This window comes from Abramis brama, assembly GCF_963993115.1.
Source record: "Abramis brama genome assembly, chromosome: 22".
Classification (NCBI taxonomy): Eukaryota; Metazoa; Chordata; class Actinopteri; order Cypriniformes; family Leuciscidae; genus Abramis; species Abramis brama.
Window position 1 is genome coordinate 13,520,363 of NC_139984.1, and position 139,572 is coordinate 13,659,934.

At 37.9% G+C, this 139,572-nt stretch overlaps 2 protein-coding genes across 4 annotated transcripts; one reads left to right on the top strand and one right to left on the bottom strand.

The window, feature by feature from the left end:
* Positions 1-11,781: 11,781 nt before the first annotated feature.
* Positions 11,782-36,483, bottom strand: osbpl2b (oxysterol binding protein-like 2b). 2 transcript variants are annotated; one of them, XM_084098440.1, is made up of 14 exons: positions 36,368-36,483; positions 24,830-24,939; positions 23,633-23,756; positions 23,304-23,379; positions 22,236-22,370; positions 21,682-21,779; positions 21,316-21,498; positions 20,840-20,947; positions 20,668-20,757; positions 15,835-15,961; positions 14,746-14,868; positions 14,091-14,214; positions 13,918-14,008; positions 11,782-13,835 (listed from the first exon to the last, which is right to left on the bottom strand). In XM_084098440.1, the coding sequence occupies exons 2-14, from the start codon at positions 24,864-24,866 to the stop codon at positions 13,733-13,735; spliced, it is 1,419 nt and encodes a 472-aa protein (XP_083954566.1). In that variant the 5' UTR covers positions 24,867-24,939; positions 36,368-36,483; the 3' UTR covers positions 11,782-13,732. The 2 variants fall into 2 exon arrangements, with proteins under 2 accessions (XP_083954566.1, XP_083954567.1); XM_084098441.1 differs by lacking the exon at positions 36,368-36,483 and adding an exon at positions 25,073-25,156.
* Positions 36,484-42,055: 5,572 nt separating this feature from the next.
* On the top strand, positions 42,056-88,555 carry mtcl2 (microtubule crosslinking factor 2). 2 transcript variants are annotated; one of them, XM_084098442.1, is made up of 14 exons: positions 42,056-43,160; positions 44,802-45,026; positions 52,236-52,394; positions 70,335-70,397; positions 70,986-72,299; positions 74,645-74,773; positions 76,948-77,061; positions 77,144-77,374; positions 78,299-78,445; positions 78,566-78,736; positions 81,477-81,737; positions 82,969-83,039; positions 83,127-84,579; positions 84,694-88,555. In XM_084098442.1, the coding sequence occupies exons 1-14, from the start codon at positions 42,312-42,314 to the stop codon at positions 84,844-84,846; spliced, it is 5,340 nt and encodes a 1,779-aa protein (XP_083954568.1). In that variant the 5' UTR covers positions 42,056-42,311; the 3' UTR covers positions 84,847-88,555. The 2 variants fall into 2 exon arrangements, with proteins under 2 accessions (XP_083954568.1, XP_083954569.1); XM_084098443.1 differs by having other exon boundaries at positions 78,569-78,736.
* Positions 88,556-139,572: the final 51,017 nt, after the last annotated feature.

The window sequence follows — 139,572 nt, forward strand, 5'->3', positions numbered from 1 at the left end:
GGAGTAAAAAGTATGATATTTGTCTTTCAAATGTAGTGAAGTTAAAGTAAATAGTTTCCAGAAAAAATAACACTCAAGTAAAGTACAGATACTCAAAAAGTGTACTTAAGTACAGTACTCCAGTAAATGTACTTTGTTACTGTCCACCTCTGACTATATGGCCTAATTCAACTAATAGGCCTAATTATAGTCAATAAAAAAAATCCATTATTTTTATGCAGATTTGTTGATTTTTAGTTTTTTACTCAATTAGCAGCTATTTTTTTTTATTAGCCTATATGTAGCCCAGCCTCTTTTCAGCGCTGCGCTCGTTGTCTTTTGTCTTCCGGTCTGTATTTTCACAGCGATTTTGCGTGTTTGTTAATGAACGGCTCGTTTTAAAATATTCCCGGTCGACTGACATTTGTTAAGTCATCTGCTTTAAACATTACAGTCCTCATGATAACTTTAGTTAACATCCACTTAAAAAGCTAATTACTCCTGGACAGCAATGCCATAGAAATATACAGAGCGACCGCAAAACGGAAGTTAAAAGACAATATTCTAAAGATGGCGGCGCCCTCGTTTCTCTGGTGCATAAGGTCTATATAATGATAAAATAAAAAAGAAGGGCTTAAAAACTTGGACTGTCAGTTCTCACTTAATAATGTTGGGTTAAAAGTAACCCAACTATGGTTTGGTATAGCACCTTCCCAATTGTGGGTTATTTTAACCCAATGCATAGGGTTAAAAGTAACCTAACAGTTAACTATTTATTTTCATTTATGACATTATTTTAAAAAATAAAATAAAAATTCGGTTGGGTAAAAAAAAAAAGAACACAACGTTTTTTACTGTGTAGAATAAAATAATTGCAATATCTATTGTATTCTAGACAGTCTAGGTAGCAGATTGAAACAATAAACCACAGTGGGTCGCTGAACCCTAGTTTGAAAACCCCCGCTTTAATATACATTTCTGTTCCCAATGATATTTACAACAACCTGCTCATATTATTTCCACATATGCGTGTGCTGTAACTCCTCATTAATTAGAGGGTTGGTTGTTACTGAATGAACATGCAAACTCTCAAAATCCACACAACTGCTGCATGATTTGTCAGTCATCTGTTTAGAAGAAACTCATGGATTTATTTCATTGTATTGAATGCCATAGTTAGTTACCATGACGCGTCAGCGAACATCACCTCCCCACTGAGCAAGCGACGTCTGTGGACGTACAAAACAGGTTGATATCAAGTCCGCCCGTCCAGGCCATGATCTGAACGTCCATTGACAGCCAGAATTAGTCGATTAATGACACTGGGTAATTTTGTCCAATCTGGCCATAATCTAAACGTCTACTGACAGCCAGAACTAGTTCAGAAAAGACGTTCATACTGGCTATAATCTGGACGTCCGTTGACATCCAGAAACAGTCCATAAATGACGTGAATAAAGATGTCCAATCCAGCCATAATCTAAACGTCCACTGACAGCCAGAACTAGTTCAGAAAAGACGTTCATACTGACTATAATCTGGACGTCCGTTGACATCCAGAAACAGTCCATAAATGACGTGAATAAAGATGTCCAATCCAGCCATAATCTAAACGTCCACTGACAGCCAGAACTAGTTCAGAAAAGACGTTCATACTGGCTATAATCTGGACGTCCGTTGACATCCAGAAACAGTCCATAAATGACGTGAATAAAGATGTCCAATCCAGCCATAATCTAAACGTCCACTGACAGCCAGAACTAGTTCAGAAAAGACGTTCATACAGACTATAATCTGGACGTCCGTTGACATCCAGAAACAGTCCATAAATGACGTGAATAAAGATGTCCAATCCAGCCATAATCTAAACGTCCACTAACAGCCAGAACTAGTTCAGAAAAGACGTTCATACTGGCTATAATCTGGACGTCCGTTGACATCCAGAAACAGTCCATAAATGACGTGAATAAAGATGTCCAATCCAGCCATAATCTAAACGTCCACTGACAGCCAGAACTAGTTCAGAAAAGACGTTCATACAGACTATAATCTGGACGTCCTTTGACATCCAGAAACAGTCCATAAATGACGTGAATAAAGATGTCCAATCCAGCCATAATCTAAACGTCCACTGACAGCCAGAACTAGTTCAGAAAAGACGTTCATACTGGCTATAATCTGAACGTCCGTTGACATCCAGAAACAGTCCATAAATGACGTGAATAAAGATGTCCAATCCAGCCATAATCTAAACGTCCACTGACAGCCAGAACTAGTTCAGAAAAGACGTTCATACTGGCTATAATCTGGACGTCCTTTGACATCCAGAAACAGTCCATAAATGACGTGAATAAAGATGTCCAATCCAGCCATAATCTAAACGTCCACTGACAGCCAGAACTAGTTCAGAAAAGACGTTCATACAGACTATAATCTGGACGTCCTTTGACATCCAGAAACAGTCCATAAATGACGTGAATAAAGATGTTCAATCCGGCCATAATCTAAACGTCCACTGACAGCCAGAACTAGTTCAGAAAAGACGTTCATACAGACTATAATCTGGACGTCCTTTGACATCCAGAAACAGTCCATAAATGACGTGAATAAAGATGTTCAATCCGGCCATAATCTAAACGTCCACTGACAGCCAGAACTAGTTCAGAAAAGACGTTCATACTGGCTATAATCTGGACGTCCGTTGACATCCAGAAACAGTCCATAAATGACGTGAATAATGATGTCCAATCCAGCCATAATCTAAACGTCCACTGACAGCCAGAACTAGTTCAGAACAAAATGACAAACAATATCTGTAAATTAATTAACTGACTGTTAATTTACAGACTATATCATTAACTGTTAAATTGATCTTGCTGGTCAGACACCAACAGGGTTCATGATGCACACATGATGCTTTTAAGTCCTCCTGGGAAGTTTGTATTCATGAGGTTTTACTATTTTACTATTTATGTTGAAATTAATTTATGAAGCCACTGTAAAATGTATCATTACATGTTATATTGTAATACTACTGTCATATTTTGTGCAGGCATTAGCTTACTTCATCGTAAATAGAAAAGCCTGACAATGTAACTGCTAAATACCAAAGTATTGTGGTATTACATGTTTCTCACTGACACACTCATAACTCTTCAAGATCGGGCTAAAAGAAAATCCCAAGCTTCCTACTCATATTTTCATCATTGTGGCGGCGTTCATGTATGTTCAATTTGTAAATACGATCTTTATGATACAGGTATGTTTTGAATGCATCAATAGCTCTAGTTTAGGGACAATCCATACAAACAATCTTTACTAAACAGACTGTCACAGTGAGAAGATTTTTGTCCTTTATCAATGCTAAAGGCCTAACCACTGCAGTTAACACCAAGCTGTTAAATAAAAGTCTGTAGGCAAGTCTTAAGGTTAGGGTTAGGGTTAACCTTAACCCTTAATTTCTAACCCAGACCCGGTTTCACAGACAGGGTTTAGATAAAGCCAGGATTTGTCCTTAGTTCAATTTGGGTATTTAATTATAGCTTTTAAAAATGTGCCTTAGAAAAAAAAAAACATTACTGGTGTGCATCTTGAGACAAAACAATGGCACTGCCATAAGATATGTCAGTTGCTTTCAGGTAATACTGCTCAAACATGCATTTTAGTCTGGGACTACAGGCTTAAGTCTTGCCTGTGAAAGTGTGAAACCCGGGGTATTATGTTGTAACTTGTATATAATTATGCCAATGTTACCAAAGTGTTGCGTTGGACAGAGGATTAACTCTAAACCAACAGGTTGTGTACCAGTGCCACACAGGGTGAAAAAGGATGTTGACATTATTAGGCATAAGAGTGTTTCTAAAGGAAAGGTCAAGAATTTGTGAAAGTGTAAAAGGGTCATTATGGGTCACATGAATGTAACTGTCACCACCATGATACCAATTCATTAGATTTTCATATAGATCTTACAGAATTGTATATGAATATATGCAGTGTTTGCTCTGTTTAATACACTGTTTGCTCTATTAAATTGCGCTTTATAAGAACAGTGGTAAATACATATTATATATGGTCAGTTACTGTAAGTTCTTACAGTATTTTTAATCTTTAATTTTTAATCATGCACTGCAATGAAAAAAACATATATATATATATATATATATATATATATATATATATATATATATATATATATATTCATATTTTCCTGTAATTGCAATGTTGCCACACTATTGGCTGTCTCTCCTAGCTGTTTTGAGCATGATTGGTTATTCTCTGTTTATTCTGACTGTCATCCAGGAATCTAGCCAATGACAACTAAGCGCGCCTTTATGAGTCAAGTTTGAATAAACGTCAGTTGAGCGAGTCGGTGTTTGCTTTGCTGCTGCGCGGGATCTTCAATATTAGCCTATTCTGTGGGTTTTACATCGTTTAAAACATGGATTACTTTACATCGGACTGCTAAATGTTTTGAGCGAGTTGCTGGGTGTTGCTGGGTGTAAATGAAGAACAAACAAGGAAATGGACAAAGAATTTTAACAACGGACATATTGCAATCTACGGAAGGTAAATAACTTTATTTTATACAAATTCTGCTACATCAAGATATAGTGTATTAAAGTGAGAATCTAAACGCGATTAGAGCAATATTATTAGTGCATACGGTATTCCCAATGTATTAATGTTATGTGCTGCTAGGATGTGTAACGTTAACTTGTCTAACTTTATGATAAAAAATAAATGCTTTACAACGAGTGAACTGAGAATATTGTATCTTAGACAGAAAGGAACTGTCACAGTCTTACTATAAGAATCTCCAAACTAGGCTTTTGAATATTGTTGATCGCGGGATGGCTAACCGATCAGTTAAATTAACGAGTCGTAATAATATGTTTTGGAGCTGGTGAGTCAATTTTGCAAGCTTTTGCAAATGTCTCCGTTAGTAAGTAAAACAAATAACTAATATTGATGTGTATGTGTGTGTTTCCTTCATGATCCAGGCATTTTGGGAATAAATATTATCCAGCCACACGATGTTCAGATGCGGTGAGTATTGTCATAAAATACACGTGAAATAGAGGCAGAACATGTAAACTCTGCTCAAATGCACTGGTTCAAACCCTCCAGACAAGCTTTATCTTCTTGAGTTTACAGGCCTAGCTGACCCAAAAATAAATGTCTTTCAAAATGAAAGTATTTTTTTCAAACCTCTATAACTTACTTTTGTGAAACACAAGAATTTTGGGAATAAAACAACTAGGCCTATATTCATTGTATGACAAAAATAAAAGGCATTTTTCAAGATATCTTAATTATGGTTCTACACAAGAAATTGATAAAATTTAAAATTTTAAAAATTAAACTCATAAAATTTCAACACCAGGGTGAGTAAGCTAACTCTATTTTTTTTTTTTTTTTTTTGGATGAGCTGTTCTTTTAAAGGATTAGTTTACCTCAAAGTTAAAAATTGTGTCATCATTTACTCACCCTCAAGTTGTTTCAAATCTGTATGAATTTCTTTCTTTCTTTCTTCTGCTGAACACAAAGAAAGATATTTTGAAGAATGTCTGTAACTTGGGTCCCATTGACTTCCATAGTATTTTTTTTTCCTACTATGGAAGTCAATGGGACCCAAGTCTGTCTGTTTACCGACATTCTTCAAAATATCTTTCTTTGTGTACAGCAGAAGAAAGAAATTCATACAGGTTTAAATCAACTTGGGTGAGTAAATGATGACACAATTTTCAACTTTGAGGTGAACTAATCATTTAAGGACATTTGCTAAATTAACCATGTTTTATTTATTATAGTGTAGAAACCATGTTTTTATGGTGGATTTAATACAACAATTTATTAAGTAAGTATAGGAGCAGGCTTCACTGCATATATTAATAAAGTTTTAGAGTGCTGGCCTGGATAATTGTAATACGTAAAATAGGAAAGAGGCCACACTATGCATAAACTTATATTTGCAAAAATGCGTTTCGGCGCGTGCAAACTGATGAAGGCACACGCCGAAACGTGTTTTTGCAAATAAAAGTTTATGCATAGTGCGGCCTCTTTCCTATTTTACGTATTACAATAATTTATTACCATTTGGTTAGTGTCGCAAAACAGTGTTAATTTTTAGTAAGGGTTCTCCAGATTTATATAACACTTATGGAACATTAAAAAAATGGTCCTATGTTACCCGATCAATAATCCTATTAACACTCTTTTAAAAAAAAAAAAAATTTTTAGATCAAGCATTGGACTTACGGAGCAGAATAGGCACCAACAGAGAAACAAGTCCATCACTAGTAAGTATCCACTGCAGTGTCTGGTTACACTTTATTTCGATAGTCCACTTTAGAAATTTTACTAACTATAACTTTTCAACTACATGTCAACTAACTCTCATTAGAGTATTAGTAGGCTGTAGTAGACAGTCAATAGACTGGTAGGTTAAGTTTAGATGTTAGGATTCGGGTTAGGAGAATAAGTTGACTTGTAGTTGCCAAGTAACTTATAGTCAGTAGAATGTCTGTTAGGGGACCAACAAAACAGAGTGTTAGCAAATATTAAGCAGACAGTCTACTAATACTCTAATGACAGATAGTTGACACGTAGTTGCAAAGTTACTTATAGTTAGTAGAATGTCTAAAGTGGACTATTGAAATAAAGTGTTACCCAGTATCTAAATCCGCAGTCAATTTTAAAGGCACAATGCACTCCGAAATTAAAAATCTGACTTTCTTTCCACAAATATATATTTTTTAATTATCCATTATTCTAAGCCAATATAATGCAAGTGCATATGCCAGAAACTTCATACAGCCTACTCACAGCTTGCTGTGTTGTTCACACAAGATGTTTTCTGCACTTATCATGTGAGCAATGCTCTTGGACTTTTTCGACCTTCAGCATTTTGGTGTCTATTCACTTGCATTATTTGACACACAAACACAAGAGATGGATAATATTTCTAAAAGTCTAGTTTATTTTTTCTAAAATATGTGTTTTCATCTGAAGAAAGAAAATCATATACCTTTCGGTCGGCATAAGGTAGATAAAATGAAGGGGGAATCAGTTTGCTCTCCTTTACCTAGTATTATTTATAAACCTTACATGTGATTTAATAAATGTACAATTAAAGGGGTGTTCCAAGCAAACATCTAAATCCCTTCACAAAGAGCCTTCCACAAAAGGGTTAGCAAAGGGGGACATGCATGCGATGGTAAATTAACTGAAGTAATTTTATCTTATAGTAATTTTATATTATATTTATGGTAATGTGACCTAGGATGGCAAGTTCCTGTGATTCATTTTAAAACTAGATATGGTGGAAGAGTTCCATTTAACATTTGTTTGGGTTTGCTATATTACACACATTTTCATCATACCGAAGTTCCATAGGTAAAACTTTTATTAATAGATGCGTTAATGTAACTACCTGCAGGGTTAAAAGAAAAGACGTCAAGAACACACAAACTTAAGGAACTTTTACACAACAACAATGTACTAAAAACGGAAGAGTTTTTTCTTTGTACAGATGACAACGTTATTAAAACGATTACCATTTGGACAGATCCACTGTGTTAATCTACATGTTCCTTCTTTTGGTGATGCACATTTTTCTATCAGACATAAGTTTTAGATACCAGACAAAACAGATGAAATGTGACCCATGCTAATTTATTCCCCCCTTTTACCTCTCTCTTTTATCTTTCTGTGGCCAGGATCCGTCATTCATCGGAACAGCTACCAAGAGAAGTGAGTATTCGTCCTCTACCTCCTTTGTCTCAATGTTATTTCAACACAATTGGTCTCCAAAGTACTATATGTATGTTTATATTAGGGGTGTAAGATTAAGAAAATGTCATAATTCGATACAATTGCGATTTTCGATTCAAAAACGATTCTCGATAAATAAAAAAATGATTCACAGTATGTAAATGTAGTTACTTTTCCTATGTAGGTATTAGGGATGTGCATCTCCATAACTGAGGCTGATACGATGCGCATCTCGATGCATAGCCAACGATACAATACATTAATGATACATATAAGCAGCTGCCAGCTGGCAGCTACCAATGCAATGCAATACGATTCACTATTATTACGATCCGGTGCGATTCGATTTCGATTCAACGTATTGCAAAAATATGATGCTATGCAATTCAATATGGTATAGATAGTTAACTTTTATTTCTTTTGTTCAGACATAGGGCAAATCATAAAGTAGCTTAAGTGCCATCTGACTTTTAACACATGGCTCTCTCACAATCAAAAGTTTTGGTTTCCACAAAAAAAGCAGGTACTGTAGGCTAACTGACCAGAAAGCAGGTGCTGTTATTATGTGTTTCACGGGCCGTTTATCAGTTTGGACCAGTGCAGCGCGAGCCGATCTTGATCAAGCGACACTGTTACTACACGGCGCTAATAGATCCCCACTGAAGTAATAACATCGCTGCGAGATCTAGTGAGAAGCATTCATATTTCTCTGTTATTAACGGATCAAACAGCGCTGACGTAGAAACATTGTGCCATGAATGAACAATCCAGTGTCCACAGATCAGCAACATTCACCATGGATTTACTGTAGTAACACTAACTGTAACCATGGAAGTTTGGCAGGAATAGTAGGCTATAATGCTTTCAAGTTACATTACGTTGGTTTTATTTTTTTGACATAAATAAAATTACTGCCCTCAAATGTTAATCTGAACTAAAATAAACCTTTGTTTATAACTACAATATTACATTTCATTTTTTTCAAGGAGCTGTTTTACATGCTTCTAAGAGTCAATTATAGCTTCATCATTCCTCAAAGTAAAAAAAAAAAAATCATACTTTATGATGTTAGGTTTAATACAAAAAAAAGTTAAAAATATTAAAACAAGGAAATTTCTCTGGTATTTCTTTCTTTTTCCTGTATCGAAAACGTACCGAACCGTGACACAAGTGTATCGTATTGAACCGAACCGAACCATGGATTTTGTGAACCGTTAACTTACACCCCTAATATGTGCGTGTGTGTGTGTGTGTATATGGGGCTGTTTAAACCTGGCCACTTGATGTGTTTTCTCAGATCGGATAGCTATCTGTTTTATCACAACAATTCCATTTACACCTGGTCACATAATTCCCTCGATTCCCTCGCTATGCAAATTTAATGGCGTTCACGTCACCGAAAGCAACAGATATGAGCTGCATTTTATTGATCATCCGTTAAAATTTCTAAATCAAAGACCGCAATAGGAGAGAGCGCAACAGCCCTGGTAAGATCATTTCGTTTCTTTACTTTTAATGATGATAACTGTGTGTTAAGAATCTGGGACTTACTTTCACTTTGATTTGCGATAGTTTGCACGTTGGCTTGATGAATAACGTTAGATGGTCAGCGGCGATGCGGCAGTAGCGTCGTCATAACTGGCTATAACATGACATATAGCCTATAACACGCTCTCACACCTTTATTTTAGAGCGTTTTTGGGAGGAGTAAAATTTACATATGTGGTTTCAACAACCAGATGCATGTCCAGTTTCTTCTGGAATGCGACCCAGACCACCTCCTGAAGTGGTTTGAGCATTCAGATTCAAATGCGTCACGAATGCGTTTCGGAGGGCATTTACACCTGGTCTTTTCAAGATCATATAGCAATCCGATCACTAAAATCGCATGAAGTTGTAAATGGCCCCTGTGTGTGTGTGTGTGTGTGTGTGTGTGTGTGTGTGTGTGTGTGTGGAATGCCTTATATCAGGCTTGATGTAATTTTACTTGATTTGTGATTTATTTCATTTAATTGATTCGAGTACTCAAATTTTCAACTATGTATCTCTGCTATAAGCTAAACCACAACAGTGGCATTTGTATTTATTTATTTTACATGTGGATTTTTTTGCTTTGATTGTAGCTGCTGTCATGAAATGGGACCCAGCTGCAACAGAGGCCCAAAGAAAGTCTGTAGCCGATCATCTGGAACTGCTTGCTGCTATAAATGAAGCTTGTGAACCTTATAGCAGCCATATTTTGTTAACTGTTATGTTATATTTTTTTAACAACATTTTATAGATTATTTAAAGGGAAATTGTGTTAATTTACAACTTTACTGTTCTGTCTTTTAAGTTTTATTGTGTTAATTTATACTTTACTCTTTCGGCTGTTAAGATTTAAAATAGTAATAAAAATATATCTTGAGATTTAAATAGTTGATTTCTTGGAGTGATTAGTTTGGTTTACAGGAAAATGGTAAGCAGTTTATTAGTTATATTGTTAAGATATACAAATGCAAGTATATACACCACAGTTATTCAATTGAATATACAATATTATCAATATTCTTTAAAATCTTATTTAGGTCTATGGTCTGTGTGTCTGCAGTTTCATGACACGACAACCATTAACAAGGAGTAACTGGGTTTTTCTCAGTGAGAACTAGCTCACTCACAAGTTCAACCACTGTTTTATAAATATTTGTAAGTAAATATTTTTTAAAGTTGGATCCTTGCAAAATGCACATATGGGATTTCCATGTCAGTATGGGTCTTTAACAGTCTTTGACATTTCTACTACAGAAAACACGTCTAATACAACTTTTATTCTGGCTGCCTTTAGATGTCTAACAATTACGTCTGTAGCACGTCTTTACTTGACATCTATACAATGTCCAGAAAAGACGTAAAAAAAACTTTCATTCTGGCTCCTGTGAGGACGTCTTCTGGATGTCTAAGAATGACGTCTGTAGCACGTCTTTAATTGACGTCTATACAATGTCCAGAAAAGACGCAAAAAAAACGTTCATTCTGGCTTCTGTGAGGATGTCTTCTGGATGTCTAAGAATGACGTCTGTAGCACGTCTTTAATTTACATCTATACAATGTCCAGAAAAGACGTCAAAAAAACTTTAATTCTGGCTTCTGTGAGGACGTCTTCTGGATGTCTAAGAATGACGTCTTTAGCACGTCTTTAATTGACGTCTATACAATGTCCAGAAAAGACGTAAAAAAAACTTTCATTCTGGCTTCTGTGAGGACGTCTTCTGGATGTCTAAGAATGACGTCTTTAGCACGTCTTTAATTGACGTCTATACAATGTCCAGAAAAGACGTCAAAAAAACTTTCATTCTGGCTCCTGAGAGGACGTCTTCTGGATGTCTAAGAATGACGTCTGTAGCACGTCTTTAATTGACGTCTATACAATGTCCAGAAAAGACGTCAAAAAAACTTTCATTCTGGCTTCTGTGAGGACGTCTTCTGGATGTCTAAGAATGACGTCTTTAGCACGTCTTTAATTGACGTCTATACAATGTCCAGAAAAGACGTCAAAAAAACTTTCATTCTGGCTTCTGTGAGGACGTCTTCTGGATGTCTAAGAATGACGTCTTTAGCACGTCTTTAATTGACGTCTATACAATGTCCAGAAAAGACGTCAAAAAAACTTTCATTCTGGCTCCTGTGAGGACGTCTTCTGGATGTCTAAGAATGACGTCTTTTAGACGTCTTCTGGACGACTTTTTGCTCGCTGGGTCTGACCTGTTCTTCTTTATATATTTTATTTAAAACTTCCTTTACAACTGTGGGCAAAAGTTTTTATTTAGTTTATACTGTAATGTAACAGTTAGGCTATATACTGCACCGTATTGCCACATAATCTAGAAAAAGATAATACAGAAATTAATATTGTTCCCTATCAGATGGGCACAAAAAAAATAAAAATAAATCTAATTAAATCACACTAAACCACAAAAACTTTGTCACAGCACTATATGCCCAGGCAGCATTGCAGATTTCCAGCATTCAAAGGAATGAAACAGAGAGAGGTTTATCAATGTCATTTTTTTTTTATTCCAAAAGAATCAACATTTTCAAACTAAAATTTCAGTTAGTAGAATTTGTTCTCACCAGAATGACATCCCCTTTAATTCTAAAGCAAACTGTTCACAAATGAAGTATAAGCCTCATCTCACAGTAAAATACCTTTTGACACCTTTTAACAAAACAATTAAATACTATAAAAATAAATCATTGCACAAAATAAGAGCCATGTGCTTATGATTGCTAGAAATCTATGTGCAACATCTTGGAACATACAGACATCCGTACACTGAAAATACGACAAGAGGGACGCTTAGTCATTCCACTTACACAATGAACTCACACAAAGCCACATACAAATAAAATCTATAGTTTAATTGTGGAATATTAGTCTCATGACGCTAGTTTTCAAATGATCAAATGTACATTTAATGAAGCAACAGATAACAATAAAGGATGCAAAACAAGTAGTGTACTGAATGTCAGGTGTGTATCTAACAAATGGTGACTACATTTTGACATTCCTGTTGATGTTAAGTACTTAGACGAGGGGAAAGGTGCTTAGAAACAAACCGCTTAAGATTAAGCATTAGTGACTACCAGATGCATTCAAAGTCAGGCACTGTGGGAAAGAAAAACGTGTGTGTACTTGAAAAGAGCAGCAACTGTTGCATCACTGTGCTTCAAACCCCGCTTATTTGACTTCAGATCATCTCTAAACGAAAGGAAGCAGTCTGAATCGATCGTAAAATACTTTTCATGGCATCTTATAGGCAGTGTATATCCTCTCAAATGAGATGCATGTTATAGAAGCTGCCATTCCATAATCATAAAGACTGAAACATTATGGGGTGTTTGAGCAGTTTGATGGGTTGCATAGATTTAGTCCGTTTTCTCAAATACACAATATACATGTCTATGTTTGAGAGCAGCGATAACAGATGCAAATGCTGATGGATAAAACAACCCATGACACCCTACTTTTCATAAAACAAATTCAACGGATAGTGCTTGAACAATTTAGTGTGACACCGATACCTTAGAAAAACTGTGGAATATGAAAACTGTGCATTTACAATGTCAAAAGAGCTAGTTTTAACTTGTTAAACATTAAAGTCAGTACAATCAGCCTATTTTACATCCCATGAGTCTCTGCAGGAACCACAAAGGGAGAAAAAAAGAAAAGAAAATGAGCTTTTGAGGCTATTTTTAAAACGCATCACCATATTGAACGCATGGTGAGGATATTTTGCGTAAAGTTTAATCTGAAACCAAATCCAAAAGGCAAAATATTGTACCAATTAAAACAAAAATTGATAGCTTTTTACATGAATTGCCACTAGCGCGCACACACACACACACACACACACACACACACACACACACACACACACACACACACACACACACACACACACACACACACACACAAAGAGTTATTAACATTCATCATCATTCACTAAACATAACTGTTGTAATTTTTAATTAATGCTTGATCACATTCACGCTCTACGTACAGCTGGATCCGAGGTCTTAGGTGGCTCAGTGCTAGCCCAACTCAAAACATCTGGAATTAGTTTGTTAAATGCCTACTGTACATGGAAAACAGCCAAAGCAACTCAGTCACATTTTATCGGTGACTTCGTGTGATGAAACTATGTCTACATTGAGCTCCAGCATCACTGACGGTGAACCAGCTGGAGCTCTGATGAGAGGCTTGAACGCATCTGTTCTCCTACTGCCGTTTCCACGCTCTCCTCCATTGATAAAACCTACAGGGTTGATGAGATGTGAGAGAAGATGCTTTCAAAGGGCAATTCAAAAAGCTCGATCATAAGATGGTGGCCGCACGATATTAATGTGAGCGTAAGCGCTATTGTTTTCGGTTGGGTACAATATGGTGCATGGTGAGGAAGGTGGTGACGAAATCTCTGCCCTTTGAACTTGCACCTCCTCATCAGTAGATATCAGGACAGTCTGTGTATTTCCTATCAAAGTAGCCGCCAGTGTACAGCCAGTCCTGTGATCCTGTGTATGGGTTTGTGCCTGACTGAAACCACCTGAAACGGGCAGAGAGGTTAAGATACGGCACACGTAAATCACACACACATATAAAAGGCAGGAAAGAGTGGTAGCGCTAACCTCGTGGACCACTCGTCACCATCTTTGGCTCGCTCCTTACGAGCTGCTCTCTGTTTCTCTTCCAGTCTCTCCTTTTCTCTGCTGGCTTCATCTGCACAAACACACAAAAACTTTATGTTAGTCTTTATCATGCATGAACAGAAGGAGGCGCTGTAGGGCAGACTTTTTATTACCCATGTTGCCGTTCTCCATGGCTCTGATGTCAGGCCGTAGGCGGCAGTCTGTGGGTCCCAGCACTCCTTCCATGCCAGGCTCCAGCTCATTCAGTGTCATGGCAAAGTTAGTGAAGTTATACATCTAGAAGTGAACAGAGGGGTTTCAAATCAAGTAAACCAATAATTAAAATGAGATTACACTACAGTTTACATTTTTTTTAAAAGGAATTCATTCTTTAATTCAGCAAGGATGCATTAAATTGATCAAAAGTGACAGTAAAACATTTACAAGATTTATATCACAATTGTTTTCAACATTGATAATCAGAAATGTTTCTTGAACAGCAAATCATCATATTAGAATGATTTCTGAAGGATCATGTGACACTGAAGACTGGAGTAATGATGCTGAAAATTCAGCTTTGCATCACATGGATAAATTACATTTTAAAATATAATAAAATAGAAAACAGTTATTTTAATTTGTAATATATTTCACTGTATTTACTGTATTTTTGATCAAATAAATGCAGCCTTGCTGAGCATAAGAGACTTTTTTCAAAAGTTCACCTTTTAAGAAATCATCAGTTGGTGTAACTTTTTTGCCACATATTGACGTGTGTGTGTGTGTGTGTGTGTGTGTGTGCGCCTTCATGAATATAACAGCATGTACCTCTGCCGAATGAGGCGGCCTAGATGATATTCTCCATAATAATCTGCTTCCAGGAACCACGGCCACAGTCTCTTGTACATCAGGCATTTCATCGGCATCCTCGTTGACGGCTTCTGGCTCCTCCTGTTGGTGCAACCGCATCTTTAAATCCCTCAGACAAGACAAGAACCTTCCCTAATACTCTTTTTCATTTTTCACACTGATTCTCCACAGACAGGAAAAGCATAAACGCATACAGTGGACTTAATGTATGAAGTTCACTGCATTAGATTAGATATCAAACCAAGTGGCATCTCCAGTATATCTATCGTTTCACCATTTAAATCAAAACTTTTTTTTATTTTTATGAAATGTTTGCCTTGAAAAGGGAGCTTGGGCTTTCTTTCTTTAAAATAAAAGTCTTTAAACACTTAAAAGCAGTTTCATCATCACCTTTTTCCAAACCTGCATGACTTACTTTCTTTTGCAGAACACAAGAGAAGATAGTCTGAGGAATGTTGTTAACCAAACGTTGTTGGTGACCAGTGACTTATACGTATACATCTCTCAAAATATTTTCTTTTGTGTTCCACAGAGAAGAGAAAGTCACGTACAAGTTTGGAACGACATGAGGTTGATTGTGACAATTATCATTTTTGGGTGAACTATCTGTTTAATCTCCCACACCCAGAAGTCTGTCAAATGCAGCCATAAACTGGGTGTGTTGTCGTATAATGGGACCAAAAGGAACTGACAAAAAGCTGAACAGAGTCAAAGGCCTGAGGCATGATGAGTATTTTAACACACCTGCTCTTTCTACACCTACACACCGCTCTTCTGTACATAAATTAGCACATATTTAAACTACACACCCATCAATGTAAACAGCTCTGTAGGCCTAAAACACTCCATTATTCTCTACATGCCTGAATCACTAGACGAATCAGAATTACACACGTCTACACCTACTGATACTAGTCTACATCTGTTACCTTGACATGAACACAGAGAGGAGAGCTGCTTCCATTTATAAAAAAAAAAAAAAAAAAAAAAAAAGGGGTTAAAGCAGCATGAGTGGTCAACTGTTAGCCTTGCTAATATCTTTCACACCTGTTTCTGTTTTTTAGTGTCCGTCGCTCCTTTCTTCTCGAGCTTCCGATGGGCCTCGTACACATGTGGGTCGACGCTCCACATACACTCCGTCCATTTCCCATAGATCACGCAGCGCTTCTTCTTACTGCAAGCAAAGTACATGTAGCGGAGAACAACTATTTGAGGTACGTAGCACTATAAAAGAAAAGAAAGCTGATCTTGAAAAATAAAGACTTCCTGTACCTATTTTGAGTCAAATTCCCATTATGACTTAGCTTAGTTTACTTAATTATTGATACATTTGTGGGCTAAAAGAGAATGTTTTTCTCATGATGCCATAATGCTGTATATTTATTGTTGATTAATAATAATAATCTAGGGCAATTCGAAGTTAGAATGGACACTGGCTACTAGGCTTTGGCTAACAGAGGATAGTGACACACAGACAACAGTGCTTTACTTTAGTTAAAGATGTGCTGAAGCGGATATTGGTTTATATCATGGAAAAAAAAACTGACTCTTTCATACGTATTACATCTAGCAATGCTGTTGTCGTCCTTCTAAGTATCTCAGAATAGTTTTTTCTGGAAGCCATAGACCTTATTCAGAGCAGCGCCATGACTGCTATGAAAGTGAGGCTGTGAGAGATAGACTTGCCGTGTTTTCAATGGCACCCGCTGTAAAAAGCTGTATAAAGCTCCTAGATCACTTATAATTTTCCACAGCTCATGTTGTCTGAAGTTTTTTGCCTACTTAAATTTCTTGGAAAGATATTTTTGCAGTGTTTTGTCAACAGAAAAAAACAAAAACACATTAAGTAATAGTACAACCCAGTGAAGAGATGTACATCCATCATTGATCCAAAATGAGCGGGTGCCTGCGGTCACCCGCGGTTACGAGTCATCCAAAAATATTTTTAATGATATTCGGGTCGCGGTCGGTCGGGTCGTTTGAAATAAAAATGCCAATTAAACCTTTGTAATTTATATAGTACTAGACACAATTTTCAATGAAATACATAGGCCTACACTTTATTGGCTGAATAACTGGCAAGAAGTACGATGACGCACAAGCTCAGTCTGCAGGTAGAGATGGAGGCGGCAAGAGAAAAGGTGAAGACTGGGGAGTGGAAGCTGTGGGAGTGTGGGAGACATTTGCCGAAATAATGAAAGATGATTACCAAAGTGCTGGCTTTGTCATGTGTACTTCTTGCGATGCTATTTACACATTTGATAGCCACAAAACTGGCACGACCAACCAGGCACGGCGCCAGGATTCCAGTTCTGGATAAGCCAGACCAATTGTGGGTGGGCCTTAAATTAAAAACGTTAAATAAAAAATAAAAAACGTTATCCAATCACTGCTTAACTTAATAAAAAATATTGACTAATATAGCCTACTGTTATATTATCTGTGCGTATAGATTTTAATAGCTTGATGCTCTTTAAATATTTTGTTGCATTGTTAAAAGTTTCGGTGCATAGGACAGACCTATCCGCGATCGCTCTCCGTGGTTCTGATCAAAGAAGAGCGCTTTGGAATCTCCATTACGCATCATACGCATCATACCTGGGCTGCATTTTCCGATAACATTGTCTCTTAGCGCGCTACGAAGACTCTTAAGGTATAACTTAACTAAAGGTATACTACCACTAAAGGTATATCATTGCTAGGTGTCTTCAGGGCTATCATCCACTCGCGAGGCAGAGGCGCTGGCGCCCTCCTAGCAACGGCGCTGTTTTTGGTAAAACGTGATTTTGACGACTTCATTAAGTTTTGTTTTATAGAAAACTCTTTTTAAAAGATTTTCGTTTTGTATAAATTGTATCTTAATTTTGATCAATGTTTTATCAATCAATTGCCTGTATTTAATGAATAAGAAGCAAATATATAGCAGACAATGTAATAAGGAGCCGGCACGATCACTTGCATTGCATGTGAACTGGAGGGCGCCGAAACTCAGCTTGTGCCTCACAGATTTGAGAAATATAGGCTATATAATTAAAGAAAGTTTAAAATGTCTAAAACGAAAATATTCAAACCAAAATAAATAGGCTACTCTCTGATTATGTAATCCATATGAAATGTGCATTTCTCTCTGGCGTTCATGGCGAGTCCGAATCGTCAACTTCATCTTTGCAGCGACACAGAAAACACCAGTTTATTACTAAACAATTAAATGTCTCCTTGCTAATTTAGACACATTCATAATCATTACTTTAACCGGTTCTTTGTGGCAAGCTTTATGCGTGCGGTCATCGCTTATTATCCTGTAGGCTATAGCCTATTTAAGTAATTCAATTAATATAAAGGGGCGATTTGTCCACGAATGGCTTAAATGAACAACTACTAGTCGACTAGAAAAAAAAATTAGTCGGAGGTAGCCCTTATTCCACATATTTTCGAACCAACAGGCCATTCTGGGTTGAGCGAGCGAACGACCCTATGGAATGAGCGAGCAGAGCGGAATATTCAGAAATGCGCTCTCTGCTCACGAGCTCTGATCGGAACAAACCCGAACCTCACTGTCTGCTGAATTTGCGCAGACACACCAAAATAGACATAGCCAGCTTTTTAAAATTGTTTTTAAAACTAAACATTTAGACTATTTTAGTACAAATTATGAGCTTATTTTTTATAAAGATTTTTTATAATTCTTGACAAAATTAGAATATATTCTTTTTTTTTTTCAATGACGCTACGATGAGCGTTTACTACTTTTAAAAAATGCGGTTCAGGAAGCGGGTCGGGTACAATATTTTCTTTTTCTTTTTTTGCGGTCCGAGTTGCGGGCGGGTTAGTTGAAAACGTCGGTCGGGTGCGGGTTGTTTATACATTGACCCGCGCATCACTGACGTCCATCCCTCACAGCCTCGCTTCATTCCTGTTAAAATTCAAAGATGGCGCTACTGTCAATTAGGTCTACATCAGCCATATAGATGTCCATCCATACACAAAGAAAATCGCATCAACAGGAGAAAAAAGAAGTAAACCTTGCATTTTTAACCAGAAACCAATCATTCAACATGGGAGAGTTCAACATTATGCAAATGAGCAGTGATGCAAAGCGATGACTACCAGCGGGACAGTGATGGAGCTCTTGCTACAGCTGGATGCTGCAGTGGAGTAGAAACGCTAACTACACCCAACAGTACAGTGACTTGGCACCTCCAGAGATTTAAATCAATCCTTAATTATTAACTTCATTCCAAATGTCATGGGTGTCAAAGATGTCTAAATGCTTTGTAATCTTAAAAGGTCATCATTGCTCATCTCACTGAAAACCATTTTACACAAAGAAATTAATAGTACTTATATGACTCCAGTCATGTCAGTAACTTAATAAAATTTACCCTGAAACGAGTCACCACATTTAACAGATAAATGCCACTTCAAAAGGAGCTTTCGCACCGGAGTAACGTTTTCATAGTTCCTTTCATAGGGCGGAAGTACCTGTTTTTGGTGTGTTTGCGCCGCAGGAACTGGGAATGATTTTAGTTACAAAAAGGCCTTTTGGGGGAACTAAATTAGCTCCTACTTTAGAGTGGAGTCTAACCCAGCACAATAGCAACTACCAGTGACGCAAGTGTACGTTGATTGGCCGAACGCTTGTGAAACACCGGGATCCGCCATTTTTAAAAAGCTGTGTAAACACAGATTACATACACTTACTCCAGGAGCTAATTCCACAAACATGGAAAACAGCGATAAATAACATTTACCTCTCGCCTTTGTCTGCGGCGTTTGTTCTTTTCTCAGCCTTGATGATATGTAGAATTGCAAGTTATCGTAGGAGGTTTTTAGTCTCTTATGTAGGGTTGTTAACTTCAGAAAAGGAAAATACGGGACAATCGTGGTTCTTTATAGGAATATAAGGGACACTCAAAATATTTGTACTGTACCACACAGTGTAGGTGATGCAGTTAAGTATGTTTAAAAGGTTCTCAGACATAAACACATTTGTTTTGCTTAATCTATTTATGTACAATTGTAATGTCATACAAACAAAATGCCACATTACACACAAACCATCGTTCAAAATTTATCTGAAATAGAAAGCTTTTGTAACATTATAGACTACAGTTCAAAAGTTTGGGGTCAGTAAGAATTGTTTTTTTGGAAAGAAATTAAAGTAAATAGCGTACTTTTATTCAGCAAGGATGCATTAAACTAACCAAAAGTGACAGTAAAGATCATTCTCAAGTGTCGTGATCAGTACTGCTTCTTGTATCAGTCAGTGATTAGATTAGCGTAGCAGTCAATAAACGGGACAAGGAAGGTCACGTATGGGACAAATCAATTAGGCCCAATATACGGGAAGTCCCAGTTAACACGGAACAGTTGGCAACCCTACTCTTAGCCCTCCTTTTTGTTATTTCGATCGCATAACTATACATCTATATTCCATCTCCATTATCACAAAACCCCCGACACAAAAACAGCTCAGATCACGAAGTCCACCGTCCTCCAGTTGTTTGCGCCCACATTTAAAATACGTCGCTGTTGGCTGGCTTACGTTACTACTGGCGGTGCGAATGCAACCAGGAAAATGGCCCAAGGGGAAAATTTAGTTCTCGGTGGTGGCTAGTTCCTATAACTACCTGGTCTCACTCACAGAATAAATAAATTGTAACTGATTGCAAATAGTGCATTTCTATGGAACTGAAAAGTATAAGACCAAGATCACTGAAATATTGGCTGAAATGACACATTGGCTGAAGTGCACATTTAAATCACTATAGCTACAAAAGTTGGGCAGGGTCTTTCTTAAAACATGATCCAATAATTTAAACAGTTCATGGTTATAGAAGCAGTCCAGTAAAATGTGAAAAGTGTGAGTCAGGATCTCACCTCTTATCCTGGATGTAACCTTCAACTCTGTGCAGCTCCTTTCCAAACATCCCACAGGGTTTAAAGTTCAGCACGCACTTCTCTCCAGTACTAAGCAATCACACGTCACACTAATCATTCAAACATCAATGTGAATTCACAATTGAATAGATGTGTCATAAAAAAACTTTACCTGTGGTTGACAATTTCCACATTGCCGTACTGTTCAATCCACAGTTTACCGATAATTATATTATGTACACAGCAAAAAGGGTTCGTCCATGTGTATGCCTCTTTATGCCTGTAAGGACACACACACACACACACACATGTGAGCAGGTCGTTACTCAGCAACCCCAGAACCCTTTGCTCTCAAATCAAACCAGGATACCACTGACTCATCCAAGGAAAATCTCACTCACACAATCAATAGACCTTTTCGTGCACACACACATACATATACATATATATATATATATATATACACATATATACATACATATATATATACATATATATATATATATATATATACATATATATATATATATATATATATATATATATATATATATATATATATATATATATATATATATATATATATATATATATATCAGGGAATGTAGGGTCTGTACATGTGTGTGCACATAAACATGGCACACTCACTTGTGAAGCTCTAGCGTGATGGTCCCTTTAGGTTCTGCCTCCACACTTTTGCCCCAGAACTTGAGTTTGGGGTAGATGGAGCCGTGGAACACAAAGTCGCCTGTCAGACTCTCAGTGTGAAACGCACTGATGGGCGGATGGTGACTCACCTGCTCTGAGATCAGTCTGAAACCCTGATCCTCTCTGAGTGAAAGAGAAGCAAACAAGAGTAGAGGAAGGAAGCATTAAAGGGGAAGAAGAAGCAAAGTTACATAAATGACAAAGAACAGTTTCCCTTTAGAGCAATCCTGATCTAACCAATGTTTATCGACATCCTCAAATCTTATCAGCATGGTTTGTAGTTAAACGCTCTGCTGGTGTCTTTACCGTGTGAGTTCGTAGGTTTCTCCTAAAAGCGGGTTGAAAGGTTTTCCAGTTCTATCCCACTGAGAAGCGACTGCAGACACAGCGAAGGCAGCTACCGTCTTAGGAGCAAGACAGAAAAACCATGTCAAATTAAAGGCCGGATTGTAATATTACAAAACTGTGCTGCATATACTTGAGCAGCATCCCAAATGACGCACTATACACTTATGCATTAATATGTACTAACCGTGAAGAAGTGTATGAATTTTATACGGTTATTTTGTCATTCAACATTGAAGTGTGATGCCCCTCCCCCTCTACTACGTAATTAACACTGTGACAGTTGAGTGCATGAAGTGTCCAATTTTTTTTTGGTTAATTAAGTGCATCATCTGGGTATTTATGGAGTTTTCAGTGAACACACTCAGCATAGATTAGTGCACAAGTACTTGAATTGGGATTACATGACATGATTTAATTGCAATTTATCTTCATTATAATCAAACTCTAGCATTAACTCTAAACTGAAATTATAAACGTAGAAATTTTAGATCAGCCATTGTGTGTGGTCTCACCTGCATCCTCTCTATAGAGTCGTTCTGTGAGCAGGCTTTGTGGATGAGGTATGTGTGCTCCATATACTCAGAGATTCTCTGCAGAAAGCTCAGGGGCTCATTGAACACAATGGGCATGGTGATCTTGGACAGCTCCTGGAATACAGCACAATCAAACGTTGTTACAGGATGTGCCAAACAACATTTTCAAACTGGTTGACTAGCGGCCCTTAAGGAACGCTGCTTAGGGTTATGTCGATAGTGATCAGACGTGTTTCTTAAAGGGCCCCTAGACACATTCTTGCATTCAAAAACAGCCGTATGTTGTAAATCAATAGAAAAGAACGATTTGAGATGTTTTTTAAAACGTTAAACTGTCAACTTCACGTCATCATAAAAACAGTGAGACGCAACTGCATATACATAAACCAAGCATTGAAAATTTTTTGTTTTGACAGTAATTTTCTTAATTTATTGCTGAAAGTGATGGATTTCTCAGAATCTCAGGATTTTTAAGGATTTGGATTAGGGCTGTGACAGTATCAGACTTTTTACTACACGATATATCGTGATACCTATTTTCGCCCTATACCATTTTACCCTCTCCGAGAAGTTGTAATAGATAAAATAAAAGTTGACGTGACATGGAAAATGCAATAGTCTTTTCTTCCCTATTGCGTGATCTATATCAGACTGAAAAAGAAACCGGACTTGATTTTGTCCTTGATTGAAACTGATTGGATCATTGTCGTTTGCTAATTGATGCAAACTCATGTGAGTGACAGGTGCTGGGGGCGAGGGATTATTATTTGTCCTTTCCTAGCGGCGGTGATGTGTCATTAGAGAAGATATGTCGTTGCAAGAGGGAGGGGGAGAATGTTTTGATTCAGAGGGCACACGAATAAAAATAATAATATTGACATGCACAGATCAATCAATTATAATGAACATTGCAATATTCCATTAAAAAAAAATATAAGTACATAAGCTCACTAATAGACATTAATCAGCTTTTCAACCATCCATATTCTTAATGCACTCATAATTATGCTGAACTTGCTCCTAGAATGATTAATTTTTTATCCTTACCAGTCCAATACATTTCTTGAGAATGCTCCAAACACTAAAATCATTTCTGGAGAACATAGGGGCAGGAAGAGACGACCTAAAAGGGCAGAAGAACAATTTCTTATTCATAAACATGCACACACTCTCACAAGTGTACTGATATGTTTGACTGTAGAACTATGCACAGATGTGAAGATTATACATGAACGAGAATGAACTGTAAACATAAGATGAAAGTAAGAATCTAAAGATAGAAAGACAAAAGACACAGAGAGAGAGAGAGAAGATTAAAGGCAGAGACAAAGAGCATAAAGGAGTATACGGGTCACGGCACTGGAATCTGGCCGGACCTGCGCTTCTTAATTCCGTTCTCCTGAGGAACAGCTCCATTGTTCTTCTGAGCACCGTCATACGCTACAGCGTCTTTAAAACTGGCTTCTGATGTGCCTTCACACGACTCGTCTGAATCCAAGCCTGAGACACACAAGAACATTATTATTATGTACAAATCACAACTTAAAAATTTAAACGCACTAGAAACTAAAATCAAGTCTTCCTACAAGCAAATTTATGCATCACAATATGATACTAAAAAGTATAAAAGAGAGTTCAATATTTTTGAAACTTGGTCTATAAAGTATAAGTGTTTAAATAAGTGTTCAAGATAGTTCATTTTCAATAATGTTATAATAATAATTAAAATAACAGTGAAAAAGTTATTTATAAAATACATAAAATCGAATAATATCAGTTGTAAGCAAACATATACGGTATTGCCATTAATAAAATCTCTCCACTACAATTTTGACCATACGTGTTAAATGCAGAAGACTTATAAATATCTTCTGTATGTCTGATATCAACATGCATTTATTACCCATTTAATAACATGGAATAAAATGCGGTTCCTCACATTTTGTACCACCTGATATGAGCGACTTGGTTGATATGATATCAGGCTTCAGGTTTCCAGCACAATGACCTGCCAAAGTCCATATTGCCTTGTTTATTTATTCATTACATTATTTTCATCTCATTTCATCTCCGCAATGACAGAAGCCATCAGACCATCTGAAAGCGGCACTACATAATTGAAGTTATCAACAGATTGCGGTAAGCCAACACCAGACTGGCGCGCGCTATAACAAACACACACGGCTGAGGGCCAAAGTCAACAGTGGCCAAAACACTCACAATAGGGGACAAATGAGATCGTCCTCAGAAAACACAGCTGTTTAATACTGCTGTGTGTGAACTCAGACAGCGCTGAGAGAACGTCAATGTTTTCATGACACGCGACAGCTCCGGACCGGCTTGTGTCACAGAGGTGCCATTACATGGACAAAGTTGTTGAACTTGTTTCTCTTTAGGACTTCAAATTTTAGAGCTACCTTTTGGTTTCAAATATCCATCCATTGGCGATACATTCATGTATGTGATTGGTTAAAATGCAAAAGCAGCAGTAGACATAAATGGGCACTTTTAAATCATACTATTGATTATTTTTTCTGATTAACCATCCCATGCCATTTCGAAATGTCTCTCACCTGTGACGGCATCATAGAACTCGTCTTCATTGTTCATGGTAGAGAATGGGCTGACAGCACAAGGTCTCTAAAACATGGTCTCTCTTTCTTGTCTCTGGAAACAGGGACACCTGCAAAGAGACAATAGTCAATATCAAAACCAGACTCGTGAACAAGAAAACAGCTTACAATAGTTTTAAGAAGGCATATTGAGAGTCCATTTGATGCTTCCCATATAGGAAAAACAAAAATCCCATCATTCACCTTTCCTCCAATTATCTTAGATCATTCATGCATCCATTCATCTATCATGTTTGACTGAAACTAGCCGGCTGCTCTTGAAATGAGAGGTGGAGCCACTGCAGGTCTCCTCCCATGGGCTTGTATGCAGCAACTTATTTGATATAGAACTGAACTTTGGACAATCTCCATCCAAAGAGTGTAAGCTGAGAGACAGACCTGTACTGTGACGCACACAGGACGGCCTTATCTCAGTCTAGAGTAGACAATACCTGAGGGAACGCTTCTTTCACGGTTAAAGTCTATTAGCCAGCTATGCAAATTTATGTGGCCATTGAGTAGTTAAAGGACACTTGCTGAATGTCTCTCTCGTTCTGTTTTAGCAGACTGCCATTTAGGCTCGATGAATTCCCTGAGCACAAATTACTGGAGAGCAACTAACAGCTTTATTACATCCTTTGACTTTGAAGTCTTTAAGTAACATGAAAAGCGAAGACAAATCAAGCAGTACCCATTTCTAATTACCCAGTTCAAGTATCATGACTTCTTTGGTGTCTCCTGTGGCTCTTGTTTGCAAAAACATTTTCTGAGATAGCAAAGTCAATGAGCTGACTCGCTATTAGGACAAATATGCAAATCTAGGACAAATATGCAAATCAAGGTGACAACTAACAAGTATGTTGCATAACGTTTATTAATTTGATCTTATCAGACATTTTATTTAGACAAGCACCACCAACCGTTCTGCAACTTCAGGAAATACCTTTCATATTATGACAAATCACTCCACAAATTACCTTGACAATTCATTAGTGTTGTTTGCTAAGCAAAGTGCCACTATTACTCCAGCTCATAGTTAGGGTTAGGGCCCGTTTGGGAAGAAATGTGCTATCATTTTGATGGACAAGAAGAAATAAATTAGACTAACAATGACTGAAGTAGGGACCAGAGCATCTTCAAATAAGCAAGCACCCACAATACCTTAGAAAAATGTTATAAATTTTAATAGATTAACACAAGTTGTATTTCACTTATGTTCCATAATCTACCGTCAACCTGGTCAGTGCATGACAAAAGTTTTTGTGAACTCTGAATAAATAGTGTGAAGTAGCAACAGGTATTTTCTTCCTTATGACACACATGTAATGGAATATCAAAAAAAAGTTTAAAAAGAAAAACAAAAGTAGGAAGAAGATTTTTTCATTGTGTATCCATCGGTTTTGACATAGCCTATTGTACTCAAATGAATGCAAGATTGTAGTCAATTGTAAGAAAGGCACAGAGTTAAAGCGGACTTAATGATTGGAGAAGTCCTGCATACATCAACAGAGAGAAGTCTGTCGTTATCACTGGATAATCCAGTTTTGACATTTTGTCAAATTATGAGGTCAAATAAAAATTTGAAACCAACACATGGATAAGCTGTTCACAATAAGATGCAATAACATGGATTTACAAAACAGGTAAGGGGAATTTTCATTTCTTGCCAACTTTCATTTTAGCGAATTCAGCCGCTTTCCGACCAAGTAGTTACAGAAACTTAGTTCTAGGAACTGTCCACTTCTAAACAGTTCTATGAACTACTCTCCCCCAAACTCGGTTTTGCTGTTTGCGTTCGCACTGGCCAAGTGGCCATAGGAACTGGTAGGAGGGGTAAGGGAGTGACGCAAGCACGGTGACTTTTATTTTGACGGCGCGACGGACCTTTATTTTGGCGGCGCTGAGAACGCCAGAGCAAACAATGCTCACATTCTCTGTGTTTATTAGTTAGCGATCTGTCTAACAGTACTGTTTAATATGTTATTAGATAGAACTGTTATAGAAAGTAGACCGTATATGAAAAAAAGGTTATTAGCCTATGCCGTGTGGTTGATGTCCAGTGTTGCTAGCTGGGCATATAAACATAATCATGTTTGGCTTGGTCCCCTCAAAGTTGCATTGGATTTTTGGAGTAGCATAAAGGTTTAGAGACCATCTATCACTGTTTTCCATGTTTGTATAGTTAGTTTCTGGAGTAAATATATAGGCTATAATCTGTGTGTTTACATTATAGCCGTTTTAAAAATGGCGGGTGCTGGTGTTCCGCGTGCGTTCGGTCAATCAGCATACACTAACGTCACGGGTAGTTCCTATAGTGCTGGTTTAGACCCTACTCTGAAGTAGGACCTAAATTAGTTCCTCCAAATGGAGTTCCTAGAACTAAAATCGTTCCTAGTTCCTGCGGTGCGAACACGCCGACATCCGGGTACTTTAGCCAATAGTTCTAGGAACTGTGAAAAGGTTCCTCCGGTCGGAAAGTGGCTTTTGTGTAGAAGTTCCATTTGCAGACATTTCATTTGGGAATATAATGGCTCGTTTCCACTGAGCAGTACGGTACGGGACAGTACGGTACGGTTCGGGTCTGTTAACCATGATTTGGCTAGCGTTTCCACTGCCAACAGTACCCTTACTTGATAGGCGTGGTGTTTCGATCGACGTAATTTTCGCGCGAAGAAGAACATAGTAAATTAAAGCTGCAAGCAGCAATGAAAAGGGCCCTCGCACCCCTGCCACCGCCACCCGGCGCCTTTAGTAAAGGCCTTAAGATTACACTCACCAAATTTGAAGAGGATCAGATCAAAACTGTAGGAGGAGTTCGTTAAAGTACAACATCAGGATATTACGAAAAATGCACAAAATCTAGGAGGAAGTTCAAAATAGCTGACTTCCTGTTGTGTTCAGGGCTATGCTCCAAGAGACTTTTTTGTAGGTATTGGGTCATTACATGTATGTACCAAATTTCATACCTGTACGTGAAACCTAGAGCCGGGGCAAAATGTGGGGGCAATAATTTACCGAATTTGCCCCCCCCAATTTTGAAAACCATATCACACGTACATTTTCACCACTTCTGAAGCGTGTGCAAAGTTTCATGAGTTTTCGAGCATGTTAAGGCCCTCTAAAAAGCGATTCACTTTGGAGAAGAAGAAGAAGATGAATAATAAACGGAGCAAAAACAATAGGGTCCTCTCACCATCGGTGCTCGGGCCCTAACTACAATGGATGACATACAGCAGATCTTGTTCTTGCTCCTCGACATGTTTGTCACAAGAAGACAAGCGCCGACATTAGGCTTTCTCAATATCAAGTACGCAAAGTTTGTACTTGCCATGTGCGACTCCTACATGCAAATGGTACAGCGCGTTCTTAAAAGTCCCACTCAGCTCGCTCTGCTACTCCGGTTATCTCTGTTACTCTGTATGTACATTTTAGCAACAATAAAACGAAATACGTTATAAAACACCACTCTGCCTCTTTTCGTTTTCATTTAAATAAATTAAACATTATAGGGACACAAATGTGGTTCATGCGCAACGCATATTGATTATTCACTGCACGTTATACGTTATTCTATTTATAACAAAACGAAATTTAAAACACAACCCTAACGTTACCTCTTTTCGTTTAAATAAAAAAAATAATTAAACATATTCCAGACAAATGTTGCAATAAACATCAGTGATAATCTTGTAATAAAAAAATGACAATAAACCATATTTCTTTTTGTAAAATTTCAGTTTTATCAATAATAGCCAATATAAAAGTTTAAGTAAAAGGTACAAGAAGCTATACAATAAGAAATAAAGCAAACAATTCAGTCAAATATCCAAATGCAGCGCTCTAGTCTAACATTACAACAGTAAAGTTAAATACAAATAGCCTATAATATGAAACTAAACTTAGCCCTCAGCCAAAACGATTGACAGGGAACGAATTATATATTCACGAGACCAAAGATCGCCCGTTAGGTCTACACAAGACGAATTATATCTCATGTTTAACCACTACCGTCGGAGTCAGCGGCGAACGTCAGAAGAACTAGCCGAGGAAAGGCTCATCCAGCCGGGAAACATGAGCGCCGAGCGCCCGCTGATCCCATGGATCACAACCGGGGGAAAAAAAATATCATCTTTATAAATAAACCACAGATTTGAGCTTTTAACAACTACATTCTCGCCTGAAAAACTCTTAAAATTACATTTCGTGACACAGTAACAGTAGTATTATATTAAACTCTATATTAAAAAATGGCGCTTCTTATGTTGTCATTCCCCTTGTAGCACGCGCAAGTGACGATTCTCTGTCAACCAATCAATGTCCTGCAGTGAGTCTAGCTCCACCTTTTAGTACCGTACCACTGTGCTAGGTACCCCAATGGAAGGGTACCTAAAAAGTGGTACGGTACGGTTCGGCATTTTGGTACCATTCACAACTTTTGATAGTGGAAACGCAAATAAATGCGTACCGTTCCGTACCGTACCGTACCACTCAGTGGAAACGAGCCATAACACTGTGTCCTAACCAGACACGACAGGCAATAAAAGGCTTCTTTTCCACGTTAATCAGAGTTTCTGTCCAAATCGGCCACGATGGTGATACGCAGCGATTCTATTTTAGAAATGTTTCTATTTCTGCAACGTTGTGGCTGGAACAACAACATACAAAGTATGGCGAAATTCTCAGGTACGGTTTATGTGCTTTATTTCATGTTAAAAACGTCTAATGTGAGTTTGAATATCATTTTGCATGACCTTTATAGCAATACTGAAAGCGACAATGGATAAGATCAGATCTTGAAAATAAATGAAAGGAAACAAGAAACAAACTGTGAACTTAACGTGAACGTTAAAGCAACATTAAAGGACAAGTTCGGTATTTTACACTTAAAGCCCTGTTTTCAGATCGTTTCTGATGAAATAGAACGGTTAAGATTGAAATTTGGACACACACAAAAATCGCTGCAAAAGATGCTTTCCAACAGGTTTTATTGTAGTTTTTGTCCAACTCCATTGACTTGTATTGGATGTGCTGTGAGGTACGGTATTACTCCGCCGCCGGAAACTGGACTGGAGTGTCTATTATTCAAGCTCTCAACGGAAGAATGTACGGGTGTGAGGCATTTGGAAAAATAGGTCCACAGTTTTACAACGAATGGTAAAACACCTGTTGGAAAGCATCTTTTGCAGCGATTTTTGTGTGAGCATATCAGTGAACACCCCTGACCACTCTGTGAGTTTCACGTCTTTGTAAACGAAAGTTGAATGCGTTTTAGGAAGGATTGTTCCAGTGCACCTATGCAACCATTGTGGAGGTGGGGGGGGTACTACAGAAACCGAAAATTCTCAGGCCAGCAGCATGTGTCCAAATTTCAATCTTAACCGTTCTATTTAATCAGAAACGATCTGTAAACAGGGCTTTAAGTGTAAAATACCGAACTTGTCCTTTAAGGAACTTTTCCTCTTCGGTCGCCCTACAGGTTGGAAGCGGAATTGTCCATTACCGCTGTCATAAATAATTTTGCCAACTGCAGTCTACCGTCGCGCGCACGCTCGCCGTTTATCCAGCACCGGCTTTGAATGAACAATGTCCACAGACAAGGTAGAGTATGTTGCATGATTTCATGAAAGTATGATATATTGCGACATCAGAAACGAAGAAAAACTAAATAATGACTATTGTAACGCTTGACGTAAAGCAAGTCAAATTTGTAGTTTTCTTATGTCTCATTCGAACTACAGAAACGCGACCCGGTTAGGCAAACTTGCATAGTGTGGTTAAAGCAGGGCCGCAAAGTGAATCCAGAAGTGCCTTTCACCCTGTTACGACTTGATGAACCACTGATACGATTTTGGAAACATTATTTTAAGGTAAAAAATGTTACTTAGTGTTGCTTTACGTATATTCTATGACAAAGATTGTATCAGTCACTCAGTATTTTTAACAATTGTTAAAATGGTCCAATGTTTATGAATTTGATTATGTACTTATCCATTTGGTTGAGAGTGCAGTGTGCTTGCAGATAGACTCCGCCTACACACTCTTCTGATTGGCTGTGATTTTTGATAGATTTTGTTGCATCTCGCGTGTAATTTGTGTGGACAGACAAATTGCTTGTTGCTGGGATATTATCGCACCGCGTTTGGTAAGGACATGGTATAATGAGCATTATATCTGGACACTGGCCACCCCTGCTCTAGATAGTGAGCAAAATATGAATGCACCCCAACCCCAACTGTTGTATGCGAAGCAATGAAATTGTCTGTACAAAAAACTAAGTGGGCTAGTGCATAACGTTTAAAATAATGTTAATAAATCAAATATAATTTCATAAATTGCATAAACAATTATGAACAAAACAGCATCATACGTATATTTACGCATAGTATAATACAAAGAGCCGAAGCACAGATCACACAGAGTACTTTTTGCTTTTAAATGCAGTGGGATGAAATTTCATGGAAGGGGGTTTAGGGAAAGGTTTAGGGTTGGGGTGTAGGATTTTAAGTTTCGAGCTAGGATTTGAGCTTCTCTATTTCTGGAATGTTTTGAATGAACAATGCCACAGCGCAGCATCTAGAGGGTTCAACTGGATAGGTCAACAAAAACATTAAAACACAACGACTCATACATCATTAGGTGGCTGGTGCACACCTAAAAATCAAATGCACCGTTTATGAAATATGGATTTTTATTTTAAATTTGACGAATATTCGAAATTCGAATTGTAAATTTGGCAGCCCTATTTACTTGTACCAATTAATCAACTCATTGCTCACAAGTTTCAAACAGCAATTCAAAAGCATCTCAACCATTTTGCAAGGCCTAATTGGTTTCTAATGACCCAAACCATGTGACGCTTCGTTTCCATCAGGTGAAACTTAAGGTTATTTATGAGTTTTTAAAGGGCAAAGGTCAGGGGTCAGGCCACACAGACGACTCATGAGTAAATCAAAGAGTTAGGAAATGAGTCTAACTTAAGCATGGAGGACAACATGCAGCTGTCTCTGTCACGGTCACATCAACTCTTAACATTCAAAAAACGCAGGCGGTCCGTTTCAAAGCAGAAAAGGGATGTGAATGTGTGGAATGTTCTTAACCCTTTCATGCATGAATTATGACAACCTCAGTAAGGATTTTTTTTATCCCTACATGTTTTTATTGCTCTTAGGGCATGAAAAACAAGACCTACACTTTTTTATTCCACATATTTTTCAAAGAGATTTGAGTAGACACTTGAGTAGACTGTATGCGTTTTTAACTGGACTAAAGAGATACTGAATTAAATAGAGTAATAACACAGTAATACTGGGTGTATTTAACAAAGCACATTATAAAATCATGTAAAAACTACAAAATATACAAAAAATATAATAAAGCTTCAATTATTGCTAACTCACTGGAGTTTGTTCCTGTTTGACCAGCAGACAGAGAAGAACTTCATACAAGCTGAACGTTGTATGTCTTTGATATCCGAACATGAGGATGTGATTCCATCAAAGATCTGGTGGAGGTACAACTCCGTGAAAAGGACACCCAACTCAGACTATGTAGAAAATGCTTATGCTCCCTCCAATTTACCAGAGTATGTCGATTTACCCTTATTAGCTGATAATTCTGATTATGTATTTCTACAGTAGCTGAAATCTACATTTATTAATTGATGTTTTAAGACCGTGGATAAATCAAACACCAATCAAGTGTTTTTAATCTCATCTGAAAAGAGCAGTGTTGGGGGGGGTAACGCATTACAAGTAACATGCATAACATAATCCAATTAGCCTACTATTTTCATGTAACAAGCAAAGTAACTCAACATGCATTACGTAGTCAGATTACTTTTTTGAACTGCAAATTACTTTCTAATAACACAAATACATTTATTTACAACCATGAGGGATTTTTAAGAACAGTCACAGTAATAGTATGAATTGTAGCTGAAATATAACTAACGATGCATGATGTCCAATTTAGTAGGACAGATTAATCAGAATTTCCTCCCAATCTAAAATCAATAGGCCTACTTGGAAAATTTAACAATGATATATGACTCCCTAGATGTTACAACATTTTCCTTTTTTTACCAGCAAGAGTTTTCTAGGATAGAACGAATGGATGGATATTCCGGAGCAACTTGGTATTTCTGAATGGCCGTTGGCCATCTTGGTTTGGAGAAAAAAAAAAAAGATTCAATGAAGACTTTTTCTCCATTAAAAAAGTCATACAGGTTTTGAATGACATGAGATGAGAGCGAGCAAATTACAGAAATTGGATTTTTGGTTGAACTATCCCCTTAAACACACAGAGCCAATATCAAAATAAGCAAAGGGTCAACAGGGAGACACCATCAGTCCCCTGAAATCAAACAAGAGAGACAAAGCCAGAGAGAGACTATTGCTCAAGGTTTTCAACAGAATCTGATACATTATCTCTGATGCACTTTCACCTACATGGGAAAACAAGTGTTCTGCAATCAGATGAAATGTTAAAATAACACAGACGTCTCAGCCACCTCCCGAGACACTGTGTTGTGCTACAGTAATGATCTCTGATATGCGAACAGCGTTCCCGGGAGCGAGCTGAATGGAATCAGAGACGACCGAACACCGGTGCCGTGGCAACTGATAACCAGGCACAATATGTCCGCGTGAAAAATAAAGACTCAGGTGCGGTGTTTTACAAGACCCAGCACACAATCAGGCCCTGTTCATTTGAACAGAATCCTGATCGGCTGGACCAAAGGGTAGAAATGAAGAACCTGGAACACACAAACCCAAAATACATAATGATTATGGTTACACCTTCTCCCTTGACACTTTTTAAAAGAGATGCTGGCTCATTTCTGAGAACAAATTTGGGAAAAGAAGAACAGAAGTGATGGGAATCCAAGATAGAATTGGTAGTTTTTTTGCACTTATTTGGAGAATCTGCAGAATTTATTGGGCATTTATTGCGCTTAATGTATTTAAAGTCAGCATGAAACAGAATTTACGATCTAGCCTTTTCTTCCCTATTGTGACTTCTCAAACAAGAAACAAAAATAGTATAGGACTTGGTTTTGTCCATCTGGAATTGATTGGATGGTTGTGGTTCGCTTCTGCTGTGATGTCATGTGAGTGACATGCTGTCTCGCCTTCGCACCAGTAAACATGTCAACAGAGAAGAGAAGAGATGTCTCTGCAAGGGGGGGGGGTATTTTGATTAAAGATTATGAAGGCATATAACTATAATAATTACGTGCATGGATAAATAATTTAAAGTCCCGCTGAAGTCAATAATTGAATCCCTTAAAACTCATCTTTGATCACAAAAACGACATATCTAAATGTTTTTTTCCAGTGAAAAAAAATTATTCATGCCTTAAGAAAAGCTTGAATGTAACTCTACAGTACTTCATTTAGTAGCCTATACGCGTAACAATGAATAAGCTAATTAGCCCCGCCTCCACTCACTCGCACCAGCTCAGAGATCCACTCGGTAGGAAAAACAGTGCACAATGGTATCGCTCTTTACAACGTCTGACACATAAGGGTAATAGATTAACCTTTTGCTTGACTATGTTATCAAACAGCTAATAATGTGTTGCTAATGTTACACAAACCATGTTCCTGTTCATCATCTAAGAGTCTGACCGCTGCCTTCTGACAATCATCAGAAACGCTTCGAACCACTAAGAACGTCAGTGGAGAAAGGCATATAGTTCATCATAACATAGTAATATACATCATACACCCGCTATATTGTTAAATATATACCGGGATAACCTGGCTTCTCCCGAGACTCCCCTGCTAGTTCGCAGTTAATGATATCCTGCAGATCCGTTGATCTGATTGGTTACAAGCTAGTTTGTGACATCAGAAACACCAGCGATTTCAAACCATGTTTTTGAGACTGTCTTCGTTGGTATACCGCAGTTTTAAAAAGAAAATACTCGGCAATGGTGTGGACTTGAGAATTTGCACATGGTTTGTCTTAAAGCATATTAAAAACACCACATAGACATATAAACAACATTAAAAACTTCATTTTCACCACAGGATGACTTTAAAATAAATACAGCAATATTCCATGATAAAATAAGAATTGTCAATATCGATTTCATGGTGACTTTAATCAGTTTTTCTTTAGGTTTTTTTTAAGTTGCCAAAATTCATAAAGCCATAAGGGGATGTATATAATATATAATGAATTATAAGCATTACAAATCTGTGTGCATTTGAAGGTTAGGTACAGGAGGTTGAGGCAATACCCGAAAGCTCATGACTGCCTAATAAAGTGACTGTAGGTAAACACACAAACACCCACAAGTTTTCAGAAGTGGAATGAATCACAGACTCTACGTTACTCACAGTTTCTTTGACACCATTGGAATGTGGTCTGTTTGGGTGAGGTGCTTCACATACCTGACAACGACACATTAATTAGCAAGTCAAGGCGGTGTTGGGAATCTCCATGTGCACGCACATAAAACAAGACAGTGATATCTTGCTTTACTCTGAGGAATGTGGCCTGAAACTTATCTACATCTGTCTACTTGCCCCAAGCTACACACAACATAACACCTCAGGAAGTGAAAAAGCAATAACTGCTCAACAGTGCACGTGGCAAAGCCCACTGTACATCACTGAACCCTTTTACTCGGACAACGGACAACTTCTATGACCTTTCTTTTTATGAGACGTAGATTAAAACCCTGTTGCTGCAATTAAAAGCCATGAAACCTAAATGAGTCAATATGACAAATACGTCAAACATTAATACACACAAACCATTTGATAAATCCACAGGCCAAAACCTGTCATTCTCATTAGAAAAGAACATGTAAAGAAAAGAAAGATAGAAAATAGAAAAGAAAGAGAGAGAATTTATAAGTTGTTACAGATGTGTAACATGGTGGTGTATAAAGCCCCAGGGAACAACACGTTCATGTCGGTGCAGAATGTGTTAACAACACACTTAAACAGATGAAAATATCTGGAAAGCAAAACCTTTACGTTTACTTTTAAAGAGAAGTCAGGCTGAGGAAATGACAGCTGAACAGCCCTGAAACTCAACACGAAAGGCTCCAATCTCTAAAACTCACTCTAAAAGAAAAGACAATGCTACACAACAATTCACAACTAAATCAAAAGATTCAGCAACTGACACTCACAAATCAGGGCTGAGTCCTAAATCCTAGTGAGCTGCCTATCTAGACAGCATTTTTGGGGGTTAGATAGCATTCTGGTTCAGATAGCCTATGTAAATCAGTGGGTTTTGCCAGTGATCGCTGTTCACTCAACAATGTTGTGTAGGCAGACAGCAGCTGGCTGGGTTACGAGGAGCAGCCGGAGTCTGTAAACAGATGCTAACAGGCTAAAGCTCCAGCTAACTGCCAAACTTAACTAAGTAACAGTTAACGGCTCGAGAGCTTTTTCGTCCGCTGGAAGACATTGCTTTAAAACCTCAGTTACTGCTGTGAAAGAGTCCGAAGAGTTACTTTTAAAGAAGACAATCGGGTACCTGTGATGATGGCTGGATTTCGCTTCTCTCGGACAGGGATGATGATGATGCTGTTGCTGTTGTTGCTGCTGCTGAAGAGCTGACACTCAGCCGGAAGAGACCGATATGGGCGTTTTGATTGACGTGTCTCTTGGCCAATTATATTGTGTGAATTTCGTCGCCTGACTGGTTACGTCAGAGCAAGACCTTTTACATTGTAGTTGCACAACAATGTGTTTATCAAGCAGCTTTTGCTCTGTTAAACTCAACAATGCTTACTTTTAAATGACTAAATATGTACCACAATGAATAAGTATGCTTCATATATGCTAGCTAGCGTATATATAAGAGCTTGGTTTAATTTAATTTAATTGAATTCATTATATATATCGCTTAAAAAATTCTATGCTTAAAAGTTATGACAATACATGTTTTTACATTGCTTTAACTCATCAAAATGAGTCAACTTTTTTATGTTACAAGATTCATTTTTTAAAGTCAGTTTAATGTAAATTTAAGTTGAAATGACTTAAACATCCAAGTTGATTTTACTTTAAAAAAAAAATGTATGTAGGTCATTCCAGTCATTTATTACACATTTTCTTGACATCAAGATATTGAACCGAACGGCACAACCTTGCTTATCATATGTTGCAGTCTGTTCTATGAACCACCTTTCAGGCTATTCCTGTTTCATTTTAACCTAATGTTCATTCCAAGAAACATATAACGTTCATCAGTCATTACCAGAGGCTATTGACGGAAATGTAAAATAGTACAGAGAAGCAGTTAAAATAGACCTGCTTGCATGCTATGATCCTCAAATATTGCAATCTCTATGAAAGCATGATCAGCTTGTACATTAAAAATATAAATTTGCTCTGTTTGTTTTATGTCTCTCGTTAATAATGAGGCAGACGTCACTGATATTCACCACTGTTCCCAGCAGCACAGCTGACCTGCATTGACCTCACTGCTTAAATGTCCTTATTGTGTTTGTGTGTGTGTGTGTGTGTGTGTGTGTGTGTGTGTGTGTGTTGGAAGCCTCTGATGCTGACAAAGAGTAAGAGCTCTGAAAGGTTGAAACCAGAAATCGCTTTGACATATTGGCCAAAATACACTGTATTACACTGTACTGTCCAGTTATGTGATAAATTTGTGCTGTCTAGAGCCTAAAGCCACACATTCATCCATGCAGGACAGACCAGCCAGTCATCTGTCAGCAATAAAACATGGTGGAAGAGGCAAATTATAAACTTTTCATCAAAAACCATCCTGCCGATTTGTCTGCCATCAGGGTTACAGTTATTGCAGTGTTTTTCCAACAGATCTCAGAGGACTAAAGACTGAGGCTGGACTACTACAGTAAAAGGGACTCTTTCATCCAGCATTACACACACCAATTACACCCACTGACCCTCTACAACATGGCTTTGTTTCTGCTTGCATAGAAAGAACTGCCCTCTCATCACTGATGTATGAGTCTGACTCAGTTTGTGTGAATGAATCTTTATATCACGGTCAGACAAAAGAAACGTGAAGCCTGGAAGCAAATGTAAAACATGATTTGCATAACACAGTATATACTTTACATTTTATGGTGTAAGACTAGGGTCATTTCTTTGTTAAGGTGTCTGTGTTTTTATTATCCTCTGCCACTGCTTCAACCTTTGAAGTGATAATCGTGTTGTGCTTGCTTAATGTGACCATGAGGTGGCACTAGTGGTTAAATTAACACACAGAAGATCTGTTGAATGATTTGCTTTTTTCTACTTTATTCTGACACAGATGTTGTAATATCCACCCGTGTCAAGATACAATTGCTGTATGCACACTGAACATTAATGTCTAAACTTGATTTTATTAGCCTAGAACCTATTTATATATCATTCATAACAACACCGAAATTGGACCTACACATCTATAAAAAAAATAATTAAAAAAACACAATTAACAAATGGAAATTAGATGCTTAACTTTTGGAAAATGCTGATTAACCTACACACACACACAGATTTTGATGTTTGTTTTGGACCGTTGTCCTGATGGAAGATCCAACCACGGCCCATTATAAGATTTCTAGCAGAGGCTGTCAGGTTTTGATTTTTTATCTGTTGGTATTTGCTAGAATCCATAATACCATGTATCTGAACAAGATGTCCAGGACCTCTCCGAGGAGGATTTTTCTTGAAACCCTCCCAAACAACATGTGGTTGTGTAAGAGTTGTTTGATAATTTTTTTTAGGCTTTCTGACCCCCAAGACTCAAGTAATCTCTGCAATTCTCCATCTGTGATCCTTGGAGAGTCTTTGGCCACTCAAACTTTCTTCCTCACCGTGCATTAAGACAATATAGACACACGTCCTCTTCCTGGCAGATTCGTAACATCTTTAGTTGATTGGAACTTCTTAATTATTGCCCTGATGGTCAAAATGGGGATTTTCAATTCTTTAGCTATTTTCTTACAGCCACTTTCTATTTTGTGATTCTCAACAATCTTTTGATGCACATCAGAACTATATTCTTTGGTTTTATTCATTGTGATGGATGATTAAGGGAATTTGGCCTTTGTGTTTCCTCATATTTAAACTCCTGTGAAACAAGAAGTCATAGCTAGACAATTTCATGTTCCTAGTCACCCTGGTGTGCTAAATAAAGGTAAATATTAATGGGAATATACTTCAGAGATATTTTACTCGTAAAAAATTCTAGGGGTGCCAATAATTGTGGCCAAGTGTTTTGGAGAAAAACATTTATTTCATAATGTGATTTCCTCCCCACTTTCAATTCTTTTACTTCAATGAAAGGTTAGATTTTTGCGATTTTTTTGAATGAAAGATCAAAAGGATAAACAATGCAGATTATTTTTTTTACAGCCATTTTTGATCATATTTACCAGGGGTGCCATTAATTCTGTCCACCACTGTATATATTATATGTAACAATTATCACAACAAAGAAAACATGAAAATGTGGGTTATTATGTTATTTTATTTTATTTTATTAGGACATCAAATATTAAATTGATACTGTATGTTCTTTAATTTTCTACTACTTAAATATGCTTTTTTTAACTCGTTTAGTTTAAATAATGATTAAATTAAAATAGATGTTATAATAGAATATAATTAATAGAATTCAAATAAAATGAAGTTAAAATAATTAGATTATTTTTAATAATTCATCTTTTTTTTTTTTCTTAAAGTATATCTTAAGTAAAACTATGTGTATGTAGAGTCAGTACAGATGATGTATTTCTCATCAGACAAGACAAATAAGGATTTATGAATCCACTTTCGTCATTGTCGCCACCACAACCATTACATGGAGACGAGAGGACTGCGGGGTCCCAGTCCTCCCTCCTCAGAGACAGAGCAACAACAGCAGGGAAACCTGTTAGTATCATTATCACAGATATTTAGGCCAAGTATATAGGACAGAGGACCAAAATACTGTTGTACATTAATTAAGCCCACCATGAAGTAGAATATGTGATATCCAGCAGCAGCAGGGGATATTTTCTGAATCCCTGTGGGTTTTGCATTCCTCAGTTTAGTGTGGCAAGGCTGCTGACAGCCATAACAGTAACAAAATCCCTAAACGTCTCAACACCGCACAGATAATTGCTGTCTTACAGGAAATAAACAGTCCATTTTCCATTATCCATTCAGAAATTCTACTATAAATATGTTTTACAGCAGTGTCGTAGCATGCCATCATAGCCAATTTTGCTCTTCTTGCAAGATCCATCCCAACAGATTTGCATAAAAAGAAAACACTGCATGTACACAGGAATGAACCAACCGTGGATGAATCAATCAATCAATAAAAGATCAAGTGAAGCCTCTCTGTCTCAAGAGGATTGGGACAAATCCCCTTCTTTCATGTGGCAATGAACGCCTCCGTTAGCACAGATCCCAACCAGCTCCTCTGTCCTGTCTCCAGCAGGGTGTTCCTGTGGGTAAACCCATTAACTGTGAGCTTATGAAGTTCGGGGAGCGCCACCTGTGTGAGGGTCCCAGAAGGGGCCCTTAATAAGGCTCTAGTGTTCGGCCAGAAGTGCAGTCTCTGAATAAAGCAATCATTACAGACTAATTCTGGTGCATGTGACCTGTGCTCACATTCCTGCCTCATCCTCCAGCCTCCCTTTCCACTGCTGCAGACAAGCAGTTTTCAGCACAGAAGGAAAGATATACAGGGTAGATCAGGGCTAGTTGTCACAAGGGCTGTATTTCAGTAAACTGTAATATTTCGAGCCAAAAACCAATGGTATAAAATAAATGCTTCTTTTAACTACAGTAGCTGCAGTAACACTTAATAAAGTATAAATGCAATAAAACCACACTGGGATACATTAATACAATTAAAAGCCAACAATATTACATTATTGCTAATACACATAAAATATAGAGTAAGTCATGGAAGTTTTTCATCAGATTAGTTATTAGGTCAAAAGGTCAATTATGTTAAATAGGCAGTAATGATGGAAATTATCAATAGCTTTTTTTGTAGCCATAACTGGAAAATCAACCTATGAGAAATTTTCACTAAATGTCAAAAATATGACAGCTAATCCTGGTATCTCCTGAATCAGCCAAGATAAATAGGCCAGCTAAAACAGACAGACATACTGTATTATTGTTTTAGCCATACAGATACAGCTGTGTTGGGGAGACATGAAACAATTAAAAGGATACTATAGTTTACCGGAAATGAAAATGTTGTCATCATTTAACCCTCAAGCTGTTCCAAAACTGTATGAGTTTCTTTCTTCTGCTGAACACAAAAGAAGATATTCTGAAGAATGTCGGTAACCAGACAGTTGCCATTGACATAATACACAGTATTTTTTTTCCTACTATGGAAGTCAATAGATACCTTCAACTGTTTGATTTCCATATTCTTAAAAATATATTCTCTTGTGTTCAACAGAAGAAAGAAACTCATACAGTTTTGGAACAACTTGAGGGTGAGTAAATGATAATAGAATTCACATTAACCCTAACCCTAACCCTAACCCGAACCCGAACCCGAACTATCCCTTTAAAGATTAAGAACCCTTAGGCTAATACTAAAGTTTTATAGAACTTGACTCAATACTAGCCTATTGTATTTCAGGAAATCACTAAAATTATTCATTTGATTTGCCTACATCATTAAAAACAGCATGGCTCATAATAGTAATTTGTTTGGGAATACATTGGTCGCACTGTCAGTTCGAAAGTCGACTCATAAAAAAACATTCGAGTTGGAATCGGACAAAACATTCTGCTAATGATTCACTTAAAAGAGTCGACTCATTAGAGTTATTCGTTCAGGAATCGGAATAGCCTACATTGGTCGGAGCGTGTGCTGAATCAGTGAATAGTTAGCGCAAGTGACTGTTATAGTTCACACTTGTAATATAGAAAAGTGGCTGGCTTAAATTTTTAAGTAGCCTACAATCAACTTGAATCAACAATGATTGAGTCAATTCAACTTAAATTAGGCCTGGGCCTACAATAAAATGAGTTAAAGCAATGTAAAAACATATTTTGTCATAACTTTTTGATCATATTGTTTACAGGGAAACCACCCGTTCGAATCGTTAATGGGATGAAGAGCTCACGCGCCGTGTGTTGGTGGCAGTAGTGCTCTGTTCTGCGCACGAGGCTCTCCATTCGTCACGGTCGGAGCCGCTATCTGGGCGGGGAGAAAGAAAGAAACCTCACTAAAGCTCACTAACACTCAGCAGAGGAGAAGCCGCGATTCACAACTGAGGACGCGCACGGGAGAATATCTTGCAGGCGTGGTGAATAAAAGAAAATCGAAGCATCTCAATCCAAGCACTCATATTTTCTTGTGGATTTTCAACGGTTTTGATGTCGGCTGATCTGGTGTGAAGCGTTTACCAGTTCAGCTTCTGTTTTTTGGGGGGGAGTGGAGGTATCATTTCAGCTTCATTCGTGTCTTGTAAACGGAATGAATGACCAAGACAAAGGTTGACACCGGTTCCCCGACGCATTTTGTCTCGTCGAAGGAGAAGAGGCAAAAGCAAAAAATGGAGAGCAGCACCGGCGAACAAGAACAGCCGCCTGCGCAGCCGCTGCAAGTTAACGAGAAAAAGAAAACACACCGGGCACCGTCTCCAGCAAGACCCAAAGATGTGCCCGGGTGGTCCCTCACTAAAATCCGCGGAGGTATTGGCACGCCGACGCTGAGCGTTAAACCGGGAGCCATATATTTAGGCGGCCGAGTGTCCAGACGCAGCCCGGTTACCGGGAAAGAACCGAAAACAGAGAAGAGCAAACCGACCGGCAAGCCCGCGCTATCCGCGGCCGGTGCTCAGAAGAGCAGCGCGAAGTCCAATAAAAGCGCTCGAAGAAAAGTTTCGGACGCCAGCATCGGATCGGATGATTTAAGCAAGGACTCCGGCTGCGCTCCGGGGAAACTCTCAGCCACCGACAGCAGCTCCGAGCTCTCGGACTGCGCCTCCGAGGAGAACAAGGTCTCCACAGACGCGCTCAGCAGTGACACCGAGACCAGCAGTCGCGGGGGGATCGACGGCGATAAATCGGCAGCAGAACATGGACTATTGGACAAGAGTGGTCAGACCAAGACCAGCGTGGAGAAAGAGCGACTCTCGCTGGGAATGGAGACCGCAGAGGGGAGCGTCTCTCCCGGCGACGAGCGCTCGCTCACCTCGTTCGACAGCAGGATGCTCGCCAGCACTTCCCTGGCGTTTTCGGACCTGACTGAGGAGCTGATGGACGGGATGCATGAGGAATTAATCAGGGAAATAGAGGAACTCAGGTCGGAAAATGATTATTTAAAGGTAAGATAATGATTCTATTATTTTATTATTGTAAAATCAAACATCAAAGCATTGCAGTAAAAAAAAATATTTTCATGATTTATCACAACTTTTTATCTTTTTTTTTTTTCAAATCAACTTAGATAATGTGGTTCAGATAACATAATATTTTGAGTTTCTATTTATTAAACCAATCTCCTTCGTTGTATTAACTCAAATTTTAAAGAAACCAGGTAAGTTACTTTATTTTAAGTTAAACCAACAATGGTGTCATATGGCACCATGTTAACCACTGTCTCCACCAAAATGTCATATTGCTCAGTTTAAGGTTACAACTTGGATGTTATTCTAGTCCTTTGGCTGATGCCAAAAACCAAAACACTGATCTCAAGAACATATAATGCAACATAAAAACCTCCAAATAACCAACTAGAACCAAAATGGTATGCAAAAGGGGTTCTTTTCAGAACATTTAAAGAATTTCTAAAAAAAAATTAAAAAAATCCACAAAGTATAGCCAGTAACACTGTTGTAGTTACAACAGTGAAACTGTAGTGCAATGATAGTATAAAAGGCTTAAACAATTTTTTTATGCTCATGATTATGACAACCAACTAGACTGAAAATGCTGAATTACCTTATTAATTAAAAAATCATATAAAAGTGGTAAATTAATTACACTATAAGGCCACTTAGAACTGATATACTGAATCAAGAAAATCAAATTAATAAATTCATAAAACTGAATAGAAATTGCTGTGAGATGATAAATGGCTGGAAACTGAGATTTTTTTTTTTTATAATGATGAAATGTATCACAATAACTGTTGTTATTGTATTTGGTGGAAACTAGTTGGAGAGTCGCCAGTATAATACTGTATTACTGCCATATCATTATCATTGTTCCTAAGGCAGACATGCCAGTGTGTTCCCTCTAAAACTGGAAATACTCATTTTATTCATGTTGCAAGGCATATATTTAAGATCTTTGTTTACTATTAGATGGGTTTGTCTTTTCCACAGAATTACTATGAGTCATATGTAAGAGCTGAACAGTGATTCCTCGGTTTTCATAAACTATCAGAAGACCGTGACAAGACCAAATCTTTTTCATTTGACATGCCTAATATAACAGCATAAAAAAGGCTAGTGTTTAGTTGTGTTGCTTGAGTAATGCAGCTGTTTGTACAGATGCTGCAGCAGTCCACTGCGCCCGCGCCCACTTTTCACTCCATTGTTTATCCGCGCGCTGAGCACGTGACGCGCGCTGCAGTAGTTGACCTATATTCACTGGAAATGTGTGACAGCACGCGGTGGCCCACAGCATCTATCAGCCTCTGAAAGTGGGATGCATTTTTTCTACCCGTTTGAGGTATACATAGTTTATTTGTGTTTAGAGCCATGTGCTTTGTAAACATCGCGGTATTGTGCAAACTCATCATAATCATAATGCAGCATAATTAATTTGATGCATATATTAGTTTTCACACCACCCTTGATAATAGGTCAGGGGCGTGCATTTTTTGAAGGGGTGCCACTGGTAGTCCGGACTTACCTGGGTAGATCTTTTATCATCTAAACCCAATATGTTTTTTAAAAAAAAGCTTGCTAAATGCATTGTAATTTCTAAAATGATGCATTGTTTGTTTGTGTGTATATCAGGATGAAATGGAGGAGCTTCGCTCTGAGATGCTGGAGATGAGGGACATGTACATGGAGGAGGATGTTTATCAGCTTCAGGAGCTCAGACAGCAGCTGGATCAGGCCAACAAGACCTGCCGCATCCTGCAGTACCGTCTGAAGAAGGCAGAGAGACGCAGTATCCGCGTGGCCCAGACTGGACAAGTGGACGGGGAGCTTATCCGCACACTGGAGCAAGACGTCAAGGTTAGTGCGGCACGGTATTTATTACAGATAAAACCTACCAATCGTATTCTGTTAGGTAAATGATTGTGATTGCTTGAGTTTGCATTTGAACTACCCTTTGTGAAAAAGAAGTGTGCTCAATTGTTCACTGTGTACTTGTAGTGCACTTCAAATCTTAACAGTTTGTACTTGTACTTATAACTGTACTTGCAGGTAATATAAGCGAAGTAAAAAGCCAATTAATTGTACTTAAAGAGAGTCCACATTCACATTTTAAAAAGTGCACTTTGTAATAATTACGTCAAATTAAAAACATGTAATTATTGTTTTAATAATCTTTTGTCATGCTTAAAAGTACACTTAATTTGATGTATTGACTAACAAACTAAAGCACATTTAAAGTACTTGATTGTAATTTATTTAGTGTAAATTTAAACACAGTTGAAGTTAATATATTTTAAAGTTAATATATTTGAAATGTACTAAATTGAAACCTCATCATTAAAAATGTGTAATTACAAATATATTTAAATACATGAGTTTCAAAGACATCAAAGTAGATTTTAGTTCACCATAAATGCTTGTACAGTACACTTGAACCATTTCAAGAACAATAGAAGTAAATATAAAAAAGAACTTTTTTTAAAACTATATATTGAATAAGACATATTGAACTTTAATACACTTTCATTTAATTGTAAATAACATGGAATTAAGTGTCTGAAATCATGACAGTCAGTTTGCACTTAAGCATATTCTTTTAAAGTATATTAGTTCCATAAGTTGTTTTTCACAAGGGACCTCTGAATCCCATAAGTGAATCTTATAAATATCCAATGATGTAGATGTCTTCAGAGACTGTAAGATCATGCTTTAGCCTGCATGTCATGCACCACGCAGGCAGCTGTCTCACATGGCTGTGGACACAATACTTCCTTTATCTGGTCTGTCAGAGGAGAGAGAAATAACCATGATGTCATTCCCATCGCCACTGTCTGTATTCGTCTTTTAAATGGCTGATGTGTATACAGTAACAGAGGGAAGGAAAAGGAGGGAGAGTGATTTCCTCTGCCAAGCAAATGCTGTGGCTCTTTGTGCTAATGAGACTGACTATGGTGGTCTTATACAAGTAACATTGTCACATACTTAAGTTTCACTACTCAGAACACAGCTGGTGAGGATCAGAAGTTTTAACACACAATCGATGAGGCAAGGCGAGGGGGATGGTGTCTGCAGGAAAACATCGCGGCCTCTGCTGAATTCTTTAACTGCTGACAGGAGTCTCATAACACAGGGTCAATTGTCTCCCCACGCTACTGGCACAGCCAGGTCAAATTACACTGATCTCCGCAGCGCTTCGTACATTCAACTGGTTGATATACTCCATTGCCACCGCTGTGACAGACACACTGTTTGAGGAGGAAGAACATTGTTTCTTTAAGTTCAGCTTAGCACAGCAACAAAGCACCGTATAGATCTAAGTGCTAACTCAGATTGTCTTGTACCCTTACAGGCTTATGAAGATAACTAGTGCTACATCCAGTGCTTTGAAAATAGTTGTGTAACACATGCTACAGTATTTAGTTAATTTGTACAGTGGCTGTTGGCCTATATAAACCAATATACTCATGACTGATTGGTCAGATATTTCCTAATATTCACCATCGTCCATTGCAATGCTGTTTGGCAGACTTTCATGTCTCTTGTTTCACACCAATGCTCTCTCTCGTTTGATACAAACACAACTGCTGACATTTTTGTCTCAGTTATTGATTGTAGTGAAAATGACCTTGAGGATTTTTGCAATGTTCATCTTGTTTCTACTGATTGTTTTGTACATTATGACCTAAAACTAGCAAAAAAAAAGGTAAAGGTAAAACTAACCGAAAGGTCGATGTTGAGCATATCATCCAGTCATGGATTATTTTGCGATAGACCGACTCTCTATACATTATCCTGCCTGTTATTTGGCTTACTCACCAAAATATATACATGATTGGACTTCAAAAACTAATTTGAGTTAAAAAATATTATATTATGTGAAATCCACTGGCCCAAAATGATGCCATTGTGGAGAACCATGTAATTACCATACAGCTATATATATTAGCATGCATATAAAATACAATTTAAAGATGACATTTTGAAAATTCTAAACATTTATTCATTGCATTGTTTATTATGCATTGACAAGGCTGTTGGTAGATTTGGATCTACTGGTTGATTTATCTCAAAATGCTAAATTATTACTGGCCACTACATTACTAATCATGTTCTATATGTTAAGTAAAACCCTTGATTTTTGTGATACTTTAACTTTTTAAGGCCCAGATGTTAACACACATGGCCCACTTACCGGGTGTTTCCAAATGAATAAACCTCATTCAGAGGTCAGTGATATTCTGACCAAGAGGCTGTGCAAGACAAATGTTTTTTTCCCCTTGGACTTACCCTGTCATAAAAGAGTTTCCCATGTTCAGATCTTTCCCATCTTGCTCTGGTCTCTCAGGACCGTGGGGGAGGGTGATGATGTCATGGTCAGGAGGAGGTAGGGGTGAAAAGGGTTGATGGAGGATTTGAATGTTTGTAAGATCCCTGCACCATTTCCTGCTCTCTGAAGCACTGGCCTCATTTCTCATCCAGTGAGAGCAGCGTCTCCCAGATCTGTCAGGGGGAAGGATGGGAAACAGCTCCACACCTTCTCATCAGCTGCTCTGGCTTATTAAACAGGGTTTGGAGAAGTACAGTACTATAGCTTCCTATTTCCCTCTGTTACCCATCTGAGCTTCTTCTCCAGTCATGTGCTCATGCAAAACAACAGCTGAGAAACAGAGACAATGATTACAGCTGTAGGAGACAAAAACTGTCTAAATGAGATCTCTTCTGATCCTTAAATCTCGATAATCTAGTGCATTGAAACCGGAAAATTCCGTCAATGGCGGGGAAGTGTTGTCTCATAAATTATGGAAATTAATGGGGGGAAAAGAGTTAAAATCGTACCATGGATATCATTAAATATTTCTGCTCATGCTCAGACTTAATGGAGGATGTTTGTGTAAGTCTCCTGCTTCCAAGAAGAAAGAAGAAAGAAGATTTAATCCAAGTCCAAATTATCTGAGCTCTGCTAGTTTAATTTACATCTCCAAAATTTGCTTCTATTTTTATTTCTGAGACAAAGTTAATACTTTAAAGAGTTAAATTCCAAAGTATACTTCAGTTTTGACGCAAATGCATAGTGTAGCTAGCCTGGAAATCCAGACCTAAATCTAAAAGATTAATGGTCTGGCGTCGACTAATGAAAATCGGCCAGCTCGAGGGGCGGCACCAAGAATGCATTTGAAAATCTCACTGCACGCAATTGGATAACACTATGACCAATCACAACAAGTTATCACTTAGCTACCAGCGGCGCTAACTGGTAGATTAGACTCTTATCGTATCCGGTCGGCAAAACAGCAAAAATGCCCTTCTTGCAAAGGAACGATTCGAGCGCCGTCTTCTGTTCCTAGAGAAAAAGTCTACATCTTTCATTGTAGCGGCCAAAGCAGTTTCAAACAACTGGTGTTCATCCATAGCCATCTTGCAATGTTTACTAATGACTTCGACCTCGCAGCGCTGTCGTCATTTCGCCTCTGGCCCGCCTATATCACATAACCCGATGTGATTGGTGCAGCTCAGATCGAGGGGCATATTTAATGAGCATCATTACTCGACACCAGAGTAACTCACTGAGCAAATTCAACTTGTGCTCTCGCGAGAACTCTAGATTACCAGGGTATAGTGTAGCTATGCGTACAGCAAAACTAATAGTCTTTTATTTGATTTATATTAAAAATGAATACCCCCTCACACAAGCTCTCGTCAACCTGGCCGTCTATTGTTGTTGCATTTTTCTTTCTTTTGACTGTGAAACAACAAGCTGGGCTAGTGACGCCACCCTTTGGACCAACCAATAGGGCGGTGCAGGGATGATGTATTTTTGTTGGCCAAATCCCAGAAACAAGATCACATTTAGCTCTTCCGGTTCCATCGTCCTGAAGTCAATGGATTTTTGGTTAAATGTCTTGGTTATATGTTAAATTCTATGACATAATGCATTGGTAATAGAGTGCTGCAGTAGTGAAATCAAAACCTGGGAAGACTTATTCACCAGTGGTTCCCTCGGGATTTTCCTATGGGTTTTTATGATAGGGTTTTTCCAATTTATAAGTAAAATAAGGTTTGTAGTAAACATAACTCAAAGATACTTGTACATTTTGTTCTACAACATAAACTGCACACACTCACACCCCAAATGTTCTTATCTGGTTACTTATTAGAAACGTAAAAAAAAAAAAAAACATAGCTTCAAAATGTGTAATTTACGCTGTAGAGCAAAACGTTTATGTTTTTATGCTGATGATGAAATTTACGTCTGTATGTTTAACCTAGCGTATGTGCAGTATATTTTGAGCTTAATGAGACATGCATTAAGTGTCCTGAGCTTTAAAATAGCAACCTCTGAGCAATAAAATTACCCTCTGGGCACAATGAGAATAATAAAGAGGAAGTGAGGGTGACAGATGCTGATAAGCAAATAAATACTGTTTGGTCAGTTTGGCCTTTGCCTGTTTAGAAATCAGCTTAGCAGCAGCATCCTGGAGATAAGAGGGGAGAAAGAGGCACATAGTAATGAACATCTTATTGTAAAGCAGGTTTGGTCCACTCTCGGTCAAACCACTCTAGAGATTCCAGGAAAACTGACTCTGGCTGCCTTCTCTCTTCATTATCATCTATGTGAGGAGTGCACATGCACAATCATCCATGTGCTGCATTCACACGTCAAAGTCAACTCAAACAGCCATGGAGCAAGACAAAGCCCCACTTAAAGCCCAGATCTAAAGCTCAGAGAAACTCTAGAGGAGGCACATTTGAGATAACTTCAATTTAAAAAAATTAAAAGCAGGAGACTCCATTTACTTGCCCTATATTTTATCTCAGTAATTTCCAGTTTCACTCAGAAATGCATCACATTATGTAAGTAAAATGGTTTGCAAATGCAATTTTATGCTGACTCTACTACTCGCTTTTAGGTTGGAAAGGCAGGATTTGTAATAATATCTCGAGAGTGGCATATGGGTGGAAGCAGAAATGGACTGGCAGATACATTTAAAGTGTGTCCATCCTTTTAAAAATGTAGTAGCAACTGTGTTAATGGGTTTCTTTCAACGACCGAATTTGGTGCCCTTGGACTGTCTTCATCTGGCTCATCTGAGCTGCATGTGTGTTTATAGAGGTTAACCGAAGGGCAGCTTGTTTTTTTGTTTTTTTCTAAGTAGGGTAAGGTTGAGGTTACAGTGTGAATGTGCCCGGGCATCTGTCCCGCAGATGCAACCAGATACAGATCTGGAGGGAAGTCATTTAAAACGACCGTTTGCACAGCAGAGAGGCAGAGCAAACACACACACACACACACAGACATAAACACACACACACACAATCAAACCCAAAGACAAACAAATTCCACAGAGCCATTTACATATTTGTCCAAGTACAACTGATAAATAGTCATGGGCGTATGCAAATATTATTTGATGGGTCATTACACTCCTTTGATTTCAGTGTTTGGTCAAATGGTGCAGCAGATGCGTAAAGCACTTTGTGATTTCTATCTGTGACAGGTAGATATGGCAGTTTGTTGTTCTACATAAGGCTAGGGTGGAAAGGAACCCCCCCCCCACACACACACATACGGCATTGCTGTGCTTCACTACCCCTTTCCCTGTTGATCTATGTGTCCATCTTTTTTTGCATGTAAAAGCAACAACAGGGCCGTGACATTGTCAGTCAAAGGCAGGTGGGTGGCGTCTAGACTGAATGGAGGGAGGAGTGAATTCAAATAATCTGAGACCAACAGACACTTTTGGTGCTCTGATAATTAAAGCATTTGTATGACAATACAGACTTACCGATTACCATAAAACCTTGGGCCAGTGGTTTAGAAACAAACTCTACTCTATTATGAATTGTGACAGATTTATTTCATGCTTGGCTGTTTGTTCTTATAAATATTGATACTGTATAAATCTCTTAGTTATATTTAAGAATTAAAAGATGTGGTTGCCAGAACTTATTTTAAAATTAAATAAATAAATGTTTTAAAAGATGGTGTTTTGATAACTTTATATTTTACAGTCAATAACTGTATGAATCTTTGATATAATTTGCAATCAGAAATCCTATTGAATTTTAAAAATGTGGTTATAACCACCATAATGACACACTTATTCTGCTAGGTATATATTATATATTCTAAATATAATTTTCACCATATATCGTAAAATTTTATACTGTGCATATTCAGTGAACTTTGTAGAAGGTATACAGTAAAACCAAAAGTGATTAATATTGCATTTTCAATATAATGCAACATCAAAACAGTTTCCTCACACTACAGCTCAACCTTTTGGAAAAAAAATAAAGCTTGTACTGAAAAAGCTGCATTGAATTAAAAACAACCGAGCTAGCAGGTTAGTAGTGTTGCTACGTTTAGATAGTTGCTCCACGGGAAGGAAATTAAAGGAAAGATTGATGGAACAAGGCAGGGAGGCTGTTGGTGAGAAAAATAAATGGAAAGAATGAGAGATGGAGGGATCTGATATGAATTAGAGCGTGGTGTTGGTACAGAGGAGCATTGTGGGTACCCAGCTGCACCCTGGCTGTGGTTCAGACACAGAAAGAGAGGAGAACCCTCTCTCAAGAAGCACAACTCACAAACAGGGACTGTGTTCCTCCTCATACCCCCTCACAGTCCCCATTTACCCCTTTCAGTGACTGCTGCCCTCTCTTTTCTTCATTCCTTGCACACAAACCTACATCCTTCCTTTATATGTCTGCTATTAGAAACATACAAACATTGTCAGTAATGAAAAATGGGCTTGTGTTGCTAAAATGGTCCAAACACCATGTGTTATAGATGTGTTTGAATTCTCTGTCTTTGTTTGCCCAACACCGATAATTGCCTACTTAAAAGTTAGTGCAGCTTTACAATCAACCGCTTTTAATGAGCTTTGGGTAATGACCACCTTCAGGAAGACATAAATCATAAACGTATGAGTCAGCCATCTTCAATACTTTTCACTGGCAAAGCTAAAAGATTGTCCTAGTGAGACTGTCTCCATAGGCTGTTTGCAGAGTACCTTTTTTCAAAGAATAATCTCCATAATCTCAAAACTGTTGTGGTTGTTTTAGGTGGCGAAGGATGTGTCCATCCGTCTGCACACTGAGCTGGACACCGTGGAGAAGAAGAGATCTCGCCTGGAGCAGGAGAACGAGGAGCTGAGGGTGAAACTACAGGATCTGGAGGTGGCCAAGCAGGTCCTGCAAGCTGAGATGGAGAAGGCCAGAGAGGTGAGGAAAACTGTTATGCAATATGAAACCAATGAAAGCTACTTCTAGGGTGGTCTTGGTGGTTACCAGGGCATTGCTTTGTGGTTGCTAAAGTTCATCTGAGAGGTTGTTGCTGTGTGGTATTGGGCATTGCTAGGTGGTTGCTAGGGTGTTCTGGGTGGTCGCTAGGTGGCTACTTACTGGCTCAAATGAAAAGATCCGACCATGCTTTTTTCATAGTCAGCATGCAAAATCCGTAAGTTTGATGACATAGAAATGTAAAAGCAGCACCAACTTTTTCATCAACAAACCATAGGATTTGAGGTATCATCCATCATGAAAACAATGATGCATGCCTTAGAATAACTAATAATAATAACCACAATAAACCATTTTTTACCATGAAATAATATACAGTAGGAATGCACGATATATTGGCCACCATATTGGTATTGGCCGATATGTTCATTTTTAATGTTATCGTTATCGGCCTGATAATAAAATTTGCCTGATATATTAAAGCCGATAAATAATGGAATATTTCCTTCAGCTGAGACACTTCAGATGTGTACTGTTCGCCATGATGGTTTTGAATTGCTTGAAATATGATTGGAATCACTTCAAAAAAAGGAAAATACTTTTTTAATTGCAACATGTACAGCGCAAGTCTGTCATATATGCTACATAAAATAATAATGAGAACATTATAATTGTGTGCTTTGGACATGGATTTAATAGTGAGACTTTTGTTTTTGTAGTCAGGCTCTCAAAAATTATATAAAAACTTGGATTTAGATTTACTGCCCAATATATCGGTTATCGGCTTTCAAATATAAAGAATTATCGGTTATCGATATCGGCCAAAATGTTTTGATATTGGTGCATCCCTAATATACAGTAGTTCACAAGTACTACAAGTATTGGAGTTGGAGTTGGAACTTTCCATTTTTGGCCATTTTAGCTTCAGTAAGGGAAATTAGTGTGAGATCTGTAGGAAGTTGCTAGTAATTGGGGAAAAATGGGATCATTATTGAGTTTCAGATTTTCGGAAAAGGCTTCATTAGGAGCTCCTGGGAAGCTTTTAGAAAGGAAAAGTGTTTATGTTGTACTTGATTTGGCTTGGGGCAGAACTCTTGATGTTGACACTTTCGTTTAACTTGAGGCGCGGCGCTCCGCTGTAGTCAAAGCTCTATGTGTGTTACGACAGGAGCCGAGAGCCCTTCGCTCGTACTGATCTGTTGACTTTCTCTGTGTAAATGTCAGCTCGGGTGGGTGGGATTGAGGGTGGAAGGGGAGCACATGAATTTAGCATTAGATTTTCTCTACTGACAGTTTAACGAGGAGGAACATAAAGCATGCTCCTTGTGTTTGGTTAATTCTCTATTTTGGCCTGGATTCTTTTGGTAATAAATGTTTCTTTGTCTTCTGAGTAATAGATGGTTGGCTGGATGGCCTGCATTGGATCAATGGTTGGTCTGTGCTCTATTAGCTATGTCTGATAGAAAGTGATGAGAGCATTATTGTTTGAAGCAACGGTCATTATTGGTCGGTTCACTCTTTTCTTTGAGAATCATTTTACGGGGTGCTGCATGCCGCTGTGATAGTCAGTGCCAGTGCTCTGATTTGCTCGGCTGCACCACTATGGGTCGGCCCACAGGTCTGTTCTGCGTTCTTATTGGCTGAAAGCCCAGGGCAGGATGAGTGCCACTCTCTGTTGCTGAGGCCTGAATTCTTAGCTAGCGGGCACTTATGGTACACAGCGAGAGTTCATACTTAACTGAACTTCTAGAGAAGAGCTAGTAAAGCTTTTCAGACAAAAGACCACTCAAAGAATAGGGAAAAACGACAGTTTGCATGTAAAAGAAGATGATCTGATGATCTGGCTGAACACGATATCTCACGCTGACATACCCTTAGTTAACAGTATAGGATGAAAGAGATGTATTAAGGTTGATTGGACAGCTCTCTGGAATACTTGATTCTGATTGGTCAGTTGAAAAATATTTTTTGTGTAATGATGGCTAAGCTGTATAATGGACCGATTTCCCACAAAGATGTGCACGTTTTAGGTCTCCTTTATTTTTCTGAATAAATAATAAAAAATGTATACACTTCACCAAGGTCCTGATAACGACTGATCATGGATCAAACATGGATCAACACCATTTAAGCTCACAGATTTCCTTGTGTCTTCTCCAAATGAGTATATTCATGAAAATAATGGCACCCTCTAAAAAACCTGTAAGAACACTAGAGTAAAAACCTGTTTACTGGTCTTATTGACTGTAAGATAATTTACGGTGATAAATAGTAAAAGGACATTCCTAGTAGTCTCTGCATGACACATCACATATGATTATATTTTATTTAAATAGTTTTTATTATTTTCTTAGTTGCTTGGTTGTAACACCATGTTTTATGGACATGCTACATTTAAGATATTCAAGGAAGAATGGGCAGAAAAGAAACTTGTGAAAATGTGTAATTTGTATTTCTCCGCCATAATCACTAATCATTTTGTCATTGAAGTGACTTTTGGGCCTGTTGCGTGAGAAAGGCAAGTTTACATGTGGGCCACGCTGATGTCATCCGATCACCATCAAAAACCTCCTTCCTGACACAAAAACAAACACTCAAAATAAAGGCTTGCTGATTTAGAGGTTTTTTTTAACCTAGATAACCCCCCAAAAATCCTATTTTTCCTTCCCTACAAACGCTCGTTCTTCTTTTATGCTCTCCATCCCTCTTTCTAACTCTCTCTCAATACTTCATTTAACACAGAACGAGTATCGATCGGCACTGCAGCTGCCGTGAAGTCTCACGGGTGATTAGGTTCACATGTTCTCCTGCTGCTGGGAGTGTAAGAGGGTGTGTTTGTGTGTGTTTATGGCCTTCTGATGGTGGCCTCTACATGGAGGGGCTGTTTTATAGATGTTTAATAGGCTTCAGTACAGGAAAAGGAGTTTGGGATAAGAGTGAAGTTTTACTACAGTTTTTGCTTTCTCCAAATATGTATTCAAACCCACAGCTCATGTGTTAGTTTATCATTCAGAGCCAAGTGTGTCTCACAAACAGCATGTATTAATCAGAGCTTGTTTGTTAATTTACAGTTCTTCACCCTTTCTAGACTGTGCTAGAGGAAACAGTCCTATGAGGATGACTGAATCTTTATTTATATTTTTCAGGAAACTGGTATAGTTGTTTTGCTCTGAGGGGGAAACCCTGAGAAAGGAAGGAAGTGCAGGGTCTGGAGCTGCATTCATGAACTCAGTGTCAGCTCTCTGATGGAAACAAACACTAGACGAGGAACACTATCTCAGAGATGAACAGTGTCATGCGTCAGGGCTATTTAAACTTTAAAAACCCTTGCTTGCCGTGTAGGGAAAAGCATGGGAATATTTTGAGGAATTCTAAGCGTTCTAGAATATTTAGAGTTTTCCAAGAACTTCCTGAAAGTTTGAGGGATGATGTGGGATTCAGCAAGTGGCCAGGTAATGAAATGCTGACCCGCTGACTCACAGGGTATTTGACGATTATGAGAACAGTCATAGGTCAGTAAACACAGCGCTGTGAGCTTTTATAAGAAACTGTTTCCTTGTCATTTCAAGACAAATCTATTTACTTTTCAGAAAAGGAATGTGCCTGTAGTACCCTGATGGTACTGAATGTGAATGATCACTATATTCATGCACAATGGTATTTACATGGTACTCCAAGGTACTTTGAAGAATACTATGGCACATAAATGGTCCAATAACCCTGGTATGTACCATTTAACATTATAGCTCTTGTTTATTGTGGTTATAGTGTTGTTTTTTCTAACTGCCCCTTTCTCTCTATTTAATTCAATGCAGTGAATCAGATTCATGAACACACAATACACTCAGTCATAATAAAGTGAATGTTCTCAAACCTTTTGTAGATCATTGAAGATAAAAATATTTACAATAACACAAAGAAGGAGAGTTAAATGGAGGCACAATAGCGGCTGGTTGTGATATCTTGAGTCTGTCTGGCAGCTGTGTTTGTTGTGTGTCGCTCTATTGTACGGTCTGACCTGTGTATATAGCAGCATCAAAGCACATGGCATTAGAGGTTTTGACTAGATTTGGAACATGTCGGGAACAATAGAGAATGAAAGTAAGTAAGAAGCACACACATTTACACACATGCACAGATTGCACACTTGTGGCCTGGATATTTTTTTCTTCTTCTCAAAAACCAAGAGGTACCTTGTGAAACGAGTACTTAAAAGAAGAGTACTTATTATGGAAATAATATACTTTATAAAAATATACTGAATTAAATGTTTTCGGACACTTGTAATTGCAAATAAATGAGAATGAATTATATCTTGATGATATAGAAATTGATGATTGCCTTAGCAAACACTAATATTACTTTTTCACCTTCACTGTTAAAGGAAGTCCAACCAACCCCTGGATTAATCTGACATGCATCCAGATTCAGATACATGTTCTCTCCTCAGGAAACGAGAGGTGATTTCATGCTCTAGTAAAAGTCTGCATGAAAAATGAAACATACTACACAAGACACGCAAGACTCAGTTCACATGAACACACACATTCATGCACACAGGCCCAGACTTCACTATATATGTTAGACTGCAGCCATATAAACCATCTAAACAAACCAGCTAAAACAAGTTTTCACATATTTTCTGGCTTGTCATACAAACCTACAGATTTGTATGACTGTTGTTGTTTTTCATTCATCATATCTTCCTCTTTTTTTTGAGCCGTTAAATGGATAAGAGCTATTTTTGAATGTCACATCACTAGACCCAGCGGAACGTGTTGGTCAGGGATAAAAGGGGATTTCTAAAAAGGTCTGGGATGTCATTGCTTACTTGATTTGACATCTCTGTCACTGTAGTGGGATTCGGGTGTGCATTTCTAAATGAGAGGCCATTATCCGTCTTAAAGCCAAGGCTCTGATGTCACACGAACACCTATTAGCTCTGTATGTGCGTGGATTTTTGTACACTTCAGACAGAGAGCTTGTGATCTCCATCTGCTTCCACTTGAGAATTACACGATTGAACAAATGGCACAGACAAAACAAACAATAAGATGATGTTGGTAGGGAGAGAGTTTGCGGCAAGCTCATTTTTACTGAGCTCAGCACAATGCAGAGCTGACAGACAAAGAAAGCGCAGAAAGGGAAATGTGCGTTTGATTGATGTCTGGACCCTTAAGTCTGATACACACACACACACACACACACACACACACGCTCTTGAGCACTGAGGCTGGAGGTTATTAGATTTGATAGTGACAATGCTGCAGTGCATGTAGGCCATTTATAAAACCCATGCACACACACAAAACACACAAGCACACACCTTGTGTAAAGCAACTGGCTGTTCTATTTCTGCTTTTAATGGTGGTCTAATAGTGTTGTCTCCTGGATACAAATCCACACAAACTGCATTAGGTGAGCATCATGTGATGTATTAAGATTGTGACTGTAGAAACCAGCTGAGATCAGCTGTTTGAAAGACGTTTAGCATGTCGGACAAGATTAGAACTGTCAGGTTTATGGACAACGCTTATTCCCTACTGCGTCAGTCTGTTTGTAGGCCTGAAACATAATCTACACAAGTAGGCCTACATACTAACTCGTTTGAATACTTTTTATTTTATTTATATTTATTATTGTTTGATGGCATATTTTTTTATATTCCTTAAAAAATAATATTTTAATAAACTAATTATTATTGTTATTATTACTTTGAGAAGTACATTGTATTGTACAATAGTAATAGATTTAAGGTAAACTGAAATTTCATTTTGGCGGCTTGTGATGAAGACCTTCGAGTTTCTGTGCATCTATGCTTAAGAATGTTTATAAGACAAAATTGCGCCGCTCATTCACACAGACAGTCAGACACACACAGAACATGCTGACTTTATATTTTATGGTTTAATATTCACATACACTTGTCCAGTGGTCGGCAGCCGGATGGCACGAGGAAGGATAATCACTTGTCACGCGAATGGTTCGTCGAATGGTAAAATCTCACACTTTGATAGTATTCATAGTACCTAACTTAATACAACAGACTGTGTGAATACGAGGAATGCTTACCTCAAAATGTATGTCCGCATGCAAGTTTGAGAGACTTTATTTAAATTAAATAAATACACCTCTTTTAGCTATTTTCACATGCCAGTGATTATCCTTCTGCATGCCAGCATTGGCAGAATAATATGTTCCTGCTAGAATTTTATGACCACAAATAGCAGCTTTATAAGATTTGAAATCAATTGAAACTAAGTGTGTTTGTGCCACAGATATCAACAATTGTGTGAGTGGGATTTTCTCACAGAGAGCTTGTATTGATCTTGTATTGCTATTTCAATTGTGTAATGTATAGCTCCCATCCACTGGTCTTTCCCAGGACTGAGGATAAACGAAATGTGTTTGCATTGCCAAAGCTAAATAAATTAAGCTAAATAAATATCCATATTATTCAATGCAAGGTTAATTAAATTAGATGCATGTGTATACAATAATGCAATCTTGAGCACAATAAAATATTTGTATTGTTTATATTGTGCGAGATGTGTTAAAAAGACAAACAAAATGTTTGTTTGTCCAGAAGATGAGTTCTTGCTCCCGTTTAACAGCTTTACACACACATACAAGGCCTATACATCATTACACAACACAACTAGCGCTTCCTGCCGTCTGATCGAATTCAAAGGTCTTTTAGGTGAAGCTAATTGGTTAGATCTCTGATCTTCCGCTTTCTTCCTAATCAGATCAGTAAGCTATTGCTTTGATTTTGTGTATGAGACAGATCTTATATAAGACCTGTCTCCTCACATCCAGGCTCTTGGGAACGTCATGTCCTGTGAACTTCATTTGGGTCAACCAGCAATCTTCAACTTTCATGACACTCACACACACTGAGTGTGCACGTGCACTCTAGTGCATTGATTTATATAGAGCATGGATAACAGTCCTAGCTTCATTGCATTTGCTCAAGACTATCAATATTCATCTGTGTCTGTCTATACACCTCACTGATGTGTTAAAGGGTTATTCACGATGGCTTGTTGGAAGCTGCAGACTCAGCACATTTAAAAATGGGAATACTGTGGTTAGATTTATAAGTCATCTTAAAATATGATAGGTTCGTTCATTGCAGCTCTTAAATTGCTTCTGGAGAAGCTTGTGAATTGTGATTGTAGTTCTGTTTTAGATATAATGGCTTAAGAAGTGAGTTGGGATTGAGATTGATCACTTAATCACATCAGAATTACACATTCAGCGATTCTCTTCAGCAAAATGGTTTTATTACTGCAGCCCAGTGACCTGCCCGCCTTATCGATGCAATCTGTCTAGACCAATAACTTGAGGTGATTTGACCGGCAAAACTACAGCTCTATTTAGAATAGAGTGCTATCGTAGTGCTTACTGCATACTGCACAGTATACATTCAGAAATTATTGGGAAAAAACACTGAAAGTGACAAAAATTTCACAATATTGTATTCGTAAAAATGCAAAATGTTAGTTTATAGTATTTATATGAAAAATGCCCTTAGAAAATCTGCTCCAGGGTGTAAAAGCATAGTGCATTGCATTGTGGGATTCAGAGTGTTATCTGCTTGTGCACACCTACACTGCATGCCTTCATTTACAATATAACTTCTTATACAGCATGCATACTACTGAATCATCATTCTATCATACTGAATTTATACTACATTTGTTCAGCCAAAGCAGTTCAGTGGTATTTGTCAACAAATCCATTCAATACCAATTGAGGTGAAATGTGTTTATATTTATGTACTACAGGCCATTATCTAAGGGATTGATTAACAAGTCATTAAATGCCTAACAATCTAATTAAACAGCTCTTGGACAAATAATCTGGTTTATATGTCTGTTGCCTATTGAAACAGATGCACTCTAGATTAGTGACTGTTGCTCCATAATGACCGTATAAATGCTTGACCATTACAATAATCTAATAATGATTTTCAATAACTAACGAAACGTTTCCTTCTGAGCATCATATTCTACACCCATCACCATCTCTGTAGCCGTATCAATGTGCATCTAATGGTCAATGACATTTGACAATGATTTTGTACTTGATATAGGTTAGTGGACCAATGAAAAACTAAATAAATAAGACGTCTCCCTAAGGGGTTTGTTACAATGGCACTGTTTGCCCCTTGGAAGATAACTACAGCCTATATCTCCATTGATGAACCTTCAACAGTATGGGCCCTATTTTAACGATCTGAAACGCAAGTGTCAAAGCGCAAAGCGCAAGTAACTTTGTGGGCGGGTCTTGGCGCTGTTGCTATTTTCCCAGCGGAATAAATAACTCTTGCGCCAGGCGCAAATCTAAAATGGGTTGGTCTGAAGTAGCTTCATTATTCATAGGTGTGGTTTGGGCGTAACGTGAAATAAACCAATCAGAGCGTCATCTCACATTCCCTTTAAGAGCAGACGCGCTTTGCTCTAAAGCGGATTCCTATTATAACGGCGGATTTGCCAGACGCGCGCCAGGAGCGGTTCACAGCCAAGGAGAGCAACGCTCTCGTCAGGGACGTTGGGGATGGAGAAACCCACCCAAATTAACTTCGGTTAAAAAGGTGTATGATAATTTGGGTAAATGTGTAAGCTAGATGTATGCTTTTATAATAAATTGTCTATCTATCTATCTATCTATCTATCTATCTATCTATCTATCTATCTATCTATCTATCATAATAATGTATGATTTGCAAAAATGAAAACTGCTGCTTCTGTGAAGATGAGAGAATCAAAGTGTATGCGCGTTGTGCACACGCTACATTGATTATGGCCAAGCATGCGCCCTTAAAATAGCATATGAATAACATGCGCAACGCGCCACTGACTTTAAACTATTTTTTCCTGGTTAGTGGCGCAATTGTTTTCTAAACCTGCAAAATAGCATGAAGGAACGTTTGCGCCGGAACACGCCTCCTTTTTTGCGCTGAACCGCCCAGGGAGCGCAAGTTCATTCCCTAGTTTAGCGACGTGCTTCTGTGGAGGGAAAAGCGCGCTTTGCGCGGGTGCAAAATAGGAATGATACATGCGTCAGTGTACAAAGTCAATTGCGCTGGGTGCAAGATAGGGCCCTATGTGTATTTTGACATTTCAGCAAAAAAATAAAATCGATAATATTTAATTATAATGTTGTATAAGGTTTACCAGCCTTGTCATGTCACATTAATAGCTCAAAACAGCTTAGCTGCAAAATTGAGCGCTCATGAACAAAGATGGCCGATTTTCAAATCTCCTGCCTACAGGGGAATCTTGGTCCAGATAAACAATTGCCATTGAAACGAATGGAAATGCTTATGAATAGCTTTCTCCAAGTATTATAGACCTCCCTCCCACGATATAGTACTGTTGTGTGTTACTTGTCCATTATATTTTCTCCTGCTCATTCTTTCTCTCTCTCTCTCAGATTTGAGGTTCTCCTGATATATTTTGCTGCAAATTGAAAAGAAAATTTTATTGAGTTTGTGATGTGTTCTAGTTCAGTACAGACTGTCTGGAAATGCAAAAATGAAGAACAGACCATTCAGCTGTCTACAAACCTACAAATGTTACCCATATATTTTCATCCTTAGTTATGGATGTAAACTGAGGAATTTGACCTATTTCAGTCTTTTCCACAGATTCAAAAAACCATCTCCTATCCAGATTCAGCGTCCCTCTCTGAATTCCAAATGTCGTTCTTAATACAAATGAGGGAACAAAGTGTGCAATGAGGAATGTTTGGAGTGTTTTCATGTGCCAGAGCGCATGCAGCTCTCAATCTGACACGCTAATGAGCGTCAAGTGCTAGCTATTCTCTCTAACGAGCGCATGGGCTCCCTGATTGAATCCATCTGAAAGGGGAGGACCAGATACAAAGACAAAGAACAGTTTATGTCTGTGGGGAGCTGGATGTCTCCTGTACTCTCTTTCATGCAGAAAACAAGGACAGATACTCTATCCAAAGCTTTTATAATTTTCTCTATATAGTATTGATATGGCAACTAGAAAATACACTAAGTTTCGTCATGCTACTGTAGCATGTGTGGAAGTATTTAAAACAAGGGTGTTACAACTAGCCCCGCGTTAGGTTGTGCCCTGCTCTCCCCTACATCGCAAATATACTGAAATGTTTGCCTTCGCACCAAAAAGTTGCAGAACCATTCATTTTCTGTAAAAAACACCCATACGTTTCTCTGTACCGTTTGCATTACGCCATCTATCCACATTATTAACACTTGCAGCCTCTTCATCCTCCTCATTTTTGCGAGATTTGTAAAATGTCCCCCGACTTAAAACTGTTTTGTTTTTAAAAGAAAACCCACCACTTCAGCTCGACTTTGCACCGGAGCCGTCCTTTTTTTTTTTTTTGCAGGAATGCGAGATCCGATCTGTTATCCAGATACAGAAGCCACTTGATGTGGACAGGTGTAAACGCACCGTGTCCTGATTGGCTTATGATCCGATCTGCTTGATCGGATCACGGTGATCACATGTAAATGCCAAGTGTAAACGCAGCCAAAGATGAAGGGGATGATTCATTTAGGCTGCTTCTAAACCGGTTTATAGTCAGTTCTCATTAAAATGGTCAATATTGTCATGTATGGCAAGAAATTATCATTTTTGTAAATATAAATGTTTTTAAATAACTTTTTATGTGATATTTGTCAATTTTCCTACTTAGGCTACAGATAGATTTTCTGTTTTCTGGATATATCCCCAATGTAAGACATGTCGTGACTGCTTTTGATTGCTGTGTCAGTGGTGTTAATGAGAAACAGGCTGCTATAGTTAGATTTGATTGGCCCACACCTGGGAGCAATTAATTCATACTCAGTACAGGTGTGATTCACTACCTTTTTCTTCTCTGTTTCTCAGTCATTAATCTTTTGAACTTCACCAAATGGCTCAAAACGCACCGTTTTAAGTGATGGCTGACTGTCAACATGAATTCACCTGTTATATTCATGGGCTGACTGATCAGGTCAACTAATTGACTAACCGTTTTAATTAATTATTAGATTTTTCAATTTGAATGTTGTGAACGTTGATATTTTGATATCCGGACACAGTGGTACTGGAGTGCACTCAAGGAAGAAGGGATAAACGAGAGAGAAAGGGAGGGGCCCTCTGCTGTGGTGGCGCCAAGGCTTTTTTTGTGAAGAGTTTGCACACAACAGAAGCTTAGAGATTAAACTCTCACAAGCCAAAGAGAAAAGAAAGAGGCAGAATGGACCTTTCATACCCAACCCCATTAATAATGTGTTCATGTAGAAGGTGTAACGGAAAGAGATGGAAGGTCACAGTGTTCCTCATCCCAAATTACCTTTATACCTTTGTTCTACAATGCATCTCAGGCCCTGTTTAAACCTGGTATTAATATGCATTTTGGTCGATCGATCAAAGTGGATGAGGGAGACTTACCCGTTTGCACCTGTATTTTAATTTGTCTCCTTTGTCCACTTTCAACAATTTTTGTCCTGATTTTGTCGAGGGGAGGGTCTATGGGCGGGTAAATGTATGTTGTTGTTTTTTTCAGATCTTTCTTTCTGAAGAATCATGTGACACTGAAGACTGGAGTAATGACGCTGAAAATTCGAAGAGCAAATATGACTTGCTACTATAGATACAGACACGCTGCAGTGAGCATGTAACATATCTAGGCAGGTGGAGCTGGGGGAGGTGGAGGAGTTTCAGATTAACTCTGATAGTGCGCTGCAGGACTACTTTACAGCAAACGATGAACCAGACTATTTAAATGTTTAGCAAGCAATCTCATTGGCTGCAGGATCAGCAGAGGCCAATCAGCTTGTGCCATGTAGTGATGATGTGATTGCTTGCAGTTTGCATGTAAAGGACCTATCATCCTGCGTCTTCTGACTTAACCAGATATTTATTAAAGTGCAGCTATTATGGTTTTTCAAATATTCCCTTTCATGCAGTGTGTAATATTGCTGTTTGTGAATGTAAACATTCTGCAAAGTTGTAAAGTCAAAAGTGCACGATAAATAAAGTTATTGTCTCCCAAAAGAAAGAATCAACTCTGAACGACCTTGACGAGTCGTTTGCGTTACGGTTCTACGTCACTAGAAAAGACATTTGCATAATGCCCGTCTATGTTGTACGTTGTCCACCCGCGAACAATTTGACCAGCCCTCAAACGTCAATTTACTGACGACTGCTTCTTAAATCTCAGAGTTCAACAAAGGATTCGCAAGAACGTATGCACCTTTATTGATACAGTTCATGCATGTGCACTACAGTAAATTAGAAAAATACACATCGGTTTGTTGATGGACATATACTTGTTAATGCTGATGGTGAGGAATTACAGTTGCATCATCTCATAATGTACCTCAAACTGAGTAGCGTATCACTAAGAAAGTCCTGCTCAAGTCGTCCTTGTGATGGAGGGTCGGGTTGAATAACTAGTTATTCATAACTATAGCTTTAGGAAGCCTTAAGGAAGCTTAAGTTCAGTTATGGTAATAGGCGTTTAGGTTCCGACGGGCGTTGTACGCGATTAACCAATCACAGCAGATTGGGCCATCTGGCCAATCAGAGCAGAGTAGCTCGCGGAAAGGAGGGATTTAAAGAGACTGATTCATCCGACGAGTCGTTTAAGAATCATTGAACAATGTGGTGATGTGCAATGTATATTATGAGAAAATGAAACTGTTTTTTGACCTTTGATGCATGTAAACCTGTTGTAGGAGACCTCCAAAACAAAATTAGGAGCCTTTAAATAGCAAGGCTATTTAAATGGGGCACTTTAAGTGTGTTCAACTTGAAGTGGTCGGATATGACATCAAAGTACAGCGAGAACGCTTAGAGAGCAGACGGCTCCGTGTGTCAATCTAAAGTCATCTAATTAAGATGATTCTTTAATTCACTTTCTCACTTCCTTTTTGACTATCCCTCCATTCTTACTGAAGTATTTCCACCCATTACTTCTCTGTTCTAGATCACACTCATATCTTCTTTTCCCTCATGGGCTTCATTGTGTAATTATAAAAGCGATTCCCAGCTCTAATTAACACTCAGGCCTGATAAGCATGTAAAAGAACTGTTCCACTCACGGGTGGACAGAAACATATGTCACTCTTCTTGAGTGTGAGAAAGCTAGAGGCAAATGCTGCTATATGCCAAAACTTTTCCCTGAATAAGTAATCCAAGCACAGGATGAGCCCAATATGAGAAACATTTTGTTCGCACTGGTAAAATGACAACAGTGATTTGCTGACAGATGTAAGCAGCAGTACCTGGCAGGCAGAGAAGCTGCATGCACCTGTGTGTGTGTGTGTGTGTGCATGACTGATTTAAGTGTATATGATAAAATCTTCATGTTTTTGTTCCAAGATACTGTGGCTAACATTATAAACAGTGTAAAAAAACATTCTACAAAAGTGTGGCCTTTTTAGTACTTGCCATCATCTAAAATGTCAGCATGTGGGACAGACAGAAGTATGTGGTAGTAGATCATGGTCTCGAGCTGTCTCAAATTCACGTGGACTGAAAAACAGTCCTATTCGGCTTTTGGATTTAAAGGAGAATGAAAATGTTTTGGGTTGATAGAGGTTTTGTCACAGGTCTTTGTGTAAGGCATAATGTTTATCACTGCCATCCTGCTGTTGTGAACTAATAAACATTATTGCCATGGATCAAAGAGACAGAATATCTCATTTCCTAATCATGTACAGAATGACAAAATGTGTGTGGGAAATACACAGCACCTGCAGGCTCTCAGCTGCTTAATGAAAAATGCTATGCTAATGATCCGGCTTTTAGCTTCCTTGTGTTTTAGTGCAATTAGTAAGGGAGAAAGAGGGGAACGCGGTGGTTTTCTGCAGTTGTTTTTCCTGGTTGTGCAGGAGGAGAGGGGCCTGCTCATGTCAAATGGATTTGAAAGGTTGTGATTTCCTGTTTCCCCTCTCTTAACTTCCGCCCCCCATTTATTCATCAATTTGTTCCATTGAACTCTACAGGGGATCTGCTCACAAAAGCCGTTGTCATGGGAACCCATTATAGTCTGGAGCGGTCGGGGACTCGTGTCTCTGCGGTCTGGGAATTGAGGAAAAGCAATGGATTTACTACAGCTTCTCTCTCTGGTTATGTCTAGCTTATGGAGCACTGCGCAGTATACACTGTATGCAGCCTGATTTTTAATTAGTATGTGAAATAGAACACATTTGCAATGATAAACATAATCTAATACTTTACATAGCATGCCGCAATGCATTGTTGTCACATGACCTTTGTTTTACTAGTGCCATTCAGTTGGAAAGTAATTTTGCATTTTTAATCCAATTTTGTGTAAATGTCTGAATTTGATAGTCCATTACAGTTAGTCAAGACAGAATTTTTTTTGCTGATATTACTTTCATTTTGTCACAATGGTGGAAATAGAAGATTAAGTAGATACTAGAAATTTTAAATACTAGAAATTTCCAGGCAGGTATATTGAGGGAAGTTGGGGCTAAAATCTGCTGGACAAGTTTTGGGACCCCGGCACTAAGCTTTCATTTTGGTGGAAAGGGATCAGGTGGTTTATAAGATTCTAATTTGGGAAGATGGTAGGAGCATGTTGCGTTCCAAATTAGCGTAGCGAAATACAGTTTCTGTCGTGTTTTATTTGGCATTTTGTAAAATCCCATTGATTTCTGTTGGAGGACTCATTGCTCGTTGATATTACTGCGCTACCGGAAACGGAAAAGACGCTTCAGACTCAAATATCGAGCGGAAGTTTATACGCGGTTGTGAGGTATCTGAAAAAATAGTTCCACTATAGCAAATAACACGGATTGAAATCATACATTGCGCCAATATATTTGTTTTTAATCATCAACGAACACCACTAACCACTCGGTGAGTTGCACAGTTTTGAAAACGAACGTTAAGCGTTGTTTTAAGGACATGCCCGTAGCCAGCCACTCTGAAGCGGTCAAAGGCGATTCTAAACGAGTCAAAAAGTCGAGACAGGACCCATCGTCAAAATTTCTGTGTCCACCACTCTAGTTCATCCAAAACAAACCAGAAAAGAGACTCAAAGTGCTGAATACCGGAATTATCCTTTAACTGTGAACAGACTAGAGCTGATTTGAGATACTGAAAACACATGAGCTGCTCATGAGCTGCTCACGTGTTAATGAGCACAGTGCAGAGCTTCACTCTGAAACATTGAGCACATGTATTTATTTATTAAATCGCAGCTTTTACTGAAAAGCCATGATTTGAAAAAAAAGCTCTACTATATACTGCAGAAATAGTAACAGTACTATGCTGAACATCACCTGAACACGCTTCTCTCCGGATTAGCGATTTTTATTCCTTTTGCCTTTTCTATTTGTCATGAATTTATTTTTAATTGTCAGAATAGGTGATCCGTTCATTTTAATTTAATTGCATTACAGGTGTTATCTTTAGTCTGGATGATTTAGTCAAATGATTAAAATCCTAATGATGGATTTCCCTGTCTAAACAGACAAAGAAAACTCAACAAAAAAAAGAATACATTCAGCTCTCTGTCCAGCCTCGTGTCTCAGAGTCTCTCTTACGCAACAGGCCATCCTCACCAGTGACAATGATTTTAAGGGGCAAAGTTTGTGAAGTGGAGCGTGACTTAAAGACCCTCTCAATTTCACACACTCCGTCAACTCAATTCTTCATAATTCAGTCAAATGAGGAGGTGAAATAAGAGAGACTCCATTGTTCCTTCAGGATAGATGGATTTTGTTTAATACAGTGACAATCAGTCATTCCTCATCCCAACTGTGATGAAATCATCTTATTCCTTACATCCTGTGTTAGAGGAAGAGTGTGTTTCAGAAGAAAAAGTCAAGCAGGCACAAGATATAGGCCACGGCACGGCTGAATAGACCTGTGTGTGTGTGTGTGTGTGTACTTGTTCTCAGATTTCTGTACCTGCATTAGGTTTCAAGGTGTTGAAATTCAGGTAGCTGATAAGCAATTCAGTGATCAGATGACAAACTACTTGGATTGTGAGTTTCAACGTGTGCTGGCAGTGCAAAATTATGCAATGTACATGAGTAGACATCTTTCGTCATGTTTCTTAGTAAAGTCGGCATGAAATGAAAATTAACTAAATGCATGTTATAGATCTTTTTTGTGAACAGTTTCTCTATGCATATTTCATTTTTTTTAATGTAATCTTTAATCCATGTCATGACTTGATCATCCAGTGAAAGCTTCCGTTTCATTGCGACTTTACTGTAATTTCTGCGTTTAGAACAAAAATGATCTGTTTTTAAACAGGTTATTGTTTTGTAGTTATTCCCATCATGTGCATAAAAAAAGAAAACTCTTTGACATACCTGTGGCCAGGGTCAAAAAACGTTTTCAGAAAATGCATATTTCTTAACAAGCGTGAAATTGTTTTCATTACTTTTCCATTATTTTTGTTAAAAAATATTTTAGGTTCTTAGGACAAACACCAACGGTAATTTTGACACTGCAAGCTGAGACAGTTTCTTTAGTAATTGTACTTATTGTAAGTTTGTTCCCCATATTTTCATTTTGGTTGCTTAGTACAAGGAATAGTCCACCTTCATGTTGCCACATGAGCTCTGGAGGGGAAAAAAGAAGGTATTTGCACACCCTAGATAAACTTCTGTTGGTAAATCATCCACTGTTAAAAGAAACATGAGTCATGAAAGATGTTTTCTTTAGCAGACTGTTTGTATTGTCTTTGATTTGAATTGCGCATGTCAGTTACATCAGTGAATGTCAGAATATTGTTCATAAAGGTCCAATTTAAACATTGTATTATGAGTTCCTGATACAGTTATTGGCCAGCTGACAAATATGAATTTACTCGCAAATGCCAGTTTTTACTCTCCTTACCACTATGTACTGTTTTTCCACTTTTGCACATTTGAAATTGTGCAAGTATGACTGACGAAGCGAAATAGACACACATCCATTGCATTAGAAAGGCAAAATTGCTTCAGTATTTCAGAGTAGATTGAATTTTATCATGACTGTTTGGAGCGCCAGAGCAGACTGTGAGTGAGTGTGTTTGTGCTGCAAGAGTCAGTGACAGAGGAAAAAACCCTCACATAGCATGTATGTACATACTGTACAGCCTTTATGTGTGCAGCTTTTGTGTCAATGCGAGCTAGCGGTGGGATAAATGACGTTGCTATAATCTCATTATGTTCAGACTTCTTTCCCACAGACTCAGCAAACTGCAGTAAATTAAAAAACAGTGGCACAAAAATGGTCGATACACTAAGTCAATGCTTTCATTTTCTTTCAGCACAAATCTATTGATTTTAATGAAGTTTAGTACCATTAAAAGCTGCGATTCCATTAACCTGTGCCATTCTGTCAGCCCACATACGACAGAAGTGAAAATTGGATTTTTCGCAGCAGTTTGTCTGTATTCATGCATTCCTGTTTTTTTTTTTTTTTTTAATGAAGACAAACATTGGTGCAGTTACATGGTTTTAGAGAAAATCACACTAGAAGTGATCCTTTAATTTTTGTTTTAATTATTTTACGCAATAATGTATAAGAGGCTGTTTTATATTGTGAATGTGTATTTTATCATTGTTGAAAACCTGTATTAACCAATCAGCATCCACAATTTAAACGATTCATTTTAAAATGTATCGATGGTTCTCTCTGCTCCTCCTATCTCCATTTCCTACAGTGGAGTAGTTTTTTATTTGATGGAAACAATGCAATACCTCACATTTTGATGTGTATCATTTTAATTTCATGCTGGTTTCCTGCCAAATGATGATTTATCAGTGAAAATATCACATAGTGGGAGATAGAAGTGATGGTGTGATATCAGAGTGGATGTACAGTGGCTTGAGAGGAGGATAACAAGAGTGAATCATGTTGTAACATATTTTAATTAATTTATCACTTTTTTCCCCTTTAGAACTCTCAGAAGAAGAGAGGTGCCAGACCAAACAACAAACCTGATAAAAAAGCATCACCTCAGGTAATACACACTAATACTACAATATTAATTATTTTGCTTCTATTGTGACATTATAATGATCTGAAAGAGAACTGGTAAAGTACAGCATTGATAGCAAACTGTAGGTGCTATCGATTTAAAGCTTTCATTGTTCTATTATTTCTTAAGACCGTCAAGGTCGTAGTCCACATTCTTGATCAAGCTCCTACAAAGTCGTCTTTGTATAGTGCTATAGTGATAACTGAACAGTCATAATGTATTTATCACAACAAAGATCCTGAGTTGTTCTTGCTATAAATGTAGAACTTTATTCCACCGCAACATAACCTGCCTCAAAAAAACATGAGGCACCACAGTCTTTGTAGACAACTTTAAAAAAAAATCTAAATTCAGGTGGATAAATAAAATAAGGTGTCTGGAGTAACTGTGCAACATGACAAATGTGTGTTGCAATTGTTTGGTGAGTCCAATGTGGTGAAGACATTACCCTACCTTAGCCATTGACTTGGCTAAGACTTGGTGGTGGAAACAGGGTATAAATGGACAGCGTATTGTTCAATATTGTAGCAGTTAACAGTTTTTTTGGTCTCTGCAAATGTTTCTTTCCAGCCTCCAGAGGACAGTTCAGACCTGAAGTGCCAGCTTCACTTCGCCAAAGAGGAGTCAGCTCTCATGTGCAAGAAACTCACCAAGATGGTCAAAGACAATGAGGCCATGAGGGAGGAATTGTCAAAGTTTCGCTCTTTGTACGGAGAGGTTGATGCCTCACTTACTGTCGAAGAGGTCGCGGACTCTCCTCACACCCGAGAGGCCGAGGTCAAAGTACACCTGAAACTTGTGGAAGAGGAGGCGAACCTTCTAAGCCGACGGATCGTAGAGTTGGAGGTGGAGAACCGCGGCATTCGCGCCGAAATGGATGACATGAAGATCCAGGATTCCCCGGGTGGAGTTGGGGTCATGGGTGGAGTCGGGGGTCACCTGCTGCTTTCCACGTCTGAGAATGTGATGGAGCTACAGCGCCATCTACAGTTCGTGGAAGAAGAGGCGGATCTGCTGCGGCGGTCTCTGATAGAAATGGAAGAGCAGAACAAGCTCTTGATGAACGAGCTCAACCACTACAAATCCGAGCTTCCCCCTGTCAATGAGATAGAGCTGTCGCCGTCCACAACCATCAATTCACCCAAAATCATTCCTGGCGCTTCTGAAGATGAGGGATCCGGTCTAAACGAAGCCACCCATAAAGAGCTGCTTGCTGCCAGGCTGCAGATCACAGAGCTGAATGGCAAAGTAAAGAAGCTCCAGTATGAGAACCGCGTGCTTCTGTCCAACCTTCAACGGTGTGACTTGGCCTCCAACCAGGGTTCCGCACGTCCAGCGCTGGAAACCGATGCTGAAGCAGGGGACTCAGCTGAGTGCGTCCCCAGCCAGGTGCACCGGGAAGGCCCGGTGGGCGACGAGCAGAACGATATTCTGGAGGAAAAGAATCCAAAATTTTCAGTAACAAGTCAAACTTCTACTGCTCAGGGCCTCAGCATAAAAGACCTTTTCGCTATCCGCGACCAAGCGCAACTCATTACCTCAGCCATTCAGCTTCTAACATCACCCGACCCCTCCAGTGTCACACCAGATGCTGTCTATCGTAAGATTACAACAAATGAGTCTGCGGAAGCAGATCTGCTGGAGAAGAGCCAGACCCAGAGCTCCACGCTGCCCCTGGTGGAGGCCCTGCATGGCAGACTGCAGTCCCTCCAGGCTCAGCTACAGGCCCTCAGTGAGAGGGTGGATGCCCTGGGGCAGCCCTCAGAGAGGGAGCGTGTGGAAGGGATGTCCCTGATGCCCCTGCTGTCTGAGGCGGAAGACCCTGCAGCAAATTGCCCATGCCCTGCAGATGCTCAGTTCAACCAGAACATGGCCCAACAGAAGGTACACGCCCAGTCTCCCTTGCATCTTTATTCTTTCCTTTTTGCTTGGAGTTTTGTCTTTTTTTATCAGCAATTTTCTTTTTTGCTTTGCTTGATTAGATTGAGTTGTATTTACATTGCCCTTTCCCTTAGAAAGGTTTGTCGACCACTAGAGCTGCACGATTAACCGTTAAAAGATTGCGATCTCGATTCGAACACCCACACAATGTCATTCCTAAATGACAATGATTAATTTGCCTGTGTCTATTAAACCTTTGACAAAATGACAGCGGAACATTCAAACCTGTGTTGACATTGCCCCTGACCGAAGAGAGAGCAGTTGTCATGTGTAGGTATGAAACAGCTTCACAAACAGTCTTTTCAACCACACAGTATCGTTATTTCTGTGTTACAAATATTCATATTATAAGAAGTACTGGGATAACAGTTTATAGTTCAGATTAAACACTGATGTCTACAGAAGTGTTAAAAATTTAGCATCACTTTTTGAAAGTAACTTGTGGTGACAAGTGACTGTTAAAAAATGTATGTGTGATTGAATCATTCATTCAAGAGATTTGTTCAAAAACGCTGATTCATCCACTTATGAAACATGTGAAGTATTTATGATTGAGTCATTCAATCATTCATTCAAACTGTTTTTTAATTTTTTTTTATTTGTTTAGTTTTCTGTTCAGAATCGTGATCTCTGTTTGAAGATTCTCTGTCTGTGATTGTCAATTTATCCAGAATCGTGCAGCTCTACCGACCACTATAACAATGCATGCTTGTGGTGCATTATAAGGCTTCATAGTGGATAGCATTTAGGCCTCTAATGGAGTTAGATCATCATTATTGTGATAAGAACTGTTTTGTTGTGAAAGTTTTCATTTTGGTTAAAGAATCCGCTTTTTTTGGCACTGGCTAAGTATTTTATGTCTAGATTCAAATGAGACGCAATAGTATAAGTGTGTTTGTTTACTAGTATAATAATGTATTATAGAATTTGGACGTGGCTGTTTCCAATAAATCTTTGATCAGACTATTTCCAGGGATGTCAACCTGGAGGGCCACAGTCCTGAAGAGTTTAGCTCCAACACTAATTGAACACACCTGAACCAGCTAATCAAGATCTTCAGGATTACTAGAAACTTCCAGGCAGGTGTTTGGAGCTGATTGGTGCTAAACTCTGAGGGACAGTGACCCTCCATGAGCGGAGTCTGACACATGTGATTTAAGCAATCACAAGAAGTTGGCTAATCCATTTATGTTAGCAAAAAGTGCAAAATAATGAAAAATAAAAGTAATGTTGCAGCAGTTGCATCTACATGTCTACTAACTCTCATTAGATTGTTAGTCGAGTATTAGTTGACTGGTAGGGTTAGGGTCAGAATAAGTTGACGTACTTTCATAGTTACTTATAGTCAGTAGAATGTCTGTTGGAGGACCATCACAATTAAGAGCTAGCAGATATTAAACAGACAGTCTACTAATACTCTAATGAGAGTTAGCTGACATGTAGTTGCAAAGTTACTTATAGTCAACATAATGTTCAAAAGGGACCATCAAAGTAAAGTGTTACCATTATTTCCCATCACAGATAATAGCTTAGCCTCTTCATTTACTCACTCCATTTACTCATGTTGTTCCAAACCTCTATGACTTTCTTTCTTCTGTGGAACATAAAAGAAGATATTTTGAATAATGTTTTTGTCCATACAATGAAAGTCAATGGGGTCCAATATAACACTGTTGTATTGGGCAAAAAAAAAAAAGATACTTTTCTTTTCTTTTCTTTTCTTTTTTTAACTCATTTGAGGTCTAATCTAACAAGCATTTATTTAGGCTCCATTAGAGGCCCGACTCTTGAGATCCAATCCAGACTCTTCCCTCCCTCCTTCTCTCTCTCTTTTTCCTCACTGCATGGGCACCATGACTTGTGGTCGCTGCTACATTTCTTTCTTTGTTTTTCTTCTCCCTCTTTTTGGTTTCCCTCTACCCCATTTACTGTTTCCTCCTCCTCAAACCAAAGATGATGCTTTCGCTCCTTGTTGTTTTGTTTCTTTTTGCCATTTTGTCTTATACCACAATGACCAAACTGTTTTTCCTATACATACTTTTCATTGTCTTGTGAGTTTTTAATTTGCTGGTGATGTTTTATAGGTATCATTGTGCAATTTCTCTCGTTTCATTTCTCACTTGTCTGTTCTGTCCTTGCATCACTGTCTTATATACCCACACTACACATAACCTTTTTTTATTCCTTCATCATATTCTTCTTGATCTTGTCTGTCTTCTATCATGCTCGTCTTTTATTGTTGTTTTTTTGTTTTCCTTCATTAACTTGCCCATGCATGCATGCAACAGCCTGACTCTAGAGATCAGCCAGACTGTGAGGTCAAAGTTCACCCGTGCAAGGCAGAGGAGGAGAGCAACAGCCACAAAGACAGCAACAAAGATGAGGAATCTGACTTAAAGGAAACAAACTCTGATCTGGTGAGGCACTAAAACATACACACATTTAAATTCTGCTACCGTCTTACAATTGTACACCCAATGGCTCTGTTACAAAACATAAGCTAACACTTTTTGACAAAAACAGAGGCAGCATGTTGTGCATCCTTCCTGGATAAAGGCCCGTTCACACCAAGAACGATAACTATATTAGCATCCACACCCGCGGACGATATTGTTCTGTTTATTCTAAGAGCGCTGCAGTTTTGTTGTCTGCCACTTTAAATGTTCTAGTTATTTAAAGCAGGATAGATTCTGATTGGCTGTCAATGTTTTATCGTTCATCAGCTGGAAAAAATCATTCTGGAAGTGATTCCAACAATATCGTTTCTCTGTGCCATTATCGTTATAGTTGTGGTGTGGACTCTGCTTATATTTAGAATGATTTGTAGAACTATATCTTTATAGTTATTGATATAGTTATTGTCCTTGTTGTGGATGGGCCTCAAGGTTCAATGAAATATTACATCCATGAATGGTGCTCTCGGTTTCTCTTTGGATGGTTGGCAAACTTCAAAATCTCAGAAGCTACAATGAAAGCTTAAGGTCCTTGAACACTGAGTCCGAAATTTTCGCACGTTAAAAAATAAATACAACCTCATTTTGTGTCAATCACGTTTACACACTGCCTCCGAAACTTTCGTCCGTCATAAAAAAAATCAGATTGGGTTCGATTTTCTGCGTTTTTCGTATTCGTAGCAAGCATTCTAGAGGTGTCTTGACAATTCAAAGCCACCGAATGACGAATACGAAAAAACGCACACGAAACTTTCGGACTCAGTGTGCAAGGACCCTTAGGCTGCGTACTGGTCACTCAAATCTGAGGTTCATGGGGAATTGGGAAATTAGGGTTTAAGCAAAGTCTATTAAACAACAAAGTCTAGACAGCAAAGTCTATAAAATGGGACATTCATAGACTCTAAAGAATGTTTATGTGGTTAAATTATAAAAACACCCTTGCGTCCATAAATAAAACAAGACTTGTTCTCCCATGCAGAGATATAAGCAAATATAGTTCTCGCTGCCAACATGGTTTAGTTTTGCCTTAATCCCACTACGCTCTTACATTACACTATATTTTCCCCAGTAAAGGCCTATTTCATTTTTGTTTTTCTGTCAAATTTGGTGCAGTTTAGATGGCCAGTGATCTGTTTAATTTGTACAAGACTTTATACAGTACAAACTCCTGAGAAATAAACTGAAGACAGTATAAAGTATTGACACGATTATGCCAAGCTTTATATCATGAAAGCATGCATTATGTGATTTGGTTGCCTGCACGCTGTGCCAAACGCCCTTGCAGCACTTCAGAGAAACCTCCAGCCATCAACAGTTTCCACCCAAACAATTCATCACCCAGCATTTCCATAACTGGCAAATGTGGTTTTCACAAAGAAAAAGAAATAACTGAGATCTTGTTATCAAGCTCTGGTCTCATGTTTCGAATTTTAGGGAGGGCTCGCTCAATGTTGGACTGTTGTTGCTAGAGTAGAAATGGTCTAGGGATGCAAAACACTTTTTTTCCCAAAACTTTGAATTCTGTAAAAAGTCCTGTATATTTAGACTGGTTTCCTCACCTCACCCAGATTGAACGTGTTTCTTAGAGGGCTTTACACAAGACATGTTCTTGAGTTGAATGCAAGGTCCTTGATAGAGTTAGGCTAGTATCAGTTTTTGCTGTTGTAATGATATTATTATTTGAAAGAAAAAAAAAGCGGCAGCTTCCAGTTTCAAAGGAAAATAATTATTAAGCCTAGCATCAGTTCTGGCGTGTCACGTTAGTCAAGCTCGCATTAGCTGACTCTCGGCTGATCCGCGTCTACCTATAGGAATACGACGCCTATCACTGTATACATATATAAGCTCCTTCAGTATTATCAACAGCTATCTTGACACAATTGTGACACAACATTTAGTTAATTTTAAAAAAATAAACAGCCAAAGACATCCGTCTGCATACTGTATGTATGTCTGTTGCTGACTGAAAAATATCAAAACAAAAAAAAATCTAGTTTTCTAGTTTAGGAACTTCTAATCCATTTGAATCTAAATTGATGTAGTTATAAAGACTGTTATTATTTTGGCATTGTATCACTGAAATTACCAATCACTTTCAATCCCTCTCTCCTTTTCTCTGTTTTCATGTTGTTCTCCAGGTTGGTGAGCTGCACACTCTGTTGTCTGAGGCAAGAGAGAAGGCTCAGGGAGCGCAGGAAGCATTGTCACAGGAGAAACATGCGCGCCACAACGACACACATAAACTCTCTCAGGTGCAAACATGTTAATTCTTTCTCAAACACTGAACATCTAAAATCTGATTGGTTGTAGACTCATTTTAATGTCTCTTTCTAGCTTCAGGAAGAGCATCAGAAGGCCCTCCTCCTCAGAGACTTCCAGCTACAGAGCCTGAGCCTCCAGACGCGTCTGCAGCAGAAGCTGTGGAGTCAGGAGAGAAACCTGCTGGTGCAGGAGTCACAGCAGCTCAAAGAGAGCCTGCTCCTCATCAGCCTCAAGCTGCGCTGGCTCCTCAAACAGTGGAGACTCGGCAAGAAACTAGACACTGAGAGCAAGGATATCCTAGAGGTGAGAGCTGAGGGGGAATTCACCAAGAATGAATTGTGCCAAAAGCAGGTTTATTTACACACACTGTGCGCATAGTTTTAGCACTTGAAACGATGTGAACATGTTTACTAAGTCTGAACGCAATAAGCACGACATAGTTCATTCACATTTGGAAAAGAGTTCAACTGGATTGTGGTTGGTTAGTGAATAAGGTGCAGGTTTGCACTCAAAAGTGGTTTTATGGTCCTTTAGCTACACTCAAAAGTTTGTGGAAATAAATAAGTACTTTTATTAAGCAAGGATGCATTTAATTGAACAAGTAAAGACATTAATAATGTTACAAAAGAAATAGATGCTGTTTTTTTTTAACTTTCTATTAATCAAAAAATCTTCAAACAAGTTATCCATAAAAATATTAAGCAGCACAACTGTTTTCAACATTGATAATAATCAGAAATGTTTCTTGAGCATCAAATCAGCATATTAGAATGATTTCTGAAGGAGCATGTGACACTGAAGACTGGAGTAATGATGCTGAAAATACAGCTTTAACATCACATTTTAAAATATATTAAACTGGCTTTTTATATTCTCTTTTATATTGTTGTCTGAGGTCAACTTATGACGTTTGCTTGGTTTTTACATTTAAAAACATCAAAATGAATAAGTAATAGGCTATTTTCTACGCTGGTTTTGAGCCTAGCTCCTGAAACGCTCGGTTTTTATGGGCGTGCCGCATTGAAGACTTGGAAGTAAACGGCCACTGCTATGATTGGATAACAGTTTTGCATATTATAATGAGTTTCATGTAATGCGCGAATCGGTGGGCGAGGCGGTGTTTGATACCCTTTGATGTCATAGATCCCCACTTTGAAAAACCCAACATTTTTAATGATAATGTACTTTGTAAATATTATTGAAGTAAATGCTGATATGTTTTTCCAGGTTAACAGTGTCAAAGATCTCCGTATCCTGCTTGAGGAAGATGGGCTGACCTCCCACTATGGAGACAACAAGATGTCTGCTGCTGAGGAGCAACCACTCAACCCTACACCCAAAGAGCACAGCCTGGCAGAGAAAAGCTGCCCACAGGTGGGTGAAAGCAGAGATTGGCTGAACACCTTACTTCTGCAACTTTAGATTGGATGTCCTTATAATCCTGTCTTCACGGCTATGTAAATGTAATTCATTTCCATCTCCTGTTTCCCCCAGCAGCCTAGCGGATTCGGCAGTACTCTGTCGGACCTGAAGGTGGCGCTACAGGATCTGAGCGCTGAGCTGCGCGAGGAGCGTCAGAGTTCACATGAGTTAACACAGCAGTTTGCCCGTGCCAAAGCATCATGGGAAGTGGAACGGATGGAACTCAAGAGCATTATCACTCAGGTGAGCAGCTGTGTCCGCTCAAGACGGTCCTGATAGATGGGGGACACCTTCGTCAGTCAGACAATTGAAACAAAAACTAGGCAAATGTTGGACCTCTGCGTCACTTGACTGAATTTGTATACATATTTTCCATAATTCAAGAGCCAAGATTTTACATAGTCCTCATTTAACATAGGAAATGCCTGAAAATACAGTTTTTTCCTTGGAATTTAAAGATCAATTTGTAATAAAAGCTTATAGTGACTTTTAAATCAATATATTCCTGTAGCCTGTAGGGAGTTTTCCCTTAAGGATTTAAAACTTGAGTGGGAAAATTCTGTTAAATACTGTGTCTTGTATAATACTGTGTCTCAACACTGTGTCTTGTAACACAGTAAAATCTAAAAGAGTCCATAGAGGTGAATCATTTTATAGGTAATTTGGACTGCATGTGTAAAGTAATTACTTTAGCATTGATCTCAGTGGGTAATTTTACTCCTACACTCAAGGGCTATAGTCATTGATTTAACATACACAGATTACAGTAATTCCTCTTGGGAGATTCATTCTGAACACTGAAGCCAGATACATTTCTCGCGATCAGTTTGCTGTCAAACAGGCTGAATGATGCTGGATATGACCTATAATTTTTTTATTTGATCTGTTGGTTTAAGACATGCACCAGTAGTCTGGGAAGAGAGCTGTTTGCAGTGTATCATCAGCAATGTGGCATTTCAGTTGGGGGGAGGGTGAGAGGGAGTGTGTGCTTACAGGCTTGTTGCAGGGCGTGATGGTGAAAGATGAGTTTAATATCTCTGCACTGAGACACATTCATGACTGCAGTCTTCTTAATGGCTTAATTAATGGGCTCGGGGAGGAACAGGATTTAAGACACAGTTAGTGGATCAGTCTGATAAACACAGAGGCTAAAGATGAGAAACAAATAAGAAATAAAGTAGTGATGCACCAAAAAAAAGAAAAAATCGGTTTTGGCCGAAACCGTTTTGGAGGGCCTAAATCACTGACTTGAAATGGTGATGTTCAATTAGCGTCAATGTCTGACTGTGACAATTTACATGACTGTGTCACGCAACGTTACATTTACCTCAGGAAAGCCATTCAATGTCCTAGAATAAATATGTTTTATGATTGGAAAACACTGGCTTGCTGCTGCTTTTGTGTATTCATTATACGTTCTGCCTTAAAGTTGATGGTGTGGAATCTTTCAATGTTAAAATACAGATAATGCAAATTTTTAAAGAGCAGGTACACATAATACAGTGGCACATGCATTTTAGACTACTCAAAAAAAACAGACATCAGAAGACATGAGGAGTGTTTGGATAATCATTATGTTTGGTGCTGCTAATGGAGCAGAAATTGTACTGCAGCTTTAAGTCAAGTGTGTGTACTCTGTAGATGTCTTAAACGGTGCGTAGAGATCCGGGGCATGCAATCAGTTGTGTTTAGATTAGTTAAAATACGCACTCTCCTCCCTTCATTGTTGTAAAGGTTACAGCAGAAAAAAAGAAGTATACACACACACCATTAGATTGCACCTAAAGCAATAGCCCTATGCTCTCCAGAGAACCTAATGACACTAGACCGCCCCTTTCACCATTACCGCTCTGATAGGTCGATATTACAGAGCTCCTTTTCTCCCTGCCACTCCTCCTTTTTATCTGACTGAACTTCCTTTGTTTTTCTAAGACTGTGGGTTAGAGAATAAGCCAAGCGATAAAGGGAGGAATGGAAGAGGTGGGACTTGACACTCTAGTATTAGCTGTTACCTCTGTGGCACTAATAACAACCTGTCACAGAAAATGATTTATCACTGTATTAACAAGAAAGGTTATTGATAACATTAATGCTGTAAGTATAATGCTATGAAGTCTTCTGTTGATGCTGCACATCGTCACTTATTAATTTATACATTGTCTATTATTAAGATGCTGCACAATTGTTAATTTATCATGCGATTCAAAAGTGAATAAAATAAATAATCTGCAAAGCCACATCAATAGTCTGATAGAAACAAAAGAATTTCTGGATAATTTTTCTTTTTCATAATCATTTGGGTTCATGAGAAGGTACAGTATCTGGAACAAATATCTTTCGTCCTCTTTAATAAACCACATTAACCCATTAACCTCTTATTGCCACCAAAAGCAAACTCATTAGGCATTATTACCATGAGAAGCTAGTCACTGATTGTCTGATGAGTTCCCAGCAGGCTGCCTTTTAATAATCTGACTAGCATACGCTCATGCAGTTTATGATTTCTAAAGATTTGCGGCTCCAACTGAGAGAGCAGAAGGAATTCAAAATATGATAAATGGGTGCCGGCTTCATAATTACTATTGTTGGAAACATAATACAAAATATAACCAAATATCATAACAATCTAATTGGATGAGTCACATTTGAAGCTGTTGTAAAACTGGCAATGCAATATATAGGGTTGATACAACTCATGTTGTTAACTGTAAACAGCCTGCAGTTAATAAAATATATTACCTGGTAAAAGAATTGTCTATTTTAATTAAGCATAGATAATTGCACTTTGATTTGAATATTTAATTGTATTGGGCAAATAATATCTATAAAATATCATGATGCCTGTATGGTGCTGCTGTCAGCATCAGCAAATGCTTGGGTGTGTATTATTGGGCTGTTTCTATGGTTACTCTTCTGGTTCTGAAACATCAAGTATTCTCTTTTTATCTTAGTCTCTCATTTTGTACTTTATCTTTGTCAACAGCTGGAGGGTAAGATGGGGAAGCCATCTGTGGCTGGGAGTGAAAAGGATTCTCCAGACCTCAAGGGGGCGCTAAAGAAGGAGCGAGAGGAGCATCAACACTTATTGGCGGACTCTTACGCTGCCGTGATGGACCTCACCAAACAACTGCAGATAAGTGAGAAGAACTGGAGCCGAGAGAGGCTAGAGCTTTTGGAGCACTTCAACCAGGAAAGAAGCCAATGGGAACAACGTATACGGGATTCCCAGAGCAAAGGCGCACAGGTCAGATGTCATGTGAAAGGATTTGTTCACTGAAAAATTACAATTCTGTCATGGTTTTTTCTCCTTCACTTCATTCCAAACCCGTATATGACTTGCTTTTTCCGTGGAATGCAAAAGGAAAAGAAATTATGATTGTGCTGGTCACTTTCAAGTTTCAGGGGACATGAAAACACCAAAAAGAGTTGAATAAGAGTCTTCTGTACATTTTTGAAAATTTTTCAATTAAATTAAAGCATCAGATTTTTCAGAATTTCTTCTTTTGTGCTCCACAGAAGAAATTTATTTGGGTTTGGAACTACATGAGGGTGAGGAAATGATGACAGAATTTTTATTTTTGGGTGAACAATAACTTATGGTCAAGTTTCAAGTGAATTAAAGGCCTGGGAAGCTTTGTTTTGTATTACCAAAGCTTGTCCCCCTGCTTTCATGTTTTTCTTTCATGTTTTTCTGAGTCCTTTTAATCTGTTTTATATAGGTCTGTGAGAATGTCATTATGACATATTTTGCACATTGTTCATCCCCACACTTCCTTCACTGACTCAGGGCTCCCCTCACATAATGGGAGGATATGACAATATCTCTAAACATTTCCACAGAGCGCCGGCATGCTCACTCCCTGTGTGTTGCATCACTTGCAGCTGGAATTGCTGGTTTTGCATATCAGAATCAGAATCAGAAGCTTTATTGTCAAATATGTTTGCACACACAAGGAATTTGTTTTGGTGACAGAAGCAGTTTCCAGCAGTTTATATATATATAAAGAAAGAAAATTTTGAGTTACGAGAGAATTAAGAAAATCCATGTGGCTGTGCTGTCCAATTGGACAGAAGGCTGAAACAGTGCGGTCAGTGTGTCTGTACTAACCAGACTGCAAGTAAGGCTGGAAAAAGAGATGAGACAATATAGTTTCCCCCCCTTCTTTCACTCTCTGCCTCTTTGTGGCAATCAAGCTCTGTGCTCTGTGCTCTGTGTGTTTCATATGAGATCTTGAATGAGAAAAGTCTAATAACATGCCTCATTGAGAGAAATTGGGTCATTTAAATAGACTTGATGAACCACACCACTATCATTACCCCCACAGAGGAAACAAGCTGTTTTGAATGACCTCATTTCCTAAAGAGAATTTTTGACTGACTCAGTAATACCACATGAATGAATGGGAGTACTGTGGCGGGGGGGGTGACCATGGCATGCTGTAAAACTTAACTAAAATAGATCATTTCTTTTTCAGTCTCTTCATGATAAAATGTCTGAGAAGGAAACCTTAGCAGATGTAGCCACGAGCAGTTCAGCACTGCAGAGGTAAAATGACTGCCATAAGGTCTAAATTGCATCCCCATTTTAATCAGACGTGATTGTTTTATGATAATCTCCATTCTCTTGTCACAGGACCAAATCAGTTTCTGCACTCTCTGAATTTAAGAGTCTGCTGGACACCAGTCTGTTCCTTCCTGGTCACATGGTCAGTGGAGTAAAAGAGTGCAATGTTGCACAGCACCAATCTACTGCTCCGGCCTCCATTCTAGCTTGCACTGACTTAAGTGATCTCAACAAAAAGAATTGGAAGTACCTGACCAGTGATTCAGCAATATTGGAAAAGCATGACCAGTTTAAGACATGGGACTGCCCAAGCACCAACTCGAACAGCAGCTTCCCAGGACTGGAGCTGAGCAAGGAGTACATCCAGAGAAGCTACACCGCTCCAGATAAGACGGGCATTCGCATCTATTACAGCCCTCCAACAGTGCGGAGAATGGAGAGGAGGCCAGTCAAAGAAAAGACCCACCAGGATCCCCAGCAAGGACTATCATCTAGGGATGCAGCCATGACAGATCTATCAGGTCAGACTGCTGTGTCTGTACCCTTATCCACCACTTCCTCATCCGCTTATGAGCAGTGGTTGAGCTCACTTTCACAGCAGCATAGAGACCTGCTTGAAGGACGGACAGGAGGTTCTGCACCTTTCCATGGACTGGAGATTTCAGGCAACCTTAGCGATGACATGAAGGAGATGACAAACTGTGTACGACAGGCCATTCGTTCCAGTTCCCTGGAGAGGAAGTGCAGCAAAGATTCTGGGAGCCAGACAGTTGGTGTTTCTAGTACAGGAACACAGACAGCACAGTTTGTCAGCATTGGCCTACAAACTGATGGCCCCATTTCAACTACTAGAGGCCTACAAGGGAAAACATGGTCTCCTCGTCCATCCACCTCACTTGCATCTGCACGCTCTCGACAGATCTCTTCATCTCTGGATAAAGTGCACAGTCGCATAGATAGACCCTGTTGCTCACCAAAATATGGCTCACCTAAGCTCACCCGCAGGGTTTCCACCTCCTCCTCCAAACTCGAGACCTCCTCAACATCCTCAAGGGATCGCAGTGTCTGGAATCTGCATAACCGTAGTGGATCTCAGATCGGTTCTGCCTGGGCACGTTCCACCACCACACGTGACAGCCCAGTGCTTAGCGGTCTAAATGATGGCTTGACCAGTCTGTTCAGTGTGGTGGAACACTCCGGAAGTGTTGAATCATTATGGAAAGCAGATCAGTGCCCAGGGAGACAAGCCGCTGGAAAACCCTCCTGTCCTAGCATAGGTATCGGTCTGGGAGAAGCGGGATCTCAGAAGTATGGCATGGTCCAGGAGTTTCTTTCCAATGTTTGCGGCAGGACTGCGCCAGTGGGCACGATGGACGAACCGAAGCCTGAATACCTACCTGGAGCCTTGATTGGCACAGACAATATCACGAAGATCGTCAACAAGAGGTTTATGAAAACACAAAGAGATGAGTTGGTAGCCACTGGAAAGGATGCAATGAGCACAAGCTCTAGTACCTTGGAGGTGAGTTTAATCATGAACAACTAATTGTGTTAGACAAACTCCCTCTTCCTTCAAAGCATAAACCCTGAATCAAGTAAATATCTTAACTTTTGAGTCTTTTTTTTGTTGTTGCAGGATTCAGTTTGTGACTGCAACTCACAAACCGTCACTTCCTGTTTTGCCCGCCACTCCCGCTCCACCACACGACATTCCCATGGCCAGTGCAAGCATCGAGTGCAAGAGTCAACCATGGGAACTGAAGAACGATTTGATACCAGTAATGAGTGAGGATGAGGGTGGCCTCTTCTGACACTTCCCAAAAACTACAAAATAAACAACTATCAACACTCACACCACACAAACTGCCACACAAATCCACTGCCACATACGCCAATACACAACGACACACCCTTAAACAAACACACATACTTCATATCTTAAATTAAAAAAAAACTTCAGGGTTACAACAATGGGACCTTGGAGAATTCCTGCATCTGGAGAGTTTCCAAACCAGACCTCAGTGTAACCAGCACACTTTAATGCCAAGGAAGGTGAGAAAGTAGACCTCCTTTTAGGTCCACCATTCCACTGTCAAGATTTCCGTCATAGTCCGTCATTCCAGTGTAAACCAGCCAGTCCTGACTTTGAATTCCACCATTCCACAATCATTCAGTCAGACTTCTCCTTAAACTCAGCCATTCTTCTGTTCTTTATCCAGCCAACAGGACAGCTTAGCCAGCCATTTCGATCCCCATGGGAGAACTTGAGTAATCCGAACCCAAGTTCGGTGTTGACCACACCAGGTCTTAATGAATTTCATGTAGATATCAAGTAAACATAATGCATGCAGCTGAACTACACAAACCAACAACCTCAACATGGCCTTCAGTAAGAGTAAAACGTCTTATCACAACTGCCCAGTGGCCCTTACTCTCGCCCACAAATAGCATTGCTTCGAGTAGCTGTAAATTTGTCCCATAACCAGCAATTGATGGATTCTACAAGTTCATATACAACTTACCTTTTTCAAGTCTACAAGGGACCCCTTTTGTCTTTGATGCTTAAGAAGAAAGTTTCTTCCTGGAAAGTGTTGCCACCTTAAACCAACATGGTCTCAATTTGGTTTTATGTTCATGTTCTCTACAGACAATCATCAAACAGCAAAGCTTGTTTCAACCACTTTATAAACTCTGCAACTACTTGGGACCATGTTCCATTTTCAAACCAGCCAAAATATGAAACTCAGAATCTACCCCTGGATTTCTCTAAAAAAGGACTGGATGATATGATTCACCATATTGCATTATGAATCTGTCCCATTTAAAACTTGATATTCTTATTATGCTGTCTGAAGATGTCTACGAAGAGCACGTTGGTAGTGGTAGAGTAGGAGGATAGCAGTTATTTTGTTTTCTTGTACTGTATAAGTGTTTGAACATTAGAGTACTAACATGTAAATCTCCATTCCTTGGCTATGATGTCCTCATGAATTTTAAAGTGTAATGGTCATTTTTATTATACATTTTATTATCGCACCCTGCTACTACAGAAGACTGTTGCTGGGTGTATCTTCTGCAATCCTCTTCTTTATTTTCACTGTCTACCTCGCCATCCTCCATCAACATGCTGAAATAAACCTAATGGACCCTAGTTAGGGTAAACGCCAATTTTAATTTGATGTGAATGAAACAAGACTATGAGGGATATAAGTATAGTCAGTTTAATAGATTTTACCATTGGGTGTGTTGGGAAATTAGATGTTAATCTTAAATCTACTGAACTTTGTTTTAAATATCATTCTAAGTCCTTGCGGTCTTCTGGTTCAAAAGGTTGTTGAACTAATGCTGACTAGACTGTTGGGTAGTAGTCTGCATCAATGCTGGCTCAGCAAAAAGGTGCATAGTGGCCTAAAGGGGGTGCTTGTGAGCACCCTTCTGAAACCTAAAATGACAAATGGGATGTTCTATACACCAGGGATGGGCAACGCCGACCCTGGAGTGCTGCTATCCTGCAGAGTTTAGCTTTAGCCCTGAAAAAAAAAAAAAATCATCTGCCTGTAGCCTAAGTAATCCTGAAGACATTGGCTTGTTCAGGTGTGTTTGATCAGGGTTGGAGCTAAACACTTCAGGACAGCAGCACTTCAGGACCAAAATTGCCCATCCCTGCTATACACCCCATTGTTTCACTTGGGACAGAGCCAGAGTGTACGTCAATCCCTCTCAGCCTCAATCATGCCAAATCGAATGTCGTCTACCCTGACTAAAACCCGTAATCCTATTTTACAGAACACATTTGAAAGCCTCACAAAATACTAATTATGCATATATCACATTTATAAACAGACATGTTTAAGACTGAAACATTGAATGCTAATTAATTGGCCATAGAGAGATTTTGAGATTAGTGAGATTTTATCAGATAATCCCAAACTATAATCCATAATCTGACCATTTGTCCATGTAGCTATGCAGTTACTGAAATGTGTGCGAGTGTGTGCCTCCCTGTAGCAGCTCCTGCATCCGAGTCAAGTCTGCTTTGTAAGGTTTTTTTCTTTTCTTTTTTCAAATCTCCAGTTGGAGTGGTGCTGCAGAAACTGAAGTTTAGTCCTTTTTGCTGGTGCTTTTCTTAGCTTTGATGACAGAACATTAGAGGAAACATTTTTTGTATGCATTTCTCAAGCCATACGAATTGTTGATTCAGCTCTCTTTATAAATCGGACATTTCTCAATTGTTCAGTGTATGGAAAAAACAAACAAACAAACAAACAAAAACCCAGCCTATTATATCCCAGAAAGTGTCACCTCTTTATCTGTCACAGCCTTGCCATATGTCCCACAGCTACCTCTTAACTCAAAACTGTATCTTATATTACATTTAACCCATTCATGTTTTATTTTGAAGGTCACTAGAGTGCCTTTTTAAAATTAAAGCAACAATATATCTGTTAGAAGTATGTTTTTGAGGAACCATCTACTGATGGCAATGAAATAATAGATGTTTTCAGAAGACTGCTGTTAGCTACTGAACCCCTCTGTTTCTTAAAAAGGAAAAAAATGACTAAGTCTGTATTCATAAAGTTAAATGAAGTGCAAATTCAATCTATTGTGTATATTGTAATTGATTACAGAAGCCAAAATGCAGTTTGAGGATATTTACGAGTGAAATCTGCAAATGTAATCAGTCCGTCCTTTCTTTATAAGCCATTTTAACCTGTTTGAATGTTTCCTGAATTGAGTCTGATGTTGTGGCTTTGCTCACTTATACATATCAGACAAACGGTGTACTGTCCCTTCAAGTGTCCCTTAACCATTTAGTCTTGGTGTTCACGCCTCTGAGTCTGGTCACATGATCTCTGAAAAAACAGGGGGAATGACCTTAGTTTAGGAGCTTTTCGTATGAGTGCTCCCACAGTCAATTTATCCAATGCTGAAGTCTTACATCAAACCCCACTGATGGTTTGAAATTACCCCAAATTTAGCAGAAGAATGTAAATGATGCCAATTAGACACTTTTATAGCTATTCTTAAACCATTGACAGAAGTTTAAAAGGTCATGTGGTTAGTGGTTTTAGATTTAAAGGAGTTGTTTTCATGGGAACAGCTCTCTAATTGGCCTTTCCATTCACGATATTGTTCTCCATCACGTCACCCTGTTTTAATGCCTAGCAATATATAAAACACCTTGTCGCTTATCGTTGTCAATATCAATTGCTAAATTATTATAAAGAGAATGTGTGTATATTTTTTTTTGTTTCCATTTGAAATCTCTTGAATGAAAAAGATGATGTCGGATGGACAATGAGGAACATTTCTAAACGTTTTAACTTGAAATCAAATATACTGTAAATAAGTACACAATTTTTACTCTTTCTATCCTTGTGTAGGAAATTTTGAATGTCTCTGCCAACTTTGAGCTTGAATTCTGTACCTTTCCTCACCTGAATTAAAAACATGAGAACATTTTGTGTAAATAGAAACATTTTGAAAATAAAAGTGCTAAAAAAAAACTTTCCTTTGACTTTCCTTTGTCCCTTTTTTTACATCTGGGTGGGTGTTGCCACAAATGTTATTTTATACTTGTCATAAGCTGATTAATAATGAGCATACTATAACTTTATATGTTATCTGAAATGTGAAATTGAATGTTATGAAGAAAATAATTAGAACTGATTAGTTGTTTTCTACAACAGATTAAATGCACCAGATGTCATTTTAAATTAAATGTTAATTTTCTACTTTAAGAGTATTTTTTGTGATTCACTTTTTTACATATTCAATCTGCACTCATCAAGCTATTTCATTTTCGGCTGTTTAAGTGAAGCATCATTTTTGGAGGAAATTACTGTTGTGTCTCCCCTTTGGAGCAGAGAGAGTGACGGAGTGGTGTGTTAAATGTAGCTCTAGGTTGTAACGGTTCATGTCCAGCTGTGGACTGTGAGTCTCGGTTCAGCTGGATTCCTTCTTCCCACAAACACACACACACACACACACACACACACACACACACACACACACACACACACACACACACACACATACACCAACTGACAACGGGACCATGGAAGTCAAACTCAAGATCATTTCTGTTTTCGCATGTGTGTTTGGAGTCGGGTTCACTTGAGAAGAACATCTGTGATTTTCTTCAGGGTCGGTTTCCTGTCCGCCAAGATTTTCCTTTTTTTGAAAATAATCAAGTTTACATTTGAATGTGAGTGCGGAGAGAGATACAGAGATACAGGATGTGACCAAACAGTTGCATCATTCAAAAAGAGTCAGATTTCCTGTCGCAGTGGGATGACACTGGCATTAACATTCATAGTGTGAATCAATGCAGGAGGCAGAGGAGAAAAAGGAGAATAAGAAACCATAAGGGAAAAGCTGTGGATCTGAATGTCAAATGAGGGTTTTTCCTTTAAAGCTGTGAATGCACAGCAATAACACATTCCATTTCATTCTCCACTGAGCATAAACACGCACGCACACACACACTTTTTGTGTTTGATTTAGTGTACTTGGCGACCACTGCTGTCTTGCCCATACAAATTCGTAAGACAAACTTCACAGTACAACAATGTGAGTTATGTGTTTGTTCATTTTTACATTTTAGAATTAAGATCTGGCATCTGCTTGCCCTTCTCAGTGAATTTTATGTTGTTATTTTTAGATGCTATTTATTGAATTTAAGCCATTTTCCATTCACCATTCATCAGACCATTACTTTAATGGGATATATTGATTCAAAACATGGAATTCTGCTCAAATTATAATGGTTACACTTTACTTCGATGGTCCACTTTAGTCATTCTACTAAGTATAAGAAACTACATGTCAACTAACTAAGATTATTAGTAAACTCTTTGGTTAGGGTTAGGTGTTTGGGTTCAGATTCGTAGAATAAGTTGACATGTAGTTGCTACTTATAGTCAGTAGAATGTCTGTTGGAGGAGCATCAAAATAAAGTGTTAGCAGATATTGAGCAGACAGTCTACTAATACTCTACTGACTGGTAGTTGACATGTAGTTGCTACGTTACTTATTAAAATGTCTGGACCATATGTTGTGGCATTTGCTCCTTTAAAATAATAGTTTAATAAACAAAATAATTGTTAGACTTTCATTTGCCCTTTTTTTAACATCAAGTTGGGGATTCAGTTGTTGCCACAAATATACTTTTATTACTATTAAAAAATATTTAGGATTTTCTGACAAGTTAGGGAGTGACATTGGCCTCAACAAGCTCAATAGTTCCACTCTGTTATGAGAAAAATCATAGTAATAATTTTAATATTGTCCTTATAGTGTGGAGCAATGATATCTGATAGCTTTAGAGATTTTGCATTAATCTGAAACCCTGGCTTTGCGCTATTTTGAATGTAACAGGGTGGATACAAAACTCAAGAGGATTGTAATTCCCGCACAAACTCGTCAATGGCAAAGTGAAGCTCGTCACTGGCTCTGATGCTGAGTCAGATGTTCCGTAAGCTATCCTGATTAGATGGAAATCAGTAGCTTGCCTGAGGTGGCCATTGGAGCTTATGTAGGTCAAGAAGAGAGTGATACTGCTTATCTTGTAAACCCCTGCACTGAAATTTTCTCTCTCACAGAGCACAGATTGATCAGGTAGATACAGTATAACACACAGCCCCACCTTTAACTGGGAGAATACATGCGTGTGCTTTTTCTGAGATGGCTAATACTTATTAAAGCAGCTGTGGCTGAAGTTTATGTACCTTAAAGATCTTGTAAAATGAAAACCGTTTTCAAAATTCTGGCTTGTAGTCCATTTGTTTGTTCTGAGGTCATCTATATGTTAGTCTACTCCTACAAGTTTACACAATTAACTTCAGATATACAAAGAATTGATACATGGTTGTACACATATTTCTGTCCAATCAAATGCACTCTCCATTTGTAGTTTGTGTGCCATCAGTTGATAGCCTGGGAAAACCCAGACAACTTCCGGCAAAGAGCTCATTCAAGCCCATTTCCATGCCGTCGAAATCGCGGCACCAATCAGAAAAGTTGAGGCGGGCTTTACACAATGACAATCGCTCTGATTGGTTTTAGGTCTATCCAATTGCGCCCAGAGGCATTTGAGCGTTGTCCGTTCAACTTTTAAATGCATTATATTCAAATTGCAAACACATGAGGACAGTCTCCATAAAATACCCACTGGCAGATGAACGTGCTACTACATTTCTCTCCGAAACGGTAGGAAATTAAATTAGATTTAATAGAGGATTTTTTAACTGTGACACGATGATTGACAGGGCAGTTTAAGTGACAGGATGCACGCGACAGATCCGTCCGAAAAATATGACGAAGTAGTATGTCCTAAAGCTTGCCTACTTTTTTGCTACACATTCAAAAGTAAATACCTTTTCTTCACAAAAAGAGTAGGCTACATACTTTCATGGCGTAGTGTAACTTAGGCAAATTGGGACGCAGCATATCGCTTTACACGATGACGATCGCTCTGATTGGATTTAGGTCTATCCAACTGCGCCCAGAGGCATTTGAGCGACGTCCGTTGGTGACGCCCCTTTGGAAATGATTTGTCTATGGAGCTTTGCCAGACCATAACTCAGTTACTACTGAGAATGGTCTGGTTTTAACCAGGCTAATCAGTTGAGCTTCGTTGTACTAACATTCATCCTTCATTTTCTTTCCTAACCATCAACTGGTTGCAAAGTAAGTGACCTCCGTACAAGCTGTCAAGTGTGGTTTTGTCAGGCTACGACTTAAACTAAAAGCTGTTGGCTATAAATTGTTTATTTGTTCACTAAGAAAATTAGTCCTTTAACATATATATATATATATATATATATATATATAATCATTTGAACTAATTGCTTTGCAAAATGATTCACTGTTTCAAAGACGCCTGCTGGTTAGAACAGTGTAAATGCAACAAAATCTCAGCCCAAACATGCATAAAAACACTTTTACAAATCAGTACCATCAACAGACAGCAATAGTGTCTGCCCAGATCCGGCCCTGTTACACGTGGATTCCACACGGCCCAGATGTGGGCTGGATCAGGGCCGACACTATGTTGCTGTCCGGGATTAAATATAAAATATCTATATAATAGGCCTATGTGTTATTTTATTAAATTGTAGGGCTTTTTTGTGTTTTATTTGGGATCCTGTTTAATCAGGCCAATAAGAGACTATTAACTACACTTTCATTTTATTATGCAATTTTGTCATTACAAATGTCTATAAATTGGATCTGAGATCAGGTAAAAACCATATAGACACTGGTTCATGGGTTCACAGAGATCTTCGCTCCATTGAAATTTTGAAACGTTTTGAAACAGTTATGATGTAACGAAGCTTCGTTTACTAAAATGATATGACTTTGGCAGTTTTATACGCACTCCGAATCACTAGTTCGAAACAAATGATTCACAAAGGTTTTGAAGCTTCACAAAGCAGTGTTTTGAAAGTGCCCATCGCTATAGACCATTGGGAGTAAACGTCATGGTTACGTCATTGCAGTTGTGCGCGCATTGTGGTGGCAGGAACAAGTGGAGGAAAATCCACCGGGCAAGATCCAGGGATTAAGTGATGCTGGGAGATCCAGGGATCCCAGGGATCCAAATTCCAAAATGCCAAAGTGCCTTTGGATGTCAGAATCGGAATGCAAAATAGATGGTCTCATTTTTATAGAATACCTTTGTCAAGACTAGACTGATAAAACCTGTGTCGATTACCCTACAATTAAAGCATGAATTTGATGTAAACAATAGATCTACATAATATTCACATATGCAGTTCATAGAGGGCATAATGAATTAGCCAAGCAGCAACCATCCGGTCTCTCTCTTGAATCCAACACGGAAGTGACTTAAACTGCAATTCATCGACTGGCCGCTAGACCCCAATCCCAAAATGGTCAACTTAACAGAATAAAAAATATGTTTACAGTCTGGTACAAAAAGTGGTTTTGATCTATATAGCTAATTTTGCCCTTCATGAAAACTGTGAAGGGGGTGATTTTTTTATTTTTATAACTCATCTGTTTAAATTATATTAAGCCTTAAAGTTCTGCATAATTTAGGGCGTGGCCACTTGAGTGACAGGTGGATTGCTGCTGCTGTCACTACAAGCCGTTTGTCTACTGTCTGTTTGCATATTCTCGGTTACCCGGGAGTGACGCGCAGTGATGCGCTGCCAAGATGGCGACGGCCGGCTCCGCCCAGTTTTAGCTTCAAAAATGCTCTTCAGAAGCCTATGGATGACCTCATGGACAACAATACATCCATATTTTTTTTACATGGTATTAGCCCTACAGTTACAGAATGAAATAACATTTCAAGTGTTTTGGGCGTAATGTGCAAAAAAACAATCAGAGTGTAATTTCCCATTCCCTTTAAAAGCCAGTTGCGCTCGCACCATGGCGGATTCGCTATTTAAATGACGGAATTTTCAAGTGGAAAAACTGAACGCTTCTCCAGAGAGGAAACTGATCTGCTCGTGCGCGAGGTTAAAGCGTGCGAATAGACCACCTACGGGCATTGTGGACCCGCCTATAGGCACACATTAATAACACGCTCTTTAAATAGCACAAAAAATATTGCGCCATTGACTTTAGACAAGGTTTTTGTTGGTCAATAGCGCAGTCTATGTCAGTTGCCTCAAAATAGCAACGCGCCAACAATGTGCCTGAACACACCTCGTTTTCAGACCAGCACGCCCATGGGTGCACAAATGGGCGCAAATGCATTTGTTATTTAAATAACGTGGCGCAGGACCAGAAAATGATAACTGCGTCAGGCTGAAACTAGCAAAAAAACACTTGCCTGGCACTGCGTACCTATAATATCTTTTTTTATTTTTTTTTTTATTACAAGTTTATATCTCGCAATTTGGGCTTTATAACTCACAATTGTGAGTTTGTCTCACAATTATGAAAATAACTGCATGATATAAACTTGCAAGTCTGAGAATTGTAAGTTTATATCTCAGTTCAGATATTGTGAGATAAATTGTGTAAAATATCTGTCGATTCCTCTTAATGATCATGTATTTAAGGCAGCAGTACTTGAAATCCCAGAGTGGCGAGTCTGTAAACCTCCCCTTAAGACCAAACCCAATTCTCAAGCTTAGCTGCTATAGTGCTATCAGTGCTTTGACCTGCTAGGCAGAGATCCCACGAGACTGAAACCCTCCACCCAAATCAATCATACTCTACACTAATGCAGAGGTCATTCTGGAGGAGGAAAGCTGGGAAATGAGAGCGTCCCTGTTGACTGCAGCAAACTTATTAGGAAAGAGCCAGCAGAAGCTATACAGGCATGCAGCCTGTGTATTTCTGTGATTGGTAAATTATTTCTGCTGCAGTCTGCTTTGCATCTGGGGTCGACATATGTTCGCAAGCAAACGATTAATGACACACACAACAAGGTAAACGAATTAAGCAAACAAATAATGGCAGCCATCAAATGAAGCCAGCGTGTTTTGTGCGTTTGAAACAGTTCTAGTTGGCTGTAATTACTCTGCCAGATCACATCAGTCAGCCGTCACACTGATGGAAGGCGGATAAAATACAAACACAGGATGCAGGCAAACAGTCGCCTCAGATTATGAGTGAACCTGACCTGGAAATATCGTTCTCCGTTCCCCGTCGCTCTGAGGGAAAGTGCGCTGAGATATTACTGAGGTATGTTTTGGCCACAGTGCTCTATTTGAAGGAAGGGTGTGCGTTTCCTAAGGGTGAAAGTGGGAAAAACAAGCAGGTTTTGCACTCAGTAAACATAAGCTTGATAGCCACATGACCACTCTGTGACTGAAAACTGTTCTGTTATGCAGAAGTGTAAAAAAAATGCCCAGAGGAACATCTTATGGCACAGAGTTTTTTGTTTTGTTTTGATAGCTTAGAAGATTTAATGGAGTTCTGAGTTGGTTTATTTCAACACAATCTCATGCCAATTCATTACTATTTTATGTTTTGCCGAATTGGTGACTAATTTGTATGCATTTGCATGACCTCGTGTACGTTTTAGTACGATCTGCTTACAAGATGGTAGCTTTAGGGGTGGAGCTTCATGCATACTTTTTTTTTTCTAAAATTCACAAGTTTTTGTATGAATTGCATTGTGCAAATTCATACAAAATTGCCACCTCGTAACATTTTTACGTTGTTTATTATTTTAGTAATCACATCTGAGTCTCAGATATTTCACTTAAAACCTTTTATTTTTTTACTTTTATTTTACAACAAATAAAATAATTCAAATAGCATAGTTCAGATTATTTAAGTCTTGAAAGATTCTGATGAGAGATGTTTGAGTTGGTCTGACAGGGTTATCGTTAGCTAAAACTATTTTTTTTTAAAATGAAATAAAATATAAATATTAGATGAAAAATTTAAACTAAACATAGCCTACATTTAAAAAATTGCTTTGGCACTAAAGTTGAAGTACTAAAATTCCTACCTAGAATTTAAATAAAAATGAAAACAGAACTTAAACAGAAATAAAAATTAATTAAACCTAAACAGTATATATTAAATAGTAATATTAAAAAAAAGTAATATTAAAAAAAACTATAAAAATGATAAAATAATTAAAAATCAAACAAATTAAAATAAAAAAATAAAAATCAAAGCTAATTCAAATAGTAAAATAGTATATAAATAATACTGTAATAACAGTATTCGTCATTTTGGCCACATACTTTGGCAAATCTGAGCCCTTTTTTGAGACATTTTTGAGATCTATTCTGAAACTTTAGAGAAGACGCATGTGAGACTACTAGGGAATTTTACCACAGGAGTCTAATCAGAGAGCCTTCCATTTGCTCTCCATTTACTGTCATTATTGTCTAGAAGAAACGACTGAGATAAAAATATGTAATTTGTTACTTGTCTTTCCTGTGGGTGTTGTCAGTATAAGACTTTATTTGTAAAAGAGGCTGATAAAACAGAAATTTTAAATCAGGTCAGATGAGTTAAAAGATACGATGGGAGGAAAGACACAGAGAAATCTGAGTCCCAGACAGGAAAAGGACTCATTGCACCTCACAAGACCAAACAGAATCATGGTAATTAACATCAACCCATAATTAGAGCTGTTATTGTGTGATTACAGTGCAGCAGATACATGACCGGTCCCTACACAGACTACACAACTACACTCCAGAGATTAGGGTACAACATTAAACATTATGTTAACCACATCACTTTTAGGGATTAAACTAGCTTGAACTCCACTCAACCTCTGCCGGGTGTTCAAGTCTCTGCCTCTCATTCTCGCTCTCTCTGTTTCTTGCCAAAAATGCCATCCTGCTGTGCCAGGAAATCTGGGTCAATGGCAGAAGTGGCAGAAGGAAAAAAGAAAGAACCAGAGAGAGACAGATCTTTTGCTCTCTCTAGGGGAATTTTAGAGTCTTAGGAAATCTACTTTTTCATGCAATTATCACATGGAGCAACACATTATTTATATCTCACCCTCACATTGATTGCAAGGAATGGCTGCATTTTGTTCGGTGTAATGCATTAAATATTCAACACAGAGTAATCTTGTTGTAAAATATGCATAAAGTATGCCAAAATAATGTTAGACATTAATCTTCAGTCGGGTATTCAAAATATGAAATTCGATCCTAGGAATTCTTCTCTATTATTACATGTTTTAAACAGTAATACACCACATTACTGTCACATGACCTCATCATGTTACAAGTGAGCATTATAGAGGCACCCAGTAGTCTTAAAAAACTATTAGTTTACATTTTACTTATTTATCACACTGGAAATTAAAGGTCAAGTGGCAAACAGGTATTCTATGCATACATTCACAATATATGTACTATATAACGTACTGCAGAAATAGTATGCGTGCAATGTTTGTATGCTATTTTAGTATCCTTGGTTCAGGTACTCATTCTGGATCTTGAAGCGCTGGTGGTCTGTATTAGACCCTCATAAATAATGCATTTAGCTGACACCACCTGTGGTATGGAGCTAGAATTGTGTCTTTATTACATGCGAGAAAATAAATGATCTGAGAGCAAAAAAAAGTTTGAGCGAAAAAGTTATCACACTGATAGCAAAAAAGCATTTCATGAGAGAAAAAAGAATATTTGAGAGAAAAAGTTTTCATATCAATAGCAAAAAATAGTAATATTTGAGACTAAAAAAAGTTTTGAGAGAAAGTATTTTCTCATAGAACATAAAAAAATATAAATTTGAAATTTTTAAAATTATTTCTGAGAAAAAAACTCTCTCAAAATACTTTGAAAAAAACTCTCAAATATATATTTTTTGCTATCAGTGTGAAAACATTTTCTCTAAAAAAAAAGTGTTTCTCTCAAAACGCTTTTCTTTGCTCTCGATGCAATTTCTTGCTCTCGTGTCAGGATTTTGCTTTTGCTGTGAAAATTGTGTCATGGGCGGGGCCACGTTCCTTTTGGCCAGTCGGGTGAGCATCGTCTTGTCTTGGGAGTCGAACAACTGAATCATTACACCATTGTTCGGTTCACCGGCATAGATGCCGCCTCTGCCTTAGTTGAGCACGGACACTCCAATGTTTGGGTAAGGTCAGGGGCGTAGGAGCAATTTTGAACCTGGGGGGGACAGTAAATGCTAGGGGGCTTCGGGGGAATATATATATATATATGCACTTAAATACTCAAAATATGTTAGATTTTGAAGCTCCTACGCGTAGGCTATGGGTAAGATGATGACACACACAACTCGATGGGTAGCTGGCTGAGCAAGTTCAGCATCACTTAAGATTAAACATTCAAAAATAGCACTCATATTCATGAATGAATGTGTATTATATTGTGTATTATATGCTCAACTAAGGCAGAGGTGGCATCTATGCCGGTGAACCGAACAATGGTGTAATGATTCAGTCGACTCCCAAGACGAGACGATGCTCACCCGACTGGCCAATAGGAACATGGCCCCGCCCATGACACAATTTTCACAGCAAAAGCAAAATCCTGACAGAGCAAAGAAAAGGGTTTTGAGAGAAACACTTTTTTTTTTTTAGAGAAAATGTTTTCACACTGATAGCAAAAAATATATATTTGAGAGTTTTTTTCAAAGTATTTTTGAGAAAGATTTTTTTTCTCAGAAATAATTTTAAAAATTTCAAATTTATATTTGTTTATGTTCTATGAGAAAATACTTTCTCTCAAAACTTTTTTTAGTCTCAAATATTATTATTTTTTGCTATTGGTATGAAAACTTGTTCTCTCAAATATTATTTTTTCTCTCATGAAATGCTTTTTTGCTATCAATGTGATAACTTTTTCTCTCAAACTTTTTTTTTTCTCTCAGATCATTTATTTTCTCTCATGTAATAAAGACACAATTCTAGCTCCATACCCTGTGCCTCATACAGTCATTATAATAGAGAAACAGAGCACTGATAAACATTTGATGAGCTCTGTCAGAATGAGAGGAATCTCTAGACATTATACAAATGTATGAAATACAGTATATGTTTATACAGGATTCCATCACCTTCTTAATTATGTTATTTTTCTTGCATCATCTCAGTAAATCCTTCAGGAAAAAAACAAAACAAAACATTTTCTTCATTAATCATTCTAATATGATAATTTGCTGCTCAAGAAAGATTTCTTATTATTACCAATGTTGAAAACAGTTGTGCTGCATAATATTTTTATGGAAACCGTAATACAATTTTTTTTCTTCAGGATTCTTATGAAGGAAGGATGTCCGTTAGAAAGTTTAAAAGAACAGCATTTATTTGAAATAGAAATATTTAGTAACAATGTAAATGTCTTTACTGTTACTTTTGTTAAATTTAATGCATCTTTGCTGAATACAAGGGCAAACACACACACACACACACACACACACACACACACACACACACTTACTGACCTCCACACTTTTTTAGCACAGTTTCTGTATGTGATGGTGTTGGCTCTTCTGACTCTCTGTAGAGAGATCTGCCAGGTGTTCCTCATAATTAATTCATCACAGCTTTGCTGTGGACATATTTAGACTGAAACGCAATAGAGAGACACAAAAGGGAATGGTCATAATGAAAATACTGACAGCATTATAATGTTTTCTGTTTTCAGATGCTCCTCTATATCTTTTATCTATATCTATATCTTATTATTGATAAATACATAATTCAGGTAAACGCAGGCATTTAAAGATCAAGGCTGTGCATGCATTAGGCATTCCTTGTCCTGGTCACACACATACTAATATAGTCACACACAGCTGCAATATGCAAATACAGAATTACAAATAATAACCCCCCTACCATTTGTGCATGCAATTAAACTAAAGGCGAGATGTGCTATATTTGTGGACTATTTGAATTGCTTTCAATTGCACTGTATTACTGAGTGCCAAAAACACACACAACTGTTATTATCCACACTGTCCTTTCATTCCTGTAAGGGTTATTTGCTGTGAAGACCACTCAGTCAAAAAGACTAAGAGTAGAGTGCAATATGAGATGAGTGGAAGGAAAAGAACAAGTGAGAAGAGTGAAAAGAGAAGCTGATTCTCCTGCTAAAGGTTCTTTTCTGAGGGTTGAATGCTTCAGTAGTAAACAGCAGCGTGCCACTGTATGTAATGCTGTAGCTAAGAGCTTTTCCTTTTCTAAGTGGTGGGTGTAAAGAGCTTCATGAGCGCAACGTCTCTATCGATCCAGTCAGGCATGAAGGACAAATTACATTATGACATGTCTAACCTCTGACATGAAGATATTCACTTCATCACATAACACTTTTGAAAGATTTGAAATGAAATAAAGCCAAATTCACTCTGCAATCCTGATTTTCAAAACCGTGCAGCAGTTCTGGCATTGAGCTTTGGATTCAAATGGTGAATTTCCCTGTCTTACAAGGGAAGATGTTTAATCTCCCCACGCTCGCCTCACCCACCCTTGACCCCAAAGACATGCATCTCTCTTTCTATCCATTCAGAATGTCACAAAACCACCTGGCATGACGCTGCTTGTGTGTGATACATCCATCTCTCTGTCATATCCAGGTTATGGTTTGCTGAACCACGACAGTTTGACCAATCATTTATCTACACTTGCATAAATCACAAGTTTAATCAGCCTTACACATTCAATTAAATTAATAACACTAATAACAATAACCCTTAAATGCATATATGTTTCGCCAATCATTGTTACATATTTAGGTCTTTAGAGACCCGGATCTATATCTAACACAGATAGATCTCTACCTGCCGTAATACTATAAAACTCTCCTGATATTACAGCCCGTTCTCATCCCAAGGCGTCATATACTGACGCTTTTGAAATTTCTTCAATATCCGACGCACAGGGCACCCTTAGGCGTCAATATGAGATGCAGATAAATATGAGTCTAGGAGGCGCCTCCTAGCGGTCTAACCCTAAACCTACCCCAGACCTAAACCTACCCATAACCGGCGTCTCATATTGACGCTAAAGGGTGCCCTTTGCGTCGGATATTGAAGAAATTTCAAAAGCGTCAGTATATGACGCCCTAGGATGAGAATGCGTTGGATATTAGTGTAAGAATTACAGAAGAATAAAATAAAGCATATTATTACAGAAGAATAAAATAAAGCATATTTGTACCTTTTGGAGCTTGGAAGGGTTCAGTTTGAGCAGATGTTTTATACCATCATCACTGTTTTCGTCAGAGCTCGTTTTCCAGTACATTCAGGATCTGGCTCATATTCACTATCTCAAACATTCTCAAAAATGATAATTTTCAACATTTTGATTGCTGACAGCTTCTTCACCAGATCCATCATCAAGTTACAGTGACAGTAATATTTGATTGCGTTCAGTACTTGCTCTGCAGTAAATCACTGAGCCATTTCAAGTTTTGCTGATGATACTTCCTATTCTTTTGTTTTCTGCCTGCGGTAACTATGAGTGAAACTTCACTTCATCATTGTGTACAAGACATTGCCACCTTGCAAAATAAAGGTGAATTGCACTTATTCAGTCATAGAATATATAATTATTGTTATTGTTACGTCCCTAAAGTGGCTAAGGGCATGAGGGAACACAACATAAAATAAATTAATGAATTCCCGGATCTTTTAACCCTGGTAGACGTGATCAAGGTGCTGGTGCAAAAAGAACACAAGAACAAAGAGAGTTTAAATTGAGAAAAGGAAGATATTTATTAACAATAATGTGCTCAAAAGAGACAGACTAAAAGAAAAACACAAATACCGTTCACTAGGAGTAGGGGCTGAGCGGGGCTAAATCAAAAAAGAAATAAAACCCACATTTTAACTACAACCCCTTCTCAATAAACTACTAACACAACAAGAAAAGAAAAATACAACAAACAAAATAAAGTCTTCTGCGTTCAACACGCCCTACCTAATCTATACTAATTAAGAAAACTCAAAACATACAATAGTGGCTCCTTACCTAGTGTGTTAACAATGGAAGTCACATGACATGCTTCCCTGTTCACTACTCCCTGGTCAGTTGTAAGACAATAGGAAAAAAAATATAAAAAAAATAAAGGAAAAATTAAGATTCAAAGTTTCAATACAAAACCAACAAACCACCGGGAGAAGAAAAAAAAAAACCTATTGGCTCAAAACAAAAATCCTACACTGAAAAGGCAAACAAAGAATCAAAACAAAAACAAGACACGCCAACAACACAGCGTGACAGAACAAAAGAATCAGCTCCCTCCTTCCTCTGAGCACGTAACAGTTGTGCAGAAAAAATATACTTACACTGTTACTTACTTTGGGTCGTTAGCGACCCTATACAATTTTTACAAAAAATTAATGGGAAAACAGGCATTCTTTTATAATTTTATTATTTTTCTTGTTATATTGTTTATAATGTATTGATTGAGGAGTGCCAAGAAGGTTGATGTCTAAAAAATGAATGAGGAGGAGGGTAGTGAATGACGTCCTGGGTCACTAAAGACCCGAGGTATGCGTTTAAGGGGTAAAAATTATCTATAATTAAAATAATAAATTACTAAGCATTTACACTGTAAAAATTACTTTCTGAATTTGTATTTGGGAATTATCTTCAGCCAGTTGCTTTCATAAATCTCTACTGTGATTGGCCCACAAACACCTTGCATATCTGTTGTATTTATGGCAAACTCAGTGAACCTGAATTATTAATGAAAAGCAGATCCAAATAAAGAAGATTAAATGCTTATGATAAAGTTAAGACAAAGCACCTTTTGAAAAAAATAAAATAAAAATTGATGTACTGGGTGAAATCGTAAGATAATTTCACATTTCAATTTACAATTTGATTTCATCAACACATGCAAACACAAAACAAACAAATGAAAATCTGATACCAACATCCACCAGGCCTGCAGTCATCTACTATGATTAATAACCTCAATTCATTACAGAAATCTCATTAGTCAGTGTCAATTCAATGTAGTATTTGTCTCTGAACAGGACAAAATGCAACATTGTGCCCTGACCTCGAGCAACGCTAAAGCCCATTGCTGATAACAGAAAGAGACAGACGAAGGAAGATAGCAGGAGCGATAGCAACAGTTCTGATAAAGTAGGACAATCTCAACCTCTGAGGAGACGGGAGACTCTCCCATCCATCACACACACTCTTCACAGCTCATTACTGGGGAATACCCAGCATTCACTAACTAAAGCTTTTATACAATCCATGTGTGCATGGTGGACAGTAACAAAGTACGTTTACTTGAGTACTGTACTTAAGTACACTTTTTGAGTATCTGTACTTTACTTGAGTATTATTTTTCTGGAAACTTTTTACTTTAAAGGACAACTCCAGTGAAAAATGAACCTAGGGGTAATTAACACATGGTTACCGAGTCGATCGTTCCCTGCGATGCGTTTTCATGAAAATCGAATGTATAGAGTTTTATCTTTAAAAACAGATTAGCTCATAACACTAGTATATGGGGCACAGAGTAAGTAAAAATAAATCCCTAGTTAATACCACTAACAATGCTCAAAATAGCCTCACACTAACACGGTAGCATAATGAGGGTCCTTACATACAAACCGAAGCATTGAGAACTTTGTAAGTGTACAGACAGTTTAATAAGAAGATACTTTATAAAGACAGTACATTACACATTGACATGCAGGATCCATCTTGGAAAACAGTCTCGACTAATCGAGCCACGAACGCCGTGCTACGTTAGATTTCACAAACGTAATTCCTATCGACCAGCTCACTTAGCACGGCGTTCGTTATGTTGACCCTCATTATGTTACCGTGTTAGTGTGAGGCTATTTTGAGCCTTGTTAGTGGTATTAACTAGCGATTTATTTTTACTTACTCTGTGCCCCATATACTAGTGTTATGAGCTAATCTGTTTTTAAAGATAAAACTCTATACATTCGATTTTCATGAAAACGCATCGCAGGGAACGATCGACTCGGTAACCATGTGTTAATTACCCCTAGGTTCATTTTTCACTGGATTTGTCCTTTAACCTCACTACATTTGAAAGACAAATATTATACTTTTTACTCCACTACAATTCTGTCAAGGTCTTTGAGTAGAAAGTAGTAACGTCAGTCAGGGTATTATTTTGGTTGCAGGGGTTGCATTTTGGTTGGAAATGAAAGTCGGGTTGACGTCAGAACCAGACATCAGATTGACGTCAACATCCAACGTCAGACAGACGTTGGATTTTGGTTGGAAATGAAAGTCGAGTTGACGTCAGAACCAGACGTCATATTGACGTCAACATTTTGGTTGGAAATTAAAGTCGGGTTGACGTCAGAACCCATGATGTTAAATATTTAATATTTATATTATCAATGACGTCAGCCCGATTTAAATTTTCAACCACAATACAACGTCTGTCTAACGTTGGAGATTAATGGCAAACTGGCGTTGGATTCTGACATCCACCTGATTTTCATTTTCAACGTTGGGTTTGGTCTTCTAACACATAGCTAATAGATAACAGTAAGGCTAACATATTCATTCTAAAAGCCAAAAAACTTTAAATAGGGCAATATTTGAGGGAACAGCCATTTGGATGTCCAAAACCATTGTGGATGTTATTGAGTTATTCAATCTCACATTCAATCCCACTACTGGAACTGTGTTCTAGAAATAATTTTGATATTGATATGAGGGTAGGCAGGCATATATTCAGAGGCTTAAGGTACTGTAAGTATTACATACAACAATGCAACAATAATAAAACAATGCACTGACATTTACTTTTTACTTTTGATACTTAAGGACTTTTAAAAACAAGTACTTCTGTACTTTTACTTAAATAAAAATCTGTCTTTACAACTTTTACTTGTAACGGAGTAATATTTGACCAGTAGTAGTGTACTTTGTCCACCTCTGACTGTGTGTGTTTCCAGTAGCACTGGCCATTTTTCAAAACATGCAAATGTTCATCAGGACAATAATGTTTTGCAGGTGCATGTTATTGTGGTACATAGAGTCAAATTCAAGGAGAAAGGAGAAAGCAAAAGTCCCTTCAGACAAAAATTTCATTCGTAAGAAGAAACGCTTTGCAGAAATGTATCTTACAAATCTCTTTCAGACACTTGCCATTTTTACTTTTCTAACATAACACAGCCATCATTTCAAGTTTCTCTCTCTGTCAGGCATTTTCTTACTCTTCGCCTCATCGTCTTGCACCTTCAGTGTCATAAACAGGCGGGAACATTCCACAGACAGCATAGCACAACACTTTTCACTATTTATGATTGAAATCTTACATTAACTGTTGTGTTCAGTTTAGTGTAAGTTCAAGTTAAAGTTCAGTTTAGGCTTAGTTTGTTTACTAACCCTCAGCAAACATCTGTTATTAACCTCATTTGAATTTACAGATAAAATGATAATCATTTGCTTCACAGCACCGACTCTGATGATTCTACAGTAATTCATTTTCATGCCCTTTAAATTTATTGTTTGGGTTTGCACCAACAAGGGAGGCAGCAGATGTGTCAGCTTCTCACTTACAGCAGGAATCCATTCTGTGTTTGTGTGTGTGTGTGTGTGTGTGTTGTGTGGAAACCGAGCGGGAGGTGCCTTCATCTGCAGCGGTTTCATTCGCACGGTGTTAATTAGAATGTGGAAAACAAAACCCCATGTGAAAACTAATTTTAGAGCAAAGAGACCATGTCCTTTCTCACACACTGATGCATTCAAAAACAAGAAGTCTTAGAAAAATAGAACAAGGAAACACAAACAATTTGTGACAAGGAAACATTTTAGGGTGATCATAATTCATGAGGAAAACGTTGAGCATCTTAACGTGAGCCCTTCAGCTAATAAATAAATAAATAAATAAATAAATAAGAATAAAGCAAAAAAATAAGTATTTTTTCCATTCATTTTTTTTTTCAAAGAAGTCTTTGTTAAAACATTATAAGCCATGAACCATCGCAATCAGCTACGAGGTGAATCACATTACAGACTTTGATTTGAAGCAAAGAAGTATTTGAAAATCGGACAAAATTACGAAGGTACAGTGTACTTAACAGCTTTAGTGAAAGCATTGCAGTGAACAGCATTATCGAATTAAAAACAGAGAAATATAAAACTTTTCATGTACAAATGTTGATAAAACAATATATTTTAAGTTTATTGCAAAAACTTAACACGGTGTCATTGCGGAGCTAAAGAGCTCTTTTGTCTTGTTTTGCTTTAAAAGTTTCCCTATGGAGAAAATGAACGGAGTGTTTACTTCCGGAACCGACTGTTGCACTCTATAATAATTAATTCTTATAATAATTAATCATTGACCTGCTTCAGACATTATACTTCATCATTATTACATCTGTTGTTCAAGAAAACCCCAAAGTGTGGCCACTTTACAGTTCAATACTGCCGCCCATGGATTGCTTTCTCTCAAACTGAACATAAGCCCTACTCTCTCTCTCTCTTTGTGCACCCCTCATCTATTTCCCTCCGGTGCCCTGTCCTTGTTTCCATGGAAACAGTTGTCAACGTGGAGGGAGCAACGTGGCAGGATACAACAGCAGATATTTCCCAGCATGCACTGGCGCTAATGGAGGAGAATCCCATGATGGGATTCGTCTGTGCATGCGAGGCTGTTCATTGGTAGTGGTTATGTTATGATAAATAGCTGCATCACCTTAGCAATTGCAAATGAGTGAGTGAGTCAGGTCACCTTCAACACTAGTGTGTGCTCCTGATGTCCTTGAAATCACCTACACATCCAAATCTGCAACACCTACATTGCTTTTAACAGAATAATAAAAACACACACACAAAACATTTTGACACTTCCAAAAGCACTCTGGAAATGTACAATATTCACAACATTCTACCCATTAATGCATAATATAATTGTATAGCACTCGCAATTTCAAATGCTTTTATTTATTCCATTATCTGTCTTACTCAAACATTCAGTGATTTTAATTATGAATACATGATCACAGTGATTAATAATAACTAACAGAAACAGAAAAGAACACAACTGAATAATGCATTGCTGATGAAGGCAAATTTATTGGGCTATACTTTAGTTTAGGGTCCAATTCTCACTTGCTTATTATCATGCATATTACTAGGATTTTGGCTGTTTATTAGTACTTATAAATCACATATTAATGTCTTATTCTGCATGACAATATTCTACATGCCTCCTACCCAATACCTAAACTTAACAACTACCTTACTAAATAAGCAGTAATTAGGAGTTTATTGAGGCAAAAGTCATAGTTAGTTAATAGTAAGAATTGGACCCTAATATAAAGTGTGACCATTTATACTTCCTCATAATAAAGACACAATGACTGTCCTTAATATTTCCTTGCATTTAAATAGAAAAAAATCTAAATAACACTACATCAGATATTCTAAATAAGAATCATCAAAGAAACAATTAAAATTAATAAGCTTGTCTTCACTTTAGTGCCTTGGCTTTTTATACTGCATGTCCTGCTGATTTTTTTATATATTTGTTATTAATATTATTTAGAAGTTAAAAAAAACAGTGCCATTCAAAAGTTTGGTGTCAGTTTTTGTTTCAAAGAAATTTATAATAAAAAAACACTTTAAATTGATCAAAAGTGACAGTCAAGACGTTGCAAAATATTTATATTTCAAATAAATGCTTTTTTTTTTTTTACTTTCATCAAAGAGTCCTAAAAAAAGTGTATCACGGTTTCCACAAAAAATATTAAAATATTAATTATTTAAAAAAATATTAAAAATATTAAGCAGCACAAGACTTTTAGACTAATAGTAATAATAATTTTAATAATAAGAAATGTTTCTTAAGCATCAAATAATGATATTAGAATGATTTCAGAAGGATCATGTGACACTGAAGACTGGAGTAATAATGCTTTACCATCACAGGAATATATTAAAATATAAAAATTATAATATAAAAAAATTAAACAAATATATTCAAATAGAAAACAGTTATTTTAAATAATAATAATATTTCACAATATTACAGTTTTGTATTATTGGTGTACATGTAAGGTGATCAGGACGTCAACACAAAGTGGACCATTATGTAAGGGGTTAATTTTGTGAGCCATACAATAAGTGTCCATAAAACAGAGAAAACATCAATTTCCATACAGGTCAATCACAGGGTAACAACCTGACACACTCCAATCAAACTCAAGTGCCATCAGATCCACATTCTCATTAAAAATAGAGACAGGTATCAGTCGAAATCTCTTGGTTCTGTCATGACTGATTAGAAATTCATGAGTGATGGTCAAGTGAGATGAAGAAAATACCCGGAGGAGATTTAATATACAACAGTCACTTCAACAACACAGCAATGATGAGGTGGAGCAGTACACACTCTTCTACTGTTAGAAGTATGAGATGTGTGTGGGCTGTTCTCTTATTATTACAGTGAATAAGAGAGGAGAGAAGTCTCCTTAAAGAGTCTTGGTAATCTGGAACTTTTATATATCAAATGATCGCCCACACATGCTCGGCGCTGAAAGCCTTTTTAGCTCAAAGAAAAGGAAAGTGGAAAAGGTGACAGGTGAATAAGACAGGCTGAAGAAGAAAGAAAATCTGAGAGTGTGCTTGGGAAGGAAAAGAGAGTTTTAGACGCTTGATGAGGCTCTTATGTAAAATACATTATTTTTGTGTGATAGCCATTCTCACTCAGTCAAGAGATGCTAATGTAGGGGAGAGCGGGGAGTGTTGTAACTTCTCTGGTTTATAATTTGATTTGTGAATATGTTTCATTTACATTTAATTTACAAGGTAAAAACACCAAGAAATATCATGACTACACAGAGAGGAAGGGTTGTAAAACGTTCTAATGTACTTCTACAGGACCAAGCAAATAAGAAAAAAACGAATATTTTAAAAGTAAATTTGATTATGACAATAAACTGCCCATATTTTCTGTTCGTGTTACAATCCACTCTGGGTGTGAGTTTGTTCACAGCTTAGGATAAGATTTACACTTGTCAGTAAAACATTTTTGAAAGAAATAAATACTTTTATTTAGCAAGGATGCATTAAATTGAACAAAAGTGACAGTAAAGACATGCTAAATATTTCTAATCCAAATGCTTTTTTTTTTTTTTAATTTCTATTCATCAAAGAAAAAAAAAATGTATCACGGTTTTAACAAAACTATGAAACTGTTTTCAACAATGATAATAATAACAAATGTTTCTTGAGCAGCAAATCATCATATTAGAATGATTTCTGAAGGATCATGTGACACTGAAGACAGGAGTAATGATGCTGAAAATTCAGCTTTGACATCACAGGAATAAATTACATTTTAAAATATAATCAAATAGAAAACAGTTATTTTAAATTGTAATAATATTTCACAATATGATTGTTTTTACTGTATTTTTTGATCAAATCAATGTGGCCTATAGGTAAATCTAAGAGACTTCTTTCAAAAACACTAAAAATGTTTGCATCAAAATCAAATGTTTGAACAGTAAATGTCTAAACAACTTTGATGTGTAAGCAGACAAATATGTAAATATTTTATCAAGGTTTGATACAAAAAATAAATCAAAAAACCCACCATCATCATGTGTGTTACTTGCATTAAAGTTCAATAAGATGGCACACCTTTTTTGCAGTGCATATTTTAGTCAGGAGAAGAAATGAAAATGTCAAGCTCCCCTCAGGTCCCTCTCACAGCATCCTCACCACCAGCTGGGCTGAGCTAATGCACTGCTGAAACACACACACACACACACACACACTCTCACATTTCCTCAGCCAGCAGAGAAAAGCTCAAAATAAAAAGCTAAAATAAACCCAGCTGCTCTTTCAGAGTTTTGTCTCATCCTCCTGTCATCTGCATGCACTGAAGAATCACGACCCCTCCTGACCTCACTACACCAGTGATGCTGTCAGATCAGAGCTCTGATTGGAGGACAGGTCTCTCTGTGTGTGTGTGTGTGTCTGCTGGCCTGTCTGACAGTCACTGACCTTTTGATTGCATGACTTTCCACTGGACATGAGAGACACGCTCTTCAGTATTTAACACCAGCACTTCCTTATCTCTGGGATGTGTGTGTGTGTGTATAGCACTCTAAAACCACAAATACTACTTTATACGTCCTATACTAAAAGGACACGTACTGTATTATCTTAATTAATTACTCTACCAGGATCAATGGACAGTGCACACAAATGGGTTTCAATGTCACTATGACCTTCACCACTAATGCACTTTGATTTCAGTCATGCTAATACAAGAAGTCTTTATAAAATGGCATTTAAACACTGTAGTTCGTCTACATAAAAACCTGCTGTCGCCTGATTACAACTGCATGTAAACCATTTGCAGTTTTCAATCAATCAATTTATGTGTAGCATTTAAAATCTTGTACACCCTTTCAAAAACAGGACAAACAACAAACAGAACAGAACCATGTGAGCTGGACTGACAGTTTTTCTCTTTTATTTCATCTGTCTGGGGTTCTCTGAACACTCAGTAGGGAATTTCTATGGAATAGAGACAGATGGTACATCAATATTCCTCTCACTCACTTTCTCTTTTATACATCTCTCTAATTAGCTGAGATCAGCTGATTGCATTGGTCAAGGTCGAGATTTTATTAGTGGAAATTTTAAGGAAAGTTTAAATATTACTACTAATTATTCTTAACCTTTAAGTATTAAACTTAAGCGTGTACCGCAACTCATCAGACATCGTTTGAGATACAGACATGAATGATACCTCAAATCATGTGGCTTGTTAAGATTAGTTTAATATCATTTTCCCCAAAATTTGACTTGTGATTTTGAATTTAATTTTGAAAATACAGTAAAAACAGAAATTTTGTTTATAAAATTTGAAATTTTAATATTATTACAATTTAAAATCTGTGTTTTAATGTTTAAAATATAATTCATTCCTGTGATTCCAGTCTTCAGTGTCACATGATCCTTCAGAAATCATTCTAATATGATGATTTGATGCTCAAGAAACGTTTCTGATTATTATCAATGTTGAAAACATATGTGCTGCTAAATATTTTTGTAGAAATCATGCTACATTTTTTCAGGATTCTTTGTTATTAAATATAGCCTATATAAAAAAACAGCATTTACTTGGAAAATAAATCTTTTGTAACATTATAAATGTATTTACTGTCACTTTTAATCAATTGAATGGTTCCTTGCTAAATGAAAGTATTACTTTCAATAATAATAATGATAATAATCTTACTGACTCCAAACTTTAATGCCTATTTTTCTCTGTCTTAAAACAGAAAAGAAAGAGAAAATAATGCACGATATTTATAAGACAAACACATAAAAGCTCGCACGTACTGAATGCCACTAATGTACTGTAAAACACAGGGACCGGTTAAATGGCATAAAGCGAGAGAGATCAAACATGCTGTAAATCAAGCGATCTATAATACTGTAATCCTGAGAGATTTTTCACAGGCGCAAACCCTCATTTCACCTTGTGCTTTAAACAACAGCGTGTCTGTAAATCTGTGTAGGATAACCAGGTAGAATCAATACTAGGTTTTTCATCACTGTTCGGAAAGGCGGCTATTCGACAGTAAATTTGACCCTTTCCTGGCTTTTTATCTCTCACGGACATTAACAATGCCATCACTCAGCACAGCAGTCAATAGGAGCTAAAAGTCAGATATATATAACTGCTGGACACCTCCTCACATCTATCCTCCTCCATGCGCACTTGTCTGTAATATCAGACGAAGTGCTGAAAACACACAGGCTGTTCGATACAGGCTTGTAACTCAGAGACGGACCTAATGACTGGAACTTCAGAGGCGTTTCTGGGAAACCGTGGTGTGCCCATTCAGCCGAGAGAGTGTCTTCACTACTGGGACTGATTAATTGATGCTATTTTGAGACCCCAAAGAATAATTTTTATGATTTATTATATGGTAAATCTTTTCACAGTCATTGACTAAAGAAATTACACATTTATTCTTGATTGGTGCTTATACTTTTCTACTTTTATTGCACTGTACAGTGAACTAGGCCTTTATATTTTTATAAGAAAGAGTGAGTGATACATAGGTCGCTTCTACAAGTAGGAGTTTGCACATTTCTGCATATTACTGCTTATGATCTCTGGTAATGTTCATGTTCATCCTGGCCCTTCTTCTGATGTTCTTTCTGGCATTGTTTTTCCTACGGATCGTGTGGCCTCTAAGAACATTTGTTTTAATGATTTTTGTAACCGCAATAACCTTGGGTTTTTACATGTAAACGCAAGAAGCATAATACCTAAACTGGACCAGCTTAAAGTATGGGTTGAGAGTTCTAACCCTGACGTTTTAGTGATCACTGAGACATGGTTGCGTAACTCTATTTCCTACCCTGACCTGTACTTATGTGGTTACAATCTGTTTCGCCAGGATAGGTCATCTAAGGGTGGGGGGGTGGCAATTTTCACCAAAGAACATCTTCAATCTAGTATAGCCCTGGCAAAGTCTATACCCAAACAGTATGACCTTCTTGTTCTTAATATGAAACTATCAAACAACTTTTCTTTATCTGTGGCTGGCTGCTATCGCCCTCCATCTGCACCAGCATGTACCCTAGAAACCTTAAGCAATGCTCTTGCGCCTTTCACCAGGTCCGAGTTGATCATACTTGGTGATCTAAACTGGGACATGCTTAAGCCCCCTGAGAAAGTTGTACAACAATTTGACTGCCTAAACCTTCACCGAATCATAAATTTACCTACCAGATACAACCCAAAAAGTTGTGGCAAGGCCACATTGATAGATGTTGTTTACAAACGCCCCACTCATGTACCTATCGGGTGTTTTTTGCAATGATCTCAGCGACCACTGTTTCATTGCCTGTGTTAGAAAACATCTTTCTGTCAAACAGCCTGTCGTAATCACTACTAAACGTAGTTTGAAACATTTTGATGCTCAAGCTTTCTTACGTGATTTGGCCCATGTAAGCTGGTATAGAGTCAGCCTGATTCCCACTGTGAATGATGCATGGTTGTTTAAAGATCTTCTTACTGCTGTGATCAACAAACATGCCCCAAACAAAAAGATACGCATAAAAAAACGCAATAGCCCATGAATTAATCGTGATCTAGCTGTTCTGCTTCAGCAAAAAAATATAGCCTGGCGCAAAGCACGCAAGTCACATTCTGCCAAAGACAATCTTTTATTTCGTCAAATCAGGAACAAGGCCACACAAATGGTGAGGGAGGCTAAAGCTGGCTTCTTTAAAGAACAGTTCACACTCTGTGGTGCAAATCCAAAAGCATTTTGGAATACGGTAAAAAAACTTGAAAACAAACCCCGGACCACACCATTGTCCCTAAAAGTGGATGACATAATTGTTAGTAATAAAAACTCCATGGCTGAAGCATTCAATCACCACTTTATAAATTCTGGCTTTGTTTCCAAGGCGTTAAACCCTATTGCTATAGCCCCTGCAGCCTCTAATACCTGCAGCCTTGCAGCACCTCATCACAGTTTCTCCATCCGGCCTGTTTTAGTGGGGGATGTCCTGAAGGAATTGACAGCTCTGGACCCTAATAAAGCAGCTGGGTCAGATGATCTTGCTGCTTTCTTCATTAAAATTGCTGCCCCTGTCATTGCGGCTCCTCTAACTGCCCTCATTAATCTCTCCCTCCATACAGCCGAGATTCCACCTGCTTGGAAAGAAGCGGTTGTGCTTCCTCTGTATAAGGGCGGTGATCAGGCTGACCTAAACAATTACAGGCCAATCTCCATCTTGCCTTGTGTGTCTAAAATTCTGGAAAAACTTGTCAATAAACAACTAATCAATCATCTTAATGTGAACGGTATCATCTCTGGGGCACAGTCTGGCTTCCGATTAGGGTATGGTTGTGTTACAGCTACCACTAAAGTGCTCAATGACATTACATCCGCGTTAGATACCAAACAACACTGCGCTGCTGTATTCATTGACCTTGCAAAGGCTTTTGATTCTGTGGACCACAACACACTCATCCACAGACTTAGCAGCATTGGTGTCACTGATCACTCACTGGCTTGGTTCTCAAACTATCTCTCTCACCGGGTTCAATGTGTAAGATTTGAAAACCTTCTCTCCTATTCCCTCTCGGTCACCAGGGTTGTCCCCCAAGGCTCCATCCTTGGCCCTACACTTTTCTCAATTTATATTAATAACATTCCCCAGGCAGTTGGTAATTCCCTCATTCACTTATATGCTGATGATACAATCCTTTATGCCACAGGTTCCTCCCCAGATGCTGTTCAAGCTACCCTGCAAGATAGCTTTTCCCAACTACAGCAGTCCTTTACACAACTCAAACTCACTCTCAATACCTCCAAAACAAAAATCATGTGGTTTTTACCGTAAGGGTACTACGCCTCCTCCTGCCCTTAACATCACCACCTGCAATGGGACTATTCTAGAACAAGTCACTGCGTATAAATACTTGGGAATCTGGCTGGAAACTTCCCTTTCTTTCTCCATCCACATATCAAAGCTGCAATCTGGTCAAGGCCAAGCTTGGTTTCCTTTACAGAAACCGCTCTTCCTTCACCACTTCTGCCAAACTTACTTTTATTCAAATGACCATTCTACCCATGTTAGACTATGGAGACACTTTATATCGGGTTGCTTGCAAGTCCACTCTATCAAAACTTGACACTCTTTACCATTCCGCTATCAGGTTTGCCACAAATGCTCCTTTCAATACACACCACTGCACGCTATATTCATCTGTCAACTGGCCCTCCCTTCATAATCGCCGAAAAATTCATTGGTTCACCTTTATTTAGAAGACCCTTCTCGGCCGCTCACCTCCTTACTTAGGTCACCTACTGCAACTAAAGCCTGTCACATACAATACCCGGTCTTCACTCCATCTTCAATTAAGCGTTCCCAAAACCAACTCTGCCTTTGGTCTTGCATCTTTTCAATCTGCTGCCGCTCGCGATTGGAACGCTCTGCAAAATATTCTTAAACTGGATACACTAATTTCAATTTCATCCTTCAAAACTATTATATCATCCTTGTTCACGGAATTATGCAGTTGCTTCTCTACATAATAATTTTATTTTTTATTTATTTATTTTCCAGTAAATAGATTTTGATGACTCATCCACTATCACTTCTATATACCTGTACACTTAGCTGGTTATAAGTGTCTGTTGTCTCCTGTGTTGTGTTTTAAATTGTATTTTTGTATCTTGTATGTATTTCTAATGTATTTATTTTAGCCCTCCTTCCCTTTCCCTAAGTGGTTATTCCACTTGTCAGGCCGCCATTGTAAATAAGAACTTGTTCCTAATGACTTGCCTGTAAAAATAAAGGTATAAAAAAAACAACAACATTTCTATAGGTTGCATTTCTTTCAGATTTCCCCCTGACACACAGAGCAGCTCCTCTGTTGAAACACACTGAGATGATTCAGCTTCGGATTGCCCCTAAAAGCCTTCTTTAGTGTGTCAGTGAAAGATTTGAAACAAAAATGAAAGGAACAATACAATACAATAATCATTTATAAAGCACATTTAAAAACAACCAAGGCTGACCAAAGTGCAGTACAGAAAAGAGTAAATCTAAGAACATAGAAAAATAAAACTACCAAAATTAAAAAGCACACAACAATAGTAAAAAAATAGTAATATTGAAAGCCAGAGAGTGCTTGTTGAGGGGTTTATAAACATATAGTATAATTTTAAAATCGATTTTATATTTGACAGGTAGAGTTGGTGAAGGTGACAGAAAACAACATGATTTTACAACAGTACTGATCTGTATATCAAATTTTAGGTTGTGATCAAACAGAACGCCTAGTTTCTAGTGCAATGAGTTTCATATGGGGCAAGATAACAACGGTCAACATCCACCACACAGTTTTCCTTAGGCCCAAATAGAATACTTAAGGTTTTATTTTCGTTTTAAATTTAGGAAAGCCAAAGCTTGAGTTCTTTTAAACAGGCCAACAGTGGTTGTAAACTGTTTTTATCATTATGTTTTAAGGGAAAATAGATCTGGGTATCATCAGTGTATAGATGAAAGGATACTCTGTACTTATTAAAAATGGGAGCCAAAGGTAGCACGTACACGGCAAACAATACCGGCCCGAGGATTGATCCCTGTGGGACTCCACAATTAAGAGGCATATTAGAGTCGGAATGATGACCAATACGGACACTGAACCATCTCATCTGTTAGTCAGATAAGAACGAAACCACTGTAAGGCTTTGCCACTGAGACCCACAGATATCTCCAGGTTCGAATAAGAGGTTTGATGGAAAAATTACCTAAGAGATGAGAGAAGATTAAATTTAACATCAAGACTCTGAAATTACTGTAGTAGAGAGGCATTCTCTTCAAATTATATTTTTTTTATTCCTTGATGGAGTAGAGAGGGAGACATTAATAAATAGATAAATAAGGCAAAAAAAACAACAACAAAAAAAAATCACATAAATTTGCAGTTAAACCTAGCCTGGCTAACGTCAGACCTCTTCTCATTGAGACGTGGTCTGGGAATCACGTGTTCATTTTCTCGTATTTGAGGCGTGGTTTACGAATGCCCAGAGCCGTTTATTGGGCACTACGAATGTCTATCATCTTTCTCTGGTTTAACTTAGCCTGGGTTTCCCCATGCTGCCTTGAGCGCAGCGCGATTTTATTCACGCTGCTAAGCAGCCTGGATACCATGGACCAGATTTTCCCCTCAAAAAGGGAACCACACTGATGATACCCAGATCTATTTTCCCTTAAAACATAATGATAAAAACAGTTTACAACCACTGTTGGCCTGTTTAAAAGAACTCAAGCTTTGGCTTTCCTAAATTTAAAATGAAAATAAAACCTTAAGTATTCTATTTGGGCCTAAGGAAAGTCTGGCTTCCGATTAGGGTATGGTTGTGTTACAGCTACCACTAAAGTGCTCAATGACATTACATCCGCGTTAGATACCAAACAACACTGCGCTGCTGTATTCATTGACCTTGCAAAGGCTTTTGATTCTGTGGACCACAACACACTCATCCAGACTTAGCAGCATTGGTGTCACTGATCACTCACTGGCTTGGTTCTCAAACTATCTCTCTCACCGGGTTCAATGTGTAAGATTTGAAAACCTTCTCTCCTATTCCCTCTCGGTCACCAGGGGTGTCCCCCAAGGCTCCATCCTTGGCCCTACACTTTTCTCAATTTATATTAATAACATTCCCCAGGCAGTTGGTAATTCCCTCATTCACTTATATGCTGATGATACAATCCTTTATGCCACAGGTTCCTCCCCAGATGCTGTTCAAGCTACCCTGCAAGATAGCTTTTCCCAACTACAGCAGTCCTTTACACAACTCAAACTCACTCTCAATACCTCCAAAACAAAAATCATGTGGTTTTTACCGTAAGGGTACTACGCCTCCTCCTGCCCTTAACATCACCACCTGCAATGGGACTATTCTAGAACAAGTCACTGCGTATAAATACTTGGGCATCTGGCTGGAAACTTCCCTTTCTTTCTCCATCCACATATCAAAGCTGCAATCTGGTCAAGGCCAATCTTGGTTTCCTTTACAGAAACCGCTCTTCCTTCACCACTTCTGCCAAACTTACTTTTATTCAAATGACCATTCTACCCATGTTAGACTATGGAGACACTTTATATCGGGTTGCTTGCAAGTCCACTCTATCAAAACTTGACACTCTTTACCATTCCGCTATCAGGTTTGCCACAAATGCTCCTTTCAATACACACCACTGCACGCTATATTCATCTGTCAACTGGCCCTCCCTTCATAATCGCCGAAAAATTCATTGGTTCACCTTTATTTAGAAGACCCTTCTCGGCCGCTCACCTCATTACTTAGGTCACCTACTGCAACTAAAGCCTGTCACATACAATACCCGGTCTTCACTCCATCTTCAATTAAGCGTTCCCAAAACCAACTCTGCCTTTGGTCTTCTTGCATCTTTTCAATCTGCTGCCGCTCGCGATTGGAACGCTCTGCAAAATATTCTTAAACTGGATACACTAATTTCAATTTCATCCTTCAAAACTATTATATCATCCTTGTTCACGGAATTATGCAGTTGCTTCTCTACATAATAATTTTATTTTTTATTTATTTATTTTCCAGTAAATAGATTTTGATGACTCATCCACTATCACTTCTATGTACCTGTACACTTAGCTGGTTATAAGTGTCTGTTGTCTCCTGTGTTGTGTTTTAAATTGTATTTTTGTATCCTGTATGTATTTCTAATGTATTTATTTTAGCCCTCCTTCCCTTTCCCTAAGTGGTTATTCCACTTGTCAGGCCACCATTGTAAATAAGAACTTGTTCTTAATGACTTGCCTGTAAAAATAAAGGTATATAAAAAAAAACATTTCTATAGGTTGCATTTCTTTCAGATTTCCCCCTGACACACAGAGCAGCTCCTCTGTTGAAACACACTGAGATGATTCAGCTTCGGATTGCCCCTAAAAGCCTTCTTTAGTGTGTCAGTGAAAGATTTGAAACAAAAATGAAAGGAACAATACAATACAATAATCATTTATAAAGCACATTTAAAAACAACCATGGCTGACCAAAGTGCAGTACAGAAAAGAGTAAATCTAAGAACATAGAAAAATAAAACTACCAAAATTAAAAAGCACACAACAATAGTAAAAAAATAATAATATTGAAAGCCAGAGAGTGCTTGTTGAGGGGTTTATAAACATATAGTAGAATTTTAAAATCGATTTTATATTTGACAGGTAGAGTTGGTGAAGGTGACAGAAAACAACATGATTTTACAACAGTACTGATCTGTATATCAAATTTTAGGTTGTGATCAAACAGAACACCTAGTTTCTAGTGCAATGAGTTTCATATGGGGCAAGATAACAACGGTCAACATCCACCACACAGTTTTCCTTAGGCCCAAATAGAATACTTAAGGTTTTATTTTCGTTTTAAATTTAGGAAAGCCAAAGCTTGAGTTCTTTTAAACAGGCCAACAGTGGTTGTAAACTGTTTTTATCATTATGTTTTAAGGGAAAATAGATCTGGGTATCATCAGTGTATAGATGAAAGGATACTCTGTACTTATTAAAAATGGGAGCCAAAGGTAGCACGTACACGGCAAACAATACCGGCCCGAGGATTGATCCCTGTGGGACTCCACAATTAAGAGGCATATTAGAGTCGGAATGATGACCAATACGGACACTGAACCATCTCATCTGTTAGTCAGATAAGAACGAAACCACTGTAAGGCTTTGCCACTGAGACCCACAGATATCTCCAGGTTCGAATAAGAGGTTTGATGGAAAAATTACCTAAGAGATGAGAGAAGATTAAATTTAACATCAAGACTCAAGATTATTATATCCAACCGTCACAACCGCATGTGTAAATAAGTATTGTGTAAATAATATTTTGTGACTGAAGGCTGGCACAGCGGAAGTCAAACATAAAGTGATTAATGCGCAAACAGTCTAAAATGACGAGCCATGACATCTAGCAGAGCGCAGCGTGAAGTAACTCAACTGCTCCAGGGAGGCACAGAGAGTGCCTGGGCGGTGCAGACTGACAGGTGAAATGTCGTGGATTAAAGCCAGGCTTCAGTTTCAATCAGAGCTGGTCAGACGGTAAAGCATTACGATCAGGCGAGTTATAGGAGCAGACTGCTCTCTGATCAGCCAGAACACTATTAAATATTAAAATCTCAGAGGGAAAGGCCAGAGACACAGACTGATCTACACCCATCTCACTAAAAGATACATTCAGATCCTGATGTTTGTGGGATTTATTGGCAGGTATAGCCTCTCTGAACTTTGTTCAGGTATTTATATCACAACTAGGCTACTATTGCTCACACGTAGGCTTAAGGGTATTTCAAATTAAATTTTAAAGTTAAGCATGTAATTTGTAATTCAAATCTTGAGGTCTGTTGTAGAGAGGTCTTCTATTACAATTCAACGCACAGAAACATGCTAACACACAGAACACCTTAGCAACCACACTGGTACGTGCCATTGACATTTTCTTCAGAAAACCTACAAATGTAGTTCTTCATATGTTCACTATTGCCTAAAGTGTCTGTTAGTGACTTCCAGTAGTGGGAGAGAAGAGCTCACATATTACAGTTTTTCTCAATTGCTAAAACACAATTTCTGAAACCTTGCTCCATTTTCTGAAAACATTAAACACAAAACCTCATCTTCAAGCACTATTTACAAAACCTCTGACTCCTCTTGCAAAATGAAACTTTCGCCTCAAAACAGTTTTACATGTGTTCAAAATCAAACACTGCTCTCAAATCATAGACAAAGTGATCAAAATGATATACACTATCAAGCACTATCGCCTGATCGTAATGCTTTACCGTCTGACCAGCTCTGATTGAAACTGAAGCCTGGCTTTAATCCACGACATTTCACCTTGTAAACAATACACCAAAAAATAGAAAACACATTGTTCAAAACATATAGTTCTCAGGGAGAAGTAAATTTTTAATCTCAAAACAAATTTCATATTTTTCAGTCATTGTTTTTTGATGAACGAAAACATGTTCTATCATAGTAGCTCAAAATTGATCAGAAATTACTACTCTGCTTTGCTCTTTGCAATTTTTTTTTGTTCTTCCTCCTTGTACCCCTATTTTTACAGTACTGTACCCTGCATCTCACAAACTTGTCCTTTGTCTCTGTGATACTGTAATTCTTGTTCTTTGTTGATATGAACCTGCAATCAGTCAAAATCTATTGAGCAGTCAGTACTGTTAACAAATGGAAAGCACAATGTTCAAGGCCATACAATTTGTTCATTGTACAGTATACAGCCTACAATGCACTGTATTACAGTATACAATACTAACAGGGGTAAAAATCAAAGGAGTAAACGTGATGAATGTGCTTCTTCTTGTCTTTGGGCTGGGTCAGGCCAGGCCAGAGCACTTCGTCGACATCACAAGTAATATTGTCCCTCCTCATGTCTTGCCCTCCTCCTCCTCCTCCTCCTCGCATACGCACTCGTCCTTGTCCTCTCACATTGTTTCTTCTATCCATTCTCAGACTTTCTCCTTCCCACCTTCAACAACCTGTTTGCTCTCTGAACTGGCTTATATTGGTTGTGTCACATCTTTTGAAACAGGTTAAATCAGTTTTGAGTGGTTGTGTTCAGTCAATGACGTGTTCTCTATTTGTATTTGATTGTTGCCACTTGTGTTTATCAGTATGGATGAAATGTGCATTAGAGTGCAGAATGTGTTTTGAGAATGAGAATGTGTTTAGAGTTTTGCTGAAAGTGAAAGTGAAAGTGAGATCTGTAAATTGTGTTTTACCATGTGAAATGGTTTAAGGTATTGACAACAGACTGCACAATTAGCTAAATGAGTTCAGGCAACTGAGAACTTTGTTCAGCCAATGAGTTTTAGTGTTTTAGCAGCTGAGAAAAACTGTAATTGATAAATTACCACAGTCAAACTCTTAACATGGTTTTGTTTGTTTTATTTTTGGTTTTCTGCCTTGTTTTGTTATGGGCTTTTGTTTTTGTTCTTCTCTTTTGTTTTGTGTCAATTGTTTTTGCACATTTGTTTATTGTTTTGTTTATTTCTTGTTTTTTTTCTGTTTTGTTTTGTTGTTGTTTTTTGTTTAAATAAATGTTTTGGTGGTATTTGTTTTCTTTTGGTTTTCTGTCTTGCTTTGTTATGGGTTTTTGTTTTGTTCTTCTGTTTTATTTTGTGCCAAAAACAAACAGGTAATTTTGGAATTTGCAAATGCTTGATTCTAGACGAGAGTGTAATTTAACACTATTGGTCAGGTTTACATGCAGATTTCCTATGGTAAGTTCAAGTACACTTCTGAGCCCTTTTATTTCAGCTGCCAATAAATGTTTACTCTCAGCACAATTTTACTATGCTCAAAACTATTTCCACAGATTTTGCAACAATTGTACATTTAGTGGTACAGCAACTTGTCACTGCATGGGGAAGTAGCCTTAACCAGCATCAGTTTGATACTTATTAGAATCTCTTTGTGTAAGAAACATGGGGGGAACAGAATCCGACAGCAAACAATCCAGCTCCCATTATGATGACTATTTTATTAAAGAATTTAGTTTTTTTGTTGATGTAGTGGCCTAAAAAAGGCTGATTCTATTTTGTTTGTGGATGGAGCTTAACTGGCATCATTTAAAGATTTTTTTTTTTTTTTTAGTTTTTTTTTAGTTTTTGCCTTTTATTATGATAGGACAGTATGGTATCAAGAAAAAAGAAAAGAAAAACAAGACAGGATTTGAACTTGGGTCACCCATTAGTGCCAAATATCAGTGCACTGACCACTAGGCTATCAGGACCAAGCAATTAGCATCAGTTTGATAAATGTTAGAACCTCACTGTGTAAGAAACATGGGGGGAACAGAATCCGACAGTAAAACAATCCAGCTGTCGAAACTCCCATTATGAGAGGTGTTGATGCAGTGGCTTAAAGGATGTTTATTCAATTCTTTGTGTGGATGGAGCTTGACCAGCATCAGTTTGATACTTATTAGAATCTCTTTGTGTAAGAAAAATGGGGGGAACAGAATCTGATGGCAAACAATCCAGCTGTCGGAATCCGTTCCCCCACTCCCATTATGAGAGGTGTTGATGTAGTGGCTTAAAAAAGGCTGATTCTATTTTGTGTGTGGATGGAGCTTATTTACCCATAAAAGGTTCATAGTTATTGCTAATTTTACTACTCTAAAATACTAATATGCACCCTTTAGGGGCAGCTGAGGTACAAAGATGTGTACTGTGTAAGATGTGTATTGCCCCAGTGACAAGCTGCTGTACCCCTAAAGGAACAATTTTTGCACATTTGCAGAAAATGCAAGAAAAGTCTGCAGCTTCCATCTGGCTCTGCTGATGGGCAGTGTCTGTGTCTTTATTTCCTGTCTTGCAGATAACATTGTGTCCTGTCCTGTGTGTGTTGAGCACTGACCTCATCGACCTCACCCCTGCCGTAGACAACAGAGCTGCTGTATTCAGTTATGTAAGAGAGCGTGTGGCAAAATCATGTCTATTCAGCAGCTGAAAGCATCAGTGTGTCCTTGATGCCCCTCAGAATCTCACACACAGCTGCGTTCAGACGAAAACAAAACAAACGTGCTGCTCTGTGTTCATGTTCGCTTGGGGAAGAGTTCAAAGTGTGATTCTCCTCAAACAATACTAAGCTACTAGTGGTTGGAAGGCAACCAAAAACTTTCTTTCATCATGAATTGTTTTCGGAGGCATTCATATTTATAGTTTGCACCAGGTCTAAGGGACAGTTTGTGTGGTTCCTACATTCCTATAAAGATGGATGATGTTGTCAGCAAAGCACACTGCGTTTACATGATGCAAGGTGCATGATCCAGATGCAAGGGAGGATTCCTTAAATGGAAACATATAGAGGAAAACTTCTCCGACCTCTACTATTGTGTAAAGAGAAGCAAAAACAAGTATCTCAGTGCCAGGCAGGGCTTGAGAGAGGAAATAAAGCACAGACTGCCTGGCCAGTTTCACACAACAGAATCCAAAGGAATTCACAGAAGATATCTGGATGGAAATGTATCTTCCCTCAGAAGCCAAATGAAGTAGATAATAAACAAAACAAAAAACCCTGACAATGTATCAGCAGCTGCATATACAGTTCATTTGTTCTGAAATGTCCATCATTATGGTTACTGTATTAATATCTATACATGAATATATGTTTGTAAGTACACAAGGCAAGGCTCACTATACAGATCATTACAGTTTTTTCAAATTGCTTATACACTAAAAGTGGAACTTGAGGCCCACTCAGTGAAACCATTCACTCATGTACCCAATCAAGTCTGCAAAACTGCAAGCATGTTATATGCTTTACACTCAGTTTGAAATTGAAAAACAAACTTTTTGCAAAACTCTAAACACAGTTCTCTACATGCCACACTCATTTACTGATGACCTACACCCAATGATCATGTGTGAAAATTATACACATACATACATTGATCACATAGAAATCAAAACTCAGTTTTGAGAAAGAAAGAAGTTACTTTTACACCCTTGAATTTCTGTTTATAGTGTAAATATATATGTATATATATTTACATATATGTATATATGTATGTATTTATATATATTTATGTGTGTGCATATACATACACACAAAATTAACAAAATAAGTGAGCGCGCATTGGAAATTAATATTTTGGAAATAAAGTGGTCAATTCTATTTTTTTTGCACAAACAAAGTACTCACGTTGCTTCATAAAATTGAAGTTGAACCACTAGAGTCGAATGGATTACTTTAATGGTGTCTTTACTACCTTTCTGGGGCTTGAAAGTGGTAGAAAGGGACAGAAAGCTCTCAGATTTCATTAAAAAGATCTTCATTTGTATTCTGAAGATGAACGAATCTCTTACGGGTTTGGAACGACATGAGGGTGAGTAATTAATGACAGAATCAAAATGATCCCTTTAAGTTTTAGTCGTTTTGTTGTGCTTTGGTCATTTATTAGTATTTTTCTTTAGAATATTTCTATTTAGTTTTTTTTTTCTTTTCAGTTTTAGTTTTTGAAATTCTAGTATTTAGTAATTATTCACTAGTTAGCTGCCAAGACAAAAATTCACAATTTAATTTTTTTAAGTTTTTCATCTAATATTCATGTTGTATTTTACTTCAGCTTTTTTTCAATTAACACAAATGATTTTAATAGTTTTAACGATAACAACACTGAACACAATTAGCTAATTAATCGTTTAATAAGTTAATGTTGGTGCTTTTTAGGTCAATTATAATAATTTATTCCAATCAACTTGGATTCCTTCACATGTCCAGTGATTCACGGACCCCAGTTTGAGAACCATGTAAATGTAAGGAATATAGAGAGAGGAAATGAAATGATCTCATGAGCTCCTCACTTAACTAACTCCAACCCATCTAATTATTCAAACTAGCTGTTATTTTTCCTCTGTATTACTCCCTGCAGTAAGGCACCTTTTCATGAATCATCACTATAGCGTAGTGCACACTGACTTGAATTTAATATAGCTTTGGGCTAATGCTGGATATGTTTTAGGACTTTCCCACGGTCCTGTGCAAAAAGCCTTCAGTGCATGTTAAAACAGACAGCATCCTGAATGCTTCAGTAGAAAGTCAAAGCTGTTTAATAAGGAAGAGAGAAGAGAGAGACGGTAAAACATTCAGCTTTATTTTTGCTGACCTTGCACTGTATCATTCCAGGGAAGCACGCTAGACTAAAGGGAACACAAAAGGACAGCCGCGAGAGGGAGGAGAGGACAGCATGATAGGTCAATAAGGCTATAAGGAATTCAGTTCCAGCAGCAGGACAGTGAGACAGTTACATCTCATGGCAACTCGCTTTAGATTGTGAGACTGCCATGATTTCAATGACATCCCCAATACAAGACAACATGAAACTTCAAACAAACCTCTCATCAAAACAAATGGCAATTCATACGGCAATAATAATTAGGTGACATGCTGAAAATGACAGACTGAGATCCGCCTCCTCCCCTCAACAAGCAGAATCTGAAAAGCACACAGACACTGTGACAAGTGACTTGAATAGGAAATAGCGAATCCCATCCGCCTGGATGAGACTGTTTGCACAGCCATATGGCTCAGCTGACGGCTCCAGACTGTTGTGATAAACAGAGCGGTCGGGAGGTCTTTAAAAGCCTATATTCAGATCAAATCCATAATGCAACTTCACAAATACAATGTAAGCAAAATGGTTGAAGGTGTTGATGAACCAGGCTTTGGTTCTGTCATGTCATAAATCTCTATCAGACAGGTGGTGTCGTACTTTATTGATGCTGTGAGATGGCTCTCATCTCGGAGTTTTGCCCGTGGCCATTTGCTCAGTCAGAGCTGACATGTTATGGTTTTACCAAACACTCTCACAGCACTGAGTTGACAGAGGATGAAATTGCATCAGCGTTTATTATGCTTTATGATTTTCCCCAGGCTATAAGGGATAAATGTTACTCCAGTCTAAATGGGCAGATCATGGCGGTGGCGTGTGATTTCTTTGTATGTATTAAATGGAGGCTTGCGTATTACTGGAGTTTGACTATAGCATACAAGTACATTAGTGGTATAAGATGGAAATAACTTGAATATTACCATACACCATATAAAATTACCATATTGATAGAACATGCATGGCAAGGTTCTTCAAACAATAGCATATTGCTGGCAATGATAAATATATATATAAACAAAAAATAAAAGCAACTATTGTTGCTGTCATGCTGTGGCATGTAAAAACATGTTCAATATTCTATATTCTAATATATTCTTCATATAAACGTGCATTTGTTAATGTTTCTCTCTGTCTATATACACATAAAATAATAAATTATATATATATATACAGATACATCTCATTTATTTTTATGTGTGTGTATAGACAGAGAGAAACATATTTATAATCATAATTACCGCAGTCTGATAAACATATGCACACATTAACAAATGCACTCATGATATTCATATAATTTACAATTTATTGGCAATGGGCAGAAGAGAATTATTATTATAGGCATTATTATATTTAATCCATATAATTGCAGTCAGTCTAAAAGGGAAAGTCTCTCTCTGAAGGTCTCCCATGACTCTATGGGTCTTTCCCTGTGTTTTTCCGCCGGTGTTCTGCTATACAGTCTTGTTCTTTTTCTTTACTGCCGGGCTCAGCAGGGATGGAGGAGCTTGATGCACAAACGTGTCCTGGTTGCCACGGCAACAGCCTGGCATTCTCTAGACACGCAGGGCAGGAGATCTGATGCATTTGTGAGTGTGTGTGTGTGTGTGTGTGTGTGTGCAGCAGACAGTGAGGGAAAGAGAGATAGTGAGACAAAGATCTAGCCAAAACAGAGTTCACATCACCTCCAGAATAATAAAACATCAACAGAACAGCATAAACCCCATACACTCTAGCTGTCTGCGAGTGAGAAGAACAACAGCGCTGCGTTTATAAGAGCCATGTAAGGACATGCTGCCACGGGTGAGCTCCTGGAACTGCAATCTATCACCAGCCCTGCCTTTTGTTTGACTGAGATAAATGCTCTAGTTTCTAAGAGACTTGTATGTGAGATCAAGGATTACCCATAACACAATATCTGCGCACATGAGCGCCGTTGGCACTGCTGCTGGAATATCTGCTGTGAATGTGTTATATGCAGACGCAGAAGGGGGCCGAGAGATGAAAGATTGATCTGACCTGTGAAAAATGCTCTCGCTTCACACAGGAGGAGAGAAAGAGAGACAGAGAAGGGGAAATGGAAATGCAGCATCTGTTATCAAGTAATTCTTCAAAGTGTCAGACCATAATTTTAAACATTGTTATTTCATCCAGTTGGCACCATTTAAGCTCCATATACCTCCCTCTCTCTTTTACCCTGAACCAAACACAAAGAAAAATCATTCACAGAAAAACTTAACCTCAGAGCTCCCCCTAGCTGTGCCACATCGTATGACAGCTCTGCTTTTGTGCCTATTATTGTTCTTTAGAAACAATCATAAAGGTCTTACAGAATGGTGAAAAGAGATAAAGAGACAGAGAGACACAGAGAAAGAGAATTAAATCTAACAAGCCTGTATGTGCGTAAATGAAAAGCCATTACCTCAGGACTCACATCTGTGCTACAGACACTCACACAAGCTGCTAATTGCCCAAAAAACCATCATCCCACAGTGGCAGATCAACCTTTCAGCTGCAGAATAATTTAGTTTCAGAGCGAGAATAGCGACTAAAGGAATAGGAGACGTGGCAGATATCATTAACAGTGTTACATTTAAAAAAGTAACAGAAAAATCAAATCATTGCAAATGTAAAGAAATTCTGTGAATTTTCAAAATGTATTTGGATTTGGTATATCTCCCTTTTGCTTTAATGACAGCATTGAGCACTTGATATTTATGTCCAGGTTTAAAATACACTGTAAAAAAAAGTTGCTGCCTTAAATTTTTAAGTACAATCAACTCGGATGTTTAAGCAGTCTATTTCAGTTACCTCAAAATAGCAATGCGCCATCAATGTGCCTGAACACACCTCTTTTTCAGACCAGCATGCCCATAGGCACACAGATGGGTGCAAATGCATTTGCTATTTAAACAGCGTGGCGCAGGACGTGAAAATGATAACTGCGTCAGGCTGAAACTAGCAAAAATAATAGGGTATATAATAGGGCCCTAAGAGTGTTGTTGCTAATTTTCCATCCCAGAAAATGTTTGTACTAAGGCTGACAAACTTAGAGTGGTTAAAATTAATTTTTAACACTGTTCCTGAACATTATAACCTCAACGTTTGTCTGTGCACTGCACATTTTATGGAGAACAGCTTCCAAAAGAGAGTACAATGCAGGCTATACGCACAAAAGCTTCTCCTGAAAGATGTAGCCATTCACATTTTGTCGAGACAATCTGTTGTTTATGGATCACAATTTGTATGTCTGATTATTTGTAGTTGTGTTTTCTATTAACAGTTCCAATTATAAGCTTTATGTAGTTGCTATAGCTACAGTATGATGTAAAGCTTTGCCTCTGCTAGCCTGCTAACTAACATTACAGTATTGATATAGTGTTTACTGTAGCTTTTGTAAGCTCTCGCTTTTGTAAGACTGTTCACCGCTCCTTAGGAAAATTATCCATGATTTTGTGATCGATTACTGTTTGTATTACCATAGTTTTCGGACAAATATGATTAAATGGTGGATTACATCATATCTATAAGAAAAAAAAGAAAGAAAACATACCACTCTGAAACGTCCTGTGAAATAAGTGCTTGCAAAGTATGTGCTTGAAATCCATTCTGGATGCTCCTCTTGTTCATTAACATTGTCAGGGTCTGAATCAGGCTTGAATCGATTTGCCATTGTTAATATTTACATCTGAGTAGAGCTTGCGGTTATGAAGGGGCGGGACATTTCCCCGAACACGCGCTAAGCGCTGCCAATCACAACACACTGGGCCAGCCAAATCACAGCATATTTCCTATTTCAGAAGGAGGAGCTTCATCGAAAATGACGTGTTCAACCAGACTGGGGAGAGGAGCTGTAATAATGTAAAATATGTGAAAAATTATGCATTTTTTGAACAATCAAGAATGAAAACATATTCTAATGTGCCCCAAAAACAAAATCAAGACTTCATAAAAGGGGCCCACTTAAATTATTTTGATAAGTTAAAGCAATGTAAAACGTATGTTGTAATAACTCATTGATCATATAATTTTTCAAAGTGTAGATTTTAAATCTCAAATTCTCAATGTGACCTCAGACATTTCACTGCCACGTATGTTTGTATTTGAATAACAGGTTAAGTTAAAAGTCCAGTGGGTAAGATCTGAATTTTCAGCAATTTTCATTTCAAAACGCTCTCTGTCCACACTAGCGTTTAAGTGTTTTCCAAAAGTTTCTCATCGATCACACTGAAATGTCATAAAATGCTAAATTCACCTTACTGCGCATGCGTAAACCCTCATAAAAGCTCACTGAGATGATACAGATAGAACAAGACATAATAAAGTTATCCAGCAATTATTTTGGCAGGATCATTTTATTTAGCAAAATAAACCGCAAACTACTCGCATGTTTTGCCACAGGACAGCAAATGAGATAAAATTGTCTGTCATCTTAGCAGGACAGTGATATGAAGTGGGCAAAGTAATATTTTAACAACTGTGTTTAAGTGAATAGCACATAACAGGCACAAAACCCATATAAACATACATATCTATCGGTATGAGTCACATGACTAAACATGCATCATCGTTTTCAAATGCCTACGTTTTGACAGTCAACACTACAACACGAAAAACGGCGGTTTCAAATTTATCCACTTTGGAGAGCGTTTTCAAAAAGCTTTGTTTTCGTTGCTAAAAATGTCGTCTCAGTGTGGACTGAAGGCCAAACTGGAGAGAAAAAGATGAGTTTTCAAAGAAAATGTATTAGTGTGGACAAGGCCTGAATGTTTGAGAAGGAAGACTGAGAATATCTGCCTTCACCTTTTCACTTGGCATCAAAATTAATGAGATGAAGCAGACTGACCGTTTACAACCCCTTGAGAACAATTGATCTCCATAAATGTAAAAGGACACATTTTAATAATTTATCAATATCTTTTGAACCATACTGAGCATTGCGATTCTATGAATACTACAGTTGGGATTTCAGCAAAGTGCTTATTAAATGGGACCATTATCCATGATCCAAAAACTGTGTAAATTACAAATATATTAAAACAACAGATACAGTGGCATGTAAGAAGAGAACATGAGTCATGACTAAATTGCAGGAAAGTAGACTACTCTCAGTTGTGTGAACACATTCAATTCAGGACGGGTTTCTTGTCTCAGCACTATTATCCGAATCTGGCAGCTGGACAAACCCAAACCGCAGGCAGATTTCCAAGTATGAAGCTTGTTAATGACAGGAGAAATGAGTTGATGGGGATGAAATTGCTGTTTAAAAATACATTAATAGAGATTTATAAAAGAGATACACACTGTAGGGAAAAAAATGAAAAGCATAATTATTTCTTGCTAGTATTTCCACATATTTAAAATTAGCAAATGTAGAACAACAACAACAATATATATATATATAATCAAAACATTCACCTTTTGATGTGTTTTAGTTATTGATATGCAGACAGTCTACTTCACGGCAGATAAAATTCAGCACTCTTAGTTCTTCTCTTTCAGGTTCTAGAACACCATCCATAATTCATAAACGCTGCTGAGCAGCTCGGCTCACCTGAGCCACAAAGACATCTTTAGTTCGGAACACTCTTTCCAGTCCATTGTCTGCTCAAATCATCCTCTGGAGGAAAATACATGCAAAGGTAGACGCCTACAGTCATAACATACACAAAGACAGTTGTACGGGTGACATGAAGGCAAAGCAATAATCTATTCTTAATTACTTCTCTCTCACAGGCCCTCTAAATGGAACAAAGCCAAAGCCCCGAACTGCCTCTGGCCACCATCATCTGATCTCCCATTTCTCAAGTACAATGACCTTCATGGATGGTCACGCATGAGGCCTTGTGGAATTGGTGGGGCTATCCTGAATATTTAAGATTACTGAAGCACAGAGTACAAAACAAAAAAACACCATAAATATGCCAGCACAATTGCGTAGTATTGAATAATTTAAGTTATCTAAATGCTTCCTAAATCCTAAATGAACTATTTCAAGCTAGTTAAAGATGTTACATGCAAAGCAGCAATTATGGTGCATGTCATGACATCTCTCGGAGTGTTTGGCATGGTAATGGATATGACAATGTTGATATATTTGGTCTTGGTAGAACAGATCTGCTACGCCGCTGCTACTGCAGAGTAAGTACGGGACTTACTACTGCCAATACATGCACGACATACTGCTGCTGTACATGAATTACCCAAAGCAGATCTATGCAGGTGGAGCTGGGGAAGGTGGAGGGTTTCTGAAAGCGTGCTGCAAACCGCTACAGCAAATGCTGACACAGTATTTGAAGACTGAGCAGCGACCTCATTGGCTAATGATACAGCAGGAACCAATCAGCTGTGCCCTATATAGAGAATGATGTGATTACAACCAGGTTGAGTTAAGTTAGCGCCATCTAGAGTTTCATGACTGAACTTTGTATTTGTGTCCCAAGAAATGGAGGAAACCACAATCTCCAGCTACAGCAAATCTGATCGGATTCGCATCTAATCAGTGAAACAACCAGGTGGAGTTATATACAAATACTATAAAATTTCAAATGAAGGAAGTTTCCTCTGTGTGTTTACATATGTAGAAAATAACATACATCAGTTGAACAAAGGATGAAATAATGAAGTGATAATAAATGTTGTTCAGACAGAGCTCCTTAACAGTTTAATTGGACAAAATGCCACCAGAATCTCTTTTATTCCTTTTGGCATGTGTTCCTCTCAGTGAACAGGTCGTAATTGTTCTTTCAATTGGTTCATTGGTTGCAAAGATGATTACACAAACAGGGAAGGTGAACTCAATGACCGGTGACCTCTGCTCAACTCTTTACACAAACAACTGTTACAGTTCCAACATTATTAAGCATCAAATAAGCATATTATAATGATTTCTGAAGGATCATGTGACACTCAAGTCTGGAGTAAAGATGCTGAAAATTCAGCTTTGCATCACATCAATAAATTATAATTTATAATATTTGAAAACATTACTGTTTTATAAATAAATACATCATTTTTTTTATTATTTTTTATTCACAGCCCTAGTTACAATGCTACACTAACAGTTTGGTGGGAAACCCAAAGGCACAATTTCTCTGTGCACTGCCTTCAAGCTGTCAGAATCAATTGCCTTGAAACAGCAGAGTCTCCTAGCCAGGGAATGTCTTTCACTGGCATGGACAACTTCATGGCTGACATCCGGAGATGTTTCCCAAGAGGTAATGAGGCAGAAAGTCAGAATGAAAGGAGACGGTTAGGAAGAGACAAACCAAAGAGAGTAAGAAAGAAATAGATAGAAATAATAGATGGATGGTGCAATAAAACAGAAGTTTTCTTTCTCAAAACAGTTTGTAAGAAATCCCTGATGAATATTAGTAGGGTTAAGGGGCGTCGGGTTTCCATGTCTGTGTCAGTCATGTTTAGGCTTATTCTGGGTCTGTAACTCTGTATACAGTCACTAACTGGAAGTCATCCACAGTATCTGTGTTCAATACAGTAGATCAATATTCTGTTTCTACTGATCATCAGTAATGATGCTTTTAAATGGTATTGGATACAGATCAGTGATACTCTTCAATATGGACACATTCTTGCTTTAGGCCTACAGCTCCGACATGCCACTTCCTTTCACATAACACGGCATGGAAGATCAAGATTATACAGTTGTGGTCAGAATTATTGGCACCCCTGGTAAATATGATCAAAGATGGCTGTAAAAATAAATCTGCTTTGTTTATCCTTTTGATCTTTCATTCAAAAAATTCGCTAAAATCGAACCTTTCCTTGAAGTGAAAAAATTCTAAGTGGGTGGAAAATCACATTATGAAATAAATGTTTTTCTCCTAAACACATTGGCCACAATTATTGGCACCACTGGAATTTTTTTGAGTAAAATATCTCTGAAGTATATATAATATTATATATATACTTATTATAATATAATATTCCCATTTTTAGCACACCAGGGTGACTAGAAACATGAAATTGTCTAATGACTTCTTGTTTCACACACTGTAAAAAAATTCGAACCCTCCCAAATCGAAATTTTCAAGTGACCGATAACATCTAAATTTTTCAATTGGCCCAAGTGAAAATCTTGTTGCAATAGTCTGTTAACATTGGCTCAATGAGAAATAATACGTCAGACTAATTGAAAAATTTAGATGTTATCGGTCACTTGAAATTTTTGACTTGGGGATGTATTTTTTTTTTTACAGTGCAGGAGTATAAATATGAGGAAACACAAAGGCCAAATTCCCTTAATCATCCATCACAATGAGTAAAACCAAAGAATATAGTTCTGATGTGCATCAAAAGATTGTTGAACTTCACAAAATAGCAAGTGGCTTTAAGAAAATAGCTAAAGCATTGGAAATTCTAATTTCCACCACCAGGGCAATAATTAAGAAGTTCCAATCAACTAAAGATGTTACGAATCTGTCAGGAAGATGACGTGTGTCTATATTGTCTTAATGCACGGTGAGGAGTTTGAGTGGCCAAAGACTCTCCAATGGAGAATTGCAGAGATTAGTTGAGCCTTGGGGTCAAAAAAAATAAAATCAAACAACCCCTACATCACCACATGTTGTTTGGAAGGGTATCAAGACAAATCCTCCTCGCTCATCCAAAAACAAACTCCAGCATAATCAGTTGTCAGACACGACTGGAACTTCAAAGGGGACCGGATTCTGTGGTCAGATGAAACAAGAAAAAATAGCTTTTTGGCAGCAAACCCACCAGATGGTTTGGTGCAAACAGGGATAAAAAGTACCCCATGCCCATGATTAAATATACCGCTGGATCTTTAATGTTGTGGACCTATTTTTTTTTTTTTTTGCTAGAGTCCTGGACATCTTGTTCAGATACATGATATCATGGATTCTAGAAAATACCAACAGATAAAAAATCAAAAACCTGACGGCTTCTGCTAGAAATCTTATAATGGGCCGTGGTTGGATCTTCCATCAGGACAATGATCCAAAACAAATATCAAAATCAACACAAAAATGTGTCACTGAGCACAAAATGAAGCTTCAGCCATGACCATCCCAGTCTCTGACCTGAACCCTATAGAAGATGAGTGGGCTGAACTGAAGAGGAGAAGCACCAACATGGATCTGGGAATCTGAAGGATCTGGAGAGATTCTGTATGGAGGAATGGTCTCTGATCTCTTGTCAGGTGTTCTCCAAACTCATCAGGCATTATAGGAGAAAACTCAGCAGTTATCTTGGCAAAAGGAGGTTGCAAAAAGTATTTAATAAAAGGGTGCCAATAATTATGGCCAACGTGTTTTGGAAAAAAGCATTTATTTCATAATGTGATTTTCCCTTTCAATTATCGTCATCTTTATTTATATTTACCAGGGGTACCAATAATTCTGACCACAACTGTACCTGAACCTATTAAAAAAATTCAATACAAATGTGCAAAAACTCTTTTTGTATGTGCAACAATTTATAATTTTTCACTTGTCTTTCTAATACAGTGTGAGTACAGGTTTTCTTTGCTCAGAGTTTTATAAGATTTACAATTTCAACAGCTCCAAGTTGAGCCTGTTCTTAAATGTAAACGCATGAAAATAAAGTTGCTGATTCAGCAGGTTCAGAGAGAGAGAGAGAGAGAGAGAGGAACCTGGATGATTTACTGCAGATACGTTTGCACAGATGCTGTGAGCTTCTCTGAAACACCCTTCTGGAAACATCTACATCACTGAGTCACTCAGATGTGGAAATAAGCTACCTCTAAAGTCATGATCAAGCTTAAAGACTCTTCACTCTTTGATGTAAGTCAACAAATTCAGTCATTCTGTGATTTAGGTTCCTAATGAGAAACAGCTGTTGATGTGCTCATATGCATTGCTTTGTTCTTAAAAGGAAGGGAATAGTACTTGCCTGCATGTAACATCAATCGCAATAGATTATAAAACGTGTTTCCATTAATCTTACAATGCAAGTCTATGGAGCAAAACCAGCCAGTTGCCAGTTTACTGCCTTTATATGTATTTGATAGGAGTTAAAACATAAAATAACTTACTTACCATGCTAGGTTAAATTTAATCACACTTGTGATTAAATACTTATACTTCATATAATGTGCATTTAATGTTTATTCAGGTGCAATGCTTTGCCCCATAGACTTCCATTGTAAATGCATTTTTATAATTTTTTAAAAATGTTGGGATGAGTTTTACTTTACTTTTAAGACACAGAATGACAATTCCAGCGACCTGACACAACAAAGCTTGGGCACTCCAATTATAATAAACAAAGCTGTCTACAGTGACATCAGAGTTAGGCTATAGATGATTAGTTTAACATGAGGGCAACAGGAGTGAAGTAAATCATCTCTGTTTACAAGTCTAAGAGCAGCTATTAAGCACCTGCAGGATCAGTTGAGTTTAGAGAGCTGGAAGGCCGTCAGTGACAGCAGACAGTGAAGTGAACAGTCTGTGCTGTGATTGGGGTTGCAGATATCCAGCTGAGATCACCAGCTGCTCTCATGTTCATATGCACATCTCTCTCTCTCTCTCTCTCTCTCTCTCCTCTTCTTCCTTTCTACCCTTTTTCTCTATATCAGCCTAATTTTCAGTTTCAGTTTTCAGTTTCAGACTCCAACAAAAGAAAAGCAGAGGGGAAACTGAAAGATGTGATGTGTAATGGGGCTTTTTCCTCCTCATCTTTGAAACTGGGATTTTATGGGAATATCAGCACTCTTGTTGACACCCTGTTCTGGGGAAATGAACGGGAAACTCCACTGGAGACTTACTGGGGATTACCTGGATACTGGAAAACAAATGAGATCTTTTTAATATCTTAAGTAATTCTAGACAGCAATGATATCAAACGGAGAGCAAACAGAGACTTTTCTCATGTTTCTGCATCGATATTGTTTATACGGGGACTGTTTTCTTTATAAATACCCATTCACAATTTATCAAAATTAGTCCACAAAGTCTGGTCACTTTATTTAAAAAAACAATATTTATATAATATTTAATAAATGTATTATATTATATATAGAATTTAATTGTTACTTCCCTGAAAATATATACAGTATTTTTTGTCATTGTTTATACTCCTTGTTAATCCATCTCTGTTATTCCTGTATATATAATTTATTTTTTTTATTTTTTTTCTGAGGATTTATCCTATTCAAAATAAGTCCATGAATTTTTTTTTTTACATATATTACAAATATTACAAGTATTACATTCAATTTTGGTTATTATTCATTGTTTTTCCCTGAAAATCAAATTTTTCATATTCTTTTTATCATCATCATTGTGCTCTTTTCTCCTCCCTATTAATCCATCACTGTTATTGCTGTGTTCTTAGTATGTAGCACTCTGGCTCTCTTATGACTCCTTTTGTTCCTTGCTCTCTACCTTTTTGGCCCTTCCATTTTCCCACCTGTCCCAGGCCTGTCTGTATCCTGGAGTGTGACAAGTGTGTGTATAATGAAGGCCCATTAGGAGAAACAATGGCAGCAGCTCCGTGCTGCATATGTTCAGTGGTCAAATGTTGATGACAGCTGGGCCAACACACACACACACACACACACACACACACACACACACACACACACACACACACACACACACACACACACACACACACACACACACACACACACACACACACACACACACACACACACACACACACACCCCAGAGACCTCCCTGGGTGTCCCACAGTCTGCCAGACGAAACGATGCAGACAGCTTCAACAGGAGGCTCAACCTGAGGATATAAATGGGGTGTGGGGGTCGTGCATGACACTGACAATGGCACCATGACATTTTTGTCAGGCTGAATCCATAAACTAAAGGTAAATCATTAGTTTCAGAGTATAAATCTTAATATCAGAGCCCGTTATTATGATTAATCCATATCCAAAAATCTTGATGGATATTAAGTCATAAGCATCTGCCTTCTTTGCCAATCGTTGATTTGTATGTTCCTGCCATATGTCTCATATTAGTGTAGGAGGTAGAAAAGTGGCATGTTTAATAGTAAAAAACATGTAAAAGACAAATTTGTGCATAAAAAAATTGTATCAATTAGTAGAGTATGCCAAATTTTATAACGACAAATTACTGCATGCTTTCTTTATGTATTGATAGGACAACAGCTTTTTCATTTGAATTCACAGTCCCAACACTAAAAGGATGATCTACACATCAACACAAAAACTTTACAGAAGAATTGCACTTTAACCAAAATGTAAGCATTTATTAATGTTTATAACGCTTATTCTCTCACCAAGGCTGCATTTATTCGATCAAAAATACAGTATAAACAGTAATATTGTAAAACATTATTACTATTTTGATGTCATTGATGTCAAATTCAGGCAAAGCTGAATTTTCAGCATCATTACTCCAGTCTTTAGTGTCACATGATCCTTCAGAAATCATTCTAATATGATGATTTGCTGCTCAAGAAACATTTCTGATTATTACCAATGTTGAAAACAATTGTGCTGCTTATCACAATATTCCTGTTTTACTGTATTTGTGATCAAATAAATGCAGCCTTGTTGAGCATAACGGATTAAAAAACAACAACATTAAAATATCTTACTGACCCCAAACTTTTGAACAGTATGTTCTAGATTTCTGACCTTTTCAACAAATGTGCTTACCAACCTCACCAACTATACAGAGAGCATTTCCCCACAATCCTCCAAAAATCACAAACCAATAGCCTAAAAAGAGCCTACATATCTTTATGTAAACTATATTTACCACATGGAACACCAAACTGAAATGTGTTTGTTTATAATTGCTTACGACTGACAATGAAGTCACATAAAGAGGCTTTCTTTTTTATTAAAACACCTCCAACAACAAAGAAATAGCCTCAAGTGAATCAAACCGCATGTTGTCCTGTGCATTTTCACCTGCCTCTTGCCGCAGTAAATCCCAGCGCACACAAACACGAGACCTGACAGCCTTCAGCCATACAGATGCAAAAGACAAGAAGAGCTTTCAGCTGAACCGCTAAACCTCCTGGAGAATATTAAGCTATTATCTGACACAGGGCTTGTTGCCTCCCTGAAGTACCACAGAACAATACTGCCTAAAGATGAAATGATGAAGAGACATGAATGGAAGGAGAAATTAGGAAATATGTGGTTATAATCTTAAAGGAGAAAATCTGTTGTCGTGTGAAAGAGTGTTATACTGTCGAAATGGCCTGAACTGAACATAATTACACAGTCTTGTGTTATGAAGATCAATAACATCAACATGGGATTCATGAAGTGAGCAGTTCACCAGCTGCTGACAAATGTTGTGTATTAAATATACTCCAACTGAATATGAAGCACTCTATCTTGTTGTCGCCAAATGCACGGATTCATCTGTTCACACTTGATTGTCAAACCATACGTTGTCCTATGAATATCACTTCATTATGTCTAGTTTAAAATGCATATGTGAGGAAAGTAAAAATAGTATCATTAACCCACACCCTGGCCTCATACACGCACAGATACACAAAGGAAAATAAGTGGACTGCCCTCTGCTCCTCACAGCAAACTGAGCAGTGTGGCATGAATTATTCAATCACTTTCACACGGATTGAATACCAGATGGCCAGTGGGCTTTTCCCCCAGGAAAAGAGCACCAAAACACGAACTTATGGGTTAATTAAATTGACACGTGTGTACTTCGGGCAGAAAAGGGGTGTTATGTAATGGAAAATTACATTAAACCTGCTTTTTGGATCCTTATAGAGAGAGGATCTCTTTTCTCTTTGTCTTCCTGAAGTGAAGACTTGGGAATCACTGCCATCTTGTGGAGGATTATTGATTTTACGTGTAGTTGGAACATGAACCAAAAAAAAAACAACAACAAAAAAACAAGATAGAATGGTATACACGACATATATAAAATTATATATATGCATTTTATACGCAAATCTTTATTTACTCACCCTCATGTTGTTACGTCTTTTCCATTCAATTCAACAACAGGCCATAGCCTACTGAATCAGTAAGTTGAACTGTGTACGAAATATACGAATGATTCGTTCAATCCAAATTACAATCCGGATCAAATCCGACTCAAAAGAACGATTCATTTACTGATTTGGTTAATGAGTTCAACTCAAGAATATTATTCACATTGCCTAAGTCTTAAAGTTTCAGCAACAAAAACTGGCTTGTGAATTGCCATGTGACAAATTTGGTTTGGTGCACGAAATGAACAATATTAAAGAATTGTAAATTGTGTGCATGGTGGACAGTAACAAAGTACATTTACTTGAGAACTGTATTTAAGTAGCCTACACTTTTTGAGTATGTACTTTATTTGAGTATTATTTTTTGTGTGAACTTCTCTACATTTGAAAGACAAATATTGTACTTTTTACTCCACTACATTTCTTTCAAGGTCCTCGAGAAAGTAGTAAGGGTTGCATTTGTTGCATGGTTGGAAATCTAAGTCGGGTTGACGTCGGACAGACGTTGGATTTTGGTTGGAGATGAAAGTCGGGTTGATGTCACAATAGCCAAACTTTTTTCAGGATTCTGTGAGGAATATAAATTAGCATCTATAGTCTTTACAGTCACTTTTGTTAAGTTTAATGCATCGTTACTGAATAAAAGTAATAATTTATACATACATTGCTGCTCAAAAGTTTACACACCCCATGCAGAATCTGTGAACATTTTTGACAAAATAAGATGTACTATACGTACATGATAATACAAAATGCATGTTATTTTTTTAGTACTGTCCTGAATAAACTATTTTACATAAAAGATGTTTACATATAGTCAACAAGACACAAAAAAGAAGCTACATTTATAAAAATGACCTTGTTCAAAAGTTGATGTACCCTTTATTCTTAATACTGCGTGTCGTTACCTGGATGACCCATGACTGTTTTTGTTTTG

Coding starts and splice junctions, on each gene's coding strand:
- osbpl2b (XM_084098440.1), bottom strand. CDS start 24,866: ATGAACAATGAAGACGAGTTCTATGATGCCGTCACAG. Junction 22,371..23,303: donor TCAAGAAATGTATTGGACTG/GTAAGGATAAAA, acceptor GCTGTATTCCAG/GAGCTGTCCAAGATCACCAT. Junction 20,948..21,315: donor ATCACGCTAGAGCTTCACAA/GTGAGTGTGCCA, acceptor GTGTCCTTACAG/GCATAAAGAGGCATACACAT.
- mtcl2 (XM_084098442.1), top strand. CDS start 42,312: ATGACCAAGACAAAGGTTGACACCGGTTCCCCGACGCATTTTGTCTCG. Junction 52,395..70,334: donor AGATGGAGAAGGCCAGAGAG/GTGAGGAAAACT, acceptor TTTCCCCTTTAG/AACTCTCAGAAGAAGAGAGG. Junction 72,300..74,644: donor AGAACATGGCCCAACAGAAG/GTACACGCCCAG, acceptor TGCATGCAACAG/CCTGACTCTAGAGATCAGCC.